This window comes from Rhinoraja longicauda, chromosome 20 (genome assembly GCF_053455715.1).
Source record: "Rhinoraja longicauda isolate Sanriku21f chromosome 20, sRhiLon1.1, whole genome shotgun sequence".
In the NCBI taxonomy this organism is placed as follows: domain Eukaryota; kingdom Metazoa; phylum Chordata; class Chondrichthyes; order Rajiformes; family Arhynchobatidae; genus Rhinoraja; species Rhinoraja longicauda.
The window spans coordinates 16,990,360-17,134,538 of NC_135972.1; the positions used below are offsets into that span (position 1 = coordinate 16,990,360).

Here is a 144,179-nt window from a genome sequence, read left to right on the forward strand (position 1 = left end):
AGGGGAAAAGGAGAAAAATAGGGGTCAGATAAGGAGAGAAGAGGAAAGTAAAGCCAATGGCAGGGGCATGTCCGTTTCCCTCCTCTGTATGCTAATCTTCCATCCCTGAGTCCCATATTTCCCTTTCATCCCCTCGTTCCTATCCCCTGTCCCGTTCCACCCATATCTCTCTCCAACTTTACTTTTCATATCTCCTCTTCTTTCTTACTTTGACATCCTTTTGTTTCTTTTCCATCTCCATTTACTCATTTGCTCCATCCATCTGCTGATCACCCCGTCACCATTATCCATTGTGACAGCGCCCCTCCTCCCTGGTGTGTCTCTCTGATCCCATTCACCAACAGATAAGCTCGGAGAAGCCAATCCTTAGCATTAGAAAACAGCGCCTGGCTGCCAGAGATATTGACCAGCTCCCGATTGAGCTGAGCACAGGCAAAGAAGCAGCAGTTGTGCCCAACTCGTGGTTATTGGATCAACTCACCTGTACCTCATCAGTGCCCTCCTTAACAACCAAGGCAATTCCAGATGGAAGATGAGGGGAATCAGGAGTGATGGGGGAAGCAGGAGTCGGGGAGGAAGCAGGAGAGAAAGAAAGAAAGCGGAGAGCGAGGAAGGTAGAAAAGGGGGGGGGGGGGGGGGGACCAGCTGCGGTCCCCTTTTGGAGTTCTGGAGGAAGACTGAGCTACTGGGAGAAACCCAAGCTATGACGTCCTAAACAGCCAATGCATCTTTTGAGGCCAGGGTTGAGCAACTGAGCTGAGCAGCTGGGGCAAGCATGAGACCACTGGTGCCTCCTCACCTGCCCACAGACAAAGAGGGACTGTACCCAGACACGGAGTGCAAAGGCTCCGAGGAAAAGACTGAGCTGCCAGGACAAACCGGACACCATCAGGCTTCCTTTTCGAGACCAGGATTGAGTCACCGGGATAAGCCCAAGATAGCCAGTGCCTCCTTCAAGGCCAAGGCTAAGCTGTCAGGGACAAGCTCGAGACTACCAGGTCCTCCTCATCGAGATTAAGACTAAGCTGCCATGATATGCCCAGGATCTCCAGTCCCCATCACGTCCACACTGACGACAAAGGAGGGCGCCCCAATGCGGACCCGGACCTTCTCATCACTCGTGCTCTTCAGTTCTGAGTTGTGCTCCTCTGTGTGCCTTCTTTGGTTATCCCCACCTAGACTTGCTTAGACTGAATGCAGAGGATGGTGTGTAGGAGAAACCATCCACAAAATTACAGAGCTCTCAGTGGTCTTTGTAGCATGCTGGGATTTGGAAATATGGATCATATCTGGGTATGCTAACAAAGCACCTTCACTATACGACATGACTGTCATCTTAATGAGATATGGTTTATCATACATCTCGTTAGTGTGACCTCCCAGCCTAAGGTAGCATATATGGGACAGAGGGAGTGCAATGGCAATTCACCAGATTGTTCCTGGGATGGAAGGTTTAAAGTGTGAAGTGAGATGAAGCAGATTTTGTCTGTGCCATCTTAAGCTTAGAGAAATGTGAGATCTCATTGAAACATGCCAAATTCCTCCAGGGCTTAACGGGTTAGCTGTGAGGATGTCAATCTGCCTATTACCTGATTGGTATAATGTCACTCTTCTCATACCAGTGCTTCTGTATCTACAATATGTTATAACATGGAGATTGTACCCAGTGCTCTTTATATGGCAAAACTAAGGTGCTGCATCAACTGGAAAAGCGTTTCGATAAAAACCCTCAAAATTTATTGCTTCTGTTCTAGAGAAGTGTTTGACTTGTTACTTGAACTAAGGTTAATATTTGCAGTGTACCCATTGTGAATGTCAAATATTTCATTTTCATCTCATTCAACCATTTAAGAGTTTTTTGTCCAGACCTTGGTGCAGGTTGAAGCACATTGATCTGATCTGATATTATTGTGCTGACACTCTCTGGTGGTTAAGCATTAAGGCCATTGAAGGTTCTTTATTTGCAGAGGGTTAATGTTTTATTTCCAGTCTGACTTTTCAAGGTTGTTAGATTGTTCTACTGTAATACATGTAGATTTCCAGTTCCTGCTGAAATGAAGAAGTAACTTGCTGGGGAAAACAAAATTGAAGCACTCCTAACTTTGTCAAGCCTTGATCCCTGCAGAATTCCTCACTTTGCAAAATCTCTGCACCTTTCTAATGCTGCTGTCTTTGTTATCGCACAATTACAATGTTCAAAAGACAAATGAATAGGTTAATTCTTAGGAAAGGTTTTGAGGCAAATGAAGCTAGCTCAGGAAGCTTGGTCAGCATGAACAAGTTGGGTCAAAGGCCCTCTTTCTGCTCTGTATCACTCTATGACAAATTGCTTTCCCCTTCACGGCAATCCTCCTCGATATTATTCCTATCTCCATACTGTCCAATCCCTCCTTAATCCTCTATTTGTTCTGTCAATCACTCTGTGTTATTTGGCTATCTATGTACTGTATATATTCCTATTGTCATCTGCACTATCTGTTTGACTGCATCTCTTCCACTGTTCTATCCTCTTAGGCCTGAAATGTGTTTTGTACTCAATCTTTATGGCTAAGACTTATTTTCTAATTGCATATTTTTGCACTAATGTCTTATACATTTTCCACAATTTTTTCTTTATACCATCTCAGAAAATTTAGGTGTAATATCTGTGTTTTGTGTCTAGTCTATGATGCTGCTGCACGTGGGATTTTCATTGCAGCTGTACCTTACAGTACTTGTGCAACTGACGATAAACTCAACTTGACTTGATTTGGGGTGACTTGATGCTGTCATACATTCAAACTTACATTAACAGAAGCAGGAGGAGGGATTGTTTTTTACCTGCACTTTTTCTGTAGCTGTAACATTATATTCTAAACTCTGTTTATTTTCTCTTTCTATTATACTCTTGTATGGTATGATCTGCCCAGATAGAACATAAGACAAAAGGTTTTTCATTGTGTCTCAGTACAAATGACAATAGTAAATTAATACAAAACCCTCTTCCTCAAGTCTATCCCACCACTCAATAAGTTCAAGACTGACTGTGTACCTCTTCTATTTTGGCATGAATTCCCATATTCTCCGATTTTCCCTATTGAATCTTCACAGAAGTAGAATTTTTCATATCAGACAGCTGGTTTATAGATTCCTTCAAGTGGAATACCCTTCAAAAAATTATTATTATATATAGCACAAACATTACATCAGTCAAAAACTAAAGGAAAAGCAAAACAACACAAAAACGCCTCAAACTACTGTCCCGTCTCCATGCTTTGCTCAAGGGGTCATCAGACAACCCTTTCAGATTTGGCACCAATGGTTTTGTGCATCTAGACATTTGCAGACATTCTGGTCAGTGTATTGAGTACAAGAGTTGGGAGGTTGTGTTATAGCTGTACAAGTCATTGGTGAGGTCACAACTGGCATTGAGTAGAAGAGTTGGTACATCATGTTACAACCGTATAAGTGACTGGTGAGATCATGTTTGGAGTATTTATGCAATTCTGGTTATTTTGTATGGGAAGAATGTGATTGAGCTGACAGGATGCAAAAAAGATTCACAAGGAAGTGGCCAGGACTGGGAGGTTTGAGTTATAAGGGCAAATTGGATAGGCTGGGACTATTTTCCCTGGAGTGCAGGAGGCTGATGAGTGACCTTGGAAACTACATAGAAAGCATTTTATCATGATGCATCACAGCATAGTTTGGGAACAGCTCCAAGACTGCAAGAAATTGCGCAAAATTGTGGACACAGCCAAGACCATCACGTAAACCAACCTCCCTTCCATTGACTCCATTGACTCCATTTACACTTCACACTGCCTCGGCAAGGCCACCAGCATAATCAATGATGAGTCTCACCCCACACACTCCCTCTTCTCCCCTTTGCTTCAGGCAAGAAGTACAGAAGTACAGTGTGAAAGTACATACATCCAGATTCAGGGAGTTTCTTCTCAGCTGTCATCCGGCAATATGAACTATCCTATCACCAACTAGGGAGCGGTCCTGACCTACCGTCTAACTCAATCTAGACCCTCAGACTAGCTTTAGACGGACTTTACTGGACATTACCTTGCACTAAACGTTATTCCCTGCAGCGTGCAGCGTAGGTTTACTAGGTTAATTCCCGGAATGGCGGGACTGTCATATGTTGAAAGACTGGAGCGACTAGGTTTGTATACACTGGAATTAAGAAGGATGAGAGGGGATCTTATCGAAACGTATAAGATTATTAAGGGGTTGGACATGTTAGAGGCAGGAAACATGTTCCCAATGTTGGGGGAGTCCAGAACCAGGGGCCACAGTTTAAGAATAAGGGGTAGGCCATTTAGAACAGAGATGAGGAAAAACTTTTTTAGTCAGTTGTGAATCTGTGGAATTCTCTGCCTCAGAGGGCAGTGGAGGCCAATTCTCTGAATACATTCAAGAGAGAGCTAGATAGAGCTCTTAAGGATAGCGGAGTCAGGGGGTATGGGGAGAAAGCAGGAACGGGGTACTGATTGAGAATGATCAGCCATGATCACATTGAATGGCGGTGCTGGCTCGAAGGGCCGAATGGCCTACTCCTGCACCTATTGTCTATTGTCCCTTCATCCTGTATCTGTACATTGTGGATGGCTTGATTGTAATCATGTATAATCCTTCTGCTGACTGGATAGCATGCAACATAAAAGCTTTTCACTGTACCTCAGTATATGAGGCAATAAACTAACTAAACTACTTGCCAATGAAAATTAAAAAAACTATTTATATAACTTCTCCTGTATAAAGATCCTTTACTATTGTGTCGTTTAAAGTTGCATAATACTGTGGGTGCATTGCAAGTTTGAACAGCTAAATTGAAGTTTGTACCATTTTTCAGCATCTTTATCTTCCCTTGTTTGTCTCAGCCGTAAGGCTGTTCACCTTACATGATAACCTTTTATTTCTTTTGATGAGAGATCTACAATCGATGACTGGGATTACATCACACCATGGACCCATGCCTTTGGGGCCAAGCACAGCTCCAATTTCATCTATAAATTTGGCGATGACACCACTGTTGTTAATTGGTGGTGATGAGTCAGCATGCAGGAGTGATATGGTTGAGTGATATGGTTGCAACAACAACCTCTCCCAAAAGTCAACAAAACCAATGAGCTAATAATTGTTGACACGAATGAGGCCACATGCCAGTTTTTATGGTGGAGAGAGTCAACAGCTTCCAATTCCTGGGCATTAACATCACAAATGACTTCTCCTGGGACCAGCAATCAGATGCAATCATGAAGGTATATTGTAAACCTGACTGGCTGCATGAATTACTAGAATTTCATCCAGGTCTGGTATGGCAGTTCAAACGCAAAGGAATGCAAGAGGCTCTAGAGAGTGATAGGACTCAGCCCACCTCTCCATCAAAATCATCAAACTGAGGCGCTATCTCAAGATGGGACATCTATCATTAAGCATTCTCACCATGTAGGCATGCCCTCTTCTTACTGTGAACATCAGGTGGGAGACTCAGAAGCCTGAACTCACGGACCACCAGGTTCAGGAACCGCTACTTTCCTACAGTTATCAAGTTTTAGATAAGTTGTGGACACAGCCCAGTCCATCACACACAACCCAGCCTGCCCTTCCCCATCAACTCCAACTACACTTCACGCCAAAGATACTAGAGGGACAAGATGGACCACTCCGTTGAAACCTTATACTGAAGTGTAGTACGCAGAGGAGCCATTTTAGTAGGCAAAATCGCTATATAATAATAATAATAATAATAATATGCCTTTATTGTCATTGTACGAACAGTACAACAAAATTAGAAGTGCTACATCTGAAACAGTGCGACAGGGCAAATCTTTCAAAGACAATCGCACAAACATAGGAACCAACACAACAAATACCAGTATCAATAAAAACCTAATAAATAATAAATGAGTTTTACACCTAAAATGCTGAAAATATTTTAAAAAGTGCCTCTCGCAGTGTAATCAGTGTTTTGGGGGAACAGTATGTGTGATGATACCATTAAAATGCAGAATATATCTCATCTATCAATTCACAGATTTTTGTTATTTTTCTTTTAAAATGTTTCTGGAAGTTTCTGCCTATTAAAATGGTGTCTTGAAACCTTATACTGAAGTGTAGTACCCTACGGTTGTTAGGGTCGAGTGGTATCTTTGCTTCACGCTGCCTTAGCAAGGCAGGCAACATAATCAGGGACCGCTTACCACTTCTCATTACCCCTCATTAAGGTCATTACCCCCCTTCTCCCGACGGGGCAGAAGGTACAAAAGCATGACCACCAGATTCAGTGACAGCCTCTTTCTTACCCACTGTTATTACTCTTGAACAGACCTCTCATTTGCTGGGGATGAATTCCTGATGAATGTGTTACAATGCAGCCTCTGCACGTTTAAAAAAAAATAATCTGCACAATCTTTGTCACGCTATATTCTGCTCTCTGTTTAACTTCTCTTTTTCACTCCCTGATGTACTCACTTGTGGTACAATTTGCCTAGATAGCAGGCAAAGCATATTTTTTCCACTGTAAACACGATAATGATATGCCAATAAAGCAATAGATATCGCAGCATTATTTTGAAAGAATTGTAAAGCTGTCCTCTGAACCCTGGAAAATATTTATTCCGCAATGGTTAGGAATAAAAAAAACGCAAGGCCGCAGGCATTTTCGCATTGCCAGAACTGGTAGCCTTTTATTGTTGCAAACATTGTGCAGAAAATACCTGATTAGTTTCAAAGCAGAGATTTGCTGTGGTTGCGAAAAGCACCAAATAAAAATCCGAGGCTTTCCTGTCTTTGGCGCGGATTGGGTAACAAACAGAGTGGCAGTCGCGTTGAGGAACGGGCTTCTGGATTGTTCGACGGCAGGGAGCGACCCCTCCCCACACCCGGCCCCTCCCCACACCGTCGGCAACCATACTCCTGCTGAACCTCTACCCCCGGTATTTAAGGCAAGCCCCGAGCAACCGTTTCCTGCAGCCGGCGGCACCATGAGCTCGATTCGAAATCAGCACAGTGTACTGCTCAGCGATGGCAACTGTATCCCGATCCTAGGCCTGGGAACATGCGCCCTGGACAAGGTCAGGTTAGGCCCAGCCTGCGAGGGGGGAGAGGGGGATATTGAGGGTGGAGAATGGGGAAATAGAGGAGAAGAGGGAATAGATGAGGGAGGTGAGAATAAAGGGACGGATGAGGGAATAGGAGAGAGGAGGTCTAAGTAAGAGTTAAAAAGGTCAACAATGGGACTATGTCGGGAAGTTGTTAAGGAGTAGAGTTTTCCTGAAGATGTGTGAGGGAAAGTATCTTCCCTTGCTCCATCGCTGTTTCTTGGTTGCTCTTAACTGAACTGACTTCTGCATCTTTGTAAAGTAGTTGAAAAATCAAATGCCTTTATCTCTCTGTAGATGATGTTAGTTTGAACCAAACACTTCATTCTATTTCCCCACTCTGCCATAAAGGAGCTGATAGTCCCTTTGTTCTTTCCATACCTCCACCAGCACTGTTACTTAAAACATCTTTCATTTATAATGTTTTCAGTTTTGAAGAATGATTATGACCAATCACTCTCTTGCCCTCAGCCTGACCTGTTAAGTATTTTTGGCATTGTATGTATTTTTTTTCTCATGTTCAACATGAACCAGTTTTGATTTTGGGGTCATGTCCCTGACAATATGTGTCATAAATAATCGATTATTTGTTCATGTTGCTGTTTGAGAGTGTTGTATGTAGATTGGCAGGCCTCAATTCCCACATCATAGCAGTAACAATACAATTAATTACTCTATTAATTGTCAAATACATTGAAATTGCGACAGGTACATATTCCCTCTTTTGTCTGTGAGTGGTCCCACACTCTCGCTAAGTATTCTGTTGTTTTTAATGTATGTATAAAAGACCTTTGGATTTCCCTTAATCGTGCTTGCCAAGGACACTTCATTGCCCCATTTGGCCAAGCTAATTTCCACCTTTATCAGCATAGACGAGTTGGGCTGAAGGCCTTGTATCTGTACTGTTGAACTCCATGACTCTTATGACTGTGACTCGATAACTCCTGATGACCTTTCAACCACAACCCCACCCCCTTGTTTATTAAAGGTCTATCTCTGCCTTAAAAAAAAGCAGTATCAATATTTACAGCTTTTAAATGGGTGTTCTTACCCATATGTCTGCCTTTGGATAAAACATTGTAAAAACCGGTCGTCATAAGTTTCAGTGACATGAAAGGACTGGTCCAAAGCCTAACCAAGTCACAGTGTCACACAGCATGAAAACAGGCCCTTCGGCCCAACTTCCCCTTGCTGACCAACATGCCCCATCTACAGTAGTCCCACCTCTTCGCGTCCAGCCTGTATTTCTCCAAACCCATCGTGTCCATGTACCTGTGCCTCTTAAATGTTGCGATAGTACCTGCCTCAACTACCTCGTCTGGCAACTCGTTCCAACCCGTTGAGGCGAGCCAGGCCAACGTGTCATCGTCCAGGTCAATCAGACCTCGTTCACCATTTGGTGGCTGGTATTTGGGGCAACTGGTGACTGTGTGCTCCACTGTCTGTGTTAGGTCCCCACACTCCCCACCACCCTTTGTGTAAGGAAAGTTGTCCCTCAGGTTCCTATTACATCTTTCCCCCTGAATGGGTAAGATTTAATAGGAACCTGAGCACTCAGAAGGTGCTAGGTACATGGAATGAGCTGCCAGAGAAGATAGTTGATGCAAGTGCTTTATTGTCATATGTCCCGAAACAGAACAATGAAATTCTTATTTGCAGCGGCACAACAGATATGTAAACATGTAAAACCTGCAATAAACAACAACAAAATTTGTTTTGAATATATATTAAAAAAACAGACAAATAAATAGACGACAGCAGTGCAAAGTGAAACATGATGTCTCCTTGTCTATATAGTTCAGAGCCTATTTGGTTTTAGTATTTAATAGCCTGTTGGTTGTAGGAAAGAAGCTGCTCTTGAACCTGGACGTTTCAGCTTTCAGGCTCCTATACCTTCCTGATGGCAGGAGTGAAATGAGAGCATGGCCAGGGTGGTGTGGGTCTCTACTGCTGGCTGTCTTTTTGAGGCCGTGACTCTTATAGATCCCTTTGATAGTGGTGAGGTCAGTATCTGTGATGGACTGGGCAGTATTCACCACTTTTTGCAATTTTCTTTGTTCCTGGGCGTTCGAGTTGCCGCACCAGGTCATGGTGCAACCAGTCAATATGCTCTCTGCTGTACACCTGTAGAAGTTCGAGAGTATTTGTTGATATACTGAATAGTGTAATATATTACAATATTTGTTGATTCACAAAATAGTGGTAGGGCTTGAAGGGTGGACATTATGGTAAGAGAGGAGATGAGAGCAGATATGTTGACACTTTTTGAGTAAAATGCTGTTTTGTGGCTTATTTTGACAGCCAGTCAAAGGTGAGACTACAGAGGCTGTGAAGACTGCAATTGAAGTTGGGTACCGCCATTTTGATGGAGCTCTAATGTATGGCAATGAAGATGAAGTTGGTGAAGCTATTTGTGCAAAGATAGCTGATGGAACAGTAAAACGGGAAGATATATTTTACACCAGCAAGGTATGTACATTTCTTTATAAGCATAATTATACTCTGATTACTAATATCTCCATTTCCTTCTGCAAGTATAGAATAATTGCAATCGACCTTCAAGACCGTTTTATCAGAGTGATGCAAGAGATTGTAAATGCTGGAACCTTGAGCAAAAAATAAAGTACTGGAGGTATTTGGATGAGAATGCACAAGGCATAATTAGTAAGATTGCAGATGACACTAAAGTGGGTGGTATTGTAGATAGCGAAGATGGTTGTCAAAAATTGCAGCAGGATCTATGTCGGGTGGGCTGAGGATTGGTTGATTGAGTTTAGTACAGAGAAGTGCGAGGTGTTGCATTTTGGGAGGTCAAACCAGGGCAAGACCTACACATGATGGCAGGGCTCTAGAGAGTGTTGTGGAGCAGAGAGATCTAGGAGTGCAGGTACATAGTTCCTTAAGTGGCATCACGGGTGGATAGGGTTGTCAAGAAGGCTTTCGGCACATTAGGCTTCATCAGTCAGATCATTGAGTATAGAAGTGGGGAGGTCATGTTGCAGTTATACAAGATATTGGTAAGGCCAATCTTACAGTGGTGACGTGAGAAATAGATAGGGCATATGCATCAGTTTATGATTGATGAAGGAAAATGTGCCAAAAGCCTTGCCACATTATCTACCTGTGATTCCACTTTCAGGGATCTATGTACTTGTATTCATTTCCCAGGACCATACCATTCACGATAAAGGTCGTGTCCTGGTTTGACTTCCCAACATGCAATACCTTACACTTATCTCGATTGAACCTCATTCGTCCTTCCTCACCTCATTTGCCTAGCTGATCAATATTCCACTGTAATTCTTGATAACTATATGCACTGTCTACAATACCACCTATTTTAGTGGGCATCTTTCGTGCACAAATAGTCATCGAGGAACTAAGCATTAGTATGAAGCTGTAAAATACTGGACCCCATTTTATGTAATATTGACTATCCACCCATACCAAGCAAGGCCTGTTTCTTGATCCCTGCATTTTTACCTTTCTGTTGAAAATGCATTTCATTTCTATGCAAATTGTTCAATTAAATCTTTTATAATTGCATGCTTTTTGTAACTACGTAAAGTGTAATGTTTAAATCACTGTGAGCAATGGCAGAGAAGATCTGGAACAAAAAAAAACAGCATCCACTGTCTTGCTTCTCTTTTGTCTCCAATAAGGCATATCTCTAAATAATGTTGGTTTCCAACATTAACGGATATTAATTGTGTGTAGGACATGTGAAAGCATGCCTTCTCATGTTGGACTCGTGTATCCAGCAAGATCTATGACTGTCTTCTTTATAGGTGTATCTAGAGAATATTTTATTTGAATGGGAAGTTGAGCAATCTTCCAAATCGCTCTGAGTAGTTGTCCAGATTCCAAGGAGCTGCGAAGAAAAGACACTGTGAGCTGCAAGTATTTTATAATTTGAATTAACAAAAAAAATCACCAGAACCTCAATCTGTGAACATGCCAAGAATGAATGAATGAATAAGTTTATTGGCCAAGTATGTACACAAACAAGGAATATGCCTAGGTGCTCCGCTTGCAAGTAACAACACGAACATACAGTAAACAATTAGGAATAAAGCATAAAACAATAATACAACATTACAGTTCAAACATGTGAGTGAAATAAACCAGAGCAAAAAGAGACTACAGACTTTTGGTTATTGAGTAGAGCTACTACTTGTGGAAAAAAAGCTGGTTTTATTTCTGGCTGTGGCGGCTTTGACAGTCCGGAGTTGCCTTCCAGAGGGAAGTGCTTCAAAGAGTTTGTGGCCAGGGTGAGAGGGGTCAGAGATGATCTTGCCAATGGGGTGAAGGTTGCAGCCAACAACCTTCTCAGCTGATCGAACGATTCGTTGCAGCCTCCGGATGTCGTGCTTAGTGGCTGAGCTAAACCAGACCATGATGGAGAAGGTGAGGACAGACTCTACGATGGCAGTATAGAATTGGACCATCATTGCCTGTGGCAGATTGCGTTTCCTCAGCTGCCGCAGGAAGTACATCCACTGTTGGGCCTTTTTGACTGGAGTCGATGATGGCCCCCCATTTAAGGTCCTTGGAGATGATGGTTCCAAGGAACTTGAATGACTCCACAGATGTGACTGTGGTGTCATTGATGTTGAGTGGGGGAGGGGGGGAGGGGAGCTCTCCTAAAGTCTACAATCAGTTCCACTGTCATAAGAGCATTGAGCTCCAGGTTGTTACGAAGGCACCAGGACGCCAGCTGTGACACTTCCTGTCTGTAAACAGATTCCTCCCCATCCTGGATCAGTCCAATCAAGATTGTGTCATCCGCAAACTTGAGAAGCTTGACAGAGGAGTCTGGAGGTGCAGTCGTTGGTGTAGAGCGAATAAAGGAGAGGGGAGAGTACGCAGCCTTGTGGTGCTCCTATGCTGAGGGTCTGCGGGTCCGAGATGTGTTTTCCTAGCCTCACATGCTGCTTCCTGTCTGTCAGGAAGTTGATGATCCTCTGACAGAGGGGTTCAGGCACAGTCAACTGGGAGAGTTTGGAGTGTAGTAGCTCTGGCACAATGGTGTTAAATGCAGAGCTAAAGTCCACAAACAAAATCCTTGCATAGGTGTCCTGGCGGTCTAGGTGCTAGAGGATGAAGTGCAGGCCTAGGTAGACTGCATCATCCACCGATCTATTGGCCCAGTATGCAAACTGCAGAGGGTCCAGCAGGGGATTTATGATGTTTTTCAGCTGTGCCAGCACAAGTCTTTCAAAGGTCTTCATGACTACAGAGGATAGTGCGACAGGCCTGTAGTCATTAAGACCAGTGATCCTTGTCATGAGACTCCTCTTGTACCAAGTATATAAAGTCAAATGGACTTGACTTTGGATTGGGACTGAATTTTCTCCAGAAGTGGTACTTGTGACATGCTCAATGAAAATGGAAGTCTAGCTCTTTGAATGAGGTAATGACTTTTGTGTTTTACCTCTAGGTCTGGATGACTTATCTTTCTCCGCCCTTGGTGCAGAAAGCCCTGGCGAAGACTCTGAAGAGCCTACAGCTGGACTATGTTGATTTATACCTTGTGCACTGGCCAATGGCTTTGAAGGTAAGCTAAAGTATGAGATGAACCTGTATGGTGAGCTCCAGCGATCCCTGCACACTTGCACTATCCTACACGCACGAGGGATAATTTACAATTATACCAAGCCAAATAACCTACAAAGCTGTACGTCTTTTGGAGTGTGGGAGGAAACTAGAGATCCCAGTTAAAACCCAAGCAGGTCACTGGGTGAACGTACAAACTCTGTACAGACCACAGCCATAGTCAGGATTGATCCCGAATCTCTGGCGCTGAAAGGCAGCAACTCTACAGCTGCGCCACTGTGCCGCCCTGTGATTTACAATATCTGCAGTTTCTTAATTGATTTCCAGTTTTCCAGATACTTCTATTTGTTATTACAGCAGAAGGCACAATAAACACTGAAGAAATGCAGAAGAAGGAAAAGAATAGATGAGAATAGAAATTATGGAGAAAAAATTAAGATTGAGTAAATTCCCTGGACCAAACAGCCTGCATCCAGGATCATAAACAGACACATGTAGTGTTTAATTTGCAATGGTCCTTTTAAAAACTCCCTGAACATCTGAACAGTGCCGGTAAATTGAGAGGGAGAAAATGTAATATGATTACATTATGATTACACTCCCGGGCACTTTCCCTTGCAACCGCACGAGATGCAACACCTGTCCCTTTACCTCCCCCCTCAACTCCATCAAAGGACCCAAACATTCTTTCCAGGTGAGACAGAGGTTCACCTGCACCTCCTCCAACCTCATCTATTGCATCCGCTGCTCTAGATGTCTATATCGGCGAAACCAAGCGCAGGCTCGGCGATCGCTTCGCTGAACACCTGCGCTCGGTCCGCATTAACGCAACTGATCTCCCGGTGGCCCAGCACTTTAACTCCCCCTCCCATTCCCAGTCTGACCTCTCTGTCATGGGCCTCCTCCAGTGCCATAGTGAGGCCCGCCGGAAATTGGAGGAGCAGCACCTCATATTTTGCCTGGGCAGTTTGCGGCCCGGTGGTATGAACGTCGACTTCTCCAACTTCAGATAGCTCCTCTGTCCCTCCCTTCCCCTCCTCCTTCCCAGATCTCCCTCTATCTTCCTGTCTCCACCTATATCCTTCCTTTGTCCCACCCCCGACATCAGTCTGAAGAAGGGTCTCGACCCGAAACGTCACCCATTCCTTCTCTCCCGAGATGCTGCCTGACCTGCTGAGTTACTCCAGCATTTTGTGAATAAATCGATTTGTACCAGCATCTGCAGTTATTTTCTTATATGTAATATGATTATTTTAGTTGAGGAGTGAGAGACCTGTTGTCAGCAAAATGGTGGAATCTATCTTTAGATTCCAGGGAACCTAAAACGCATTCATATTATTAGGCAGAGTTTGGCATAGTTTAATGAAAAGAAAATAGTCTTTGAAAAATCTAATATTACTTTTTTAAGAATATGAATAACAGAATGTATAAGGAGAAACCAGTGGATGTTGTATAAGTGGATTATAAAAGCTTCATAGGGTACCTCATAACACTAAGGGCTTATGGAATTGGGCTAACATTAAATGTTTGCTTGATTAAAGTAGAAGATTCTTGGGAATAGGATTCACTTGCATTTAGAAACACATAGACATTAGAGATGGGCAGCATGGTTTAGTGTGGGGCAGGTCAAGTCTTGTGAACAATTGAATTTTTTTGTGCAGGTGATTAATGAGGGCAGGACAGTGGATGTTCTCTGCACAGACAAGGTCCTTCATGGTAGGCTAATCCAGAAAACGAACGTACATGGGATCTATAGCGACTTGGTAGAGTGGTTTCAAAAATTGGCTTGGCTGCAGAAGACAGGGTTATAGTGGTGGGAAGCTATTCTAACTGGAGGTCTGTGACCAGTGGAGTTGCAGATAGAGATAGTGCTGGGAACTCTATTTATGATTTTGTATAAACAATTTGGACAAAAAATGTTCTAGCCTGCCCAACTTCTCGCTATAACTTAGTCCCTCGAGTCATGATTAGTAACTAACTACCTGAAAGTAATCAGCACAGTTACCAGAAAGTAATCAGCAAGGGTCCCAACACAAAATGTCATCTGAACATTCCTTGCACAGACGCTGCCTGACTAGCCGACACTTTGTCTTTTGCTACATTTGAGTATAAAAGTAGCTTGCACCATGAAATAGTCCTTAACTGGTGACAATTCTCAGGCTGCCTGGACTGATCTTATAAACTTTGTTTTCTCAGGTACTATCTCATTTCCATAGCTGTGTAAATTGAAGTCCTTTTGGTTGTACTAATGGTGTCTTGATTTTAGTGCAATTGTGTTCCTTCAGTTCTGTATGATTAGTCACTATGTGATTCACCTCCACACCTCAGAACTAGTCAAATGCATGTCTTGCCTTATCTGAGCATTTCCTGCTTTCTCAGTAGCAGTCACGCCAGTGGTACCATGTGTCACTACATTTGCCAGATAATGAAAATGAAGATTTGCTGGTCCTTGGGTCTAAATGGCAGAGTGTTGCATCATCCACGAGGGACAAAGGATCATTGGAAAATTCCTTACAGAATCTCTTTATTGCAGCCCAGTGAGGAGCTGTTCCCCAAGGACGCAGATGGAAAGGTTCTTAAAGACGACGTGGATTTCCGTGAAACTTGGTTGGTGGGTACTTGGTATGGTTATTTTTAATTAAAAATTAATTGAGTGAAATTGCAACTGGAATTCCGATAACTGTTGATTTTTTTTTGCTAGTTTAGAGATACAGTGTGGAAACAGGCCCTTCGGCCCACCAAATCCGTGCAGATCAGCAATCACCCCATACGCAAACATTATCCTACCCACATTAGGGATGTTTACAATTTTAACAAGCCCATTAACCTACAAACTTGTACATCTTTAGAGTGCGGGAGGAAACCAGAGCTCTCGGAGAAAACCCACGCAGGTCATGGGAAGAATGTATAAACTCCATACAGACAGCACCCATAGTCAGGATCAAACCCAGGTATCTGATGCTGTGAGGCAGCAACTCTGCCGCTGCGCCACCATGCTGCCCATAGTTGAAGAAATTGCTTCCAAAACCTATACTTTCACTCCTTGAAGGAGCAAAATGGAGAGGGAGAAATAGAACTAAAGTTAAAATGTACTGTAGAAGAGCTTGCATGGGACTTTGGGATTATTGTGGTTAAACTACTAGACATGCAACCTAGTAGCATGGAACAATAATTCAGGGACGAGAGTTCACTGCACACCATGCTGACCATTAAATATTGGGAGTTGGATGCACACTGTAGCAGCTGGATGATGAGTTTGTGTCATGCAGAAGCGGTGTTGACTTACTGGATATGTTTGGCAGTCTAAAGGTTAAATTTAGACGTGTTTGCCTTTTCAGAAAAATGTGAACTATTCCATGAAACGTGGATTGTTCCTGTTCAAGGCTAGGCTCCCTCGATCAACTTGTGCAAACAAAATACTAAACTACCAAGCACTTTGATCGCTACTGAATCAAGTTAATAAAAGGGAATGGAAATGGGCTTCTGTTTGTTAAATCCAACTTTCTGCCTGATCCTAGACATTGAACTGGTGGTAACATTAAAGTGGTGTACATTTGTTGGAGAAATCTCATAAAGGCATGCCAACTTTGTGAGATGGGAAGTAATGAACCACATCACTTTCGCCAAGAGCCTCCGATGAAGTCAGCACCACTGACCATGCACACTTGGTTTTTCACCCAGTGGAACATATTTAGTTTCAATTTCCCTGGTTTAAGGAAATATAATAGGAGTGTCTGGCCTGCTCCTTTTGCTGGGCTGTTGCTGAGAAATGTATCTACATTGGTCTTCTGTATGGATACAATCTGTTGCCCAGTTCAGACGAAGAACATGCCAGTATGCACTATCATTCCAGCATGTTTTAATAAAGCTGAGAAAGATATTGGAAAAGTTACTGGGAGTTCGAAAGGGAGATGGATGTAAATGATGTGAAATTAAGTTGCTTTTTTTATCGAGTGTAGGCCATGGAATGCTGCAAGGATGCAGGCCTAGTGCGGTCTATTGGAGTATCTAACTTCAACCGCAGACAGCTGGAGATGATTCTAAAGATGCCCAATCTGAAATACAAGCCAGTGTGTAATCAGGTAAGATTTGACAAACAATCCAATATAGAATTGATGAACCAGACCCAGTTTTCCATTTTCTCCTCCAAGGAGTGATCAATGGTCAGCATGAACTCAGTGGGCTGAAGGGCCTGTTTCCATGCTGTATCTCAAAACCCTAAATTAAACAAAGTTGTTTTCCCTAGTGATGAGGGAATTTGCTTCAACTGTGGAACAGATCCTTTGTGTTACTCGAGTTGCTGGAAATTCCTACAGAATTTCAAACTTTCAGCCCTCTGCTGCCTTGTGCAAGTGCTCCTGTGACACGGAGATGGCGGGGAGTGTGTGGTACAAACTGATCAACCTTGGAGGCTCCCAGCCAGACCTGTTCTAATGCAAGCGCAACAAGGGTCACCAGTAGGACCCCTTGTATACAAGTGCTACTGAGATCTCCAAGTCTGCACCAATAATACTGTTCTAGGAGGTAGATTTATTCACCTTTTCAAAGGAGCTATTTTCCCAGGTAACTGATGTTATCAGAGGTGGTGACCCTGATATTTACTGAAGTGCTATCTTCCCAGACTTTTATCTCCAGTGTCCCTGCCTCATTGATGTAGTCCAGGGGCAGGTTGACCTGGCTATGGTGGTGGAAGAGGGATTGCAAACACATTTACAAGGTTGTGCAGATACAAGGAACTGCTGTTGGGCCTGGGGAAATTGACTTGGTTCCTTTGCTCATGGACATATAGAACATAAAACAGTAAAGTAAACAGGCCCTTTGGCCCACAACAACTGCCAAACATGATGCCAAGTCCAACTCTCGTATGCCTGCATGTTATCCATATTCCTCCATTGCCTGCATATCTATATGTCTCACCAGAAGCCTTTTAAATGCCACTAACATATCTCCCTCTATCACAACCCCCAGCAATGCGTTCATGGCACTCATCACCCTCTCTGTTTTTAACAAAAATCTTGCATTGCACATCTATCTATCTATCTATATACTACTAAAACTCAGATCTTGTAGCGTTGTTTGTATATATATTCCACTGATGTCGGCTGAAGGCAATTCCGGCAAAACGGTGAACCGTAGCGCCACGATTTTTGAACCGCATTAATCAGAATGCGGTTCGCTGCTGGAAAATGATGTTTTTATTTAATTCGGACGCATATTTTTTAAGTTACAGAGGTCTAAAGGTGCTGCCCCCCCTCATTTATCGAAGTTTTGACAGAAGGGGGGCGCTGCGGTCCGGCAGTGCTCAGTACGCATGCGCGGAATCTCCTCACTCAGTACTCAACACGCATGCGCGGCATCTCCTCACTCGCACCAAAACAATGGACGCCGTTAGCGGCGCGAGCCCGCGATCACCGGATCAACTCTCCTCTCTCCCCTTGCTTCTCTCCTCTCTCCCACACCCGGGAGAACATCTCCCCGCTATCCCCCCCCCCTCCCCCCTCACTCTCTCCCCCATCCACAAATACCGCAACATCTGTCATCAACAAATGGGTAAGAGAGGGGCTGGGGGAGGAGAGAATGGGGGGAGTGGGGACGGGCCCAACGGGCCCGCTTTGAACGGGCACACTTGTTCTAGTCTATCTATCTATCTATCTATATACTACTAAAACTCAGATCTTGTAACGTTTTTGTATATATATTCCACTGATGTCGGCTGAAGGCAATTCCGGCAAAATGGTAAACCGCAGCGCCACGATTTTTGTACCGCATTAATCAGCATGCGGTTCGCTGCTGCAAAATGATATTTTTATTTAATTCGGACGCATATTTTGTAAGTTACAGAGGTCTAAAGGCGCTGCCCCCCCTCATTTATCGAAGTTTTGACAGAAGGGGGGCGCTGCGGTCCGGCAGTGCTCAGTACGCATGCGCGGAATCTCCACACTCAGTACTCAACACGCATGCGCGGAATATCCTCGCACGCACAAAAACAATGGACGCCGTTAGCGGAGCAAGCCCGCCATCACCGGCACACCTCTCCTCTCTCCCCTTGCTTCTCTCCTCTCTCCAAAAACCGGGAGAACATCTCCCCGCAAACCACCCCCCCCTCCCAACTCACTCTCTCCCCCGTCAACAAATACCGCAACATCTGTCATCACAAAACGGGTAAGAGTAGGGCTGGGGGAGGAGAGAATGGGGGGAGTGGGGACGGGCCCAAAGGGCCCGCTTCCAACGGGCACACTTGTTCTAGTATACTACTAAAACTCTGATCTTGTAGCTTTGTATATATATTCCACTGATGTCGGCTGAATACGGCAATTCCGGCAAAACGGTGAACCGTAGCGCCATGGTTTTTGTACCGCCTTAAGCTGCTGGAAAATGATATTTTTATTTAATTCGGACGCATATTTTTTAAGTTACAGAGGTTTAAAAGAGCTGCCCCCCCTGATTTATCGAAGTTTTGACAGAAGGGGGGCGCTGCGCTGCGGATTTATTCTTCATTGTGATGTCACAATGCCCCTGTGAGATGAACTCGAGCAGACCCCCCTTCCCCCCCCCGCGGTATTCAGCGTGTGACGTCACAATGCCCCTGTGCCCCTCCCTCCCCCTTCCCCCCTCCCCCTCCCCTAACTCCCCCCTCCCTCCCCCTCCCCCCTTCCCCTCCCCCTCCCCCCTTCCCCTCTCCCTCCCCCCTTTCCCCCCTCCCCCCCTTTCCGCCCTCCCCTTCCCCCCCTCCCTCCCCTCCTCCCTCCCTCCCCCTTCCCTCCCTCCCCTCCTCCCGGTTACAATGGAATCCCTACGAGGACGGGCCCAACGGGGAAAGGGGGGTACTGGGAAAAGGGGAGAGCCCCCTCCCTCCCCCCTTCCCCCTCCCATCCCCCCTCCCTCCCCCCTCCCCCCCTCCCTCCCCCCTCCCTCCCCCTCCCCCCTACCCCCTCACTCCCCCTTCCCTCCCTCCCCTCCTCCCGGTTACAATGGAAACCCTACGAGGACGTGCCCAACGGGGAAAGAGGGGTACTGGGAAAAGGGGAGGTCCCCCTCCCCCTTCCCCCCTCCCTGCCCCTCCCCTCTCCCTCCCCTTCCCCCCACCTCTGCCGCCTTCCTCCCCCCCTCCTCTCCCCCCTCCTCTCCCCTCTCCTCTCCCCCCCTCTCCTCTCCCCCCCTCTCCTCTCCCCCCCCTCTCCTCTCCCCCCCCTCTCCTCTCCCCCCCCCTCTCCTCTCCCCTTCCCTTCCACCCTCCCTTCCCCCCCCTTCCCCCCTCCCTTACACCCTCTCCCCCCTCCCTCCCTCCCCACTCTCCTCTCCTCCCTACCTCATCCCTCCCTCCCTTCCCCGCAGCGCTGACCGCCGGGAAGTGTAGTCGCCGTCGCCTCTCCCGCTGCTGCTCTATAGATAAGTTTAATTTCTTTTTCAACAAAGAATGCTGTTTATTTTAAAGTAAAATAGACCCCTCTCCTCTCTCCCCCCCTCTCCTCTCCTCTCTCCCCCCTCTCCTTTCCTCTATCCCCTCTCCTCTCCCCCCTCTCCTCTCCCCCCTCTCCTCTCCCCCTCTCCTCTCCCCCCTCTCCTCTCCTCTCCCCCCTCTCCTCTCCTCTCCCCCCTCTCCTCTCCTCTCCCCCCTCTCCTCTCCCCCTCCCCTATCTCCTCTCCCCCTCTCCTCTCCCCCTCTCCTCTCCCCCTCTCCTCTCCCCCCTCTCCCCTCTCCTCTCCCCCCTCTCCTCTCCCCCTCCCCTCTCTCCTCTCCCCTCTCCTCTCCCCCCTCTCCCCTCCCCCCCTCTCCTCTCCCCCTCCCTCCTCCCCCCTCCCCCCCCTTCCCCCCCTCCCCCCCTCCTCTCCCCCCCCTCCCCCCCTCCTCTCCCCCCCCTCCCCCCCTCCTCTCCCCCCCCTCCCCCCCTCCTCTCCCCGAAGCGGAAGTGTAGTCGCCGTCGCCTCTCCCGCTGTTTGATTTCATTTATAACAAAGACATTTATTTAAAATGAGGAATGTGATTTTCATTAAGTTTGATTTTATTTATTTTAAAAAAGCTGCTGCTCTATAGATAAGTTTATTTCCTTTTCAACAAAGAACGCTGTTTATTTTAAAGTAAAAACGCGGTTTTTTTCATTGGGTTTCACCCTCCCTGTTAGCGCCCGATTGGTTGGGTCTTTACGTGGGGTACAGTGATTGGCTCCACCATCCCTGTTAGCACCCGATTGGCTGGGTCTGTACGTGGGGTGCAGTGATTGGCTCCACCCTCCCTGTTAGCACCCGATTGGCTGGGTCTGTACGTGGGGTGCAGTGATTGGCTCCAACCTTACACTCGATGTGGGTGGAGCAGTTGATTTGAACTGACACCAACTGCCGTAACCAACAGTCCACCGACGCTGCTGGTTGAGGACAGGCTCCAGCATCGCTCAGGAGGGCAGTTTAATTGAAATACAGAAAGAATATTTATAGATAAGTTTCTTATCATTTCCAACAGAAAAATTACATTTATTTTAAACGGTACGAGATTTCCATTGCATTTAATTTTATTTAAAAAAAAAGATAAAAGACAGAGATTTCATAGATAAGTTTACTTTCTTTTTTAACAAAAGAACATTTATTTCACATAAGTTTAATTTCATTTATAACAAAGACATAAGCTGCTGCTCTATAGATAAGTTTAATTTCCTTTTCAACAAAGAGCGCTGTTTATTTTAAAGTAAAATAGACCCCTCTCCTCTCTCCCCCCCTCTCCTCCCCTCCCCTCTCCTCTCCCCCTCTCCTCTCCCCCTCTCCTCTCCTCCCCTCCCCTCCCCTCCCCTCTCCTCTCCCCCTCTCCTCTCCCCCTCTCCTCTCCCCCTCTCCTCTCCCCCTCTCCTCTCCCCCTCTCCTCTCCCCCTCTCCTCTCCCCCTCTCCTCTCCCCCTCTCCTCTCCCCCTCTCCTCTCCCCCTCTCCTCTCCCCCTCTCCTCTCCCCCTCTCCTCTCCCCCTCTCCTCTCCCCCTCTCCTCTCCCCCTCTCCTCTCCCCCTCTCCTCTCCCCCTCTCCTCTCCCCCCTCTCCTCTCCCCCCTCTCCTCTCCCCCCTCTCCCCTCCTCTCCTCTCCCCTCCTCTCCTCTCCCCTCCTCTCCTCTCCCCTCCTCTCCTCTCCCCTCCTCTCCTCTCCCCTCCTCTCCTCTCCCCCCTCTCCTCTCCCCCCTCTCCTCTCCCCCTCTCCTCTCCCCCCCTCCCCTCTCCCCCTCTCCTCTCCCCCCCTCATCTCTCCCCCCCTCATCTCTCCCCCCCTCATCTCTCCCCCCCTCATCTCTCCCCCCCTCATCTCTCCCCCCCTCATCTCTCCCCCCTCATCTCTCCCCCCTCATCTCTCCCCCCTCATCTCTCCCCCCTCATCTCTCCCCCCTCATCTCTCCCCCCTCATCTCTCCCCCCTCATCTCTCCCCCCTCATCTCTCCTCCCCTCATCTCTCCCCCCCTCATCTCTCCCCCCCTCATCTCTCCCCCCCTCATCTCTCCCCCCTCATCTCTCCCCCCTCATCTCTCCCCCCCTCATCTCTCCCCCCCTCTCCTCTCCCCCCTCTCCTCTCCCCCCCTCTCCTCTCCCCCCCTCTCCTCTCCCCCCCTCTCCTCTCCCCCCCTCTCCTCTCCCCCCCTCTCCTCTCCCCCCCTCTCCTCTCCCCCCCTCTCCTCTCCCCCCCTCTCCTCTCCCCCCCTCTCCTCTCCCCCCCTCTCCTCTCCCCCCCTCTCCTCTCCCCCCCTCTCCTCTCCCCCCCTCTCCTCTCCCCCCCTCTCCTCTCCCCCCCTCTCCTCTCCCCCCCTCTCCTCTCCCCCCCTCTCCTCTCCCCCCCTCTCCTCTCCCCCCCTCTCCTCTCCCCCCTCTCCTCTCCCCCCTCTCCTCTCCCCCCCTCTCCTCTCCCCCCCTCTCCTCTCCCCCCCTCTCCTCTCCCCCCCTCTCCTCTCCCCCCCCTCTCCTCTCCCCCCCCTCCTCTCCCCCCCTCTCCTCTCCCCCTCCTCTCCCCCCCTCTCCTCTCCCCCCTCTCCTCTCCCCCCTCTCCTCTCCCCCCCTCTCCTCTCCCCCCTCTCCTCTCCCCCCTCTCCTCTCCCCCCTCTCCTCTCCCCCCTCTCCTCTCCCCCCTCTCCTCTCCCCCCTCTCCTCTCCCCCCTCTCCTCTCCCCCCTCTCCTCTCCCCCCTCTCCTCTCCCCCCTCTCCTCTCCCCCCTCTCCTCTCCCCCCTCTCCTCTCCCCCCTCTCCTCTCCCCCCTCTCCTCTCCCCCCTCTCCTCTCCCCCCTCTCCTCTCCCCCCCTCTCCTCTCCCCCCCTCTCCTCCCCCCCTCCCTCTCCTCTCCCCCTCCCTCTCCCCCTCTCCTAACTACCCAACAAAGAACGCTCTTTATTTTAAAGTAAAATAGACCCCTCTCCTCTCTCCCCCCCTACCCCTCTCCCTCCCCCCTTCCCCCCTCCCCTACCCCCTCCCTCCCCCTCCCCTCCTCCCTCCACACCTCCCTCCTCCCTCCCTCCCCCTTCCCTCCCTCCCCTCCTCCCGGTTACAATGGAAACCCGAGGACGGGCCCAACGGGGAAAGAGGGGTACTGGGAAAAGGGGAGGTCCCCCTCCCTCCCCCCTTCCCCACTCCCCTCCTCCCTCCCTCCCCTCTCCCTCCCCCCCCTTCCCCCCTCCCCTCCCCCCTCCCTCCCCCTCCCCTCCTCCCTCCACACCTCCCTCCCCCTTCCCTCCCTCCCCTCCTCCTGGTTACAATGGAAACCCTACGAGGACGGGCCCAACGGGGGAAAGAGGGGTACTGGGAAAAGGGGAGGTCCCCCTCCCTCCCCCCTCCCCCCCTACCCCCCTCCCTCCCCTCTCCCTCCCCCCTTCCCTCCTCCCTTCCCCCCTCCCCCCTCCCCCCTCCCCTCCACACCTCCCTTCTCCCTCCCCCTTCCCTCCCCCCACTCCCCTCCCGGTTACAATGGAAACCCTACGAGGACGGGCCCAACGGGCACGCTCGTGCTAATCTTCTTTAAACATTGCCCCTTACACTTTAAAGTTGTGCCCTGTATGTGATGTTTCGGGTCGAGACCCTTCTTCAGACAATGGAAGATGCTGCTTTTAGGATACTGCTGTGCTTTGCAAAGGAACCAATTTATTTTTGTGTGAGACATTTCCATTGAATGTGTGGATAGCCTAGAATATTTGTTCTTTTGCAGGTGGAATGTCATCCTTATTTAAACCAGAATAAACTATTGAAATACTGTCAGTGCAACAATATTGTTCTAGTGGGCTACAGTCCCTTGGGAACATCACGCAACTCTGAGTTGTAAGTATTTCAGAACCACCAAACCGAATTCAGAGCATACTGTATTTTGATAGTCCTCTAAGTATTACCTATACTGTTCAATGCCTTCTGTAAACATTAAAGTTTGATTGTAAAATTCTCAGGTTCAACCATTTAATGTATCTAGCTGTTGCATATAGCGTAGGCAGCAGAGTTTGGTTGCATCTGATTCACCATGAGTAAGGTGCATGGGAATGAAATTGGTTGGATGCTCAGGGAATTAATGGCATAGGGAAGGCTGCCCAGTACCAAAAAAAAGTCATAAAGTGCCAGAGTAACAGCCGGTCAGGCAGCATACTTGGAGAACATGAATAGGTGACATTTCAGACTGATGATTCTGAAGAAGGGTCCCGACCCAAAACATCATCTCATCATGTTCTCCAGGGATGCTGCCTAAAGCACTGAATTACTTCAGTACTTTTGTCTTTTTTTGAAAACTAGCATCTGCAGTTCCTTGTTTCTGCCCAGTACAATCTTTGATCAACTGTGGAAAGGGCTCTTTTAAGATTAAGACTTCAGACCTGGCACAAAGTCGTATCAACCAGGCAGCAGTGAATCCTGCTCTCTCACATATTTCTGAGACCGGGTTTATCTGCAGAGACACTTTGATGATTGAAGGGATACCATAATCTTTAACTCCACCGAATCCTATGAATCCAGGAGAAGGGGAAGGGAACAAGTGCCAGCACTGTCCACTGATAAGTGACTGGCATGCCCACCACCACACTCCGAAACACACTGTCCATTTATCGTGCTTGTCATGGGAAATTAGTTTTGGATAGACTGAGCAACAATATTCATGGATGTGCTCAAAGTTTTTTTTTTGAAGAAATGCAACCACTATTGATCCCTCTGGATCTTTGGCCCATGACAGCCAAAAAGGCAGAAGGAGCATTGGGGGGTTAATGAGAAGGTTGAGATCCTATGTGGAAAATACACTGAAGTCCAGTGTAAACTGTGCAAGCATTACATAAATTGAAATCGCTTTGGCTTGATTTTACCAGTGTCTTGTGGTTGTGGCAGGATTTACCCACTTTGTATTCTATCCCCTGGTCTGTAGAGTCCAACATTCTGCTTGCTTTCCTAATTATGGTGAATCTCAGATAATCCACTGTACAACCATTTGGAAATCTGGAAGATTCCTCTGATCTGTCGAATCCTTGCATTCTCCCGGTGTCTTGCAACAAATTTATTTTCTGTGTTCACAAATGCCTCTGGACCAGTGCCATTTATGCTGCAATCCCTGTTTTGTCGAATGAAAGGAGGAATCTGTAGTTCTTGGCTTAATTTCCCTTTAATGCTTACCTGCAGCATGCCAACCTGTAGCACTCTTGCTTAAATTGGTCAGTTCCATTTTCTACAGGGCCTTTTATTAATCAAACTTATTTCCACATTCAAGTATGTAACGTAAATCATTTCCACACTGTCATTTACAGCATGCTGGAGGGAGAATCGGAGAAATTTTGAGAAACTCAGTGATCTTTCTAATCTCAATTTCTAATACAGGATCGGTACAAAAAACCCCATCCTTCGAAATGACCCAGTGCTGATAAAGATTGGTGAGAAACATTGTAAAACAGCAGCTCAAGTAATCCTACGTTACCAGGTGCAACGTGGCGTGGTAGTTATTCCAAAGAGTTTCAATCCTGGGCGCATGAAGCAGAACAAAGAGGTAATCTTTTTTTCATAGCTGTCGGCCATTAACCTTTAGCAGGCCTGACCATTCACCAAGGAAGACTTGCAATCCAAATGCGAAATACTGCAAATGCTCGAGATCTGAAATAAAATGGATTGCTAGAAACACTTGATTGATCAGGCAGTACCTTTGGTGAAAGAAACCGAGTTAACATTTCACATCTGATGAAGGGCCTTTCTCTTGCTAGGTTAACTTTGGTTCTCTTTCCATTAATACAGCTTGCCTGTTTCCAACATGTTATTTTTATTTCAGATTTCTAGCATTTAGAATCATTTTTGAGAACATTTCCGATCAATGGTCTTCCGTCAGAACTTGTATTGATATATTTGAGGGGTTTTTTTTCCTGCCCAGCTGCTGGTAAAATCTTGCTACACTACAGCATGATCATTTTTTGATGGTCACTCAATGTACTTTCTTTTTGCACTATGTACTTGACTTTGTGTACTTTGGTTTTCAGTCTATCACTGTCTCGTTTACGTTGAATTGCTGATTTACTGTATTTAGTATTGTTGCATCTAATATGACTAACACTGCAACAGGTAAGAATTTAATTGAGCAAGACACAACATGCAGGAGGAACTCGGCAGGTCAGACAGCATCTTTGGAAGGAATGGATAGATGCCATTTTGCGTCAGGACTCTTCATGTTCCACTTCATTTCCAATGCATATGACAAATAAACATTCTTGACTATGTAGCCCCTTCAGCAAAGATGTGTAATGAATGATGAGCAAAATGACCGTCTCTGCTGCACAAGTTACCAATAGAATCCTGAGAGAGGTGATGCATTATGAGTGAAGATAATTCTATCATCAGATTCCTTGTGTGTAAATTTATAAAGTATCTGAGTTTTGGTGTGTTTAGTAAAGGAAGTGCAGCATTTCACAAATCTGGCTGTGACAGGATATTCCTATATTGTTATAGATTTTTGACTTCCAGCTGACTGATGAAGAGATGGAAAGTATTAATGGATTAAACAAAGACATCCGATTCATAATTCTTGAAGAGTAAGTAAATGTATAATTGACATGGTTTATTCTGTCAGTTAAAAGAAATGTAAACATGATTTGTTTCATCACCAGTGGTAATCATAATATTGAAAGGACATCACTGTTTGCATATTTTTTTATACATATAGATTTCCTCATTACTCAATCTGAATATCTGTCATTCGCTCCATTTCTCAGCATCTAATGCTGTCATGTGCCACTGCTGAAGTCTCAGTAGTTTCTTCCAATTCTTTGGATGCTAAATTCTAGATTCACGTTGTTGGTGACCCACTGCAATAGATAGTTGGCTGTCTTTCAAGATTTGGAGCTTTGCATGGCATGTAAAATTCTGGGGTTAACCCTGTTCCGTACGCAAAAGACATACCAATTTCGCCCTGAGCCTCGTTGCTCTAGAAAAACTATGACGAGGCACTCAGTCCTGTATCCAAATGTACAGATTCCTCAAACTATGTGGCGCTACTTTAGTATTCATTTGAAAACACTCAAATGCTAATATTCTCAACCTGAGCACACATTGTTCTTTGTTCTGATATTTGACATAATAATGACTTAAAAGAGTGTGAATTGAGCTGAGGGTAAGCCTTATTGGATAACATCCAGTGGTTGCTGTTTGTATTATCTGGTGCTTAGATAATTCTTAATTCAGCTTGATGAAAATCTCAAGATTTGTGGGAGATCACTATCCATTGCTCTGCTAGTGTAGCAGGTTGTCCCTGGTGCTCCCTTAGCTTCTGAACCCTGCTGGGACAAAACTGAAATAGTGATGCCCTAATTTGATGACTCCTATTTGGGAAGTTCTGCACACTAAAGAAATGATGAGAGCCTTTGTTTAGTTTTGGAGTCTGGGTGACATATTTACAAGCATTTCAGGAAACAACACAACTTGTGATTTGAAGACTTTATTGTCCACAGCTCTTGTCCCATCTATACTCTGCCAAACATGCATTTAAGATGCTTCGCTCTACTACATTCTTTCCTTTCTGATTGGGCAGAGTTGAATGGCTATGGGATTGCTTTTAGCGCTGGAGAAAGAATGGCTTTTCCTTGCAGCCTCTGAGTGCCGAATGAACATTTAGTATTATATCCCACCTCTTGTGAACAAAGCTAAAATCCTAATCCTTCAGTACTATGTAATGAATGTTTAATAATTTCATCAAGCAACAATCTGTAGCTTTCCTTGCCGGGGGACATGATACCAAATCCCCAGTCAACATTAACTATTCCTCAACTATATTTAATATCAATTCCACTATCATTTGCTGTTTCCTTCTGCTTTATATTTGTAATTTAACTAAAATGCCAGCTCTGGCCATGTTTGAATTGCAGCAAAGCTAAAATATGAGAGTTACACGCTCTGAAATAAAGGTTGCCACACTGTATTTACCAGTTCCTTTTAGAATTAAAATGTTGTAGATTTCCCACCCTTCCGCCTGGCCACATCTCTTTACCCCCCTTCCCATGTAAAAAAAAAACCCTTGAAGTTTGCTTTACCTGCCCCTTCCAGGCTGATTTGTGCAATAAGTTGACCTCGTGTGTGATGGTAATTAGGGCTCTACTCTTATTAGTCACATAGGAGAATGTCCACACAGGTGCGTTGGTGGTTAAGGTGCTGTAGATGTTGTCTATTTTGCTTTGGAAGAATGAAATGAAAAACTTACCTATTGCTAACTTATAACTTCCTGCAATAAAAGCCAAGATCCCATCTTAACTACTTTCTGTACCAACCTGCCAACTATTTGTGTCTTGTGCACAAGAACACACTAGATCCCTCATTCATAATTCCAAATTGTTCACTGAATGACTCTTGCTATAAATAAGTGTGACTATCAAGTGTGATTCTAATTTTTTTTTAACTTTTCTATTGCATTTAAGGTTAATTGACCATCCCATGTATCCGTTTCATGATGAATATTAATAAGATCTGCATGTGATGGAGTGTCTCAGAAATGATGCAACTGTACTAAACTTTACAAGAACAACATCACAGGCCAGCAAGGAATCCAAGATCCTGTAGAGAAAATGGTTTTCTTAGACAAAGAAGAATAAAATAAGAGCAGCATTTGGCATTTCATGTGCACTGTCATTTGTTTTACTGAACAGACTAGTGTCACATACAGTGCCCTCCATAATGTTTGGGACAAAGACCCTTCATTTATTTATTTGCCTCTGTACTCCACAATTTGAGATTTGTAATAGAAAAAATCACGTGGTTAAAGTGCACATTGTCGGATTTTATTAAAGAGTATTTTTATACATTTTGGTTTCACCAGGTAGAAATTACCACTGTGTTTATACATAGTCCCCCCATTTCAGGGCACTAGAATGTTTGGGACACATGGTTTCATAGGCGTTTGTAATTGTTCACATGTGTTTAATTGCCTCCTTAATGCAGGTATAAGAGAGCTCTCAGCAACTAGTCTTTCCTCCAGTCATCACCAGCAACTGGTGATGTCCATGAATCGCAGACTTCAAGCAGTCATTGCATGCAAAGGATATACAACAAAATACTAAACATGACTATCATTTATATAACATTGCTATGTCCCAAACATTATGGTGCCCTGAAATGTGGGCACTGTTTCTAAACACTGCTGTAATTTCTACATAGTGAAACCAAAATGTATAAAAATGGCCTTTATTAAAATCTGACTTTAACCACATGTGATTTTTTTTCTATTACAAATCTCAAATTGTGGTGCACAGAGGCAAATAAATAAATGATGGGTCTTTGTCTCAAACATTATGGAGGTCACTGTATGAATCTGGAGCAGGCTGTCATTCCACCCGTCAGACTTGTTCCACCATTCCCTTTGGCACGTACACATTTTTCCTCCAGCACTTTGATTTTTTTTTGTTGCAGCTAAACAGACATTCCCTCGTTTTTGAACAGTGATCCCATCCCAACCAAATTTGAGATAGAAAATGCAGAGGAGATTCACCAGGTTGTTGCTAGGACTGGAGGACTTCAGTTATGAGAAAATATTGGATAGAGTGGGCTTATTACTCCTGGAGCAAAGAAAACTGAGGAGTGACTTGATAGAATTAAATAAAACTATTGGAAGCATAAGCAGGCCATATCGTCAAAATATGTTTCCCATTGTATGGTATTAAAACGGAGGGCGTATAGATTTTAAGGCGAGAGGAAAGAGTTTTAAAGGGGATGTGAGGCTTAAGCACACAGAGTGGTTGATATCTGGAATGAACGGGAGAAGTGAAATAGCAGGGCGGGGTAGGATCTGGACCTAATACAGGAAAATGTGATTAATGTAGATTTTGGGGGGGGGGGGGGGGGGGGGAAGAAGGAGAAGGAGAAGGTCAGCAAAGAAGTGGTGGGCTGAAGGGCCTATTTCTTTGCTAGGATTCTGACATTTTCCCCACGAGGAAGCATCCTCCACATTGTGTTTTGCGATTTAAAAAAAAAAAAATTGTACGTATCTCCGTCCCCACTGCGGCCTAACATTGTGGAGTGGTGCGGCCTTTCCTGGAGACCGACCCGGCACAGCGCGCACTTACCATTGTGGAGCTTGCAATCCCTTTGCCGGGGATCAACTGTGGAGAGCTCCAACCGCGGGCCTGTGGACTTTAACATCATGGAGTCCCTGGTTGGAGACCGATTCGGGAGCTCTAAGCCGCGGAGAGTTTCAACCGTCCCGATGAGGGAGTTTCGATCACCCCGACTTGAGGGCTGCGGGAGCTTTGATGGCCACGACTGCGGATGGTTCAACAGCCCCGACTGCGGGAGAAGATTGGACTTTATTACCTTCGATCACAGTGAGAAATGTGGGGAGCCACTGCGGTGGATGTTTATGTTAACTTTTATTGTCTGTGGCTGTGTGTCTTGTTGCTTTTCACTTAGTATGGCTGTATGGTAACTCAAATTGTACCTTAATTAGTACATGTGACAATAAACTGACCTTGAAATTGGAACACCTGGGGGAAACACGTTCACAGGGAAAACGTACAAACTCCACACAGACAGCACTCGAGGTCAGGATCAAACCAGGGTCACTAGCCGTGCCACTAATACTGTAGCAATGAGGTTATTTGATGATCTGGCCAAGTTTCTGCCTCCGTTAGAAATGCATTTACAATTTCTATGCCTAGAATTACAGTCAAACAGTTGTCACAAAAAACGTCAAAAACGTCAAGACGTCAACAACAAATCCATAGGACAGCTGATTGTATTAGGACAGATCTTGCACTGCTATGCTCTTTTGATGTAATCATGCTGTCAGTACAAGGTTCTACTGGAAGTCTGACACTCGGCACTTCACCCTGGCCAGTGCAGCATGGGTACTGTCTCCGTGACAATGGCCAGTTCCCTCCATAGCTGGGTCAGGCCTGGAGTCCAAGGTCACAGACTGTCAAAGCCGGCAAAGTTCTCTGGCTGTGATGGAAGGCAAAAAAAAGTTCAATCTTCTTCTCTTCTTTGTTCTCCCGCGGTCGGGGCACTTGAACCCTCTGTTGTCGGGGCGGTCTTCCTCCCGCAGCCGGCAGTCGACTCCACCGCATCAGGGCGATCAAGCTCCCACATCGGGGGGATCTCAGCTCCCCCACGCCAGGCGATCGGGTCGGGGCTAGTCGAACCTCGTGTGGCTTGGAGCTTCCCGACATCAGTCTCTACCCGAGACTGCGAGCTCCTCGATGTTGAAATCCGCATGCCGCGGTTGGAGCGTCGATCTCAGGCAAGGGATCACAGGCTCTGATGGTAACTTCACGGCCCCACGGTGGGGGCTCAAAGTCAGTCTCGAGCAAGACCGCCAGCTCCATGATGTTAGACCGCAGAGCGATTGGAGATACAAAGACGTACAGGTATGTAGGTTAATTGACTGGGTAAATGTAAAAAATTGTCCCTAGTGGGTGTAGGATAGTGTTAATGTGCAGGGATCGCTGGGCGGCGCGGACTTGGTGGGCCGAAAAGGCCTGTTTCCGCGCTGTATATATATGATATATATGATATGATATATGATATGATACGATCTGGAAAACAATCGCATCTCCAGCAAGGTAATGAGTTAATTGTCTGTGTTGACTATTTTCTCAGGAGTTATGCTTTAATATGGCATGGGGCATGGGGCCAGAATCAGATTTTCCAGTGGGGTGTGGTGCTGCTTGAAGAATCCACAGGAGCTAGCAACAGGGCAGACCTTGACTGCCTGCAAATGTCCTACCCAGTCAAATACACTATGTTCCTATTTCCAATGTTTTTATAATTAATAAACTAATGTTTATGACTAATAAACTTGTGTATTTAATGTAGCTTTCATGTGATTCTTTTCATTACCTGCTCCTGCAGTGATTGAGAGATTTAGAATTAACTCCTAAAGTCTCCACAGAAAAGTGAAAAGCATTTATGTCAAACTTAGCAGAAACCAACCAATTGCATTTAACTGGCTTTTGGATAGGCACATGGATGTACAGAGAATGGAGGGATATGGATTATGTGCAGACAAATAAGAGTGTGCCTTGGCATCGTGTTTGGCACTGACATTCTTGGCTGAAGGGCCTGTTCCTGTCTATGTTCAAAGATATGACAAGTTCTGTGAGTTTCTAATGGCAGAAACAGAAGTCAGCCTTGACAACATGAGCATTAAATTATCCACTGCATGATCATATAGTTCCACCCTCTTTCATAGGCACCGTGTCAGGTAGGCCTTGATGTGACTTGAACACCTTGTATGGATGAGGAAGCAATTGAAGTACAGTGTAGCTCTCCATCTCCTGTTGAATGCAACTTGATGTAATCGTCAAAACAGTGTCATTAACTTTGGGCAGAGTAGCCTAGAAATTGGATCCTGTTATGCCCATCGTTTGGTGCTTATCACGCACAATTTAACTAATGATTATTACCAAGGAAGTTTGCGTTAATGGTGAAACTGGAATTTCAGTATTCCTGATCTTTTCCTGGCATAAGACTCTCACCCAATGACATTATGGTTCACATCATGCACTTTTACACATAGCATTGCAGTTTGGAGCTTTGAGTTTTAGTTTATGACTGGAATAATTAAGAATGCATCAAGCTGCATTGTTGCTTTTCTTATGTTGGGTCGTTCCAAGCAGTTGCAGCAAATCTCTGCCACATTTCAAAGGTGCTACTCACCACTGTATCAGAGACGTAATCTCAGGCTCTGAAATCATAGAGATTTCAATGAAGGCCAGGGACATTCTCAGCGTGAGTATTTGCGAGCAATAATGTCTGTCTATAGGTGCAGTGAGCCATTGCCTACACTTGTCCCGTGTAAAACAGACATTTTCAACAATTTCCACATTCCATGTCCAGGCATCTCTGGAACAATAAAATGTGAAGCTTCTTATTGGTGAAGAATTTCCTCGTGGTGAAAGGCATGTTTCTATGAAGCACACATGATACCTTTGTCCTGAAGGAGACAAACTTTCCAGGCATGGTCAGTCGTCAGCATGATGAGACCCAGAGAAGTAACAGTCACGCTGTTTATCTCTTGCTACTCTACAAGTGCGTTCTGCAAAGCCAGAAGCTGTGTAGATGCAACTGGAGTCAGACAGATGGCAGGATGGTGGTGGGAAAAGCCGTCGGTCTCCTTGAGATGAGACATTCTTGTCTGCACTAGTCTGAGAAAGTCTGGAAGTACATGTCAAGCAAATGCCAAGACTTCACTGTCATAGAGTCGTACACACGGAAACAGGCCCTTTGGCCCAATTTGCCCACACCGACCAACATGTCCCATTTACACAAGTCCCACCTGCCAGCATTTGGCCCATATCCCTCTAAACCTATCCTATCCGTGTACCTGTCTAAATGATCCTTAAATGTTGCAATAGTACCTGCCTCAACTACACCCTTTGTGTGAAAAAGTTACCATTCAAGTTCCTGTTAAATCTTTCCCCCCTCACCTTGGATCTAAGTCCTCTGGTTCTTGATTCTCCTCCTCTAGGCAACAGATTCTGTGCATCTACCCAATCTAGTCCTCCCATGATTTTGTACACCTCTATAAGATGAGAATAGGAATAGAATCCTTGGCTGCTCAAACTCTCCCCCTAGCTCGGGCTTTTGTATCCTGTCAGCATTCTCGTAAATGTTCTATGCATCCTTCCAGTTTGACAACATTCTTTCTGTAACAAGGTGCCCAGAACTGAACACAATGCTCTAAATGAGGCATCACCAATGTCTTGTATGACTGCAGCATAACCTCCCAACGTCTATACTCAATATTCTGACTGAGGAAGGCCAATGTACCAAAAGCCTTTTTGACCACCCTATCCACCTGTGATACCACTTTCAACAAACTCTGTACCTGTACTTCTAGATCCCTCTGCTGTACAATGCTCCCCTGATCCTTACCATTCACTGTGTAGGCCCCGCCCATGTTAGACTTTCCAAAATGCAACACCTCACATTTCTCTGTATTCATTTCCATCAACCCACCTGTTCCTCAGCCCACCTGCCCAACTGATCAAGATCCTGCTGTAATTTTTGTCCTATGCTGCATAATCTATCAAGCTAAAGGCAGCAGGCAGAGGAACAGCAGAAAGATACCCAGAATCTAAGAGGCATGAGGTTGAGTCTGAAGAGCAGCAGGAACAAGAATGCCAGGAGAATGAACATTGTTGCCAGGTGGATATCTTTGCTCAACATCAACAGATTAACCTCACATTGAGCCAAGGAAGTACACATTGTCAACACAACCAAAGGGAACTCCTTGAAAAGGTTTCTCTGAAGGAGACGACGACATCGTGGTAGCAAGACATGCCAACTGGCCGTTTTATTGCGGCCAATTTAGCATCTCAACAACGAGACAGGAGCATAAAACTCACGTTCTACTTTGCAATCTTCACAAGCTCTGAGGAAAATGAATAAATACTCGATCTAATAGCTTAGGTCGTTTCTGCAACCTAACAGTGTTTCCTGAGTGCACCATCACCTAAGAACAATGGACATGGGGAGCAGTTTATTGCTCCACAGAGTCATTTGGACTCTGAGAGTATGGTCCATGTCTCCATTGTATCTCCATTGAGATACATATACATGGAGGACCACTCTCCCCCAGCACATGGACATGAAGTGCATACTTTGTCCAATGATTCACATGGATGCTCATTGTTGACCTTCTCCACTGGAACACATGAAGATGGATTATGTTCTCTCTCTTTTGCAAAACACAGATATGAGTTGCATTCTCATTACATTAGCAGGCATCAAAATGGGGATTACTCTTTACTGTGATAAATTCTCTCTCCATTTAGATAAATGGTTTGTGTTGTATTTGATTTCCATTGGCACACATGGACACAGCATGCATATTCTCAGCATGAACACAAATGGTCATGAACTGGACACCTGGAACTGGGTTAAGTTCTCCCTGCTTTGATATATATGCTGGGTTGTTTTATGTTTTCCCTCTCATCTGGAATGCATGCATGAGGTTTTTCTGGCAACATATATACACATCAATTGCATTCTTTCTTGATGCTCTTTATGGACAGCCGTACGTGGGAAACACTATCCAATTTGGAGAACATATGGCCCACTCATTCTCTGCCTTTCCGTAAATTTGGTATAATGTCCATGTCATGACAGTTTCGGTACACAGATAATAATAATAATAATAATGCATTACATTTATATAGCGCTTTTCAAACACTCAAAGACGCTTTACAGGGATTACTAGAACATAGAGAAGAAAATAAATAGATAAATAAGTAAACAAACAGAAAAAGGAGACAGAAGGTGAGGTGACGGTCAGTGGTTGAAGGCAGTGCTGAACAGGTGAGACTTCAGTGATGTTTTGAATGTGGTGAGTGAGGAGGAGTCTCTGACGGTTTGGGGTAGTGAGTTCCAGAGGGTGGGAGCGGTGATGGAGAAAGCCCTGTCCCCCCAGGATCTGAGTTTGGTCCGGATGGGGGGGGACAGGAGGTTGGCAGCAGCAGAGCGGAGGGTGCAGGTGGGAGTGTGCCTGTGGAGGAGGTCAGTCAGGTAGGATGGGGCCAGGTTATGGAGGGCTTTGTAGGTCATGAGGAGGATTTTGTACTGGATTCTCTGGGGGATGGGGAGCCAGTGGAGCTTGTAAAGGATGGGGGTGATATGGTCACGGATCGGGGAGTGGGTGAGTAGACGGGCAGCGGAGTTTTGAATGTATTGAAGTTTACTGATGATTTTTTAGGGTGAGCCATAGAGGGGGCTGTTGCAGTAGTCCAGACGGGAGGTGATGAAGGCGTGGATGAGGGTTTCTGCAGCTGTGGAGGAGAGGGATGGACGGAGACGGGCAATGTTTTTGAGGTGGAAGAAGGCTGTCTTTGTGATGTGTTTGATGTGTTTGTCAAAGGAGATGACATGGTATATCTTCTCCCTCTCCACATGGACATATCTAGCAAGGACTGAATTGTTTTTTGCATGAAGATGCATAAAGTGAAAGCAGTATCGTGGATGGCAAGCAGGGGTGTACTGCAGAGGTCCCCATTGGAGTTCAGAACTCAGGAGCATGGCTAAAGCATACTTCCCATCTGAAATGATTTATACATACATGCCCTTCAGCCACAAACATAGCCTATCTTATGCTGCACTCTCTGCCAAGTGTTCCTAGCATGTCCTTCTTCAGTCCTCAGTGATTAAAAAGTCAGCCTCCTGAAAATAATGGTCATTATTGTAGAGAGTTCGATTTGCAGGTGCCATCAAAGTTAAAAGATGATAAGCTGTGACTGGAAGGCTAAGGGTTAACAGTTACATGTTTGAATAGTTTTCGTCATTTGGTAACTCCCAGTTTTGCGTTGACAATTATTGTGAATCTTGAACAACCCTCAGTTTCAGAAATGTCATTTGAGCGGCTCACAGAACGGAGCCCAACAGCAGTAAACCATCGGATCCCTTTAAATGATGGAAACAACATTCCTCTTCTGGGACTGGGAACATTCTCCACACCCAAAATAGTAAGTATACCTTTACTATTCAACTTTTCTCCCACTTTTAACCAACTTTAGCTCCGCAGTGCCAGATCCCCACCTTATGGCTTGTGGCTTCAGTACTGCACCTCTTCCAATGGAAAAAGTTGCATGTTGCAGAAATATCGGACATAGGAACTAGTCCTTTTGGCCCTTTAAATTTGCTCTATATGGTTAATATCAGTCTCAGAATTTCCAGTCACCCCGTTATTCCTTGATAGCTTCTGCATCCAGAGATCTCTCGACCCCTGTTAATATATTTAGTCAAGTCAAGTCAAGTCAATTTTATTTGTATAGCACATTTAAAAACAACCCACGTTGACCAAAGTGCTGTACATCTGATTAGGTTCCAATGGGAAAAAAAAAGAAACATACAGTAGCACGCAAACAGTTCACAGCGCCTCCTCAATGAGCCTCAAACGCTAGGGAGTGACTTGACTTGACTAGTGACTTGATCGCTGTGGCCCTCTGTGGTAACAAATTCCATGGGTTCATCCCTTCCCAAGAGAAACACCTCATCTGAATCCTAAACCTCTTGTCCCTCTAACCTGGACTGACCACCCGTTCTAGGCGCTCAGTCATGGGAAATATCCTTCCCATCTCCAGTCTGTCTAACCATCAGAATTTAGCGAGTTTCAATTACTTCTCCCCACATTCTTCTGAAATCTAGTGAACTCACAGCTGGTTGACTTCATCTTTCCTCATTCAGTAGTCTTGTCATTCCCCAGAATCACTTTGATGAAACTTTGCCTTGCACTCTCTGTGCAAGTATATCCTTTCTTACCTCACCATCCCATCTAGTTTTGTGTCACCAGCAAGCCTGCACCTTCTGCACTAAATCACTCATTGGGACTGTAAATAGCCATGGTCTCTTTTCTTTGAGGTTCCCACTAGCAATAGCAGTGAAAGCTGAGACCTCAGTCATTGTAGATGCATTAGTCAATGTTGAAACAGAGCTAGTCATCAAGCTAGAATGGAAAGGAATCTAGGAACCTCACTCTTGCTTTTGGACGGGGCTGTATTGTTCCAGGCAGCTTATTGGTAAATCCATCAGTCTTCTTCTGCGGCATCTGTTGAATGTCCCAATAGGAGTGGAGCAGTGTTTGTGTGTAGCCATAATGTCTCCCCTTTCCCCTTTACCGGTGGTTGCAGGCCACTCATGTTTGGAGCCTCATATCCTGCAGAAACTGCGCCTGTTATTCTCCCAATTGTGCAGAGCGCTAGCATCTGACCATGTGGACGTTCTTAACTGGGGTCATGGAGAGGGTTGGTAGGGTCAAGTTTGAAGTACACACTACCACAGTTTGCAGCTTATAAACGAGTAGAGTTTGTGGGATGATGGATAATTGTGATCTAAGAAAGACGTATAAGACTACTGTAGACACAAGGAAATGACTGGTTTACAAAAAATGACACAAAGTGCTGGGGTAACTCAGTGGGTTAGGCGGCATCTCTGAAAAACATTAACTAATTACATTTCCGGTCGGGACCCTTCTTCAAACTGATTGAAGAAGGGTCCCATCTGAAAAGCTACATAACCATGTTCTCGGGAGATGCTGCCTGACCAGCTGAGTTAGTGAGACAGTAGTCTCATACGGAGAAGCAAGCACAAAGTATGAGACTACTGTTATTGTCAATGATCTGTGCTTCACCACTGACTATGGACTTGTGGGTGGCCACTCCAATAATGGCCAGCCTTCTCTCCCATTAAATGATGGAAACAGCATTCCTCTCCTGGGACTGGAAAAATTCTCCACACCCAGAATAGTAAGTACACCTTTACTATATCATTTTTAACCACTTTTACCTAAGCAGGGTCATATCTCCCCCTTGTGGCTGCAAGCTGCTGTTCAGTGCCACACCTCTAACAATGGAGAAAGAGGATACACCAAGACATGTTGCAGAAACATTGGACAGTGGAGCAAGAGTAGGCCATTCAGCCCCTTAAATCTGCTCCACCATTTCATACAATCATTGTTGGTGTGTATCTCATTGCAAATTGTAAAGGTTGAGCCAATTGCCAAGAGCTTGTATCAAGGGCTGTCTGCTACTACTGATGCCAATTATAGAACCAGCTTAGAGTATACAACAGTACAGCACAAGAACAAGCCCTTTGGCCCACAATGTCTGTGCTGATAGTCATCTGAAAGAGGAGGAAAATTTGTTAGTGTTTGTGGAAAAACTTGGATTGTTTTCTTTGGAGCATTTGAGATTGAGAGGAGACCTGGTAGAAGTTTATTAAACTATGGGAGGCCTAGATAGGGTAGACAGTCAGAACCATTTTCTCATTAGAGGGCAAAGCTGTAAGGTGAGTGGAGAAAGTTTAAAGGAGATGTACATGGAAAGTTTTATACACAGAGAGTGATGGGTGGAATGTGGTAGCTGAGGTGGTGCTGGAAGCAGATAAGATAGTGATGTCCTCCTACTCACTGTAACAGGCCATTTCTGAACTTAAATGAACTGTTGTTTAAACATTCCCACGTCAGATGCTGACATACCCGATAACAATTGCTCCCTGTGGACCTCCTGAGCTCCTGACTAATAAAGTTGTAGTTTACCTTACTCTAGTTTAGTACTTTCCCGCAAGGTCCGGCCTTCTCCCTGTTCAAAACAAACATAAAACTTATGGAGTTATGATCACTATTTGCAAAATGCTCTTCCACTAAAACACCAGTAACCTGGCCAGGCTCATTCCCCAACACAATGTCCCTTGTTCCCTTCTTGTGTTGAACTATCCACATGCAGCTTCAAGGAATCCTTTTGGTTACACTTCGCAAATTCTGCCCCGTCTAAGCCTTTGGCATGAAGCCAGTCCCAGTAAATATTGGGGATGTTAGTCATCCACTAAAACAACCCTGTTGCTTTGGTATCTATCGGAAATCTGTCTACATATCTGTTCCTCTATCTCCCATTTGCTATTGGGAGGCCTATGATATAATCGGATTAGTGCTTGCACATGTCTTATTTCTAAGCACGAACCAAATCGCCTGAGCGGACAAACCCTCCAGTATGTCCTCTCTGATTGCTGCCATGACAGATTCCATGATTAATAATGCAACTCCTCCACCTCTTTAGCCTCACTCTCTATCCTTTCTGAAACATCGAAACCATGCATCGTTCACGAGCCAGTCATGTCCAGCTCACAAACATGTTCTTGCATGCTAGTACTTGCTTATTTCTTTGCTTTGAAATAAAGACACCTCAGTCCATCAGCACTATAATCAAAGATAGGCACAAAATGCTGGTGTAACTCAGGGGACAGGCAGCATCTCTGGATGTCCAGCTCACAAACATGTTCTTGCATGCTAGTACTTGCTTATTTCTTTGCATTGAAATAAATACACCTCAGTCCACTGTCCCCTGAGTTACACCAGCATTTTGTGTCTATCTTTGATTATAGTGCTGATGGACTGAGGTGTATTTATTTCAATGCAAAGAAATAAGCAAGTACTAGCATGCAAGAACATGTTTGTGAGCTGGACATGCAGGCTCGAAGGGCCGAATGACCTACTCCTGCACCTATTTTCTATGTTTCTATGAGAGAAGGAATGGGTGATGTTTTGGGTCGAGACCCTTCTTCAGACTGAGTCAGGGGAAGGTTTACTATAATTCTTCACCTCTCCTTGCCTTTGAGTCTACCGTCCTTCTTTCCTACTGCTATCCCTTCCTCTGGCCTCACAATTCATGCTTCTTTTCTCCTTATCACACAGCCTTTTGTTTCCTGTTCTTTGCTAGCCTTTGTTCATCCATCTGCTAAACAACCCCCCACCCGTATCCGCTTATCACTTGCCCAACATGTTGGCATCTCTCTGCCAGCTTTCTTTCAAACCACCCCCACTACAATTGTCAGCAAAAGGGTCCCAATCCGAACCATTGCCTATCCATATATTCCAGAAATGCTGTCTGACATACCGAGTTACTTCAACACTTTGTGTCTCTTTATGAGATTACATCCGCCACCAAATGTTGCATGGAAGAGTGAGAGACAACAGAAGCAATTCTGGTCCAAAAATCCGACAAGTGCCAACGATCAGATTCCAACGATCAGAAAGGGAGATGGACCAAACTAGTGACTAAACTCCTTGATAAAATTAGGTCACAAAACATCATGAAGGCAAGTATAGTGAACACACAGGGAGTTTATGAAAAGTAGGTCATGTTGAAGCTGCCTTCAGAACTTTGAGGAAGAAAAGAAAACAGAGAAGGGTTTTAAATCAGATGAAATTTATATGGATAGATTATCAAACCCTTTGATAAGGTACCAGAAAAGAGTCAGGTCAAAAGTCAGCTTATATAAAGTCAGAAACAAAAATAGAAAAGTGTTGACATTAAATTGTTAAAAAGACAATTGTTGACATACTTAACAGGTCTGGTAGCATCTGTGTGAGAGAAAAGAGAGTTTATGTTTTAGTCAATGTCTATGTACAGTATTTCCGTCTGTACATACGGAATCTTTGGGAAGGGGGAGAGGGGCATGGGTACAAGAGCAAGTACCAGCATGGATTGGAAGTTTGTTACAAAACCTGAAAATGAGATAGGAGTTAAAGCAACAGGGTTCGATCCTGGTATAACTTCACCCATCATACGTGTGCATGTTGCGTACCCGGGAATCGGAGGTATCATCAACATTTTCATATGATTCTAAGGTGGGAGGCTGTGATTATCTAGGCGCAGAACTGGACCAAAATACAGGAAGATTAATAAACAGAGGGTTTTATAAAATTAATAAGCAGAAGATGATTTGTGGAGAGGGAGTGGGAATTACATGTCTTGAAAGATAAAACTGAACTAAATGTTTAATGTGGAGAGAGGGGTCAGAGGGAAGTCCAACATTACCTGGGCTGGGACAATTGAAGGCCAGGCTTCTAAGGAGCAAAGAGATCTTGGAACATAGATAGCTAAATCATTAATAAATAGCTGTTAAGGTCACAAATGCTGCAAAGTGCTGTGGTTGAACGTGTTATTGCTCACTCCACTCTGAGAAGAAAGGATGCAATGTTTAATCACTGAGCTCTAAGTTTGAAGCAGTTTCTTAATTCTGTTCTCTTTGCTAATATATTGCCTATTTAACAGACTGCCAAAGATGCCTGTTACAATGCAGTTAAAATAGCCATCGATGTGGGTTACCGGCACTTTGATGGTGCTTGGGTCTATGGTAATGAAGACGAGGTGGGAAGAGCCTTTCAGGAAAAGATCGCTGATGGGACTGTGAGTCGTGACGACATCTATTACTGTGGCAAGGTACCTGCATTTCAGAAATATCTCCCTAGCCCAAAACAGCTGACTCCCAATTAGCTTGTTTTATGCGTGTATACAAAACTGGATCCCTCTCCAATTCCATATACAACCATATGATGAATACAATCAGGTGTTCAACTGTGCAGTCACCCTGACCCCAACCAATGGCTGCATACACATGAAAACACAGACATGCACACCTGCATGCGCACAGACATGCATAGGCATTTACAAACCCACATGCTCTTGCAAAACTTGCATGCTCACATAGGCACATATAACTGACATAGATCTATAAAAAATAATATTGCCAACCCACAAATATGCCACAGGTTTAGAGAAAGATACTAATTTGCAGCCTGGCCTTCGGTTGTCCCAGCCCAGGTAATTTTGGACTTCCCTCTGACCCTTGCCTCCACACGAAATCCCACCTCTTTGACCAAGGTATTTGGTCACCTGTCCTAAGTTGCTGATGTGACTCAGTGCCAGTTTTGCCTGATCTTCCCCCTCACTTCCCCCTCACTTCCCCAGGAGTACGAAGGCAGTTGACAGCTGAGTTTCAACCCTGGCTCCATGGTTCCAGGCCAGGGCTATCAACACCAATCGGCCCTTTACACCTCCCCGGCCGCCTGCAGGATGGGGCCACTGACTTTGCCGGGTCCTATTGTTGACCCCCCACCCCCCCTGGCCACATCCATGCTGGGGTTGTCAATGCTGCTGGTCCCAGCTGTCTGCAGGCTGGGACCATTAACTCTCTTGGGTCCTACTGCTCCTCCAGCTGACTCCAAGCCAGGGCACTTAACACTGACACTGTTGGGTTCTTCTGCCCCTCCTCCTCTGCTACCTACGCCACCTCTCATACCCCCAGTCCTACAGCACTTCACATCTCCTCTGAGACCCTCTCCTCATTCCATATTATTTCCTCATCCCCCTTTCACCCCCTGTGTTCTCCTCAGACTCTGTACCAGACCCCAGCCCCAACCCGTGTCAGGTTTTTATCATTCTCCCCGACCTCCTCGTCTCCATTGTTAAAACTTCTGTCCTGCGCAGAGGCTTTACCTTACTTCCACACTTACACCCCAATGGGTTCCAAGTCCACAATGAAGTTGAACTCTTCTGTCACCTCCGCCTCCGGACTTATTTCTCTGGTGAGGAGTCCCCTCCCCCCACTGATGACCACTTCTCCCATTTCCAACATTCCTCCTCCTTGGTCAACCTTCTACCGTCTCTGAACCTTTTTTTTTATTTCCAACTACCGCCATTCTTGTCCTTACCGTCATCTCTTTTGATTCCTCTTATTTTCTTCAGGTTAAAGATCTATCCATTGCCACTCACAAGGGCTCAGGCTATGCCAGTCCTTCTGTTGGTTACGTCAAACAGTCCTTGTTCCATACACTGGCATCGCCTCCCAATTCTTTCTCTGCTACATCGAAGACTGCATTGGGGCTGCCTCCTGCATCTGTGCAGAACTCGTTGATTGCACCAAATTTACTACCAGCATCCACCCTGTCTGTGACACCTCTCTCCCATATCGATCTCTTTTTCTCCATTACAGGGAATGACTATCAACTGACGTCTACTACAAACTCACTAACTCTCACAGCAATCTTGACTAAACTACCTCCTTCCCTGCCGCTTACAAGGACACCTTATCTTATTCTCAATTTCTCCGTCTCTGCCGCATCTGCTCTCAAGATACGTTTTCCACTCTGGAACTTCTGAGATGTCCTCTTTCTTGAGTAGACGTGGTTTCCTCCTTTTGCTGAGGATGGAACCATTACCCATTTCTCCTCTGTGTCCCCCAGTTCTGCTCTCACTCCCTCTCCTCCTAGAAGGAACAAGAAGAGAGTTCCCCTGGTCCTCACCTTTCACCCATCAGCCCAGGCACCCGACAAATCATTCTCTGACATTTCTGCCACTTTTAACGTGATCCCACCACCAGGCACATAGAACATACAGTACATGAGCAGGCCCTTCGGCCCACAATGTCCGTGCCGATCATCATCACGTCCTCACCCCTTTCTGCTTTCTGTAGAGACCACCCTCTCCGCAACTCTTTGATTTGGTCATTCCATCCCACATAACCTGCCTCTACTTGCAGGCATTGTCCCTTGCATCCACAGAGATGTATCACTTATTCCTACACCTCCTCTCTCACTTCCGCCCGAGGGACCGCAGTAGCCCTTCCAGATGAGACAGAGGTTCACGTGCACCTGTTTCAACCTTGCCCATTACATTCAGAGCTCCTAATGTGGCCTCCTTGGAGCTCCCATTTGGTGACCATTTTAACTCCCCTTCCTTTTCCAATACTGACCTTTCTGTCCTTGGCCTCCTCCACTAAAAACAGTGAGTCCACACACAAACTGGAAGAACAGCACCACACATTCTGCCAGGGTAGCGCTCAACCCAATAGTAAGAATTTGAATTCTCCAATTTCAGGTAATACTTACCCACCTCTCTTCCCCTTGCCTTTCCCACTATCTCATGTGCACACATTTCTCACACCATCTCCCACACCCTAGTCACCCTGCTCTTTTTCCCTCCCCCTCCTGCTCATCTCCCACCTCTCCACTTCACTTTTATCCCCATTCCTTCCCCCCACTGTCCCTTCCCACCCATATCCCTCCCACCCATATCCCTTCCCACCCATATCCCTCCCACCCATATCCCTTCCCACCCATATCCCTTCCCCCCCATATCCCTTCCCCCCCATATCCCTTCCCACCCATATCCCTCCCACCCATATCCCTTCCCACCCATATCCCTTCCCCCCCATATCCCTTCCCACCCATATCCCTTCCCACCCATATCCCTCCCACCCATATCCCTTCCCACCCATATCCCTTCCCCCCCATATCCCTTCCCCCCCATATCCCTTCCCACCCATATCCCTCCCACCCATATCCCTTCCCACCCATATCCCTTCCCCCCCATATCCCTTCCCACCCATATCCCTTCCCCCCCATATCCCTTCCCACCCATATCCCTTCCTACGGATTTACATTTCACTCGCTCTTCTTTCCTTATCTGACACCCTATTCTCTTTTCCACCTATAGCCTTTGACGCCTACTCCATCCAATTCCCAATCACCACCCTCCCCCCACATCTCTATCCACCTTGAAAGGCTTTGCCCTATTGCCACCTCTCTGTCCCAGTTTTCTTCCCTATTCCATCAAAATCCGTCTAAAGAAGGGTTCTGACCCAAAATGTCCCATTCCCTCCACTGATGCCTTCTGATCTCTCCAGCACTTTATGTTTTGTCCATGATTTAGACATTGTGCAATATCACCTGGCATGGTTTCCCTTGCACTTCAGCCCATCATGAAGTCAGCAAGTTCATTTTGAGATTAAACCCTGAGCAGAACTGCAGTTCACATACATAGCACTGATTAGTAAAGACTGAGCTTTGTGATATTATGTCAGCTTGCTATTTTCATGTTAAATCTGCCTGACCTTCAGCTTTGGAACACATACCACCCCCCGGAGATGGTGCGCCCCGCCCTGGAGAAGTCTCTGAAACTCCTGAAGATTGATTACATTGATCTGTACATCATTGAACTGCCGCTGGCTTTTAAGGTGAAGTACAATGTAAAAGAGACTGCCCTTTCATTTCTCTCTTCATCTACTCTTCTGTCTCTTCTCATGTCGCCGCTGTTTTTTTTAATCAACTTCACGCAACTCTCCATCCTTCAAGTGAAAGTGCAGGTCATGCACATCACAGCTGAACCAAAGAATGTCCTCACCTGAAATCTCCATCTGACTTTGCAGTGCTGCGCTCTGGTGCTTGAACCTGGTCATTCCTGGTCTGCAGGTCTGGACATGCTGTCCACGGGGGCAGGGAAAGTCCTGCAAGGTGGGCTTTTAAAAATAATGAACGGCATATTCAAAATTCCATATCTGATTTTGTCACTAATCCTACAAGTTTCATGTCAATGGGTGCTTGATGGTTAGCGCTCACAACTAAGTTTTGAAATGAGGAATAACCTTAAGAAATAACCTTCTCGTATTTATGTGGGGCAAGCAGCTCTGGCCCCCATTCCACATTAATACCACATATATGATATATATATATATATATATATATATATATATATATGTTCCCAAATGTCAATAGGTTGTAAATCTTCACATTAATCTCTTTCAGCCAGGTGATGTGATTTATCCACAAGATGAAAATGGGAAGCATTTGTACCACCTGACTGATCTGTGTGCCACCTGGGAGGTAAGGTCAGAGAGCGATGGAGAATACCCGGGACAGGCAATCGGAAGTGCCAGTGTGAGCTGGATGGAAGTGCTCAACAAAGTACTCATCCAATCTGCTTCTGATGTCTCGGGTGTGGACGGGACCACATAGTGGGCGATACATGCAGTGCATAAAATTGGAAGAAGTGCAGGCGAATCACTGATTTAGCCTGGAAGGAGAGTTTGGGTCCTTGGATGGAGGGAAGGGAAGGGTTAATAAGGAAGTGTTGCAGTCCCCGTGGTCCATGGCAAGGTGGCATGAGCATGAGGAGAGGGTGCTGGTGGATTAGGAAGAGTAAACCAGAGGTTTGTGCAACGGGTGATCCCTTCACAGTGCTGAAAAGGGAGGGGAGGATGGAGTCCCATGTGGTATGGTTTATTATCACAAGATACAAAGGATAGGAAACTTGAATGTCTAGCACCTAATGTAGTAATTTACTTAAAAAGCAGCGTCAATTTGAGGCCCTTTGAAATAGCTTCACACAGAGGATTTAATCTTGCAAGTGATATTAATGCTAAAATGGACATGAACAAGTTTCTTATTGACCATAATAGCAGAAGAAGCCAGGAATTTTCAGAAGGTTAGACACCAAACAGAGTCAACATTTACAGTAAGTTCTGATTTCAGATATGGAACATCCACAGTGTTTTTGCTTTTGTGTAAGGATTTTTATTTGGAGACACAAAAGACTGCAGATGCTGGAATGTTAATTGTTTATTCACTAGGCTCTGGAAGCGTGTAAAGATGCCGGTCTGGCCAAGTCAATAGGTGTGTCAAACTTCAATCGCAGACAGCTGGAGCAAATACTGAACAAATCAGGCTTGAAATATAAACCAGCAGTTAATCAGGTACTTACAGCAGAGCTGTCACAGCATAGTCTTGCAATCACACCTTGTCCACTCAATATGATAAAACCTTCACCCTATATAACAGTCGTAGCATTGAACCGTTCACAGTCTGTATTGGTCAAACCACTGCTGTGATGATGTTGCTCTGGTCATCCAGTCACAGGTTGTTCTCTCACCTTTTCCACTGGCATTTTTCCTTTCAATGAGCAGCACATTGTTCCACTTTTCTCAGATCTCATACAATGCCCTCAAGTTTTATCACTTATTCAAGCATTACAGAAATTTTCCATGGACATTAACTGCGCTCCACTTCTCTCACTCAACAACTTCACTACGTTGGTGATACCAATCTCCACTTCAATACCTTATGCTCTTGTTCCTCTGAATTTACTGCTTCTTCAATGATTCTTTAATGGTACTTTAGTGTCATTATAGTGTCATTCGTACCTAAGTACAGGGAAATTCTATTTTTGCAAGCAGTTCAGTGACAAACCTACTATACATTTGGCACAATCAAACTAAGTCTAAGAGTGTAAGACAGTAGACCACACCAAGTCAGTACACAAGAGTTGCAACATTTTAGGCAACATCTTGTACCCTTCAAATTCAAAATTTTAAAAAAATATTAGAGTCTTAACTTGACCATAAAGGCCCGTTGTCCTGATGGTGGCATTGGGTCAGAGTTGCAGGTGCCATCCTGACCAGGCGGTGTATTGATGTCCTCCACCGCTGCTCCGCCACTGCAGGCCGCGTCCGTTCCGTGCACTCAGCTATGGAGCAGCACTCGATCAAATCAAGCCCCCGGCTGCTTCAGGGCCTCCAGCATCCACTCCTTTGACTAGACCATTCCAATATTAAATCTCAGACCAATAATCAAGGAATCCTCTGCTCTCAATTTCTACGTCTCTGCTGCATCAGCTCCTAAGATGAGGCTTTCCACCCCAGGACATCCAAGATGTCCTCTTTCTTTAATAAATGTGGCTTCTTCCCGCTGTCGGAGATGGATCCCTCATCCGAGTTTCCTCTGTCCTGTAGTTCTGCTCTCGCTCCCCCTCCCCACAGACAGAACGATAGTTTCTTTGGTCCTTGCCTTTCATTCCACCAGTCTCCGTATCCAACACATCATTCTCCAACATTTCCATCGCTTCCAACATGATCCCACCACCAGTCACATCTTCCCATTCCTACTTCTTTCCGCTTTCGGTGGAGACCACTCCCTCCACTACTCTGAGGTTCACTCATCCCTTCCCACCCAAATCACTTCCTCCTGATGTATTTTTTCCTGCAACTGCAGGAGATGTCCCAACACCCCCTCCCTCACTTCCATTTAGAGCCCCCAGCAGGTGAGACAGAACTTCAAGTGCACTTCATCTAATCTAATTTGGTGATCCTGCTGTGGTCTCCTTTTCATTGGCATGAACAAGCGTAGATTAGACGATGTTTTGCTGAACGCTTGTGATCGGTCCGCCTAGGGTTACTGGATCTCCTGGTAACTAACCATTCCCATACTAACCTCTATGTCCTGGGTCTCCTCCATTGCCAGACTAAGGCCAGATGTAAACTGGAGGAACAGCATTTCATATTCCACTTGGGTAGCTTACAACCTATTGATATGAACATTGAATTCTCCAATTTTAGGTAATTAACAACCCCTTTACTATTTTTACTTCACCCTCTTCCTTTTTACACCTGGATGTACACCCATTCCTCCCATTATTCTGCCCCTCTACTCCATCCCCTTCCACCTACATCCTTCCCTCTGCCCTGACAATTCACACATCTTCTCTCGTTATCTTGCACCATTTTCTCTCCTTTTCAACCCTGGCCTTTGTCCACCCATCTGTTAATCAATCCCCTCTCACTTGTATCCACCTATCACTTGCCTGGATGTATTCCACCCTCACCTCTCTTCCAGCTTTCTTCCTCTCCCTCATTATAATCAGCTTGAAGAAGGATTCTGTCCCAAATTATCGCCCATGAACGTTCTTCAGAGATGCTGACTGATCTGCTGAGTTACTCAGCACTTTGTGTTTTTAAATCAAGACTATAGAAACATAGAAAATAGGTGCAGGAGTAGGCCATTCGGCCCTTCGAGCCTGCACCGCCATTCAATATGATCATGGCTGATCATCCAGCTCAGTAGCCTGTACCTGCCTTCTCTCCATACCACCTGATCCCTTTAGCAAAAAGGGTCACATCTAACTCCCTCTTAAATATAGCCAATGAACTGGCCTCAACTACCTTCTGTGGCAGAGAATTCCACAGACTCACCACTCTCTGTGTGAAGAAATGTTTTCTCATCTCGGTCCTAAAAGAATTCCCCCTTATCCTTAAGCTGTGACCCCTGGTTCTGGACTCCCCCAACATCGGGAACAATCTTCCCGCATCTAGCCTCTCCAACCCCTTAAGAATTTTATATGTTTCTATAAGATCCCCCCTCAGTCTTCTAAATTCCAGCGAGTCCAAGCCCAGTCTATCCAGTCTTTCCTCATATGAAAGTCCCGCCATCCCAGGGATCAATCTGGTGAACCTTCTCTGTACTCCCTCTAAGGCAAAAACGTCTTTCCTCAGGTTAGGAGACCAAAACTGCACACAATACTCCAGGTGCAGTCTCACCAAGGCCCTGTACAACTGCAGCAGAACCTCCCTGCTCCTAAACTCAAATCCTCTTGCTATGAATGCCAACATACCATTCGCTTTCTTCACTGCCTGCTGCACCTGCATGCTTGCTTTCAATGACTGGTGCACCATGACACCCAGGTCACGTTGCATCTCCCCTTCTCCCAATCGATCACCATTCAGGTAATACTCTGCTTTCCTGTTCTTGCCGCCAAAGTGGATAACCTCACATTTATCCACATTATATTACATCTGCCATGCATTTGCCCACTCGCCTAATCTATCCAAGTCACTCTGCAGCCTCCTAGCATCCTCCTCGCAGCTAACACTGCCACCCAGCTTCGTGTCATCCGCAAACTTAGAGATGTTGCATTCAATTCCCTCGTCCAAATCATTAATATACACTGTAAATAACTGGGGTCCCAGCACTGAGCCTTGCGGTACCCCACTAGTCACTGCCTGCCATTCCGAAAAGGACCCGTTTATTCCTACTCTTTGCTTCCTGTCCGCCAACCAATTTTCTATCCACCTCAACACTGAACCCTCAATACTGTGTGCTTTAAGTTTGTACACCAATCTCCTATGTGGGACCTTGTCGAAGGCCTTCTGAAAGTCCAGATATAACACATCGACTGGTTCTCCCTTATCCACTCTACTAGTTACATCCTCGAAAAATTCTATAAGATTCGTCAGACATGATTTGCCTTTGGTAAATCCATGCTGACTTTGTCCGATGATTTCACCACTTTCCAAATGTGATGCTATCACATCTTTAATAACTGACTCTAGCATTTTCCCCACTGCCGATGTTAGGCTAACTGGTCTATAATTCCCCGTTTTCTCTCCCTTTTTAAAAAGTGGGGTTACATTAGCTACCCTCCAGTCCTCAGGAACTACTCCAGAATCTAAAGAGTTTTGAAAAATTATCACTAATGCATCCACTATTTCTGAGGCTACTTCCTTAAGCACTCTGGGATGCAGCCTATCTGGCCCTGGGGATTTATCTGCCTTTAATCCATTTAATTTACCTAACACCACTTCCCGACTAACCTGGATTTCCCTCAGTTCCTCCATCTCATTAGACCCCCGGTCCCCCGCTATTTCCGGCAGACGGTTTATGTCTTCCTTAGTGAAGACAGAACCAAAGTATTTGTTCAATTGGTCTGCCACCTCCTTGTTCCCTATGATCAATTCACCTGTTTCCGACTGCAAGGGACCTACATTTGTCTTAACTAATCTTTTTCTCTTGACATATCTATAAAAGCTTTTGCAGTCAGTTTTTATGTTCCTTGCCAGTTTTCCCTCATAATCTATTTTCCCTTTCCTAATTAAGCCCTTTGTCCTCCTCTGCTGGACTCTGAATTTCTCCCAGTCCTCTGGTATGCTACCTTTTCTGGCTAATCTGTATGCTTCATCTTTTGTTTTAATACTATCCTTGATTTCCCTTGTTAGCCACGGATGCACTACCTTTCCTGGTTTGTTCTTTTGCCAAACTGGGATGAACACTTGTTGTAGTTCATCCATGCGACCTTTAAATGCCTTCCATTGCATGTCCACCGTCAACCCTTTCAGCATCAATCACCAGTCTATCTTGGACAATTCACGCCTCATACCCTCAAAGTTACCTTTCTTTAAGTTCAGAACACTTGTTTCTGTATTGACTTTGTCACTCTCCTATCCTTGTCATTCACACCTAGTCTTGCAATCCACTGTCCCACCAACTTAATTATAAATAATGTTGTCTATGATCTCAGCAGTCTCTCAGGATCAAGGATGACCTGTTTCCACTCTGGCCTTGTGGGTTCAGAAATGGCTAATGCGGCCAGTGTGGGATCTGTTCACTAATGGACTCATCGGCTCTCAGTATCACCTGGAGTATTGTGTGCAATTTTGGTCTCCGAATTTGAGGAGGGACATTATTGCTATTGAGGGAGTACAGCGGAGGTTCACCAGGTTAATTCCTGGGATGGCGGGACTAACATATGATGAAAGAATGGGTCGGCTGGGCTTGTATTTGCTGGAATCTAGATGGATGAGAGGGGATCTTATAGAAACATAAAATTCTTAAGGGATTGAACAGGTTAGATACAGGAAAAATGTTCCCGTGTTGGGGGGAGTCCAGAACCAGGGGACACAGTTTAAGAATAAGGAGTAGGCCATTTAGGACTGCGATGAGGAAAAACATTTTCACCCAGAGAGTTGTGAATCTGTGGAATTCTCTGTCATAGAAGGCAGTGGAGGCCAATTCACTGGATGTTTTCAAGAGAGAGTTAGATTTAGCTCCTAGGGCTAAGGGACTCAAGGGATATGGGGGGAAAAAAACCAGAACGGGGTACTGATTTTGGATGATCAGCCATGATCATATTGAATGGTGGTGCTGGCTCGAAGGGCTGAATGGCCTACTCCAGCACCTATTTTCTATGAATGTTCTTCTTCTGAACTACCAGATTCAGGAACAGCTTCTTCCCCGCTAAGTGGTAAGCGCGAAAGGTGTAGGGGTTTTCATGTTCACAGTGATGATGCTATCAAACTACTGAACGCTCCTCCCATAAACCAAGGTGTACTCACAATCTTCAAACCACCTCATTGTGGACTTGCACTGTTTAAAATACTTGTCATGTGTCCTGAGGTTCAATAGAAAGCTTTGTTTTGCATGCTATCCAATCAAATCTGATAACACTACACATAAATACAATTAAGCCTAACGCAAACCCTGACAAATCCAGAATGAACTCAAACTGGTGATTCTGGAAGAAGTGTTATGTAGTAAACCAGATTATGGGTCCTTTCTTTACCTCCAGCTGCTTCAGATTAAGTAGCTTCAGATTAAGTAAACCAGCCACCAGTCAATGTTATACCTTTTTCCTTTTTGTCTCTTTCTGCTCAGGTCGAATGCCACCCTTACTTTACTCAGACCAAGTTAAAGGAATTTTGTGACCTCCACGGTATAGTCTTAGTGGGATACAGCCCCCTGGGAACCTGCCGTGACCCCCTCTGGTAAGCAGAAGCATTGACTCTCATCTCAACTTCTGTTGGAGCTACCGACAACCTATCGAGGTAGTTCCATTGTACTTGACCCAGATTGTGTATAAAGCAGGACACAGCGTGTGCAGTCTGCCATTAGCTGCAATCTTGGTTATGTTTGGATATCTTTACACAGTTCTGCATCCTACGATAGTTTGCTGTGATTCTGTGATGTGATAGTTAGAAGGTTATTGGTCCTTCCTGATATGGTTGAACAGCAGCCAGTGCTGCTCAACCACAAGCCCCTCTCCAACCCAGCCCACTTTACTGATCTCAATGGATAGGTGACTTTTCAGATCAGGACTCTTCTTCAGACTGAAAACTGTGGGGGCCGGGGGGGGGGGGGGGGGGGGGGGTGGAGGAGGCTGGACTAATCTGTCAATCTGTCTGCAGTCAGTCTGAAGAAGGGTCACAAATCATAACATCACTAATCCATTTTCTCCAGAGATGCTGCCTGTCCCACTAAGTTACTCGAGCATTTTATGTCTGTCTTCAGTATAAACCAGCATCTGCAGTTTATTTTTCTTACAGAGCCAGAAATACCCAGGTTCAGTTCCTGACCTGTGCTAAGTAGACCACAATCAGACCTGTGCTAAGTAGACCACAATCAAAGGTCTGTGACAAACATCCACAGGAGTTGAGGAAAGCAAGAGGAATAGACAAAAATGGGTGATCACAGTCCTTTTTCCATGGTAGGGGAGTTTAAAACTGGAAGGACTAGATTTCAGGTGCGAGGGGAAAGATTTAAAAGGAACCTCAGGTAAAAAAAATCACACTGAAGTTGGTGGATGGGTAGAATGAGCTGACAGAGGAAACCTGGAGACGGGTACAATTACGATGTGAGAAGACATTCCCGGCTCCCAATATACATTCACAATTTCTCTGTGGCTGTAACACTATATTCTGTGCTCTGTTTCCTTTCTCCTTTTGCACAACCTGTTGTACTAATGCATGTTTAGATTCCACTCATGTATAGTATGATTTGCCTGGATAGTAGGCAAAACAAAGTTTGCCATTTATCTCCAAACATATGACAATAATAAGCCAATGGCAATAGATATTTAATTAGCTACGTATATAGTGAAGGTTTAGACAAATATGGGCCAAACACAGGCAAGTGAGACTAACTCAGGTAGACGTTGAGTCAAGAGTTCTTAATTGTCACACAATGGGACCAGAACAATGACATTTTTACTCACTACAGCTTAACAGGCACAAGAACACAACAAATAAATATTTGATGAAAAATAATTCAATAAACTATCAGTTACACTGGACCAAAATAGTTCAAGCTGAAGAATTTATGAAAAGTCCATAGTAGTGTTTACTGAGGTGGGGATGTGGTCAGGGTTATGCATTATGGTTCATGAGCCTAAAGGTTGATGGGAAAAAGATGTTCTTGAACCTGGGGATAACAGTTCTTCAGACTGTACCTTCTTCCTGATGGTAGCATCCCCAATGACAACTTGGTTGTCATGGACGAGTTGGGCCAAGAGATCTATTTCCATGCTGAATAACGCTTTGACTCACAGCGCCCTATCATTCCTCCCAGCACTAAGTGCCTGCTGTGTTTTGCTGTATCTATCTTTGTTCCCCTACTGCCACTCACTGTTCAATGATCCCTCTTGGCAATTGCAAAAGTGGGTGCTCTCAGAATGGGGACTAGTCGGCTTGGTCAGCTGTTCAGTAGGCGGCCAGTCATTATTCACTGAAAGGCAGTAAACTGAGATTGCAGGCACTGTCAAGTGCCGAGGAAAAGGGGTATCTTTTGGGAAGGACAATGGTAATTCTTCATAACATGCTTTTCTGTGTCGGCAGGGTGAACGTTAAGATTCCCTCTTTGTTGGATGATCCTATCCTAAAATCCACGGCAGCAAAGTACAAGAAAACAAGTGCTCAGGTGGCCCTGCGTTACCTGATTCAACGCAAAATTGTTGTTATTCCAAAAAGTTTTAATCCTGAGCGCATCAAACAGAATTTTGAGGTGAAGCTTTAATATTGAGATACAAATTACTTTCAACAAGTTTTTCTTGTCCACCCAATCTTCTATTCCTCTCCCCCTCCCTGTCCCTTCTTAAAGTCTTTATTCTGGCAGAACTATCTCTATGTTCACACTATAATTTGAGAATCAGGAGCGTTTATTTGTCAAATCCACTGGATATGAACAGGAACAATGAAATCCTTACTTGCTGCAGCTTCATAGGGACATTTGCATAGTTTACATATTCTGTGGTGCTGCAGCAAGTAAGAATTTCATTGTTCTATCTGGGACATATGACAATAAAACACTCTTGACAAGATGCAACAGCAACAATAAATATATGATAAATTACCAGTCATTCAAAGTAAACTAGACCATGATAGTCCAAAAAACAAAGTGTGTAAAGCAACTATTGTAGTGCAAAATCTGTAATGGTTCGGTGCGGTGAGCTTGTTGAAGAGCCTGATAATTGATGGGAAAGAGGTATTCCTAAATATGGAAGTTTCTGTTCCTTCTTCCTGAAGGTAGCAACAAGAGAATGCAGCCAGGATCGTAGCCTGGGTCTTTGATGATATTTGCTGCCTTCTTAAGGCGACATTTCCTGTAGATCCCTTTTAAGGTGGGGAGGTCGGTACCTGTGAAGGGCCAGGCAACATCAACCACTTTCTTCAATCTCCTTCAACTCTGAGTCTTCATGTTACCACTCTACACCATGACTGAACCAGTGGGCATGCTCTCCACAGTACACCTATAGTTCAATTCATTAACTGAAACTGGGCTTCAAATGGACGAGAAGTGAGAGCCACAGAAAAGTCGGCATGAATACTATTCAGGCGAGGAATAATTTAACCTTCCTTAAATAAATAAGTACATTTATTTCTTTTTCATCTTATTACTTTAAATTCTCTTCTCATATTTTAGATTTTTGACTTTTGCTTGACGGATGAAGAAATGAAAAGAATTGATGCACTCAACAAAGATGAACGTTATGTGGAACTTTTAATGTAAGCTTCCTGTCTATTGAACCAGAGGTCACTGTTAAGATTTTCATCTCGAAACATCCACCTGTTTGAGACTGGATAAGCTTTGTTTGTTTCTACTGGACCCCAGTAGACTTGGGGGCTAACAAAAGAGGTAAAGGTTTAAGGTGAGTGGCCAGAGGTTTAAAGGAAGCTGGGAAGTATTCACATAGTGGTTGGAGTCTACAATGCACTGCCTGAGTGGTGGTGAAGACAGAGACTCTCACAACATTTAAGAAACATTGAGACAAGTACTTGATTGCCAAGGATAGAAGGCCTAATGCAGTAAACAGAATTAATGTACAATGGGCTGCATGGACATGGTGTGCTGTAGGGCCTGTTTCTCTGCAGTACTGAATAACTGAATAACTATTAATTATTTTACTGATGTGGCCCTTGTGCATACAGACCTCTTTGGTCTCATTTAATCCCAGTTCGTGACTCATTCCTAACAATGTTTTCTGCTGACACAAGAGACTGCGATGCTGGAATCTTGAGCAACACACAATGCTGGAGGAACTCAACGGATCAGGCAGCATCTGTGGAGGGAATGGGCAGGTAGTATTTTGTGTGGAGACCATTCTTCAAAAATCAGATAACGATCTATGAAACTCAGTTACACAACCTGCCAGCTATAATGGAAAAGTGCTTATTTCAAACAAATCCAGAAACAGGATGGTCCTCATAGACCCATTGTTATAGCCTGCTCCTACCCCACCCATGTTATTTCCATACCCTGACTCTATCCAGTCTCCCTTGTCCAGTCCCTCCCCATATCTCTCATGCCTTCCACCATTTCGAGAACTTCCAATTCCCTGGCCCTAATCGCCTCATCTTCATCATGTATGTCTAGTCTTTAGACATCCCCATCCCCCACTGGGAATGTCTTGAGGTCCTCTACTTCTTTAGGGAACAATTTCCCTCCAAAATATTCTCAAGTGTCTGGCAAAACCTCATCTGATCCTCAACAATTTCTCTTTCAATTCCTCTGAAAATTAAAGATACAGCCATAGGAACTTGCATGGGCCGCAACTATGCCTGTCTTTACATTGGCTACGTGGCACAATCCTTGTTTCAAACCTACTTGGCAAGCCTCCACAATTCTTTCTCTGCAACATCAATATCTGTACTCGCGTGGATCTCAATTTTATCACCTTTCTTATCAACTTCCAACCTGCCCTCAAATTTACAGACCATTTATTTCCCTTTTCTTCACCTTTCTGTCTCATTCTGAAGGGACAAACTATCTAATATGTACAATAAACCCTCTAACTCCCATAGGAACCTCCACTAGACTTCCTCCCACCCTGTCTCCTGCAAGGACCATTCCATTTCTCAGTGTCCATCTCCAGTGTTCCTGTAATTTAGATGAGGTCCTTTCATTCCAGGACATCTGAAATATCTTCCCCTTTCAGGAATTGTGGTGTCCCCTCTACTGTAGTTGATGACACCATCACTTACATTTTCTCCACATCTGCTCTCACCCTTCACCATCCCCCCCATTAGACAGAGTATAGAAAGAGTTCCCCGGTCCTCACCTTTGACCTGAATTGACCGATTCCAAAACACCATCCTTTGCCATTTCCACCAGAAGCCACAGGATCCCACCACCAGTCACATCTTCCCCTCTACCCTGGTTTCTGTTCTCTGCAGGGAACTCTCTTCCGCGGCTCCCTTATCTATTCATTTTTTCCAACCTAACCTTCTGTCAACTTACATTTCCCCCTGCAACCGTAGGACGTCCAACACTTGTCCCTGCACCTCCTCCCTCACTTCCATCCAGAAACCTAAACAACCCTTTTACATGCAGCAGATTCACCTGCATCACTGTCAAATTGGTCTATTGCATTTGGTGATTGCGATATGACCTCCTCTACAATGGCAAGGCTAAGTGTAGGCTGATTGACTGCAGAGAATCTGCACTTTGTTTACAATAACTATCTCGAGCACGAGGTTGCATGTCATTTTCAATTCTCTCCTTCCCATTCTCACACCAACTTGTCTGGCAATGGCCTTCCCCACTGTCACAGTAAAGTCAAAAACAAACTAAAGAATAGCACTTCATATTCCACATCAGTAGCCTGCAGCCCAATAGAATGAACATTAAAATTTCCAGTTTCAGATTAACCCACTGCCCCGATGTTCTTTTGGTCACTTCCACCAATTCATCCATAGTCTCTCCCTCTCTCTTTGATCACATCTGTCCCAACACCTCAGCCCCCCATCCCCCCAGATCCTTCCTCTCTCCCACCTGGCTCCAACTGCCCATCATCCAGACACCTGTCTATCTGGGCTCTTTCTCCCATGACATAGCTTCCCTACCCCTTTACCCCACTTGATTCCATCTACCCATTATCCCTACCTTATATGGTTCCACATGACCTTTTCCCTCTCTCCCCCAACTGGTTCCATCTGCCCACCATTCCTCTCCTCATCTGAATCCATCCATCGCCAGCCACTCTTACTCTCTTTGCACTGGCCATCATCCCTCTGCCCTCTTAGTCCTGAAGCAGAGTCTCGACCCAAAAAGTCAACCACGCTTTTGCTTCCAATTTTGACAACTAGCTGAATTGATACAGCAGCTTATTTCTCGATCCAGATTCCAGTGTTTGTGGTCTCTTGTGCCATCAACTAAAACAGAAAATGTGGAAATAATCTCCAGCATTTGTAGAGGGAAACCAGTTGGTCAGCATTTTGTTGCCTTGCCTTATGCTTCCACCCTTTGCTCTCTTGTAGGTGGAGAGATCACCCAGAATATCCTTTCAGTGATGAATACTAAACCAGAGAGTCTAGTGAGGGAGGAGCATGGATGCACAATTAAAGCAGTGGTCCTGAACGGAGAAATGTGGAATTAATTTGTCTATGCAAACCGAAACACATCTTCAAGTCCAATGAATGCAAATAAAAAGGAAATGTTACACGTTTGCCGTGCTTGATCTCATCTCCCAGAGTGCATGACACACAGACTCAGAAATAATTTTAGGCCACAATCATTTAGTCCTTTCGCATCAGAATTAACATAACTGGATTAATTTGATGCTCCGTCAGAAGTTTCTTCCAATTTGCAATGCATCAAAACACTGTACTCTTTCTGCAGTTTAGTGACCACAAGATGGGCTGCTCACCACCTTACCATTTGTAAACTCACTAATACTAGAGGAAGGGAACAGTTTTTACGTTACCACTGCTCAACATCCTTGTCAAAGCAACTTGAGACAAAGCCTCAACATTTCCACCTCACACAGGACTGTAGCTAAGCTTTTTAAATCTTCCCTTCAAGCTCTTTTTAAATACTCACAAATCCCAAAGTCAAGAGTAAGCAGGAGGCAATGATGGAAATCCGAAATTGCTGTAAGATGAGAGAGAAAATTAAGTGCTAGAAATGGGAGATATTAAATATGAGCAGGAATGATTCTGATATCCAACTCAGTTCACAAGATTATCAGAACTCCAGATTGTTCCAATGCATTAGCTAATGGAAAGGCAGAAGGGAAAATCGGAAGTGTCGGTATTACAGTAAAGCAAAGGGGATTACAGAGGCATGAGGCAGGAGCTGGCCAAAATTGACTGGAAGGAGGCCCTAGCAGGGAAGACGGTAGAACAGCAATGGCAGGTATTCCTGGGAATAATGCAGAGGTTGCAGGATCAATTTATCCCAAAGAGGCGGAAAGACTCTAAGGGGAGTAAGAGACACCTGTGGCTGACGAGGGAAGTCAAGGACAGCATAAAAATTAAGGAGAGGAAGTATAACATAGCAAAGAAGAGTGGGAAGACAGAGGATTGGGACTCTTTTAAAGAGCAACAAAAGTTAACTAAAAAGGCAATACGGGGAGAAAAGATGAGGTACGAGGGTAAACTAGCCAATAATATAAAGGAGGATAGCAAAAGTTTTTTTAGGTACGTGAAGAGGAAAAAAATAGTCAAGGCAAATGTGGGTCCCTTGAAGACAGAAGCAGGGGAATTTATTATGGGGAACAAAGAAATGGCAGACGAGTTAAACCGTTACTTTGGATCTGTGTTTACTGAGGAGGATACACACAATCTCCCAAATGTTCTAGGGGCCGGAGAACCTAGGGTGATGGAGGAACTGAAGGAAATCCACATTAGGCAGGAAATGGTTTTGGGTAGACTGATGGGACGGAAGGCTGATAAATCCCCAGGGCCTGATGGTCTGCATCCCAGGGTACTTAAGGAGGTGGCTCTAGAAATAGTGGAAGCATTAGAGATCATTTTTCAATGTTCTATAGATTCAGGATCAGTTCCTGTGGATTGGAGGATAGCAAATGTTATCCCACTTTTTAAGAAAGGAGGGAGAGAGAAAACGGGTAATTATAGACCAGTTAGTCTGACATCAGTGGTGGGAAAGATGCTGGAGTCAATTATAAAAGACGAAATTGCTGAGCATTTGGATAGCAGTAACAGGATCATTCCGAGTCAGCATGGATTTACGAAGGGGAAATCATGCTTGACAAATCTACTGGAATTTTTTGAGGATGTAACTAGGAAAATTGACAGGGGAGAGTCAGTGGATGTGGTGTACCTCGACTTTCAGAAAGCCTTCGACAAGGTCCCACATAGGAGATTAGTGGGCAAAATTAGAGCACATGGTATTGGGGGTAGGGTACTGACATGGATAGAAAATTGGTTGACAGACAGAAAGCAAAGAGTGGGGATAAATGTGTCCCTTTCGGAATGGCAGGCAGTGACCAGTGGGGTACCGCAAGGTTCGGTGCTGGGACCCCAGCTATTTACGATATACATTAATGACTTAGATGAAGGGATTAAAAGTACCATTAGCAAATTTGCAGATGATACTAAGCTGGGGGGTAGTGTGAATTGTGAGGAAGATGCAATAAGGCTGCAGGGTGACTTGGACAGGTTGTGTGAGTGGGCGGATACATGGCAGATGCAGTTTAATGTAGATAAGTGTGAGGTTATTCACTTTGGAAATAAGAATAGAAAGGCAGATTATTATCTGAATGGTGTCAAGTTAGGAAGAGGGGATGTTCAACGAGATCTGGGTGTCCTAGTGCATCAGTCACTGAAAGGAAGCATGCAGGTACAGCAGGCAGTGAAGAAAGCCAATGGAATGTTGGCCTTCGTAACAAGAGGAGTTGAGTATAGGAGCAAAGAGGTCCTTCTACAGTTGTACCGGGCCCTGGTGAGACCGCACCTGGAGTAGTATGCAGTTTTGGTCTCCAAATTTGAGGAAGGATATTCTTGCTATTGAGGGCGTGCAGCGTAGGTTCACTAGGTTGATTCCCGGAATGGCGGGACTGTCGTATGTTGAAAGGCTGGAGCAATTAGGCTTGTATACACTGGAATTTAGAAGGATGAGGGGGGATCTTATTGAAACATATAAGATAATTAGGGGATTGGACACATTAGAGGCAGGAAACATGTTCCCAATGTTGGGGGAGTCCAGAACAAGGGGCCACAGTTTAAGAATAAGGGGTAGGCCATTTAGAATGGAGATGAGGAAGAACTTTTTCAGTCAGAGAGTGGTGAAGGTGTGGAATTCTCTGCCTCAGAAGGCAGCGGAGGCCAGTTCGTTGGATGCTTTCAAGAGAGAGCTGGATAGAGCTCTTAAGGATAGCGGAGTGAGGGGGTATGGGGAGAAGGCAGGAATGGGGTACTGATTGAGAGTGATCAGCCATGATCGCATTGAATGGCGGTGCTGGCTCGAAGGGCTGAATGGCCTACTCCTGCACCTATTGTCTATTGTCTATGCAATACAGCAACATATTTAAATACAACACCTTTACAAAAGTATTGCCATTGCACTTGAGAGTACACCCCAGGCAGATTCAAAATTCATTTTATTCATAAACAGCAGACCTTGAACCAAGTCTTCAGTGTTCCAAGTGTTTACTGAAGCATAAGAATACAAAACAATTGTTTAGAAAGGTCTGATCTGAGGCTTAGTAAAATTGAAGGAGTTGCGCTACCGTATCAAAATGCTACATTCTTCTCAAACATTCAGTTCTCCAACTTGAGTCAACCGCAATAGAGCAATTTTTTGCTAAAGGGCACCCCAGTTTAAATCTCCACAATCAAGCGCAATTAAATAAAAGACAGTGGAGAAGCAGAGAGCCAGAGCTGTTAACCATTCGATCAACAGCTCTGGCTCTCTGCCTCTCCACTGCCGAGCATGCCTGCGCAATATGGGAGCGCTCAGCTCATGCAAGGAAGATTGATCCTGTGCTAAACACAAGCTGTTGCTGCATCAGTGGATGCATGAAACCTACCAAGACTGACATCTACCTACTCTCTGGCATTGCACCTCCTGGAATCAGAAGAGCTGTAGCCAGTCAAAAAGAATGCCTCAGACAATCAGAGGATGAAAGACACCCCCTACATGACCACCCTTTGCTACCTCAGCGTTTGAAATCACGCAGACGTTTCCTCTCTTCTGTCCATTTCCTGGACTGCAGTGCATCGTCCAGAAGGCTCAAACTCTGGGAAGAGAGACTAGAGAAATCTCCGGAAGACATTCACATGGCAATCGATCCCTCTGAGAAACTCCCACCAGGTTCCGACCAACCGTGGATAACATGGCGCAGTCTCAACAGACTGTGGACAGGCATAGGGAGGAGCAAATCGAACATGCTGAAGTGGGGATATACTATAGATGTGGCAGACTGCGAGTGTGGACGGGGCCTCCAGACTATGGAACATCTCCTGAGCTCTGACATGCTGCATGACACATGCACTGTAAAGGATCTTGCAGAGGCCAACGACGTGGCACTAAAATTTGCTCGCTGTTGGTAAACAGTTGTGTGTGACACGAATAAATAAATAACACAAAGGCTTGTTTGAACATTCTTGGACTAGACAATCTATAATGTGCTAAATCCTTGCATTTCCAGAACATTTCAAACCCATCTATCCATGTGAAGCTAAGGAGTAAGTGCTGGCAACAGATGTGGCCACAGCTACCACTGCCTCTCCAGGCCACTCTCAACCAACATTCACAAAAGCTTGAGCTATCAATCTGTCAATCCTTTTCGTGTCCGGGCCGGGTGAAGATTCCCGTGTTAACTCAAATTAAGCCAACAATTGGCAGTGGACAGCAAAGGAGTGAGCTATGTTTAACTTTTACCCTTCGAGGGGCAAGGCAAATAACCGCAACACCTAACACTTACAATGGGCGTTCAATGACCATAATTTGGGATTCTGGATGGCTTATTGATCACACCCTCCACCCCCACTTCAGTGCATGAAGAAATAGAACTGCTGCATAATTTTCAGGCAGAAGTTTTGTTTTAAGTTCCAAATGTGAGGGAAGTCTCAAATGTAGAATACTGTTTAGGCATTTGGCATTTTACGTTGCTCAAACAAGGCAAAATGCTCTTTATTGTTCGGATACCAGTTTCTACTATTATTTTTAAAGTGAGTTTAAACACAATATTTTGATTGTGAGACATGAAGCAACAGCAGGAACAACTTTTCATAAAAACAAGTTGTTAAAGCACAGCACAATCAATTTAATTAGAGAGAGTTCAACAACACACTTAGAACTATTTGGTTCGTGGATCCTTCATATATCAATACAGATGGAAGGTCAGAATTGTAACATACACAGGTTTTGGATCAAACACTCTTGGTGATCCATGCCAGAGTTTCAGTTCTGATGGGCCATAGTTTTATGGTTTATGTGCCAGTAGAGTAGTCAACTTTATTCTTCCGTCCATTGATGCTGTCAGGCATGTTCCACAATCCATTGCAGTACACCAGTCAACAGTGACTACAGGAGCTCGATGACCTCCCAGCGATAGGCAGGGCTCCATGGCTCGTTCTGTGTTGGTCAGCTGGAAGGTAGAAAGTTCATCGGAATCAATAAGTACAAACAAGAATAGCACCTGCTCTTCACTTCTTCTGCCCCTTTTATGCCTTTTAAAAAATATATCCCCAGATCTAGTATGCTTTCACAAACCCACTTAGTCAAACTGCCCTGCTGCTTTCAGTGAACCTTGTGCACAAGGAGAAAGGTGAAGTAGATTGGGCTGAATTCCCACAGGATGTGCTGGAACAACACCATTTTGGCTTTGGGCCTAAATATTCGTTGTTTTTCGTCAGTGATTTAATTGTAAATTAAAATCCGACTCCCTGCCTCTCAAGCTATTTGTAGATACAAAAAGCTGGAGTAACTCAGCAGAACGGGTAGCATCTCTGGAGAAAAGGAATAGATGACGTTTCGGGTCTAGACCCTTCTTCAGACTGAAGGCGAGAGGTAAACTAGAGGTATGGAGAGGTACAGAACTTTTGTCCCTCTATTCTGTACATTTTCATACCCCTAGTTGAACTGTCATTAATAAGTTGAACTGATTTCTGACAGTGCCATTTTTTTTTGAAGAGTTCCAACTTCCACTCTTTATCTGAGGAACCACCTCGCCCTGAAGAGCCCAAGCTCTGATTTTAAGGCATAACCTGCTTGTTCTGACTCCCATACTGGGGGAAATACTTCCTTTTTACCTACTCGATCAAATTATCCTGGCACTTTAGCTATCCAAATTGGTCTGCCGCTGATGAGAATATAGTTTCCACGTTCATAATTCCATACTTTAACCCCTTCAGATTTGCAGTCCTTCAGGTGAATCTGTACCTCCCAAATCTTCCTGAGGCCAGCTGCTCAGAAATAAACGCACAGCTCTGAAGAGTTCTTCAAATATGTTAATTTAAACATTTAATTAAGGATAATAATGAAATAAATTAGAATTAAAATCCAGAGTAGACAAGTAACAGCCATGGCAGAGGGATGCCAGAATTTGAATTTGTGTGCCCAAGAATTCCTTGCTGAAATGATGCACGTAAGTTGAAAGTAGTGGTTAATGCTCAGACTGTAACACTCCACTGGTGAATAGTCCATGACTCTCATCACCTGATTTACACGAGGTGAAGTACCAGTGGTGTTTTATTTTAGGATAAATAAATTTTATTACGAGAAAGGAAATAGACGGCGAGAGAAAGCAAAGCTCTCTCATCATTAATAAGCGAGGTACACGTCTTACCTTGTGAATGATTCCACCAGTAGATGAGCAAGTAAGCACACAGTGTCCCTCCGAGTCAAAGGCAAACAGTCTTCCGTGTGGCACCTGTACTTGCTTGTAACCACTGTATCCAGACAGCACAAATGGACCGATTGCATCCGACTGCACCACACACTCAGAAACCTTCACTCCGCTCTTATGAATATTCCACTGAATAAACTGCGTTGGCCAGAGAATCAACATAAAATAAATCAGACAGAACTATCAAATAATTGCAAACATACTTTACTTGTTCTAGTGGAGATGAGGAGTCACACAAACATGTTGGCACACAGACTCACCAAGACAGACAAGCCTAAAAATTGTTCTGTTCTGATGGAAGAACATTAACATAGAATGGCACACTATTACTGTTTTAGAAGTCACCAGGGTGGTTGAAATGCCCCAATACAACCATCATTAAAAAGTACATTGAAAAGCACCGATGAGCTGTGTATGGTTAATAAACTTAAGCATACGCTACTTAAATATCTTATAACAATAGTGCATCGCTGCAAACTCAGAAGCAGTTCAGCAGGGCACCAGGGTTGTATTATTGTTTAAAGAATCAATCACAAATGTTGAAGAGATGATATAATGGATGGGCATCAATTGAGGCCGTCTGGACCAAAGTAAAGAATCAAAAAGGGGGCAATAAAGACCAATGGAGGAGGGAAAGTTAGGGCAGTAACAGGTGATTTATATCATCCAAATATATATTTAATACAAAGGCACACATCCAAAATTCCTTTCAGGAAAAATATTTTAAGTGCGTGTGTAGCAAGCCCAAGAAGTGGGGTCGCAAGACTCGATTGTTTTTGGCAATGAAACTGGGCAAGCGGAATGATTATCAGTGGAACAGCACTTTTGTAGTAGTTATAGTAATTTAGTTACATTTAGGAATGTTATGGAAAAGGACAAGATTAAAAAATTAAAGGTTTTAAATTGAGATACAGTCCACCTTACCAGTATCAGGACTAATTTTAACAGGCATGTGACTGAGGTAAAAAAAAAGAGGAAAAGAGCCGAGCGCTTGCGCGAGGTGTACAACGGGGTCAAAAACTTGGAAATCCTTTGAAAATTTACACACAAAATTACCAGTTTCAAGCCTCTTTTAGTGCATTTCAAAGTAAAAATAGACATTACCAAATAATGTGAATATGTCACTGAATACTAACAACATTTTGAAGTAAATTCACACATTAACTGATAATCAGCCCAAAAAAAGTGGTAATTGGCTTTTCTGCTGTGTTTTATATTTTAACCCCGTCTTAATTAATTTAGTTATATAATCTTGCACGTAAATTTAATATTTACTCATTACAGTTCCACCACTGATTTTCTGGCACTCTTGGTTCCAGAGCTTTGCTGGTTTACCCAGCCAGCCAAGGAAGTCGGCTATGGGGATAGATGTGCTGGGTCCAGCTGGGCTGGAGTTCCAGAGCCCCGGCCGCAGGTTGCAAATTCAACCCATCGATTGGCCATGGAAGTCCCGATGAGGTCGAGATTGGCTGCCTTTCCCAGCCTAGATGCCACATTTCCGGGGAGACTTCCAAGGCACGGGGGATTTCTCGCGGAACCCCTAGCGAAACCCTAGTGTTCATTACAAGTTTATACATCGTTTATTTTCTTTTTTTTCTTTCTTTTTTTCGATCCAATTTCTCCGTTGGTGAACGCGATTTTGGCACAGTGAAAAACACGGAAATCATGCAAAAAGCGCAAAATGTGGATATCCGCGGAAATGTGGAAAATTCACATGCCTGAATAAATCAGCCTCAAAGCAATTGAAGCATTTAACACTTAAGGGGAAATATATGGTATTCCCATATAGAGCCAAACTGTGAAAATGTTGAGCTACAGCTCCTTGCTAACAGTGTACAGCGAGATAAGATAAGGCAAATTGAAGCCCTCCCCCATCATTTATTTATTTGCCTCTTTACTCCACAATTTAAGATTTGTAATAGAAAAAATCACATGTGGTTAAAGTGCACACTGTCAGATTTCCAGACCATCTCTAAAAGTAGGCCTAGGAAGCTATCCTCATGACCTGGTGGGCAGAGTTACTGGTGCTACCATCTCTCCAACAGAACTGTTTGTTCAAACGGTCCAAGTTCTGTGTTTAACAATAGTTCCATTACCTTTCCATCTTCACCAATGCTGTAAACAGAGTTTTCATCATAGCTGAATTCCACGGAATAAACCTCACCAGAATGTGCATGCCAGCTCATAGCACAGTCGTACCGCTGCATGTCTGAAGCATACAAACAGACACATTCACAATTCGCATGAGCAGCCATTTACTGGAAATTTCTCTCTCCATAAATGCAGCTTAACCCGATTTTCTGTTTAGATCAGATGGAGGCAACGCAAAATTTAAAACATAAGTCACTGAGTTTTTCAAAAGCCTGACTCCCTCCCCTAAATTTCAGGAATGAGAAGCTTTTGAATTACGAAGCCCTGTTTGATTCTGGTCTGTACTTAATGAATTCCAGCAAGTTGTGATGCTGCAACTGGTTTTAGGAGAAATGCATCTGGTGCAAGCAGGCTCGGTACTGATCATCACCTTTTAGTGCTGACTGAAACACAGATCGGTAACCAGTTCACAAGAGATCAAATAACGTTCACAAAACTGGACCCTGGCAGCCCATCATATTGTTGAAGGGCAGAGGGCTGGGTATACAGACATTTTACCTTCCGTATTATTATCAAATCTAACCAACAGTTAGAAGGATGAGGGGGGATCTTATTGAAACATATAAGATAATTAGGGGATTGGACACATTAGAGGCAGATAACATGTTCCCAATGTTGGGGGAGTCCAGAACAAGGGGCCACAGTTTAAGAATAAGGGGTAGGCCATTTAGAACGGAGATGAGGAAGAACTTTTTCAGTCAGAGGGTGGTGAAGTTGTGGAATTCTCTGCCTCAGAAGGCAGTGGAGGCCAGTTCGTTGGATGCTTTCAAGAGAGAGCTGGATAGAGCTCTTAAGGATAGCGGAGTGAGGGGATATGGGGAGAAGGCAGGAACGGGGTACTGATTGAGAGTGATCAGCCATGATCGCATTGAATGGCGGTGCTGGCTCGAAGGGCTGAATGGCCTACTCCTGCACCTATTGTCTATTGTCTATCAAGTAACTGAAGCAAAACATATGCTGGGACCTCTGTTGTTTGTGATAAAAAAGACTTGGAAATGTAGATGGGCTGATTAGTAAGTTTGCAGACAACAGCAAAATTGGTGAAGTTGCAGACAGCAAGGAAGGCTGTCAAATGATACAGCACGATTTGATAATTATAGATATGGGCAGAGAAATGGCAGATGGTAAGAGTGAAATGTTGTACATTGCAAGGTCAAATGTAAGTGGTAAGTATGCAGTTAATGGCAAAACCCTTAACAGTATTGATGTACAAAGCGATCTTGGAATCCAAGTCTATTGCTCCTTGAAAGTGGCAACATAAGTAGATAGAGTGGGAAAGAAAGTGTATGGAATGCTTGCCCTCATCAATTAGGATATTGAGTGCAAGAGTCAGGAGGTCATGTTGCAGCTTTATAAAACTTTGATGAGGCCACATTTGGAGTATTGAGTGGAGTTCTGATCGTCCCATTGCAGGAAGGATTTTAGGCTTTAGAGAGTGCGCAGAAGAGATTTACCAGAATGCTGCAACTGGTTTTAGGAGAAATGCATCTGGTGCAAGCAGGCTCGGTACTGATCATCACCTTTTAGTGCTGACTGAAACACAGATCGGTAACCAGCAGAGATGTTGGGCAAACTTGGATTGTTTGGATTGGAAAACCTGGAAGCATCAGATGTTGAGGGGAGAACTGAGAAGTATATTAAATTATGAGAGGCATAGATAGGTTAGACAGTCAGAACAATTACTGACTGGGTTGGGATGACAAAGATTAGAGAATAGCTTTAAGGTCAGAGGGGAAAGTTTAAAGGAAATGTGCAGGACAAGTTTATTTTTACTCAAAAAGCGGTGGGGGCTTGGAACGTATGCAGGATGATAGGAGAAACAGATACATTCATGGCATTTAAAAAGCTTTTAGATAAGCACATGGAAATGCAGATAATGGAGGGGTATGCAGGCAGCAGAGGTAGGTTTAACTTGGCATCATATCTGGCATGACATTGTGGGCAGAAGGGCATGTCCCTATGCTGTACTGTTCTATGTTTTATGAAAGAAGCATTCAAAGTCTCATCCTGCAGAAAGGTCAACCTTACCAAAGAGTCGGATGATGCCATCAGCAGCTCCAGACACCAGCAGATTTCCGTTATGACTGAAAGCTGTACAGTTAATGGCAATTGGCTCAGGATCTAAGGAAAATTGGTGCTGCAGGAAACAAGATAATCTGTTTGAAACCTTAAGTCCTCAGTAGTCTGAAGATACAAACTGACATCTTTCATTATAAGACAGCAATACTACTGATCATAATTTAATTCCCAATACTGCTCATACTTAAGCTGGAGTCAACAGTTATTCCCCTGATCAAGTGGAGCAACTGACAACATAACCTCCCAATTAGGATAAGAGCTTCATGGAGGTGGTGGTTGCAAAGGGAAAGATGCAAAAGTGTTGAAGTAAACCAAAATATTCTGGGTGAGAAGGCTAATCTGAACAAGCATTATTCAGAACTAGCACCCAATTCAATATCAGTCATATATTTGTACAAATGCATTTCTTTTCCAAACGGAGGCCAAGTTTAGCCCGGCTATAAACAAAGAACAGGATTAGGTTCTAAGTGTTCCGGAATACAAGGTATACAGGAAAAATGGGAAGGTGGGGAAATGGCAGCATTCACGGTAGTGCTGGAGAGAAGAGATATCCTGGAATGCTCAAGGTCAAAATCTGTTTCCAATTAAAAAACAATGCTTTCACACTCTGGGATGATTCTGTTGGTTGCTGACTAGCGGAATGGATAGTAAAGCGCAGATTTAAAGGGAAATTGCAGAGTTGTGTAAGAATTGCAGATACATGCATTAAGTTATCCACGTAAGTTATCCAAGTTGAAAGCAATGACATAAGGGGCAAAGAAGAGGAGAGTTTCTGAAGTCTGCTCTTGAACCGTACATTTTAATTCTGGGGAATAATCCAGGCCAGGCGGAGCTAGCATCAGAGAAGGAGTGCTTAGGAAATATCAATCATAATAGCACAAGGTTTAGAATAGCTAGAAAAAGGCGGTAGATCACTGCAAGATGTAATGATGCAAAGTGATGAGTGGGTTGATGACAGAAATAAAGTTGATATTGTATATTTGGACTTCCAAAAGGCATTTAAAGCCATGGTTGTTATGGAGATCGAAGGATATGCAATGAAATGGGCAAACATAAAGAAAGTGAAAATAGAGGTAAAAGGATATTTTACAGATTGGAAGAAATTATACACTCAAGTTAACCTGATGCAAGTACAGGTACCATTACTTCTGTTGGTATACATGTATATATTAATGATTTGGATTTGAATGTATGGGGCACAAATTTTCAGCGATTATCTTACTGAATGTTTACATGCAATCCGCCTTGGCCTACACAATCTCCCGGTTTCCAAACATTTTAACTCCCCTTCCCATTCCCATACTGACTTTTCTGTCCTGGGCATCCTCCACTGCCAGAGTGAGGCCACACACAAACTGGAGGAACAGCACCTCACATTTCACTTGGGCAGCTTACTACCCAGCAGTGTGAATACTGATTTCTCTAATTTTAAGTAACCCCTGCCCTCCGTATCTCCCCCATCCTAGTCGTCCTACTAATTCCACTGTTCGCATCCTTGTACCCCTCTGTTATCACCTCTTCCCCAGCCAACAATGGGCCATTATGCGCTCATCTGTTCCTTAGTCGTCTGTTACCAGTACTGATTTGTTCTGCCCTTTTTTTTACCTCCAGTTCCCTCCCCCTATTTTCAGCCTGAAGTAGGGTCCTGACCCAAAACATCACCCATCGTTTATCTTCAGAGACCAGCTGAGTTACTCCAGCACTTTGCGTTTATCATCGCACTTAGTTCCGCCATCTCTGCTGGCAGATTACCTGTTGCTTCATGGTCTTCGTGTCCCACAGCAGAAGATTGCCTGGAACTAGGTTCATGCCCTTCTCTCCAGTATCAGGTATAGTTGCTAGTTTGATGCTTGGAGCGGCAGAGGAGCAAACAAATGAGGTACCATTCGGACTGCAAGCTAGCGACAAGATTCTGTTGACAAAAACAACATTCTCAAGTTAAAAGTAGAACATCCCATACCAACTTTACAAAGGTTGGAATGCCATCTCTTTGCAGTAGTATAGATTAACAACTAAACCATCAATTCCCTCTGCTCTTCCTCGTGTCCTCAACTCTAGTTGGATACAGAACAACAAAGTTTAGTTACGATCCTGTTCCTAATCTTGTGGTCAGACTATTGAACCTTGTGTTAGCGTTGCCTCAGTAGTAGCACCCTTGGGCTCAGAAGGCCATTGATTCAAGAAATTGAACGGAAATCCAGGCCCAGCACGGCAATGCTAAGCAAATGGTATTCTCGGGTGATGCTCCAGTACAGTGCTGAGATAGTACATTGTTGAAGGTGGAGTTCTTTGGATAATGCATTGATACCAGCCCAAGTGTCTGTTCAGGCAGATGTAAATGATACCATGAGTTCTTGGAAATATTTTCTGTGTAAGGAGTGAGAAACTTCCCATTGGCAGAAGGGCCAGGAAATAGAGGGTACAAAATGACGGTGATTCTCAAAAGGGATCATTTAAAAAAAGGTTTTATTAAACATCAGAAGTGATCTGGTTGACAGAAAATGAGCATTAATAGTAATTGAGGGTTTTGGTCAAGGGGAAAAAACACATAATTAAACAAGTTTAGAACAAATGAACTTGAGATACAACAAGGGGTGTGGAGGGGCTGGTTGTTGTGGTGAAAACAGAATCTGATTTATATGAACAGGTAAAAGATGGGTTTTTGCAGAGGACAAGAAATACAAACAAATTGAGCACTTTTTCTGTTACATTTCTATACACAAGGACATCTCATGCACATTACCTCTCAAACTTACCGGGGGTAGGATTCATCAATTGTTAGCTCATACAGACTCTTCTTGGCATCAGTATCATAAAGTCGGACTGTCCCAACTCCGCTGCCAAGCAATAGCTGCAGGAAAAAAAATGCTGCTATTTACAACACATACTGTGTTACATCTTGAGGAAGATAATTTGTTCCTTTACGGTGACCATTGTACACTTCATTCTTGAAATTGTGCAATGCATGGAAAAAATGCAACAAATGATCATTAAAGCCCCTGAAGTCCTTTATAACAAACTGCAACTGCTCTTGTAGAAGTGGAGAGGATGCTTCCTCCTGTCGAAGGATCTAGAACTATGGGCCTCTGTTTAAAAATAAGGGGCCAAACATTTAAGACAAGAGATGACGTTTTTTAAGTCTTTTAGAGAATCACAAGTCCTTGGAATAAATATCTTCCTTAAAGTGTGGTGAAAACAGTGGGTTTTTTTAAGCTGAGCTACATAGATATTTGATAAGCAAGGCAGAACTGGGTGGGAATGCAGAGTTGAGGTTACAATTAGATGGCTCGTGATCTTATTGAATGGCAAAGCGGCAGAGTGGCAGAGTGGCCTACTCATGCAATGTAGATTCAGTCAGACACTACCCAACAGTAAAGATGATCTAAAGTCAGACAACTAAACAAATTCTTCTGAAAGAGATTTTGGATTGCAAAGAACTGATGACTTATCTTCGGAGACAAGCCTCGCCTTCAGGTACAACTGGAAAAAATATTTCACGATAAATCATTAAACATTAATTTACCAAATTTTGACTAAAGGTCCTCATGGTCCTTTTTTTTGAAGAATGAAGAGATGGAAGGGGCCTGGGAACATCTACACATGTATATGTGCAAATTGTTCATCGCCACAGAGCACAATATAGCTCTGTCAACTCGAGCTACTGATCACAAAAGCAGCTGACAAAATGTGGTAATATAAAATATTCCACATGAAACAACCCAGAAGGATTCACCTTGACCCTTAAAGCTGGTGTTCCTCAGTATTGCATGCTCAGATCTCTGCTTTACTGCCTGTACACAAATGACTGATCAATTACAGCACCAACCCAATCTTTAAGTTCACCGATGATACCACTGTTGTTAGCTAGATCAACAAGAAAGAGATGAGTATAGGAAAAAAAATTGGCTCAAAGGGCCGAATGGCCTCCTCCTGCACCTATTTTCTACGTTTTTTAACATCCGAGTTTTTAAATGTCAGCAAGATGAATAAGTGGGTTGGTGACCCAAGGAAATTGTACATGCGGATGATCAGAATCCTGACTTCATCCATTACTGTCCTGCTGGATGTCCAAAATTAGCACATCAATTGGTTTGCCCTCATCTATTCTAGCAAAAATCTCAGACAATTCCACCAATTTGTCAAACTTGATCCCCCTTTCATAAATCCATATTAACTCTGCCTAGTCCTATCAATATTTTCCAAGTGCTCTGACACCACTTGCTTCATTAATTCTATTCTAGCATTTTCTGTTCTACTAATGTCAGGTAAAGAGAGGAGAACCAAAAACAGAGCTCCCTGAAGACAAACAAGGCAGGTAATGGTGACATTTTAAAATGTAGGTGAATAAATGTGGGTGTCAAAGTGGTAGAGCTGTTGCTTGATAGTGCCAGACACCTGGGTTTGATCCTGACTACCAGTGCTGTCTGAGTGGAGTAGGTACGTTCTCTTTGTGGCCGCGTGGGCTTTTTCCGGGCACTCCATTTCCTCTCACACTCCAAAAATGTAGGCTTGTAGGTTAATTGGCTTTGATAAAATTGAAAATTGACGCTCGTATGTGTGTAGGATTATGTTAGTGTGCGGGGATCATTGGTCGGTGCGGACTCAGTTGGCCAAAGGGTCTGTTTCCGCACTATATCTCTAAACTAAACTAAAGGTTCAAGTGAGAATCAGACTAAGTATTGTAAGCCGAGAGAGGAGATATAAATAAGCAATTACATAGGTACAGAAAAAATGAGAAAAGAGTAAAAATTGACATGAAAGAGAATCCAAAGGTCTTTATGGGCATGTAAATGGTAAGTGGATTGGGACCCATTAAGCTTCAAGGTGGTGATCTGTGCAAAGTGAAGGAGGACAAGGCCAAGACCAATCTATACCAGGGACAAAGATGCTGCCACAATGCTGGTGGAAGCAAAGGTGTTGGAGCTAATGGATGGGTTAAAAATTGATGTTGATTGTCTCCGAAAGTAGGGTTATGCTTAAAATAAATGTCACATCATCTGGATGTGATGTAGCCTAGGTAACAGAGAGAAATGCAGATGGAGATTGCAACAAGGCTGGATGCAAGTATTCAAACCTCTCTGACTATGTCTATTTCTACCTCCTTGCTCTGGAGGAGAAGCAAGAACACTAGAGTGGCGAAAGAGGGGTGCAAGAACATCCCTGGGGAATGAATGAGGGAACACTTATTTTATGCTGTGTGTTGTTATGATCAGGAACAGACTGTGGGCAAGGGAGATGTAAACGGACAGTCAGACTTACACAAGGTAGGCCAGGCCCAACCCTATTAAGAGCAAATTATAGCATTTACAGGTACTTGCTCCTCCAGAACCCATCCCAATGACCCAGGACGCTAAAGTCACCATCCTGCATTATCTTTCCAACTTTATTTTCTCGCTTCCATTTCTACTCATTGGTTACCTGGACTTTGGTTTAAGCCAGGTTTCTTTCCAGGAATAATAAACTCACTTTGTTTTAATACAATCCCCAATGCAAGAAGCAAGTCCTCCATCATACCAGAATGCAGAGCTCCTCAGAGAAGCCAAGTGACTTGTCATAGCACAAATAACAGTTCAAATACAAAATAGCTAAATCATTCATCTACTACAAATAGAGGCATAAATTTAGATCACTATCAATTATGCCTGATGGAAGAAGCAACTCGGCAGATACATCTGGCACCCCGACATCCCAAAGATATCATCACCCAAAGATCTGATCACCTGTTCCTTTAACTGCACATCCTAACTAACTAGATGACTATTTCTGACATTCTCTGTTCTTATCAGATTAGTTAATTTAAAAGGTGAAATAAATCACCAGGTTAGGTTAAACCTCACCGTTCATAAGTTCTAGGAGCAGAATTAGGCCATTCAGCCCATCAAGTCTATTCTGCCATTCAATCATAGCTGATCTACTGAAACAGACGAAACAGACAAAGCCTTTCAATTAGGCTTTATCCACAAATTATGTTTCTGTGAGCTTCCTTTAATGTTTTAATTATACTTCAAAAGATGCTTTATGTGCAATACTCCCATTTAAACAGTGACGACCCATCAATGGGAGGTTATGGTCAAAAAGGACCTGTGCAGTTTTACAGCCAAGGCACAAGTTCAGAACTAGGAGTAAATCTAATCCTGACCAGACATGTCCAAGTTGCACCCTACAGAAGTCAACAAATTTACAGTCAAATTTACCGTCTACCATGTCAACATGGGAGAAGGATGAAGTGTTAAACATGGTTATTGTAGACACAGGGACAACCTAACCTTGTAAGGACAAATCATCAAGGGTCAAAAGCAAGGTTCTCCTTGCATGATTTCCATCTAAATCCCAAAGATGTGGTTGATAGATTAATTACACATTGCAATTGTTCCCAGTGTGAGGATGTGTGGTAGAAAAGGTGTTGGGGGGGGGGGGGGGTAGTTTAAAAAATGGGATTAATGTAGGGTGGTTGATGTCAGCATGGACTCAGTGGACTAAAGGGCCTGGTTCTATACTGTATCTCTCTATGACTTTGCCTTACCATCTTGGCTCATTACTCCACCACTCGACAGTACCGTTTGCTACAACTCAGCAGTATATCACAAAAGGCTTTTCCCAATTTATTCCAGTGAATCTTCTGAAATAAACTGTACTTGTAAGAAACATCCCAGATTACACAGATTAGTCCTCACCAATCGGTCTGGTTTTGTGGCCCACTCCAGGGAAATTAGCTGTGACTTTGACATTATGGTGGCTTTCGTCTGCATGGTAGGATTGAATGTCCACACTTTAACCACGCCATCCACATCCAGACTGGCTACTCTCCTCCCAGAGCAATCCACCCTAAATCACAAAAGAAGTATTTTCAAAACTAGCATATCTACAGACAGAAGCAGACCAATAATACACGCCACCCAATAAACCTAACTTCCATTTAAAGCCCTCTTTACCCGGAACTGGTCCTCCAAGAGCACCAACATCATTGACCCCTAGTACACAATTGCAAACATTTAATTTTGAAGTAGAAGAATGCTACATCAGTATCTGAAAAGTATACAATTTTTGTGACAAAGTTTAGATAACTGTTGAAACCAATTCAATGGTCTTCAATCTGAAACGTTTACAATTTCCACAGATGCTGATTGATCTGTAAATGTTCTCAGCATTTTTTTGTTTTTATTTCAGATTTCCAATTGCATCTGATGTTTTTGAATTTTAAAATCAAAATTAGTTGATGTAATGGATGTCTTTAAAGGTGTGATCAGCAAGTTTTACTTGCAAACAAACAAGGTTTGACAATGGGCGGCACGGTAGCGCAGCGGTAGAGTTGCTGCTTTACAGCGAATGCAGCGCCGGAGACTCAGGTTCGATCCTGACTACGGGTGCTGCACTGTAAGGAGTTTTGTACGTTCTCCCCGTGACCTGCGTGGGTTTTCTCCGAGATCTTCGGTTTCCTCCCACACTCCAAAGACGTACAGGTATGTAGGTTAATTGGCTGGGTAAATGTAAAAATTGTCCCCAGTGGGTGTAGGATAGTGTTAATGTACGGGGATCGCTGGGCGGCGCGGACTTGGTGGTCCGAAAAGGCCTGTTTCCGCGCTGTATATATATGATATGATATGATAATGCCAAGGACTATCAAAAACAGCCTGCAGATAACTAGTAAATGGTGATCCCGGCACAGGCAACAAAAGCACTGGCCTGGGAGAGGCTGTGAGTCCGAGGGGGAGAGGAGAGCACAAGGCGGGGTGAAGGAGGGTGGAAGAATATTTGCAACTCTAGAACACAGTTAATGAAGTCTCTTCAAATAAATTAATGCTAACATCTTACTGCAAATCATTTTCACGTTTACCACACATTTGTGCGGGAATTAACTGCTAAGCTATTAAAAAGCATGATGCAGTGATAAGTTTACACAGTATACCCTAAGCTGCTCACCTGCAGTGCATGATTGAAGAATGATGCTCTGCATATTCCTCCTGGCTCAATACAATGAAAGGCTGCTCGCTCCCTCCATCCAGCCTGCACTTCTCCAGTTTTGATGGGGAATCCAGTTGATCTATGGGCAATTCAGGGCTGCTGGGAATGTCAATCTCGGCACTACTGCCCTCAGGTTTTTTCTCCACACCCTACACATAGCACAAGTATATTATGCAACAATTTATACTTGGTATTTTATTAAGTTAACCTCAATCTATCCAAAAACACCTGATGTAACCTTTCACATTAGGAACCACAATAACAGGCAAGCGCAGCAGATCCTCAACCTGATTTCTACTTTGAGTGATGAAGCCCATTTCAGCTGGAGCAGCAGAGTAAAGCAATGGGACTGCTCAGGCAAACAGTGCTTAGAGGGTCGAATCAGGCTTTACTTTAATGCATTCTGCAATGAATAGCATTCAATTTCTTGTCTTACAAAAGGTAATAGAGGACTTCAGCTTCCACAGACGTGAACCTCACAGTAGTCAGCACGTTTAGGATTTACTATAGAACGTCAGAAGGAAACACACAAAAGCATTATTTAAAAGAATAATAGGTTGATAGATTAATCGGCTTAAATTATAATGAAAATAACATATAAATCAGAAGAAAGCTAACTCTTTGGATTGTAGGAATCCCAGTAGAGGCTGAAGATTGAGTGGACCCATCTTTCTATTCAGGATGTATACAAAGCCAGTCAGAGAATGGTAATCTGACAATGATGTAACCCAAACTACCAGAATTGCAACTGCAAAAATTTTACTTGGACCACTTTTGTAGCTGGATACAATGTACAATGCTGTCTCCAAAGTTCTAATTAATGAGATAACTTACAACGACGATTATAGATCACAATCATTCATCCCCAACAGTATTTTCTGATCAATCTGGTCATTACCTGGGCAATCTGTTTGGACAAGAGTTCCTTTCGTTCTTTCCCGTAGTCCAGTACCTTTCTCTGTCGTTGCTGCACCATACCCACGTCTCTCTCAAGATCCTGCACCTTCTTCTGACGCTGCTGGACAGTGCTGAGGTCTGCTGTTGTGGTTGATGGTATTTTCCCATCTCTGGCAGCCGTGCCATCTTTACTCTTGGCAGCCTGAACAAAAAAAAAATTGTAGACACAATAAGCTGGAATAACTCAGTGGGTAAGAGAGCATCTCTGGAGAAAAGAAATAGACAACGTTTCGGGACGAGACCCTTCTTCAGACTGAGAGTCAGGGGAGAGGGAACCAAGAGAAATGAAAAGGTACATAGGACAAATTATTAAAAGATATGCAAAAAGACAGATCAAAGCCAGCAATGATAATCAAGGAAAGGTGGAGACTACAATGGTCCATTGTTTGCTGTGGTACTAGTACGATGACTAGGGTGGGGGAAGAGACGGAGGGAGAGGGGATGCAAGAGCTACATGAAGCAAGAGAAATCAATATTCATACCACTGGGTTGTAAGCTGCCCAAGCTAAATATGAGATGCTGTTCCTCCAATTTGCGTTTGGCCTCAATCTGACAGTGGAGGAGGGCCAGGACAGAAAGGTCAGTATGGGAATGAGAAGGGGAGTTAAAGTTGGCAACTAGGAGATCGCGTAGGCTAAGGCAGATAACCAGTTTCCTAAAGCAATGCCAATAATTGGAAAGCAATACAAATAATTGGAACAATAACAAATTAATTCACTATAAACCACAAATACCTGGTTATTAATACTATCTTTTTTTCCAGAGGATACAGGAGTCTGAGACTGTTGAAGAGGTGTTGAGTGCATTGAACCTTTCACAGGGAGTTTCTTGCTTTGTGGGAGTAACATTGACAAAAATGAGCCAGCTTTAGTCTGAGAGGGCATTGGAGAGGAGGTCCTGTGACTCGACATCAAATCTCTACAAATAAACAGCAAAATCAGAACCTATAGACCAGTTAATCTGAGTCAGCACACAGCAAGACACGAACATGACACCTATAGACCATATTCTGTCAAATCTCAAAGTGTCACGAAATGTATTCTCAATGAAAAGACAATACCAAACAGCTGCAGATTATTAGCAGAAAATATTGACACTGCAGGACCTAGGCAATTTCCAGCTAAAGATGTAAAAGAGTGGGAATAAAAACAGTCGCAGGTCCATGGTTCAAGTGAACCCATGTTTGATTTCCAACCTATATCTGTGATGCTGCATTAAAGAGGAAAGTGTCTAAGGGCTCCACTCGCCGATATCATCGTTAAAAAGCTACCTGGAAAACTGGGGCAGCCAGTCTTGTATCTACTGCAATCAAAAAGCCTGTCAAAGCTTCCAACGTAAATTTCCATATTTCCTTACGACATAGAATGAGTCATTTGGACACCAAGTTTACGCCAAATCAAAAGCAATCCCACTCATCTAATTTTCCCTGTAACCCCTTTCTCCCACATTGTCATTCCATCTATACTACTTTCCTGAAAACAAAGTACCTTTGAAGCATTGCCATTCTTGTAATGTAGCAAATACAGCTGTCAAATTCCCAACAACAAACTTTTTATTGGGACAATTTACAGCAGCTAATTAACTTATTAGCCTGCACCTCTTTGGGGAGAGAAAACAGAACACCCATACAAATCACAGGCAGAACAAGCACACTCCACACAAATGGCAGCGGAGGCAAGGATTCCAATCCGAGTGTCTGGAGTAGTGAGCAGCATCACTACCAGCTATGCCCCAATGCCGCCCATTATGTGTAAATACACATAGGATGAAGCAAAATGTATGGCCAATATCACTGGAACTTACACACTCATTGAAGGAATTAAGACATTTAATTCCATTTAACCTAAAGTATTTTGCTTGATAAATTATATCAAGCTTGTCTAACAATACACACACCAAGCTGTCCACCCCCTCCCTCCCCTGGACTAGAACAAATTCAATCCTTTATAATGATTGCTGTGTTACAACATGTGGAGAAAAGTATTAAATCACACACGATTGCCGTTCAGGTATAAGACTCACAGTTCAGAATCTCCCAACTGGTCCATGTTCTGTACGTAGTAGGGTAACTTATGGTGAATCATCTCCTCCTCTTTTCTCGCCCTTGGTTCTGCTTGCATAGCAAACAACTGGGGCACAACATGAAACATACAGTAAACTAATGAATTAAAAAAAATAATCTATACATTTCTCAGCGGGGTGAGCTTCACTGGCATTTACTGCCCATCTCATTGCCCTTGAAGTCATGCACTGGCATTTCTGAAATTGACAGATCAAAATCCCCATTAAGACCCATGTGCTGAGAATGTAACACATCCAATGTAGTCAGTCTGGTACGGCTTGAAAAGCAAGCTTAACATGTTCTAATGCTGCTACTCACAACAGATGTAAAGTCGTAAGAGTTTACCATTCTGTTCACGAGTACCATTCTGCTTTCAAAGTACCATTTGAGTTATGCACCAACTGCGAAAGCCAAAAACAATGCAAAGGACACATGCGATTTTTGCAACTGGACTTGCTTTTCCAGTCCTCGGCCCAGTTCCCAATTTATTCATTCTTACTCTCCATGCTCTCACATCCCCATCCCAACCCACCCAACTCACCTTTCACCAGCCCTAGGATTGGCAACTACTTTCTACACACAATTGACTTAGCATTGGTGGGACTGCCCATCAGCAGCCCCACAGGCTGCAGCTCTGACCCCAGAATCTAGCCATGCTGGTTACAGCTTCAGCTGTCCTTAGCCTCTCCACCCCCAGAAAAAAAAGGCTTATCTATCCCCACCTCACTAGATCCAGATCTCTGCAGAATAAAACACTACCTTCTGCCACAAAGTTTCATTTTCTTCCTGCAACTGGCAGCGTCTCTGGACCTCTTCATCAAAGCTCAGCAACACAGGAACAGGTGATAGAGTTAAAGTGAAAAATAACCAAACATGTCAATTCTCAGTTTAAGATTTAAGGTGAAATCGCACTCATAGCTTTGGTAGGCATGTTTACATTTTTAAGAATGACCTCAGTCTCTGGCAGTGTCTCCAGGGAATACCACTGCACTAAGGTGATGCGCTACTGCTCTGACCTCAGTTTCCCCATTCTATTCAAGCTTAGTATAAACTTGGGGAACAGCATATCGATGACGAGGCAATCATAGACTTCCAGAGGCAACACTGAGTTTCAGATGATGATTGCTATCTGCACCTTTACCTTCTCTATGCACACTTTTGCCTTTACTTGTCCAATTACTGTTCAATGTTGCTATTTTGTTTCCATGCACTCCTCTGTAAACCTTTTATTTTTGACCTTGCCAGTTAGAACCTCTCTCCACAGATGCTGCTCATCATGTTTGGTAATTGCAGTGTTGATTTTATTTCTATCCTGTTGTACTCCCGTTCTCTGGATGCATATTTCAATAATGAATTAAGTTTTTACATTATTTTTTGTAATTTTCCATTACATTCTAATTATAAATATATATCGTTGAGGCTTGGGCGACTATAAATATTTGCTGGAACATGTATTGGGACTACAACTATTTATCATATATTATTGAGTTGAATGGAATGGAAAAGGTTAGTGCTAATATCTTAACTATATTCTATAGTATAACTATAGATATAACTATATCCTATATCCATCCCATTGGTAGCAATATTGGCATCTAAATTATCTAAAATTCTGGAATGGAAACAATTTATTAATTGTAATTTGTTGGTCTTAATGCCTTTATTTCATTCATTACATTTAATTTACTTATTTTAGTTTCACCAAGTTCAGGTCCCTGATTCAATAGTAACCTTCTTTGGATTTTCTTAATGTCATGCTCATTCGCTACTGAAAATGAGCCAAATTATTCAAGGATTCACTATTTAAATTTATAGTATCATTCTTTACCATGTATCAAGAATCCAGATTTACCTCTCACAACTTTCTTCGTTTTACAATTGTAAAAATTATATTTATCTTGATACACTTTGTAAACTATTCACTCTCTTATCAGTTTTTTCACCAGTTACTTTGCATCTCTCCCCATCATGGGGATTTGTTTAAGCTAACTCCTTTAGTTATATGGTGTCCCTTTCTCAAGAAGAATGAGACTGATGGCAGCTAAGAAACTGTTACAGCTAACTCCCATTCTTCGAGGGATTGTTCTCCTAGAAAACTGGCTATATTGTGATTTTCCAAGTCAACTGCACATGTGTCAAGAAACGCATGTTTTGAAAAATAAAATGTCTTTACATTTTTCACGTAAATTCTGAGAGAGCAAATTTTATTGAGTATCTCAAATTTTTGGGTAATGATTCGTGAATTCTGTTATGTTGCATTTCCATTAACTGACCAGCCCTAATGCAGGGGTCACCTACATTTTTAAGTTACCTGGACTTCAGTTTGCTGCTAGCTATTGTGGCATCCTGCCTATGTGATTGACGTGGAAAAAAATGGTTTCCCAGTTACAATGTAAAAAGGATATGCATGCACTGAAAAAGCACACTCAGAAAGTTGTGCAGTGATACCAGGAATGTCTCTGCCCACTGCTTAGAGAAATAGGTGGCAAACACCTGGTTCTGGTCTGGATTTGGAATGTAGGGAAGAACAAACCATTCCTTCCATTCTGGCTGGTTCTGCAATTCCAAGGCAAGTTTCTGGAAGAATTCCTGAGTTTTTTCAATCCTATTAGACTGCAATAAAAAGAGAAAAACAATTACTTTGCTTCAGTCCCCTGCTCTCAAATGTATATTCCCACCATCGAAACACATCATTTAGAGAGCCGCCTTTAAAATAGAAATGCCGATCTCGGAAATACCCTATACAATGCAAAGGCAGGAAATTGTTCTTGTTTAAGTTTTGGGCAAAGTAACCAATATTGATTGTCTAGCAAACTTATGGGGGACCTGTGCTCCCAGGCACAAGGCCATGGGGTGGTTCAGAGAATCAATTTCAGGTTATAGAGAAGCGGAATATTCCCCCCCCCACCTCTCTCTCTCCAACCCTATTCTAACTAGCACCAGGGCTGGTAAGCCCTAGTTCTGAGACTGGTCTGCAATTGTGATTCCTGGAGCAAGCTCCGGAGTGAGTGTGGGATGATCCTTACTGCCAGCAGATGGGGAAATCACTTGGCTAACTTCAGGACAATTAGGCAAGGTGGGACTTCATGTATGGTGATCATCAAAGCCATCTTTGGGGTGGGGTGCAGGGGGTAACCCCATGGTTGCCATGTTACCGGCCAGCTATCAAACACCCAAAGCTCATGGATCAGAAATGCAAACCCACTATTCTGCATATGCCAGTGACAATAAAATCATGTAGCACAGACCAGATGGATTCATCAGACGTGTGAATTAACTAATCTCTACCAGGGCCATACTCAAACCCTCTGCACTGAGTACAAAGATACAATAATGTTCCTGATCATAATTTGATGAGAGTTTGTGCAGGTGCCAGAGGGGTGAGGTATCTAGGAAAATGTCCAGTGCAGGAAGTGACCAGTAAAATGAGATTCAGTGGAGGACAATGGGGTTGTCTATATATTTTTCAGAAGAGGAAGTGCACGTTCCTCAACTCTGTAGGCAGAACAGTGAAAGTAGTGGCTCACTAGCAGCATTCTCCTTTCTTTTTCTTTCCAGAATGATTAAACTGTATATTAACTTCACTTTCTTTCTTCTCAGGAAAAGGCACGTGCAAATCAAGAATACAGTAAGTGAATTTCCTTTTCACCTGCATTATCAAACATTCCCAGGAGATATAAAGCAAGGGCCAAATAGCTGGACACTGGATTACACTTTAATGGTTGGAATTACATACCTTGACATTATGGATCAGAACTCTGGTAAAGACTAGAGTGCAGTTACCTGAACAGTATGTACCAGATAGTAACGGTACAGGCTGGTTTTCAACTTGTTAACAGTGTGTCGATACGTATCCTCCAGCCTTCGAAATAGGCGACGATCAAGGTAGCTCCAATATTCACGCAATCCATTGAGATCGAATGTCTGAACCAAATGCTGCAAATGCTCAACAATTTTATCTACCTGAAAAGAGGAATAAAGATCATATCACCTGTTTACGTTTTATTTTATTTACACTGATGTATTGACTTCTTAACACTTTAAATACCATCAGTCAGTCAAAGCTTTTCACTGTATCTCAATACACATAACAATAAACTAAACTAAACCGTCATTCACCTTGAGATAGACACAAAAAGCTGGAGTAACTCAGCAGGTCAGACAACATCTCTCATGAAAAGGAATAGGTGATGTTTCAGGTCGAGTTCACTTCTTCAGACTGAAAGTCAGGGGAAAGGGAAACGAGAGATATAAATGGCACATAGAACAAAAGCATAAAGCAATGATGATCAAGGTAAAGTGGAGGCCACAATGGTCCATTGTTGGCTGTGAGGTAAGCAATAACGAGTTAAACAGACATTGAAACTCAACAGGACGACATTGAAACTAGTACGAAGATTAGGGTTGGGGAGGGACAGAGTGATAGGGGTTACTTGAAGTTAGAGAAATCAATATTCATGCCGCTGGGTTGTAAGCTGCCCAAGCAAAATATGAGGTGCTGTTCCTCCAATTTGCGTTTGGCCTCACTCTGACAATGGAGGCAGCCCAGGACAGAGGGGTAGGTATGGGAAAGGGAAAGAGGAGTTAAAGTGTTTGGCAAACGGGATACCATGTAGGCCTAGGCGGACTAGGCGAAGGTTTTCAGTGATCGCCTTCACTTTGTAGGACTATACAGGCAGAATGCAAGGCGTAGACCTTTTCAAACGTCTTTTAAAAATTGTAATTGATCCGCTTCTACCACCTCACTGGCACTGGAGGGGCACCAACAATTCTAGATAACCCCAACTGCCTGTGTTGAAAACTCACCCTTTGAAGATTGTCTGAACCTTCTTCATAGCTGCTGTCCAACGGAAAAGTTTGTATTGGCACCCAATGATGCATTATCCTTTCCTTGCAACATTAGTTAATGTCAGCTGTATCCTGGGTAACAATACCCAAGACCTTCAATTTCCAGGCTGGTTTTCTAGTGCGGCAGTGAGAGTGTTACTGAGTGAACACCTCTCAGAGATACATGAAGGATACGATGACACTATCTGTAAACAAACTGACAACTATCCAATTGTACCGGCCAACATTTATCACTTAATTAGACCCAAAGAGATTTGGTTGATATCATATTATTGTCGACTGGCAGCTGCATTTCTGATACTACAAGAGTGATAATGCTTCTAAGGTACTTTGCTGACAGGAAAACAGTTTGAGATTTCCTGAGCAATAAAATGGCTTAAAAAAGGCAGTTAAAGATATGGCATTACATTATCCTTCAACAAAAAGATAAAAATTGCAAGACTGGTTACCTGAATCATCGTGACATTAATGCTCAGATTCAGCAACGACTAGGAACTGAGCTACTTTGCTAAGACTACAAAACATCATGCCTGGGACTGATCCTGTCTACCCAGATCAGACAACACACTTGGGACAAAGCAGACATCCCAAACTACATGCCATGACTGGACTGAGTCCATCTCCTCAAACTCACTGGGACTGAACCCATGTCCACACATTGCACAGCAGTCCTGGGACTAACCCCATTTCTAGATAACACAATATGTTGGGAACTGAGCACTTGACCTTAAATAAGGCAAAATCTCATGGTCAGAGACCTGGACTGCAGAAAGCTCCTCAAAGCACTGGAGGGGCACCACCAATGCTGTCCATGCAAAACCCTCCAAACCCACTAATAGGAAATGCAAACCTATATCAGCACATTCCCACAGGTTGGCAGGCTAAACATAGCCTTGAGGTTCCAACTACACATCCAGCTCCAACTGATGGGCCACATCATTTACATGCCTGACACCAGACTCTGAAAACAGGCACTCTATTCCACACTCTGTCACATCAAAAAGATTCCAGGAAGGCAGAAAAGGCAATTCAACAACATTCCCCACATTTATTTGAAAATAAAATCAAAGTTCACAGTGCCTTGTGGGAATCCTGAGTGCACAATCACTCAAATGTGGAAGGAAATCCGAGATGCCACTGAGAACCTGGTGCTTCTGTGTCTAGGCAAACAGAAGTCCAGCGGTAACAGTGGAAGGCATGCGCTAATTACTATATCAGCATCTGCCCTGATCAAGCATCTCCTACCTCCCCAGTAGCAGAGTTTACAGATGTAACATTTGTCGTGTCGGTTACTCAAGAACTCGCAAAACTGAGTCATCCTTGAACAGACCATTACAAACATCTCAAAGTAATGTATTTCATGGAAACAAATGAAGAAAAATGAATAGGTGTTGCGATCACCAAAAGACATTACAACTGGATAAATCTTTTCAAAATAATATTTAATATACGATGATTGATGGTCTTTGTCTTTCCTGGGCTGCAAACTTCAATGTTTCAGGAAATGTTAGAGGGCTCTGACCAGTTCGAAGAGTTAGTTGGCTACATTTTGGATTATTCACACAAAACACCTAAGTAGGCAATAGTTTTCTGCAGTGCAAATGTATATTGATTACTGGTGTTTGATTAAAGCAAGGTACAGACTGAGAAATATCACAAGAACAAAAGGGTAAATTAAAGAAAAGTTTTCCACGTGAAGATCTGTTAAAACATGGAACATTCATTATCATAGATGGAACGTTATCATGTTTAAAAAGGCTTGGAGTAACACTTGAAAATATGTACAGGGTTAGGGTTGGTGTGTACCTCAACTCATCAGCCTGCCGCATTCCCTCACATCCTTGTACAACAAAAGTGTGTTGATCTTTTTAATTGGGAGAGTTCTCAATTTCCACTATCAATTGCATAACCACTGTTTCCAAATTTCATTCCCGAACAGAAATAACAGCAGAAAATGCCAGAAAGCCTTAGCATTAACAAACAAATTGTCCTCATTTTTAAGACTATGCCTCTTATTTCAGATTCTCCCAACAGAACTATCTCCTCTCTTTCTGCCGTATGAAATCTATGAAAACATTTTACTTTAATTCTGTAATGGTAGTGGAGGAAAATTTATGCAGCTTTATGCCACTATTTTTCTAACTCTTATAGTACTCTGGCAGATCTGTGCCATGCTAGTGCTCTGTCCGCTTCAGGGTACCTGGGCTGGCTCCAAGCTTTGTAGGTTTTCAAAACAGGCAGTTTTCATTAAGAGATAAACAGAGCCAAAATTTCAAGTTGGTAACTTTTCACCAAACCCAGTAACAGGCAGGTAAAAAAAGCAAGCCCAGGCATTGAGAGAAAGGGGGAAGGAGAGAACAAATGAATAGGATAGAAGTCATTATAAAGGATCAGAAGCTTAATGGAGGAGAAATGTAGAAATCTGAAATGACCACGGAAATGTGAGAGGAATCCTAAAAATCTGGAAAAAAATGCTGAAGTGCTGTTTATCTAAAAATATTGAACTTAATGTTGATTTCATAGGATTGTAATAGCTTAATTGAAGACGAGTTGCTGTTTCTGGATCTTGGGTTGAGTTTCACTGTATGAGGCTTCCAGTTTCAGTTTTAGTTTTAGTTTATTGTCATGTGTACTGAGGTACAATAAGCTTTTGTTGTGTGCTAACCTTTTCAGCGGAAAGACAATACATGATTACTATCGAGCCATTCATGGACAACACCCTACCATTTCATGATCTCACCGTGTCCATCAGAGGAAATAGACTATCGACTGATAAAGTAATAAAATTTGGTGAAGGTAAAGCCAGTAAAGTCCGATCAAAGATAGTCCAAGGGACTCCGATAGGGTAGATTGTACTGCTCTCTAGTTGCACTAGGATGGTTCAGGACTGCTCTCTAGTTGCGGTAGGAATGGTTCAGTTGTCTGATAGCAGATGGGAAGAAACGGTCCCTGAATCTGGAGATATGCATTTTCACATTTCTATTCCTTTTGCCCGATGGGAGAGGGGGGAAGAAGGAGTGCGACTCATCCTTGATTATGTTGCAGGCCTTGCCGAGGCAGCTTGAGGTATAAATGGAGTAAATGGAAGGGAGGTTGGTTTGTGTGATGGTCTGGGTTACGTCCATAATTTGCTGCAATTTCTTGTGGTCTTAGATGGAGCTGTTCCCAAACCAAGTTGAGATTTATCCCAATAAAATGCTTTCTACGGCACACCTGTAGAGGTTGGTGAGGGTTGTTGGGGCATGCAAAACTTCCTAGGCCTTCTGAGGAAGTAAGAGACATTGGTGTGCTTTCTTGGTTGTTGCTTCAATATGGGTGGTCCAGACGTTGTTGGTGATATTTAGTCCTAGGAATTTGAAGCTTTCAACCATCACTACTTTGGTGCCGTCAATGAAAACTGGGTATGTGTAATGCTTGAATTCCTGAGGTCGATCACTATCTCCTTTGTCTTGCTGACATTGAGAGAAAGGTTATTGTCTCGACACCAGGACACGAGGTTCTCAATCTCCTTCCTGTAACTTTGACTCATCATTATTTGATATCTGGCCCACAATGGTGGTGTCGTCTGCAAATTTGTAAATTGAATTAGGTTTGTACATGGCGGCACAGTCATGGGTACAGAAGGGGGCTGAGAACGCATCCTTGCAGAGCACCAGTGTTGAGGATTATCGTAGAGGATGAGTTGTCCCCTCTCATCACTGATTGGGGTCTGTTGGTCAGGAAGCCGAAGATCCAGTTGCAAAGAGAGGTGCTGACTCTAAGTCCCACGAGTAAACTGTGACCTTGTTCTTTGTTGCACTGTTCCAATGAACTAAAATGGAGAAAATGAAGAGAGAGGCAACTGGAAACTTGCGGTTGTGCTTGCAGACTGAATGGATGGGCTTCACAAGGTGATCATCCAATTTATGTTTGATTTTTACAATGCAGATCAAACTATTATGCACAACAAACAGGAATCACAAAACTGAGAGCAGCATGTTCTTCGAGTGTGAAAACATGATTTTGGAAAATGCATAGAAAATGAAAATCAAAAACACTTGCAGATGTGGGAAACTGAAATAAAATTAGAAAATGATGGGTATCTGAACTGAAACCCCAACTCTGTTTCTCTTTTCAAAGGTACTGCATACACCTCCTGTAACTGCACAGCAAGGTGTCAATGTAGGTATTCAAAAGTCAAGAGTGTTTCATTGCCACAGCACTGACAACAGAAGATTCTTGCAGCAACTTAACAAGCTGGTAAACATAATACGCACAAATAAAATAAAAATTCAGTAAATTAATAACCATAATACTAATGCTAAAAAACATGAGATTTGTAGTGCAACCAAAGCCACAGTTCATAGTAATTCATTGTTGAAGTTAATGATGTATAGTGTTCTTGAGACTGCATGGTTATTGGGAAGATGCTATTCTTGAACCTGGTGGAATCAGTTTTCAGGCTCCCAGGAGTAAAATGAGAGCGTGGCCAGGGTGGTGTGGGGTCTTTGATAGTACCGGCTGCCTATTCGATGCAGTGCCTCTTATGGATCCCTTAGATTGTGGGAACGTCAATTTCTGTGATCTACCATTCTCCGTAATATTCTTTGATCCTGGGCGTTTGAGTTTCCAAACTAGACTGTGATCCAACCAGTCAACGTGCTCTCTACCATTCACTTGTAGAAGTTCAACAGGTATTCGTTGACATGCCAAATTTCTCAGTCTCCCATGGAAGTAAAGACTTTGATGGGCTTTCTTTGTGATTGCATCAATATGTTGAACCAAGCACACGGCCTTCGGAGATATACCCTCCCAGAATTTGAAGCGCTCTCCACCGCCATGGACATGGAGCCTCAGCTTTCTCCTTCTCGAAGTCAACAATCAGCTCCTTGGACTTGCTGGCATTGAGAGCAAGGTTGTTGTTCTGGCACTATTCAATCAAACTCTCTCCTGTATGCTGCCTCATCATTACCCATTATTCATCCAATAATAAATTCACCAATTATTCCATTGGTGTATCATTAGTGAATTTAAAGATAGCATTGGAACTGTGTCCAGCTACACAGTCATAAGCATAGAGACAGTAGAGCAGGGGATTAAGCCTTGGGATACTCCTGTGTCAATGGTCATAGAGAAATAAGTGTTCATCAAAAAATGATGGTGTTGAATGCTGAACTGCAGTCAATTAACAGTCTGGCGTACATGTTCTTATTGTCCAAATGGTTCAGTACAGAGTGGAATCAGTGAGATCCCACCATCTGTGGATCTATTGTGAATTGTTCAAAGCCGTTCAAAGCACTTCATCACCACAGACGTCAGTGCCACCAGTCGGTAGTCAAGAGGCATGCCATCTGACTCTTCTTGGGCATTGGTATTATTGATGTCGTTTTAAAGCAGGTGGGAACCGTGGACCTTTGTAATGAGAGGTTGAAGAGGTCTGCAAACACTTCAAGCAGTTGGTTCAGGCAGGTTTTAAGGACACAGCCAAGTAGACCATCAGGTCCAGACGTTTTCCTAATGATTCACCCTCATGAGGGATATTCTGACATTGTCCTTAATAACTGAGATTACAATATCACCAGGCCTATGGGGACCCAAGAAGGCATATCTGTATCCTCCATTTCGAAACAAGCGTCAAAAGCATTGAGCTTGTCCAGGATGATGCCTCGCTGTCATTTGAGCTGTCACTGGTTTCGCCTTGTAGGAAGTGATGGCATGTAACTCCTACCACAGCTGACAAACATCTATCTCATCCTCCAGCTTATTTCCACTGCACTTGCTCTGTAGATGTAACATAGTACTACTCTACACTTCCTTTCCCTTTTCGAACTACCTGTTGTACTTGCGAATGATTTGATTGTACTCATGTATGGTATGATTTACCTGGAGAGCATACAAAAAAGTTGCACTTTATACCTCAGTATATGTGATAATAATAAACCAATACAAAGAGAATGGAGGAGATACCTAGTGATTACATCACATTAGACAGGAAAGACACATCGAGGTAGTGGTAACACATCAAATGGAAAAAAAATGAGAGAACAGAATGGAGTACTTGCAAGAAGCAGTTTTGAGGTGATTTAATCATGGTAATTAGGGAGTCAATTGGCCTGTACCGCTGACCTAATTCGTGTGATAGATAAGTCAAGGAAGGGGAACGCAGACCACATGAAGGGAAAAAGAATGGAAACTGGCAGCAATACTGATGATTTTTTCTATATGCAGAGAGATAATATGAGGTAAGGGAATTGAGTATACCCATAATGGAAACAAAAACAAAATAGTTATAACTTGGAAACAGGTTCCAAAAGCAATTAATTTTATTCAGAGTGAAGACCCAGTGACTATAATCAAAAGGAGTTAAATTTTAGTTTTACGTGGCAATGAATAGTGCCTGGTTAAACCTCTGTTCAAGGGAGGGCCCTCAAACCTTTATGCATGCGCAGGAAGATTGGACATCCATGATGAAAATTAGATGGTTTGGTCCACAAAGCTGCGAGTTGTAAGACATCAAAAGCAATGAGGATATGTGTAGGAAGAGGCCAAACAAAGGCTAGGGAAAAAAAATCAAAGTATAAAGAAATAAGTTCCACAAGATAAAAGTGAGCTACTGGGATAAACTGTAGACACAAAAAGCTGAAATAACTCAGCAGGACAGGTAGCAACTCTGGAGAGGAGGAATGGGTGAGGTTTCCGGTCGAGGTCCTTCTTCAGACTAGTCAGGAGAGAGAGAAACAGTGATATAGACGATGATGTGGAGAGATAAAGAACAATGAATGAAAGACATACAAATATCTTTCCATTACATCATTGTCTGTATCTCTCGTTTCCTTTTTCCCTGACTAGTCTGAAGGAAGGGTCTCGACCCGAAATGATACCCATTCCTTCTCTCCCGAGATGATGCCTGTCTCGCTGAGTTACTCCAGCTTTTTGTGTCCATCTTCGGTTTAAACCAGCATCCGCAGTTCCTTCCTACACATTTCGCCTACTGGAATAATACAACTTGAGTGGCTTAGAAGGACAACATTGTGATGATGGACAGGGGAGGCTGAACACGGTTAGGACAGTTTTGCGGGCTGTGGAAGGAAGATCTCTAAACATCTGCACCTCTCCGTGACGGGATGGTCCAGAGTTTATCAGTGGCCCGGAGAGAGGTGGTGTCAGAGAACCGGCGATCGGCCTTGACAAGGGGGAAGCCAGCTGAACTGACAACTATTCTCCCATTCAACGTGTGTGGGTTCCCCGGTGAACAGAGAGCTGCCAGTTCAGAGGAGATGGAGGGGGTGGGGAGACAGAGCTGTCGGTGTCGTCCACTCACTCGGCATCCCTTCTCCTTGTCCGCCTTCATCTCCGCGTCCAGAGCCTTCAGCGTGCTGGTGAACTCCCGGTACAGGAGGTACTCGCGGACCAGTTCGTCGGTGCGCTCCACCGCCGAGGCCATGGCTGATGACGGCGGAGCGGAGCGGGGCTGCCCCCTCCCTTTACAGTCGGCGCAAGGACAGGGTATGCGAGGCCCGCGCTCCGGCCGCGGTCACTCACTCAGCCCGCCTCCCCCCACGGCACGTGACATGGATCCACCAATCGCTCTCCGCGAGACTCAGCTGACCCAACGTGATCACCCGGATCACGTGACATGGAAAGACCGAGAACAAAGACTCAGTCGGTCAGGCAGCATCTGCAGAGGCAAACGGAATGTTTATGTTTCGGCATGAGGACAGGAGTGATCAGCAATTCGATGCCGCCTTCCCAAAAGGCGCACTGAACAATCTGGAACGTTTCTCTACACCCCCAACGAAGATCGGCCTCTTCACCCCGTCAACACTCCAAATATCCCCACACACCATCACCAAGACAGAGATGCCTGCTCAGCCCACAAGGGAATCCACACTCTCCCCATCTCCAGAGACTCCCATCACCAGAGATCCCCATTCACTGCATCACCAGAACATGACTAAATGCTACCTATTCAACCTATAGTCACATTCTGTCTGAAGGTGGATAAGTCACCTGCTGCATCCCAGGGTTCTGAAAGAGATGGCTTCAGGGATTGTGGAGGCATTAGTAGTGATCTTTCAACAATCACTAGAGTCAGGAGGGGGTTCCAGACGATTGGAAAATTGCAAATATTACTCCGCTGTTCAAGATGGGAACGAAGCAGAAGAGTGGAAACTATAGCCGGTTAGCCTGACTTAAGTGGTCGGAAAGATTTTGGAGTCCATTATAAAAGACATGGTTTCTGAGTAATTAGATGCTCATGATAAAGTAGGCCGAAATCAACATGGTTTTGTGAAAGGGAGACAAAACTGTTGGAATTCTTCAAGGAAGTAAACAGCAGAAAGAGTCAGTGGATGTCATTTACCTGGATTTTCGGAAAGCCTTTGATAAGGTGCCGCACATAAGGCTGCTAAGGAAGATGAGAACCCATGATATCAGAGGGAAGATACTAGCGTGGATAGCAGGTTTGCTGGATGCCAGAAGGCAGGGTGGCAGTAAAGAGAGCTATTTCTGGTTGGCTGCCACTGACTAGTGTTCTGCACGGGTCGGTGCTGTGGTCACTACTCTTCACATTGTATATCAGTGATTTGTATGAGGGGATTGAAGGCTTGGTGGCGAAGTTTGCTGATGTTACAAAGATAGGAGGGTCAGGTAATGTCGAGAAAACAGGGATAGCAAAGTGTGCAGTTGTGCATTTTGGTAGAAGGAATAAAGCCATAGACATTTCTACATGGGGAGAGAATCCAGAAATCAAAGGTGCAAAAGGATTTGGGAGTGCAGGTGCAGGATTCCCAAAAGGTTGATTTGCAAGTCGAATCGGTAGTAAGGAAGCAAATGCAATTTATTTTGAGAGGACTAGAATATTAAAAATGTAATGTTTTATAAGCCTTTATAAGGCACTGGTCAGACTACATTTAAGGTATTGTGAGCAGATTTGGGCTGCAAATCTGAGGAAGGATGTGCTGGTGTTGGAAATTATCCAGATGAGGTTTACGAGAATGATCCCAGGAATGATTGGGTTAACATATGATGAGCGTTTGACAGCACTGGGTCTGTATTCTCTGGAGTTTAGAAGGATGAGGGGGGACCTCATTGAAACTTACTGAATAGTGAAAGGCTTGGTTATAGTGGATGTGGAGAGGATGTTTCCACCAGAGGCCATGGCCTAAGAATAAAAGTACATAACTTTAGAAAGGAGATGAAGAGGAATTTGTTTGGTCAGAGGGTGGTGAATCTGTGGAATTCATTGCCACAGAAGGCTGTGGAGGCCAGGTCAATTGATATTTTTAAAGTGGAGATTAATATATCCTTAGTACAGGGGTCAGGGGTTACGGGGAGAAGGCAGGAGAATGGGCCTGAGAGGGTAAGATAGATGTCATGATTGAATAGCGGAGTGGACTTGATGGGCCAAATGGCCTTATTTTTCTCCTATAGTTTATGAACTTATTGTTAAAAAATAATGGTTGGTGTCTCATTAGGGGTAATTCAAATCTACAACTAGATTATTTTGTGAAATAATTGAAAACTGACAGTATCAAGACAACATTTTTCTTACTGTGCCATTTTTCACTGAGACATGTAGACTACCAATTCTGGATTAAACATCACAAAAAAATCACATTCTCTACTAGATTTTTCTTGGATCTTATTCTCCCCACATTCCCATCAATTCTACCGCTCACCTCCAATCAGGATAATTTCCAGTGGCCAATTAACCTACCCTTCACAAAGTGTTTAGGCTGTGGGAGGAAACCGGAGCACCCTGGGGAGACCCACGCAGTCACAGAGAGAACATGCATACTCCACACAGACAGCATCAGAAGTTAGGATTGTCATTGGACCTGTGAGACCACAGCTCTCTTTGTGCCCTCTTCAATTACAAATGTGCCTTCTATTTTTTAACCAGTTTTAGATGTCTTCCAACACATTTACATCTTTATTGTACCATGGCAACCATCAGCATTTCCAGCAGCAGCTGAAGAATGCTTGTGTTGCACCAATGATCTTGTCAAGATACTTCTGCCACTCCATCCAGCTGCACCGTACTGCTTTCAGGTATGACATCCTACTGCTCAAATACAATGGATTCTTCAACTTATCTTGATTCTTTGTGTTCAGAGAGCAATTTCCCCTGCCCTTCAGTTCACCTGCATTTCTGCCAATTTAGTATCATGTATTCAGTGATCAAAATTAAGTCTCACCTTCACTGGAAAAACCAAATGCAGATTGGATGACTCCCTTGATTGGATACTAAGCTTCTTGTTGCCTTTCCCTTTAATTCTCTCTTAATCCCACACTGGCTGGTTTGTCTGTGGCCTCTTTCATTATTATAACAACTTGAGGAATAGCACCTGTATGTATTAATGATTTTGTTTTCTCTGTAACCATGGGCATTGTATTAGATTTGTAATTGGTCCTTAATTTTATCTGTTACGCCCCTTTTTCCTTTCTGTATAAAAATGTAAACAATCGTAGAAAAGTTGTTCTTCCCCTCTCCTGAGTTGAGATCTTTTCAGACACTAGTATTGTGTCTGGAGATCCTCACGAGAAGAACCCCACTGTGGAATAAATCTGATGTGCTCATCCAGTATTACGTGTGATTATTCAGACTGAAGGTAAAGAACTCGGATTATCAGTTCTATCTGGGCACATTGCGGCCTTCTGGACTCCATATGACTGATGACTCGCATTCTCTCTCTCTATCAGAAATTACTATTTTAGCTGTAAATCTTCAATCTTGCTTTGGCTTTGTTTTATTTTCCTCTTTGAGCTGCTGTTTGCACCATCACACTTCTTTATCTTCCCTTAACTGCTCCATGCATAAGCCAACCCCCCACACTATTCCGAACCTCACCCTCAATGGTTCAATGCTACTTTATTGTTACATGTACCTAGGTATAGGTATTTTTTGCATGCAATTCAATTAAATTTTATTATACATAAACACAATCATACCTAAGTATGACAGTGTAAGAATAGCAGATTATATTGAGGCAGTAGACGAGTTGCCAGTTTCCATCACCATCCCTTTTAGGGATATTCCCTATATTGCATCCATCCTTCCCTTTTCACCTTCTCTGCTACTTAAAGCTAACTTTTTTTCTCATTCACAATGTATCCATCTGAAACATTAACTTTGTTTCTCTTTCCATAGATGCTACTTGACCTTCTGAGTATTTCCACCATTTTATGGTTTTAATTTTAACTACTGTTTTGAGTCTGATGACTCCTTTCAAAAGAACGTTACACACTTATTCCAGGGTGAAGTTGAAATACTACTGATTGTCTCAACATATTTGTGTATATAAATTTAGTGCATGTTACTTTCATAGAATTGACTTCAATTGGCTGCAGGTATTGTGAACGAAGGAATTTTGAAGCATTGACAGCATCAAATAATTTAAGTTTTGCAGTTAGCATTTAACTTAACTTTGACCTTACCAAATCTCTCCACAGTGTAAGTCAATTGTTAAACAAGTTCTTTATTTTGGGCTGTTGCATTATTAGTTAGGTGGCTCACCAATTGGTCAGGAGCGATTCTGGTGCTTGGAATTTTAGTTTCTGGAAATCAACAAGGATATTGTAGCGACCATAGAGAATGGTCCAGGTCGTCGAACCCTCGGATTGGCCAGCGAGGTCACGTGTGAACGCGACCATGGGGATTGGTCCAGGTAGCGACATCGCTGATTGGCCAGCGATGTCATGTGCGCTTTTGGCGCCCGAAATAGACAGTTCGGCGAAGTCTTCGAAGAAGACAGTAAGTTTTTGATGGTTGTCCTTTACCTTGTTGTTTAACTCTGTATTCGAATATTGCGGCTGCAATAAACTTCTTCTACAACCAACAAGTTTTCGGACTCGCCATATTGGTGACCCCGACGTGATCTGGACGATCACCGACTAAGCAGGAACCCGACGCCTCGTTGACGATGACAGCGCCGGGCACACCGGAGTTAAGCGCGGCAAGCGTTCACCTTCCGTTGTTTTGGACGCACGCACCGCAAGCTTGCTTTATCCACACCGAAGCTCAATTTCATATAAAGAAGATATCGGACGAATCCACGATGTACTACTACCTCGTCAGCGCTCTATCGCCGGACACGACCAAGCGCGTGATGCGGTTCATCGTGAATCCACCTGCGGAAAGTAAGTACGAGGCCATGAAGAAAGTATTACTGCGAATCTTCGGGTTTAATAAGCATGGTGGTGCGGCAAGACTTCTGCACCTACCGGATCTTGGAGACCAACTGCCTTCCGTCCTCATGTCCGAAATGATGATGCTAGCCGGTGAGCATACGGATTGCCCTATGTTCGAACAGGCATTCTGCGAGAGACTTCCTGAGGATGTCCGACTGCTGCTCACGGATTGTTCTTTTAAGGACCCCGAAGCATATGCAGCGAAAGCGGACGCGCTCATAGCGGAAAAAAACAAGGCAAGCGGTTCGATCAACAAGGTCTCGACATCAGTGACCACGCCACAGCGACGGCAAGATGGCGCCACGTCTCCCGCCAATTCTCCGAAAGCCCGCCAAAAAGATCCGCACAAGCGCGGCTGGTGCTATTATCACCTACGATGGGGTAGCGAATCCCGCAACTGCCGCTTGCCTTGTACCTTCGCGGGAAATGCCTCGGCCGATCGTACATAGGGGCAGTTACGATTGGCCAGAACCGGCGCCTCTATGTCCATGATCGATTCACGGACACAGAATTTTTGGTGGACACGGGAGCCATCGTCAGCATAGTGCCGCCGACCGACCTCGAAACCAGATCGGGTAAGACAGGTCCCACCCTCATCGCGGTTAATGGCAGCCCAATTCGCACTTTCGGTATACGGAAGATGTCCCTTGTGTTAGGCCTCCGCACGTACGAATGGCCATTCATCATAGCCGACGTCAAACAAGCGATCCTGGGCGCAGATTTTCTCTGGGCTTTTTCACTGGTCCCTGATGTCCGCGGTAACGACCTCCGACCCTCCGCCGAAGATGAGCACGTCGCTCCGACAATCGCCTCCTCGCCCAGCCCTACTGTCCAGGCCGTCGTCGCGGCCCCCGACTCGTATGCTGAGATTCTGGCAGAGTTTCCAGAGCTGCTCATTCAACGTTTTGACACGCCTTCGGCCAAGCACGGCGTGGTCCATCACATCCGCACCGAAGGCCCTCCCGTTTTCGCTTGGGCCAGGAGACTACCGCCAGACAAACTGGTGGTGGCACGGGCGGAGTTCAGGAAGATGGAGGAAATGGGAATTGTCCGTCAGTCTGACAGCCCGTGGGCCTCGCCGTTACATATGGTCTCCAAGGCATCTGGGGGGTGGAGACAATGTGGCGATTATCGGCGTCTCAATGCTGTCACCACGGCTGATCGCTACCCCATACCGCACCTACAGGACTTTTCATCTGGGCTGGAAGGAGCGGTGGTGTTTTCCAAAATCGATTTGGTGCGAGGATACCACCAGATCCTGGTGCGACCGGAGGACATACAGAAAACCGCATCGATTACTCCGTTCGGGTTGTTTGAATGGTTGCGTATGCCTTTCGGTTTAAAGAACGCGGCACAGGCTTTCCAACGACTGATGGACCGCGTGGGCCGGGGTTTACCCTTTTTGTTTATTTATTTAGACGACATCCTGGTCGCCAGCCCCTCAGTGCAGGAACACCAGGCCCACTTGCGGACCGTGTTCCAGCGGCTCCAAGACCACGGGCTCATTATCCAACCCTCCAAATGTCAATTCGGCCTTCCTGCTCTTGATTTTCTAGGGCACAGAATTACCCCTGCTGGCGCCTCCCCTTTGCCCGAGAAGGTGGAGGCTATCCGGGCATTTCCCAGGCCCACCACAGTAAAAGGGCTACAGGAGTTCGTAGGCATGGTTAATTTCTACCATAGGTTCGTTCCGGCAGCTGCGCGAGTCATGCGCCCGCTTTTCCAATGCCTTGCAGGGAATCCGGTAGAGTTGATATGGTCCCCGACCGCAGAGTCGGCTTTTACAGCAGCTAAGGCAGCCTTGGCAGACGCCACCATGTTGGTCCATCCGAGCCCCTCCGCCCCCACGGCCCTGACGGTTGACGCCTCTGACGTGGCGGTGGGCGGGGTTCTGGAGCAGCAGGTCGGTGGCCGTTGGCAGCCTTTAGCGTTTTTCAGCCGGCAACTAAATTCGGCCGAGCTGAAGTATAGCGCATTTGACCGAGAGCTTCTGGCTCTCTATTTAGCTGTTCGTCATTTCAGGTACTTCCTCGAGGGCCGCCCATTTGTGGCCTTTACGGACCACAAACCATTAACATTTGCTTTTTTGAAATTGTCTGACCCATGGTCGGCCCGCCAGCAGCGGCACCTGACTGCTATCTCCGAATTTACCACCGATGTCCGTCATGTCGCGGGTAAGCTTAATGCCGTTGCTGACGCCCTGTCTAGACCCGCTTTTCCCCCTATTTCGGCGGTGGACTGCGAAGTGGATCCCCAGGAGCTTGCGGAGGCACAGCTTCTAGCGGATACCGTTTCGGCATACCGGTCCACCACTTCGGGATTGAAGTTGGCCCAGGTAGCTTGTGGGTCGGAAGGCACAAAGGTCTGGTGCGATGTTTCTCTTCCCCGTCCCAGGCCGGTAGTACCGCCCTCCCTTCAGCGCCGGGTTTTCGATGCCATTCATGGGCTGGCGCACCCGTCCATCCGCTCCACCTCTGCCTTGGTAGCAGCGAGGTTTGTCTGGCATGGCCTACGGAAACAGGTAGCGGGTTGGGCACATTCCTGCGTTCCCTGTCAGACCGCTAAAGTCCAGCGCCACGTCCAGCCCCCCGTACAGGATTTCGAGGTCCCAGCAGTTCGTTTTTTCCACATCCACGTGGATTTGGTCGGGCCTTTGCCTTCCTCCCGGGGCTACACCCACCTCCTCACGGTGGTGGATCGGTTCACCCGGTGGCCAGAGGCTTTCCCATTGTCTGATATTTCGTCAGCGTCTTGTGCTAGGACTTTGGCCCTTCATTGGGTAGCTCATTTCGGGGTCCCGGCAGTTATTACCACTGACAGAGGGCCACAGTTCACTTCGTCCCTCTGGGCCGCGCTCGCAGAACTGTACGGTTCCAAGTTACAACCCACTACTGCATATCACCCCCAGGCAAATGGACTCGTAGAAAGGTTCCACCGTCAACTTAAGGCATCCCTCAGTGCAAGGCTTGAAGGCCCGGACTGGGTAGACCAGCTCCCTTGGGTTCTTTTGGGCATCCGGACTGCTCCTAAGCTAGATCTCGGTGCGTCGTCCGCGGAGCTAGTATATGGCTCGACACTTCGAGTACCCGGAGATTTGTTTCCGGACCTTTCAGACCAGCTGCCTACAGTCCCATCGGTGTTAGCATCTCTCCGGGAACGGGTGGGCTCCCTGGCCCCAGTTCCAACTTCACGTCATGGGTGTCCCATGGTACATGAACCGCCTTCCCTGAAGGACTGTGAGTTTGTTTTTCTGCGAAAAGATGCCCATCGCGCCCCGTTGCAGAGGGTCTATCAAGGGCCGTTCCGGGTTTTGCGTAAGGGAACGGCTACCTTCACCTTAGACATGTGCGGCAAGAGTGAGCTTGTCTCGGTGTCCCGGCTCAAACCTGCACATTTGGATCCGGATCAACCAGTCCTGGTCGGTCAAACCCCTAGGAGAGGCCGACCTCCGTTAGTTCCGCTCAGTCCAGGACCCCCCGTTCCGACAGTTCCTCCAGGACCCCCCGTTCCGACAGTTCCTCCAGGACCCCCCGTTCCGGTAGTTCCTCCAGGACCTCCCGTTCCGGCTGTTCCGCCAAGTCCGGAACCCCCGGCTCCTGTGGTTCAGGCTGTCCCTCTCCGTACTCGTTATGGTCGCGAAATCCGGCTCCCTGCTAGGTTCCGCACCTCGGGTTCTGGGGGGGGTCATGTAGCGACCATAGAGAATGGTCCAGGTCGTCGAACCCTCGGATTGGCCAGCGAGGTCACGTGTGAACGCGACCATGGGGATTGGTCCAGGTAGCGACATCGCTGATTGGCCAGCGATGTCATGTGCGCTTTTGGCGCCCGAAATAGACAGTTCGGCGAAGTCTTCGAAGAAGACAGTAAGTTTTTGATGGTTGTCCTTTACCTTGTTGTTTAACTCTGTATTCGAATATTGTGGCTGCAATAAACTTCTTCTACAACCAACAAGTTTTCGGACTCGCCATAATATAGTCTATACAGGAAGACAAACCATCTTCCAGGGATTCACTTGCACTTCTTCCAATCTAGTGTACTGCATTCAGTGTTCGCAATGTGGCCTTCTCTACACTGGCAAAACCAAATGAAGAGCATCTGCAGGCAGGCCACCTGAGCTTCACGTTGCCTGTAATTTTAATTCCCCATCCCACTCCCATTCGGACCTCTGTCTCTGTCATCCTACACTGTTACAACAAGACTCAATGGCAATTTGAGGAACAGCTCCTCATTTTTCATCTGGACACATTACAGCCTTCCAGACTCTATCAAATTCTTCAACTCTAGATATCATGTACCCTCCACCACATTCACCTCTACCTAAACTTTTTTAAAAAAAAACATTTTATTTAAGTTTTAACAGAACCCATACGTTATACATTTTACATTCCTTAGTAAACAATAGTCACTGACCTATAACTTCGATTATACACGTATTGTTCTGTATTTTCTCCCCTCCCCCCCACCCCCCCCCCACCCCCCCCAGTTCAAAAGAAGGAAAAAGAAAAAGCAGAAGAAAGAAAGAAAAAGAAAAACCTGGAGTCCCGAGGGAGTCACTTCCGAGTAATTTCTTTTAAAATTCTTGTTAGGTATCAAAGCAATCCTGAATTTAACTACTTCCTATACTTAATCCTAGCTTTGCCATGAATGGGTTCCACACCTTCAAAAAGAAGTCATATCCATTTCTCAGATTATACGTTGCTTTTTCTAATGGGATACAACTCCGCATTTCTGCATGCCATCTTTCAAATATTATTTCATTTTGTTCTTTCCATGTGACCGCAACACATTTTTTTGCTACTGCTAATGATATTTTGAGAAATCTTTCCTGATGTTTATCCAAACTTAGCTTTGGTATTATTCCTTTTGTATCTGCTAGCAAAAACAACCTTGAATCCATTGGTATGATCTTATTCATCAATTGATCTAAAAACTTTTTTATGTCTTGCCAAAAAGGAATTACCTTCTGACATGCCCATGTAGAGTGTATAAAAGTGCCCACGTCTTGGTTGCATCTAAAACATCTTTCAGATGAATTTGGTTTAAATTTATTTAATTTTTCCGGGGTTAAATATAGTTGCTGCAAAAAATTATACTGTACTAAGCTGTATCTCACATTAATAGTATTTTTCATACTATCTAAACACAGTCTTTCCCAACTTGGTTCATCAATAATAATATTAAGATCTGTTTCCCATCTTTGTCTTGCTTTATGAATTCCTATCTTTGGACTAGATATCTGTAGTAGTTTATACATTGATGATATAAATTTTTTCATTCCCTTGCCCTGAATCAAGGATTCGATTCCTTTAATCTGAAATAGAGACATTGAATTACCTAACTTTTCCCTTAAAAAAGATTGTAATTGATAATAGAAAAAAATACTATTCCCTGGAATTTGATATTTATTTCTCAATTGCGAAAATGTCAAAAAGATATTCCCTTCATAGCAGTCTCCTATATTTTTAATACCCTTCTGTTCCCAGAGTTGTAGTATTTGATTATTCCAAGCAAACGGCAATAATCCATTTTTTACTAATGGAGTTTTAGCTGTTAAGAAAAATCTTTTATCCTTAACTTTAACTGTTTTCAACAATGTATTAATTAAATGTTTTAGCAAAGATGACTATTTATCCTTAACTAATAGCTTCGCTTCCCATTTATATATAAATTCTTCTGGACAAGATTCTTTTATTTTATCCATTTCAATTTTAACCCATGCTGTTTTTCCACCCTCTTGATAAAAGGATGAAATAAAACTCATTTGTGCTGCCAGATAGTAATTTTTAAAATTTGGTAATTGCAATCCACCTAATTCAAATTTCCATGTTAATTTTTCCAGAGACACTCTTGGCATTTTACCTTTCCAAAGAAAATTCCTCACAGTTTTGTTCAATTCTTGAAAAAATTTATTTGGCAAAGGTATAGGCAGTGTTGAAAATAAATACTGTATCCTCGGAAAAATATTCATCTTAATACAATTCACTCTCCCTATCAATGTAATTGGAAGATTCATCCATTTCTTCAGGTCCTCATCTATTTTTTTTATTAGTGGTTTATAATTTAATTTATACAAATTATTTAACTTATTATCTACATTAACTCCTAAAAACTTAATGCCTTCTTTTTGCCATTTAAACTGACTTTCTCTTTTACATTGATCATAATTGCCTTCAACAAGAGGCATTATTTCAGTTTTATCTTTATTAATTTTATATCCTGATACTTTCCCATATTCTTCCAGTCTGAAATATAATTTTCTTAAGGATTCCAATGGTCTAGTAAGACAAATTAAGACATCATCAGCAAATAAAGTAATTTTGTGATCTTCCTGATTAACTTTAAATCCTTTAATATCTAAATCTGCTCTTATTAGCTCTGCCAGAGGTTCAATGGCCAATACAAATAAAGCCGGTGACAAGGGACATCCCTGTCTACTAGATCTTTCCAAATTAAATGATTGAGAAGATTGGCCATTTGTCACCACTTTGGCTTTAGGTTGTTTATAAAGAGCTTTTACCCAGTTAATAAAACCATTTCCTAATCGGTACTTCTCTAATACTTTAAATAAAAAATCCCATTCTAACCTGTCAAACGCCTTTTCAGCATCTAAAGCAACTGCTACGCTCAATTCCTTTCTTTTCTGTGCTAAATGTAAAATACTTATAAATCTTGCTACATTATCAGATATTTTCCTTTTTTTGACAAATCCAGTTTGGTCCTCTTTAACCAGCTTCGGTAAATATTCTGCCAATCTCCTTGCTAAGAAGATGCATTTAAAGGGTCTGGTAATGTAGAAGTTTTTTCCGCTTGATGTATCACTTCCATAAATAGTGGTAACAACAAATCTTTAAATTTTTTATAGAACTCAGGCGGAAAACCATCTTCCCCTGGAGATTTATTACTTGGTAAAGAATATAATACTTCCTCCACCTCTCTCAAAGTAAAGGAGGCATTTAGTCCCATCTGCTCCTCATTAGAGATTGTTGGTAATTGTATTTTGGATAAAAAGTTATTTATCTTAATTTCATCCTTTTCAGATTCAGAATGGTACAGATTAGTGTAGAATTGCTTAAATACCTCATTGATTTCTCTAGGTTTATAAGTAATAATGTTCTGATCTGTTCTAATTGAATTTATTGTTCTTGATATTTGTTCTTCTTTCAGTTGCCATGCCAATACCTTGTGCGCTCTTTCTCCTAATTCATAATATCTTTGGTTAGTTCGTAATATTAGTTTTTCTGTTCTGTGAGTATGTAAAGTATTGTATTGAAATTTTTTATTTGCAAGTTGTGTTTTTTTTGTATCTGAAGAAGTTTTCTGTAAGTCTTTTTCTAATACGGTGATTTCTTTTTCTAATCTTTCAGATTCCTTCCTATAGTCTTTCTTTATCTTAGATGAGTAGCTTATAATTTGGCCTCTCAAATAAGCCTTCATTGCATCCCATACAATAAATTTATCATCCACTGAATTTAAATTTGTCTCCAAATATAATTCAATTTGTCCTCGAATAAAATCACAGAAGTCTTGTCTTTTCAATAGTAAAGAGTTGAGTCTCCATCTATACACTGACTGTTCTTTATCTGGCATCGTAATTTTCATTAATAATGGTGAGTGATCCGATAACAATCTAGCCTTGTAATCTATTTGTATTATTCTACCGCTTAGTTGAGCTGAAATCAAAAATAGATCTATTCTAGAATATGTATCATGTCTATTGGAATAAAAAGAGTAATCTCTTTCCTTGGGATGGCTTTTCCTCCAAACATCTATTAAATTTAAACTTTCCATTAAATTCAAGGTTGTCTTTGCTGCTCTTGTCCTTGTCGTTGTCCTTGATGATCTATCCATTACTGGATTTAAACAAAAATTGAAATCTCCCCCTATCAATATATTTTCATGTGCTTCCGCTAGATTTAGAAAAGTATCCTGCACAAACTTCTCATCATCTGTATTTGGTGCATATATATTCATTAAAGTCCACAATTCTGAGAAAATTTGACAATGTACAATTATAAATCTACCTACTGGGTCACTTACAATATTTTGTATCTTAATTGGTAGCGTTTTCTTAAATAGGATAGCAACCCCTCTTGCTTTTGAGTTAAAAGAAGATGCGACCATACTTCCTACCCAATCTCTCTTTAACTTTTGATGCTCTTTTTCCGTTAGATGTGTTTCTTGCAAGAAAGCTATATCTACTTCCAATTTTTTCATCTGTGTTAAAATTCTCTTCCTTTTTATCGGTCCATTTAACCCATTCACATTATAGCTTAAAAAATTTAATGTGTTATCCATTCATTCCTTTTTTTTTTTGTTTCCTTACCTTGATACCTCTTCCGGTATTTACATTGTGCCGTATTTCAGTGTGCTCCCCTCCATAGTCCAGGTATAAAAACAGAAAAGAAATAAGAAAGATAGAGAAATAGACCCTCCCTCTAATGTTGTTAATAAATAGATTAGCAACATTACCCCCCTCTATTATACGAGGTGTGGTCCGCACCACACTTGTGCCCATGATTATGGTGGAGCATCCACATTCTCCAACCCCCCCCGATATATCAAGTACTTCTAAAAATTAACAATCCTTAATACAGTTAATCCCCTCTATAGTATACAGATATTATTAATAATTAATCATTCATGAATCTTCTTAAGCATTTCTCGATGGCAATTCTTCCGCATACTCTTCTGCTTTGACAAAGTCTTTAAAAAATTTATTTTCTCCAGTGTTGATCATAATCTTCAAAGTAGCCGGATGCAGTAAAATAAACCTATAGCCTTTCTTCCATAGAATATTTTTTGCCTTGTTAAATTCTTTTTTTCTGCTCAACAAGGCATTACTGATGTCTGGGTAAAAGATTATTTTAGTACCTTCATGTTCTATTGGTTTTCCCTCTCTTATATTATTCCCGACTGTTTTGAAAACCAATTCTCGATCTTGGTATCTTAAAAATTTAATCAACACAGATCTTGGCTTTTGATTAGCCGAGGGTTTCGGTCTTAGAGCCCTATGTGCTCTTTCTATTTCCATCGGACCTTGTTTATCTATTCCCAGAGTGGTCCCTATCCAATCTTGAAAAAAGTTAATTGGGTCTTCCCCCTCCACTCCCTCTGGCAAACCGACAATTTTAACATTATTTCTCCTGCTATAGTTTTCCAAGGCATCCAACTTCTCCGCCGTCTTTTTGCTTTCAATTGCTGCTGCAGTAATACTGTCTTCATTTTTTTCCACTCTAGATTTTAACATTTCATTTTCCATTTGCATATTATCCACTTTATTTGTCACTGTTTGAAATTTCTCCTCCATTTTTTTCAAAGCCTTACGAAATTTCTTGTTATCTCTCCTCATTAATTTGTTATCTCCTTCAATTTTCTTGAGCCTGTTAATAATTTCTTGAAGCATCGTTTTCATATTAGTCTCTGTATCTTCTTGCTTTTCTTCCTCTTCTTCATTTCCACTTCCACTGCTAGTGGAGTCTCCCGTTACCTCATCGTCACTCGAGTCCGAAACTCCAGACAAAACAGACAAAACATCAGCAGCCTCTCGGCAAACAGTGGGCTTTTTTGATAACTCACGGCGACTCCCTCGTATTTTGACCCGAGTCAAAGAGCGCTTGCTGGGAGTAGTAGATTCCAGCTTCATACCGGAACCCTCCCCAGACTCACCGCCTGCCGAGGGGTCACCAAATCTAGTCCCCTGCTCCATCAGAGCTGTGGGCCTTCCTTCGATTTTTTTCCTTGATTCCTTTGCTTGCTTCTGTGGCAGTTGTACTCCTCCTTTTACTTTCTTGGAAGGCATCTGTACGTTCTGTATTCTTTCTGATTTAATTTAAAGTACTTGATTCCTTTAGTTCGTCTTTTTTTTAGCAGTTTAGGGCTTTGTTTTCGGGAGTGCTGAAAAGTTATGTCTACTCAGCCAAGCATTGGACACGCCCCCCAGCCCCTCTACCTAAACTAACCTGTTTCTCTCTTTCTCAGATCTGATGAAGGTTCCATTATCATACATAATAGCTGTTTCTCTTTGCACAGCTGCTGTCTGACCAGCTGAGTGACCCAAACAGTCTTTTTCAGGTGAAGCAGTGATTCACTTGCACTTCTTCCAATCTAGTGTACTGCACTCAGTGTTAATAGTGTGATCTCCTCTACACTGGGCAAACCAAACACACTGGATGACTGCCTTGTGGAACACCTATGTTCAGTCATTCCAGAGGGGCAGCCCTGAGCTTGCCATTTTTAGACACTTTAATTCTCCATCCCACTCCCACTCCGATCTCTCAGTCTGTGGTCTCCTGCACTGTTACAGTGAGGCCCAACGAAAGCTTGAGGATCACCACATCAACTTCCATCTGGGCACATTGGAGCCTTCTGTGCTCAATATTAAATTTGGTAACAACAAATAACTTGATTTGTAAGCCTTTATTAGTCATCCATTTGCAATATTAGCTCAGCTAGCTTTTTTTTCTTTCCTTTCTCCCTCTGGGAGTGGAGGACATACTCACACTGAAGTCCCAGGCAAGTCAATTCCCACCTTGCATTTTCTAGCTCCTACATTTTTTCAACTATGTTCTCACTCTCTAACTGCCCACATTCATTCATTCACCAGATAACCTTGTCTACAGCTTATCCCCACTGTGACCCTGGTTTTATCCTGTCAGAGGCATCTGCTCCTGCACCCTCCCTGCAACTTAACAAGCTCAAAGGGTTTCTGACCTGAAACATTGACGGGTTCTCCACTAATTTGCTGAGTATTTCCAGCATTTCTTTTTAGTTCAAGAAATTGAAGACCAATTTGCTTAATGTTTGTCATTATTTGAATATTTGAAGCTATCATTAAAGTTATTCCAACAAGCCATTTAAAAAAATTAAGGTTATAAGGCAAAGTTAACATGGTTTTCTGAAAGGGAAATCGTTAGTTAGACCGATTTATTGAAGTTTTTTGGAGCAGATCTGAGGGGTAAATTTTTTACACAGAGTCGTTGGGATCTGAAATGAGCTGCAAGAGGAGTAGTAGAGGCAGGAACTCCAACAATCCCAACAATATTTAAGAGGCATCCGGACAAGTACTTGAATGAGCAGGGCAGTGAGGAATATGCAATTAATGCAGCAAATTGGATTAGTATAGCAAGGCATCATGATTGCCAATGATGTGGTGGGCTGAACCGTCTGTTTGTATGCTGTACAACTCCAAGTTGTGGATATAGAGGAACTGTTGGAATACTGCACTTAGATTTCCAAAAGCGTTTGTTAAGGTACCATCTCAAAGGTTATGGTCAAAATGAAAGCTCCTGGTGTGGGAGGTGACAAATTGGCGTAGGTAGCTGATTGGCCAGTTAATAGCAAATATACAGACAACATAAATGAACCTTTATCTGGTAAGGGCAAATGCTGTGCTGCAGATACTGACTTAACAGTGAGGTGCTATGCCTTCTATCTCCCAAGGGAATTCACCTCCATCATCATGACTACAGTCTACATCCTGCCCCAGGTAGACATTCAGCTAGCACGGGAGGAGCTGCATGCCATGGTCAACAATCACCAGATGGCCAACCCTGACATCTTCCCCATCAGAGCTGGGGACTTCAACGAGGCTAGGTTTATGAAGTCACTTTCAAGCTACGGCCAGTGTGCCTTCTGCAGCACCAGAGGATATTGACCATGGTTACTCCAACATCAAAGAAGCCTATTACTCCATCCTCGCCCACACTTCAGACAATCAGACCACCTAGCCCTACTCCTTCTTCCGGCATGAAGCCAATGACTGCAGAGTGCAGCTCCAGCAGTGAGGATTGTGCAGATCTTGTCAGAGGAGAAAGAGGAGATAGCCACAATCTACTGAGGATCAGATGTCAGGCATTCATGCAAGATGATCCAGGATCATATAAAAAGTCCAGGTAGGTTTCGAGAGGCTATCAAGAAAGCTAATAGACATTTTCTGTCTAAACTGGATGACAACTGTGGCAGGACTTGACAAACATGATTCAATCTATGCTTGCTTTGAAAGGTATAACATTGAAGCACATCCCTGGGCTTCACAGTGGTGGATATTGCCTAGCCCATCAAGTGTATTGACCTCCCTACATCAAAGAGATCCTCGGGAAGCGAGGCCTCAAAAAGGCAGCTAATATCATTGAAAACTACACAGCCAAGCTAAGGTACCATTGGAAGAAGCCTGAGAATAGTGACCTCCAGGTTGAACCACAGCTTTTAGGTTAATCAGGCTCTTGAACCACACCGCACGATCCCAATCACAACCTACCTCAGCAACGATCTACTATCGACTATGTTTTGGTTAACCATGAATTTTGGTTTGCACTAGTATGGTTTGCTTACCTAGTACTACTCCCTGGTCCACTCGTCCCTTCCTACCCAAACCACCCCGTCCCCGGGCACTTTCCCCTGCAACTGCATGAGATGCAACACCTGCCCCTTTACCTCCCCCCTCAACTCCATCCAAGGACCCAAACAGTCTTTCCAGGTGAGACAAAGGTTCACCTGCACATCCTCCAACCTCATCTATTGCATCCGCTGCTCCAGATGTCAACTTATTTACATCGGCGAAACCAAGCGCAGGCTCGGCGATCGCTTCGCTCAACACCTGCGCTCGGTCCGCATTGACCAACCTGATCTCCCGGTGGCCGAGTACTTCAACTCCCCCTCCCATTCCCAGTCTGACCTTTCTGTCATGGGCCTCCTCCAGTGCCATAGTGAGGCCCACCGGAAATTGGAGGAACAGCACCTCATATTTCGCCTGGGCAGCTTGCAGCCCAGTGGTATGAACATCAAATTTTTTCTATTCTGTTTTGTAGTTTAGCACAATCCGCAGACGTTACCACTTTCATTTCACTGCACATCTTGTACATGTATGTGACAAATAAACTTGACTTGACTTTGAAAACTAAGACCATAAGAACAAATTAGTCAGGCTGGAACGTGCCTCATGTTGTGCTTGCTGAAATTGTATATCATAAATCTCCAACGATACAACTAAAAGAGTCACCCAGAGAGAAGACCAGTAACATGATCTTATAACCATATAACAACCACAGCACGGAAACAGGCCCGTTTGGCCCTACCAGTCCACGCCGACCACTCTCCCTGACCTAGTCTCATCTACCTGCACTCAGACCATAACCCTCTAATCCCCTCTTATCCATATACCTATTCAATTTACTCTTAAATAATAAAATCGAGCCTGCCTCCACCACTTCCACCGGAAGCCCATTCCATACAGCCACCACCCTCTGAGTAAAGAAGTTACCCCTCATGTTACCCCTAAACTTTTGTCCCTCAATTCTGAAGCTATGTCCCCTTGTTGGAATCTTCCCCACTCTCAAAGGGAAAAGCCTACCCATGTCAACTCTGTCCGTCCCTCCCAAAAATTTTAAAACCTCTATCAAGTCCCCCCTCAACCTTCTACGCTCCAAAGAATAAAGACCCAACCTGCTCAACCTCTCTCTGTAGCTTAAGTGCTGAAACCCAGGCAACATTCTAGTAAATCTCCTCTGTACCCTCTCCATTTTGTCGACATCCTTCCTATAATTTGGCGACCAGAACTGCACACCATACTCCAGATTCGGCCTCACCAATGCCCTGTACAATTTTAACATTACATCCCAACTTCTATACTCGATGCTCTGATTTATAAAGGCAAGCATACCAAACGCCTTCTTCACCACCCTATCCACATGAGATTCCACCTTCAGGGAACAATGCACAGTTATTCCCAGATCCCTCTGTTCCACTGCATTCCTCAATTCCCTACCATTTACCCTGTACGTCCTATTTTGATTTGTCCTACCAAAATGTAGCACCTCACACTTATCAGCATTAAACTCCATCTGCCATCTTTCAGCCCACCCTTCCAAAAGGCCCAAGTCTCTCTGTAGACTTTGAAACTCTACTTCATTATTAACTACACCACCTATCTTAGTATCATCTGCATATTTACTAATCCAATTTGCCACACCATCATCCAGATCATTAATGTAAATGACAAACAACAGTGGACCCAACACAGATCCTTGGGGTACTCCACTAGACACTGGCCTCCAACCTGACATACAATTGTCAACCATTACCCTCTGGTATCTCCCATTCAGCCATTGTTGAATCCATCTTGCAACCTCACTATTAATACCCAACGATTTAACCTTCTTAATCAACCTTCCATGTGGAACCTTGTCAAATGCCTTACTGAAGTCCATATAGACAACATCCACAGCCTTGCCCTTATCAATTTCCCTGGTAACCTCTTCAAAAAATTCAAGAAGATTAGTCAAACATGACCTTCCAGGCACAAATCCATGTTGACTGTTTCTAATCAAGACTTGTTTATCCAAATAATTATATATATTGTCCCTAAGTATCTTTTCCATTAATTTTCCCACCACAGACGTCAAACTAACAGGTCTATAATTGCTAGGTTTACTTTTAGAACCTTCTTTAAACAAAGGCACAACATGCGCAATGCGCCAATCTTCCGGCACCATCCCCGTTTCTAATGACGTTTGAAATATTTCCGTCATAGCCCCTGCTATTTCTGCACTAACTTCCCTCAATGTTCTAGGGAATATCCTATCAGGACCTGGAGACTTATCTTCAAAAGTGTCTGTACTTCCTCTTCTTTAATCCTCATAATTTCCATCACTACTCTACTTGTTTCGCTTACCTCACATAATTCAATATCCTTCTCCTCGGTGAATACCGAAGAAAATTAATTGTTTAATATCTCCCCCATTTCTTCCGGCTCACTTGTGCTGTTTATTTATTATGTGGCAGTTTATTTATTCAATCAACCACAGTAATATTTGGTTATTTCAATGACTCAAACACATAATTGAGTAAAACCGAAACAAAAAATCTAGGAAAATGAAACCATTGAAGGTTAGACGCCATTTAATATACTGACAGGAAGGACACTTCCTGATTGCATGTGCTGCAGATCTTTAACTGTGAGCCTTTTAAATCGATCAGTTGGAGACTATCGTACGTGTAGATTTCATTAAAACTATTCGAATAAAATGAACCTCAGCTCCTCCTTAACATAGTGGAGCAGATGAAACAGGGCCAGAACATTGCTTTAATATGGTTATTCTCTTCTTCTTCAGACTGTCTCATTTCATGGGCTTGCGTTGTAAACAGCAAAGCTAATCCTGTCCAGCATTGAACTTACTCAGTGGACCCACAACACCAAGACTCAGCTGGAAATGGAGACAACGGAGGACAGTGTAGCTGGTAAGTCCTCTTTAAAACTAAGACCATAAGAACAAATTAGTCAGGCTGAAAAGTGCCTCATGTTGTACTTGCTGAAATTGTATATCATAAATCTCCAATGATACAACTAAATGAGTCACCCGGAGAGAAGACTAGTAACATGATCTTCACTTGTGCTATTTAAGGGGCATCCAACCTCATAGATTTACTGGGAGTCAGATGTTTTGCTCTTCCCAGGTACCAGAGGGGGTCAGGTTGTGAGCAGTTTCAGTGGCTAGCTGAGCACTCCTTCATCACACTTCCTTCATCACAGCTGTTAGCCCGGCTTTGCCTGTACATTCAGGCAGATAGGAAATGTGTGACCATGAGACTGTAGGGTGAGTAGGTGGTACAGGAGTTCCCCGCCCCCTCCCCCTCCCCCTCTTAAGTTCATGGACTGCAGGCATAAATAGCCACCTAAAGTTCTGATACTGTGGTGCAAAGACCTGACCTAACACAAAATAAGATTTAGAATTAGACATATCCTTGGTGTTTGGGAAACAGAAAGTAAGAAGTCAGAGAGATTGTAGAAAATCACGTAGGAAGATATTGCAATGCTGAAAGGAGAGAATGAGGGAGAAGGGGGTAGTACGTGGTGCATTATTTGGCTAGTGGTGCTGCACCATTGCAGGAGAGGCAACCCTAGGCGGGAAGGGGGGGCGAGGCGGAGGGGGAGAGAGGGGGAAGGAGGAGGGAGGGGGCAGGGGGTGGGGTAGGGCAAGAGGGTGGGGGAGGGGTGGAGGGAGGGTGTGGGGGAGGGGAGGGTACTGCACCAATGCAAGAGAGGCAACCCTAGGGGGGAGGGAGAGAGGGGGGAGTGGGAGGGGGGAAGGGGGAGGGGGAGGTGGGAGGGAAGGAGAGGGAGGGAGGGAGTGGGGAGGAGACAGTGCTGCACTAATGCAGGAGAGGCAACCCTACAGGGGAGGGGGAAGCGAGGGAGGAGGAGAGGGAGAGGGAGGGAGTGGGGAGGGGGTGGAGGAGGGTAGGAGGGGAGGGAGGGAGGGGGAGTGGGGGGAGGGAGGAGGGGGTAGTGGGGGGGGAGAGGGGAGGGTGGAGTGGGGGAGGAGAGGGTGCTGCACCAATGCAGGAGAGGCAACCCTAGGAGGAAGGGGAGAGGGAGAGGGAGGGAGAGGGGGAGGAGGGAGGGAGGGAGGAAGCAGTGGAGGGGGGTGAGGGGAGGGTGGGAGAGGGGGAAAGGGGGGAGGGGAGGGGGGAGAGGTGGGATGGAGGGAGTGGGGGAGGAGAGGGTGCTACACCAATGCAGGAGAAGCAACCCTAGAGGGGTGGGGGGGAGGGAGGGGGGAAGGGGGGAGGGAGGGAGGGGGAGGGAGGGGGAGGGAGGGGAGGGAGGGGGTGGAGCAGACTGGGGAGGAGGAGAAGGGAAGGAGGGGTAGGGAGGGGTGGGGGAGGGAGGGGGGAGGTGGTGGTGGGAGGGGGGGAGATGGTGGTGGGGGTGGGGGAGGGGGGGAGGTGGTGGTGGGGGTGGGGGAGGGAGGGGGAGGGGGTGGAGGGTGGTTGAGAGGGGAGGAGGATATGGGGAGGGAGAGGAGGGGAGGGGGGGGCAGAGGAAGGGAGGGAGGGCGAGGGGGGGAGAAGGGGAAGGAGGAGGAGGGGGCGGGGAGCATTGGGAGGGAGGGAGGTGGGGAGAGGGGGGGAGAGGGGAGGTGGGGGAGGGAGGGTGGGAGGGAGGGAGGAGAGGGGGAGAGGGTGAGGGGGAAACGAGGGAGATGGGAGGGGGGTATGGAGGGGGAAGGAGGGGAGTGGGGGAGGCGAGGGGAGGGGGAGTGGGGGAGGAGAGGGTGCTGCACCAATACAGGAATGGTTTGGGCCTAACAGGTCCACTTGGTCTTGTACCCTCCTAAATTACACAGCTTGCTCCCTGGAAACTGTAACTTCCTCTCAATATTACCTCAGTGTCTGCATCAGTGCAAGGTTCAGGAAGATAAAGTCCACATGAGTGCTGCAATAGGTGTGGACGGGGGCTTATTAGCAACCTCATAAAAAGTTGGTCAGATTCATCTCAGGAAGGCCTCTGTCAATGAACAAAGGTTTGTGTGATTCCTCAACCTCCTGCCGCATCTGCCAAGACGGGAGGAACAGAGAATAAAGCTGCAACAACATCTTTGTGCAGGAAATGAAAATATGCTCATATAATGTGTGCAATACTACTAGCCGCAAAGCTTCCTTCCGCAAAGCTTGTCCCCCCAGCAGCTTTATCTGCCCTACATCTTTGACTAATTGCTTCCCTGTGATGCCAGATGGGTGATGGTGATATGCTGGGCAGGTGGACAGGATGGGTGAAGACAATATTCTGCATGAGATTTTGGGGGCTTTAGATAATAGACAATAGAGAATAGGTGCAGTAGTAGGCCATTTGGCCGTTTGAGCCAGCACCGCCATTCACTGTGATCATGGCTGATCATCCACAATCAATACCCCGTTCCTGCCTTCTTCCCATATCCCTTGACTCCGCTACCTTTAAGAGCTCTATCTAACTCTCGCTTGAAAGCATCCAGAGAATTGGCCTTCACTCTCAGAATTCCACAGATTCACAACTCTCTGAATCAAAAAGCTTTTCCTCATCTCTGTTCTAAATGGCCTACCCCTTATTCTTAAACTGTGGCCCCTGGTTCTGGACTCCCCCAACTTCGGGAACATGTTTCCTGCCTCTAGCGTGTCCAATCCCTTAATAATCTTATATGTTTCAATAAGATCCCCTCTCATCCATCTAAATTCCACTGTATACAAGCCCAGTTGCTCCAGTCTTTCAACATATGACAGTCCCGCCATCTCGGGAATTAACCTAGTGAACCTACGTTGCACTCCCTCAAGCAAGAATGTCCTTCCTCAAATTTGGAGACCAAAACTGCACACAATACTCCAGGTGTGGCCTCACTAGGGCCCTGAACAACTGCAGAAGGACCTCTTTGCTCCTATACTCAACTCCTCTTGTTATTGAAGGCCAACATGCCATTAGCTTTCTTCACTGCCTGCTGTACCTGCATGCTTACTTTCAGTGACTGATGAACAAGCACACCTCGATCTCGGTGCACTTCCCCTTTTCCTAACTTGACACCATTCAGATAATAATCTGCCTTCCTGTTCTTGCCACCCAATTGGATAATGTGGCGGCTTCCAAGGGTCAGGCCAGTCCCACATCGATCCTTCCAGCACGGTGACGGACAGGTCCGGGGGCGGCTTTCAGCTACGGAGATAAGTAGGAGGGATTTTGGCGCAAGACCAGTCTTCAGTCTCTCAATGAAACGGAGAGTAGTGTGCTGTGTGTAATAAACGCCTCTACAGAATTTGCCTGGCTCCTTGTCTTCATTCCGGGCCCTTTTCGCGCACCTGCTACAATAACCTCATTAAACTGCATCTGCGATGCATCTGCCCACTTACACAACCTGTCCAAGTCATCCTGCATCCTCATAGCATTCTACTCACAGTTCACACTGCCACACAGTTTTGTGTCATCTGCAAATTTGCTAATGTTATTTTTAATCCCTTCAACTAAGTCATTAATGTATATTGTAAATAGCTGCGGTCCCAGCACCAAGCTTGCGGTACCTCACTCATCACTGCCTGCCATTCGGAAAGGGATCCGTTAATCCCTACTCTTTGTTTCCTGTCTGCCAACCAATTTTCTATCCATGTCAGTACCCTACCCCCAATACCATGTGCTCTAATTTTGCCCACTAATCTCCTATGTGGGACCTTATCAAAGGCTTTCTGAAAGTCCAGGTATACTACATCCATTGGTTCTCCCTTGTCCATCTTCCTAGTTACATCCTCAAAAAATTCCAGAAGATTAGTCAAGCATGATTTCCCATCGTAAATCCATGCTGACTCGGAACGATCCTGTTACTGCTATCCAAATGTTCCACAATTTCTTCTTTTATAATTGACTCCAGCATCTTCCCCACCACCGATGTCAGGCTAACTGGTCTATAATTTCCTGTTTTCTCTCTCCCTCCTTTCTTAAAAAGTGGGATAACATTAGCTACCCTCCAATCCACAGGAACTGATCCTGAATCTATAGAACATTGGAAAATGATCACCAATGCTTCCACAATTTGTAGAGCCACTTCCTTAAGTACCCTGGGGTGCAGACCATCAGGCCCTGGGGATTTATCGGCCTTCCGTCCCATCAGTCTACCCAACACCATTTCCTGCCTAATGTGAATTTCCTTCAGTTCCTCCGTCACCCTAGGACCTCTAGCCACTAGTTCATCTGGGAGATTGTGTCTTCTTAGTGAAGACAGATCCAAAGTACCTGTTCAACTCGTCTGCCATTTAGTTCCCCATAATATCCACATTTCTTTTGCATTAAATATTTTCCGAATTATTTCTTAAATTCCACCTGCCAAACATCATTGTGGAGTTAAGTTTGGTGACCAGATTGCGATAATTTATATGCAGTTGATTAAAAAGAAATGAGGTTGAGGATTAGGTTTCATCCACTTCCTTTCTCTCCTAGGTTCGAGCAAACCGGAGGATACAAAAAAGCACGATGGTAATACTAGTTTGCATTTTCCTGTTTTATTAGAGATTTAACTAATTTCTCCACAGCTTGCAAAATGAAAATTATTTCCTTTCCTGGAGTAAACGTTCACCTTTCACTAGTTCCCTGGATCATCAGCTGCTCTTCTGCTGACTCATGGGAATGGAGGGCAACACAGTGAGGCAACCAGTCGAGTTACTGCCTCACAGCTCCAGAGATCCAGGTTTAATCCTCACCTCAGGTGCTGCTTGGTGACTGTGTGGGGTTTGTGCCCATATGCTATGTTATACGTGGTGCATTATTTGGCTAGTGGGTAGCTGTGTAGTGGAACTTGGGGGTGAATTGATTGGAACTGTCATTGCCTATAACCACATAAACACTGCGCACACTCCCAACAATCATCGCATATTCATTGTTCCAATGACTGAGACAGAATCGATATCTCCTCCCTGGTTCTGCAACAGACTCCCTCCCTTGTTCTTCTCAAAGTTAGATCTTGGATCTTGAACTTCCTTGGTCTTACTTTTTTTGTATAGTACCTCAGTAGAACACAGCCGGCTGCCTGGAAATACTTCTCCAGCCAGATTAAACATTTGCTGATGAGAAAACCTAAGGAAAGTTTGGAGGATTTCCAGAAAACTATGAAATAACAAAACTAAAAGGCTGAGTATTGCTACGAGAGGAAAACAGTGAATGAAGGGCATTGATAGGACACGCAAAGGGGATTTAGTAGTAAGTCGGGATCAGGGTCTGGTAATGACTGAGTGAAACTGAAGTGTTAGCAATGACAAAACAGGATTACAGAAATAATGTTCACAGATGTAGAGGCTGATTAATAGTCATAGAGATTAAGAGATACAGCATAGAAACGGACCCTTCAGCCCACCGAGTCTGTGCCAACCATCAACACCCATTTACACTATTCTCACTTTTTATTCTCCTATTCTCATTAACATTCCCTGGGTCTATTACGAACCTACATACCTGGAACAATTTACAGTGCTCAATTAACCTACCAATCTGCACACCTTTGGGATGTGAGAGGGGACTTATGTGGTCACGAGGAAAAGTTGCAAACTACACAGGCAGCACATGAGGCAAAGATTGAAATTGGATCTCTGATGCTGTGGGACAGTAGCTCCAGTAGCAGGCCTATTGTGCATTTGTTTTTATGCAGAAGGAGATCCGAAGTCAAACTTCAGTGTAAGACTGGAGAAATGGTGATTTAAAGATCAGAGAATCCACTGATAGAGCTGAGACTCAAGGAGAATCCAGTGATCAGGAACTGGATGGCCAATTCTGAAGCGTCCGGGCCAGTGAATGGCTCCTTGAAGGATTAAGTAAAGATGATGTAAACCTGGTTAGATACAAAAACCTGGAGTAACTCAACGGGACAGGCAGCATCTCTGGAGAGAAGGAATGGGTGATGTTTTGGGTCGAGACCCTTCTGACTGGTTGGGAATAAGGGAAACGAGAGATGTAGACGGTGATGTGGATAGATAAAGAACAATGAAGGAAAGATACGCAAAAAAGTAATGATGATAAAGGAAACAGGCCATTGTTAGCTGTTTGTAGGGTGAAAACGAGAAGCTAGTGTGACTTGGGTGGTGGAGGGATAGAGAGGGAATGCTGAGGCTACCTGAAATGAGAAAAATCAATATTCATACCACTGGGCTGTAAGCTGCCCAAGCAAAATATGAGATGCTGTTCATCCAATTTGCGTTTAGCCTCACTCTGACAATGGAGGAGACCAAGGACAGAAAGGTCTGTGTAGGAATGGGAAGGAGAATTAAAGTGTCCAGCAACCGAGGTTGATGGATCACAGCCCAAAGAAACGCTCATTAACGGACTGAACATTTACAGGACATTTGGACAAGCACATGCATAAGAAATGGTTAGAGGAATATGGGTCAAAGGCAGGTAAATGGGACCAGCATAGATAGACATCGTGGTCAGCATCTTGAGTTGGGCCAAAGAGGCAGTTTAAATGCTGTATGACTCTTATGATTCTGTCGAAGCGGATCTACATTGGAGGATTGGAGACAGGGGAGAGGAAGAAAAATACTGTATCTTGATAATACAGTAAAGTTAACGCTTGTTAACAGTCTGTTCGAACTTCTACCATTGGGCAGACGATACAAGGCCTTCTACGCCCGCACCTCCAGACTCAGGAACAGCTTCATCCCCCGGGCCATAGCTGCTATTAACGGGTCCTGCTGAGCCGGATGGTCACATCGTACAGTGATCCGGCACAGATCTACTTGCACTTTATTCTGTTTTAAAACTGTTACAATTTGTTTCATTGGGTTGTTTAAATTAATACTGACTAGCTAATTAAATTATTGCATCGTATGGGAGGCGCATTCCCAATCTTGTTGTACCCCTGTACAATGACAATAAAGATATATTATATTGTATTGATCCGTTATCGGAGATTAAACACTCCCATCGTACTTGCTGACTATGAAAGTTCAGTTTAACCCTTTTATAGGAAGAGTTTAAACAGGCTGTTATGAATCTTATTGCAGATTATGATGAAGTCATCCATCGGCTGCACGACAAGGAGACTCTCTTTATGTTACTCGCTCTACACATGGAGGAGTCCCCACTCTGTGAGACTCCATCCAAAGATCCGAAGATCAAGGTATGAAAAATAACAGCAAATTTAGAATATCAAATGAAACACTAAAGAGTAGAAATTATTGACCAAAGATTTTCACTGCGTTTCATCTCTATGTAGAACCTAAAACTCTGGTGTTAAGTTGGATGGAAAATGGCAGTAACTGGTTCAGTATTTTGCCCAAAGAGATCACTGATCAGAACATATCACAAAATGCTGGAGTAACTCAGCAGGTCAGGTAGCATCTAAGGGAAAGGGAATGGGTGATGTTTCGGGTCGAGACCCTTCTTCAGCATCTGCAGTTATTTTCCTACACTACTGACCAGAACATGATTTTTGTGAAGGAGTGGGTCATTTAACAGCAACGTTTCACCAGATCTGTTTTAATTTAGATTAAATCTTCTTTTTAACCTACAGTATTTGGGTATTTGGGACAAATGAAACAAACATACGTGCTTCAGAGTTGCCAAGCCATACCGCTGAGAAATTAAAGATTGTCCAAAATAGTTAGCTTACCCCTGACAGCATAGGAAGGCACCTTACTGAGTTGCTTATGGAAAATTAAGTTTGAAGAGTTAGGTTGGCCAAGATGTGAAAGGTTCAATGAGCTGAAGCCGAGCTGTGTAGAGCATTTGTAAGTATGTTTTTGCTGGACCAGTTTGTTGTTGGAGTAAAGTTAGCTTGTTCTTCCAAAAAGTACTTGATGGTAATAAAAAGTAGGATCAGAAGTGGATAAAACTGAATGAGATTTAAAAATTATTAAAGCGTCTTCTTCCTTGGTATGGCGCCTGATGTCAGCATTGAGATCTGTGAGTCATTATACATTATCATTATAAAGGAAGACTACAGCTGTCGGGATGTTTGTGAAAGAATGTGTATGGAGTTTGCCCATTCTCCCTGTGACCCATCTGGGCTTCTGCTGGATGCTCCAGTTTCCACCTGCTTCCTGATAACTTGGTAGGTTAATTGGCTGCCATAAAGTGACCCCTAATGTAGGTAACTTACAGGAGAATTGGCTTCTGGGCATGTGACAGAGAATGAGTGGCCGGTTACAGAGAAATAAGCAGTTCAGTTTAGTTTATTGTCACATGTACTGATGGACAGTGAAAAGCTTTTGCAAGCAGAGGGGAAATAGCACTGATGGGATAGCTCTGCTGAGAGCCGGTATGGATCTGATGGGCTGAATGAGTAAGAAAAGTAAGCTGTTGCCAGATCATGGTCTGCTCAGCTTAACTTTATTTCTCTCACTTCCAGTAGGGATGAGTACTAGGGAGAAGAGGTAGTTTTTACGCTGTAATGAGATATTGCAGAAACAGGTTTGAGTCCACCCACTACTCTGTCCTTCTCAGTCTGTTTCAGAATCCAAGTGTCACTGAACTATATAGCACAGAAAGGCCCTTTGGCGTATCTTGTCCACAATAACCAAGTTGGCATACTGGGCTAGTCTCAATTGCCTGGATTTGGGCCATATACTTCTAAACCCTATCCATATATCTGTCCAAAGGCATTTTAAAAGTTGTAATTGTATCCACCAACTGAAGATTGACCTCTGTGGGGGAGGAGATGAAACTTTGCAGGCAAGATTTTCGTGTACTCACTGTACACTGTACTCGACTTGACTTCACTTAACGAGCATTGCAACTTCAATGGAGGGTTATGTATTAGTGCAGGAGAGGAGTTGTTGAAAGGAAAATGTTTAATGACTCTACCCAGATTCAGCATACTCTAAAAATTCAACAGATTGATTTCTAGGTCAGGGGTTGGCAGTGGGGATGGGAAGTGGATTGGAGGTATTATCTCCTGAGGTGAGATTAAGCAGAATGGCTTCAGTGGTGATCTCATTAAAACCATCAAAATTCTTACGGGTCTGGGCAGGAGAGACACAATAATGATGTTTCCCTTTGCTGGTGTGTTTAGAAGAAGTAGTCTCAATTACCACAGAGTGAATCTATAGAAATTTCCACTTGAAGGCAAAGGAGGCTTAGGTGCTGAGTGTATTCAAGGCAGGGATCAGTAGATTATGGGATATTGAGGCAATGAAGGGATGTGAGGTTGGGACAGCACTAATTTTAACCTCACTAAAGCCTTTGAATTCATTACTTAGATGGGACCCTGAATTGTCCTCAAATTTGGCTGCCCACCGAGATTTATCTTTATCCACTGTTTGCTTCAAAATGGTATACATACCGTGATCTAAACCAATTAGGACTGGCCTGTGTCAAACAAGGTTGCAACATTTTTTTAATTTTCTACACCTGACCTCCAACAAAACTCTCGTGGGAGTGGAGCTAATCTTTGGGAATACTGGGAAGCTTAACTCAACTTCACTTCAGAGTATGGTGAGGAAGCATGAGGGGCAAATGGTTTCTATATTCTTCTGATCTTTGAAGTGACTGAGGAGGCACTGTTGTAAAGGTCGCTGGAAGGCATTCAACAAATGCCCTTATTTGAAAGCCCATGGAATCAAAAGGGAGTGACATTTTGAATATGAAATTGGTGCTGGATATTTTCCAAAAGTTTACATCAATTTTGTGTAAGGATCAACTTTGGATCCATGATTTGCTTCCGTTTTTATCTGATGGAGACTCTGGTGCAGTGTTAACTGAGGAGGCAGAGGACACCGCTGAGAACAATGATTAGTTTAAATCCTTGTAGTACATGTCTGCTGTTGGCCATGTCTATACATTTTACAATACATTTTCAAGTGACTTATCTCATTATTCTGATTTAATTCACACCTTTTCTCACAGATTAATAAAACGGGGATTGTCGTATGCGAGTCCAATTCCCTCCAGCGAATCGTGGCAATGGACTGCTCCCGCAACCAGTTACATGCCGTGCAGCGCGTCATCATGTATCTGACGACAAAGGCAAATGGGTGCAACGTGTACCTCTCCAGGAAACCCTGCCCTGAATGCGCAAAATGTCTGGTTCAAGGCAAGATTTATACTTTATAAAATCATTGACCTCAGAGCAGTTCTTTTCCACTTTTCCCCTCCCCAAAGCTCCTGGTGCTGGCTGTCGAAATGAACATGTCCTTGATTCTCAACCAAGTGCTTTCATATGATTGGGAATGAGAATTGTGAGGCAATTCTTAAGATCATGAATAGAACACAAGGGGAAAACCTGGACAATGAAGAAGGGTCCCTAACATCTGCCTGCCTATGTCTTTTCAGAGATGTTGCCTAACCTGCTGATTAACTCCAGAATTTTGTGTCCTACACAAGATTCTAGCTACTGCAGTTCCTTGTGTCTCAAGATCATGAGATCGATGCAGATGATAGAGTGACTAAGTCATCGGCAATAAATTCTCACTTCCTCATCTTTATTAAGTTATTGTGAACAATTGTCATAGATCTCTCATTCTCACAACTTGCACAACAATCCATTCCAAACACTTGTACAGGCACCCATCCCTGCCAAGCTTTTCTTTAAACATGTTTCAAATCATCACTGTGTATTCTAGTACTCAGCCTTTACCTTACTGCCTGGTATTTATGTCCCCACTCTCTCGTACCCCGCCATAGCATTTACATAGAACATAGATCAGTACAGCACAGGAATAGGCTCTTCGGCCCACAATGTCAGTACCAAACATGATGCTAAATTAAATTAATCTCCTCTCCTTGCAGGTAATCCATTTCCCTCCATTTCTTGCATGTCCAAATGCCGATCTAAAAGCCTATTTAACATCCCTATCATATTTGTTTCCAACACCACCCCTGTCAGCAAATTCAAGGCATCCATCACTTTCCGTGTAATAAACCTGCCCTGCACGTCTCCTTTAAACTTTCCCCCTTTCCTCTGACATTATAGCTATGTTCTCCGAAGATAAATGTTCCATCCGAAGATAAAGGTCCTGACTGTCAAGTCTATGCCAGATTCTGTCTACCATATCACTGCCAGATTCTCTCTACCTTATCTATTCCAAGTTCAGACTGTCTAACCTCTCCATACCCTTTTGACTTGTTTCTTTATCAGGTTTTTTATTGACTTCTTGTAGCACAAAAGTAGACAGACCATTGCTAGCTCTCGTCAAGGGAATCTCAACTCTCTTCCCTTCTCCCTGCAGCATTATTCTCTCTTGCATCCTTCTCATCTTTTCCCCATTTGGTTTGTTTGTAGCAGCTGTTAATTCTAAAACAAATGGAAAATCATAGGATCTGGATTGTAGTTAGTAAATGAATTTGTTTTGATTCTAAATAGATATTCATTCATTTGCCTGTTAATTTATTTGAAAATTATTAATTAATTTATGCTTTAAATTCGTAAATAATTCAACCATAAGGCCTGACACTTTCTTGCCATTATAGGAGGGGTACGATCTGTACGTTTCTGGCCCAAGGAGCCAGAATTTAGCTCCAACAAAGAGGAGGAGAAAGATTTCAACGAAACCAAACAGATTTTCAGAAGGAGCAACACGTTACTGATGCCAGTCATCCCGATCATCAACGAGAGTACTGCACACAAAATGTGCGTGCGGACCCGCAGGAAGAAGTGCAAAGAGTGTCTGAAATCCACTTCCAGTACCATCTTAGAGGATGAGCTGAATAAAAATTGGGAGATTTGTGGCTTTTTTCCCCAGTCAAACAAAGAAGAAATGAAAGCCATGATCAAGAGCACACTGTGTAGCTACTATGCACTCTTAAATTGTAACCATGGCACCATGACTGAGCATGAGGATATCTCCAGTAACATTGCTGGTCATGGTCTGCAACTTTGCTTCCTGCTGGCTGCTCGATCAGGTTTGTAACTGAGTAGTAATCTGGTATAGTAACGTGTCAGCATCGAACATCTCACAGTGCTGATTTCACCAGAATACTCCATTTAAACCCTCTAACCCACTCGGTTATATTCTGGCTGATTTGGATCTCAATAATTAACTGCCTTTGGTCCATATCTCTTGGTATCTGGCAAAACAAATTTCTTTCAAAGTTGTTGAGTCAAACAGCATAGACACAGGCCTTTCAGCCCACCATGTTCATGAAACTTGTGGATTGTATCTGATTCCACTACCTCCTCTGTCAGTGAGTTCTGGATATCAACCACTCTCTGTGTAAAAACCTTTCCCCTCAGATCCCCTTTAAAACTCCTTCTCATCTTAAAACTTTTCCTCTTTGTTTGTAATATAAATTGATTGGCATTTATCAAATCACTCCTCAGGCTTTTGTACTCAGTCCCGAAGGGTCCCAACTGAAAACATTGTCTGTCTATTCGCCTACACAAATGATGCCTGGCCTGCTGAATTTATCCAGTGCTATGTTTTTTGTCATTACAACTGTGGTGTGTTTAAAATGGAAGTGAAAGGTCAGCATCTCTCTCTTTGTAGCTTTCTCAGGGCTCATCACAACTCCCCAAGATCACTAAGTGTCAAGGCAATCAATAGAAAATAGAGACTAAGTTACTGACCAGCGATTTAGATGCAGAATTCATTTAAATTTTATTTTTCATATCCATCTTGAATTTTTAATTTAGTCTGTTTTTTACAGCATTATAACATTTCTAACAATTTAACACTTCTTATTTAGATGATCCAGATCGTGGTGTTGGAGCAGTAATCTACAACAAGAATAAGTATATTGTGAGTATAAAGCTGCATAGTATTTTTATTCCGCCTTGGGCTCTGGATGATGTAGACAAAGTTGGCATTTATTGCCCATTCAAACCAATCTTGAGAGGGTGATAAGCAGGCCTCTCCTTGGATGACTGCTGTCCTTCTTGTGAAGGTGCTCCCATGGTGCTATGGGATTGGGAATTCCCAGATTCTGGCACAATGACCAGGAAGGAACGGTGCTAAATTTCCAAGTTCAGATTGTGGACAGGATTTTGGAGGTGATGTGTTCCATTGTACCTTGTCCTTCCAGGTGGCGTAACATCTGTGGAACATAGAACAGTACAGCTCAGGAACAAGCACTTTGGCATGATGCCAATTTAAACAACAATTCATTCTGCCTTGTAAACAGATGCCCAGCTCTGAGTGGTGGAGAATCAGGCTGTTCACATACAATTACCAGGTTGCCACCAATGTCTGATGTCTCGGATAGACTTCATTCTTCAGTATTCTTCCCAGCCAGTACCACAGTCTCAGGTCTGGCAGTGTCCCCATTCTATGTCCCACTACAGCCCTTGGCTCCTCATTGTTGGGCCTTCCGACGGTCAACCTTGGCAACCTCTTGAGTACTCCTACTCTGTCGTAACTCTTCCAGGGAAATGATTGTGTTTGTTAGCTTCTCATGCCTTATTGTGCAGATCACGGGCTTGCTCTCATCAGCTCCCTCTGGATGGGTCTCCTCCTCAAACACACTTCACTTATCTTCCCAGATGTCGTGCAGAAACCTCTAATGAGTCATCCTCCCTGATCACAGGATTAGAGCATTGGTGTCCAGCCCTTGTGTGACCTGATGCCTCATGAACCCACCTTGATAGGACGTCATCAGCAGCTCTCTGAAACACATATTTCCCCTACTCATGACTGAAAGAGGCCCACAACTGCAGCTCCAAAGGTCTTTGGTAGTTAGTGGATTCAACCACCTGCTCCCCCAGGAATCCAATGAGTTTACTGCCCCAGAACCTGGGGGAATCTCTCCTGCTTTGATGCCTTTCTCTGCCTCATAGTCAGATGTTTGAGGTATTTTCAGTACAAGTTTGACCTTATAACGCAGCAATACAAATCGTCATTCTGACCACGATTGTTTGAGCTCGCAGGTGACTGATGTTGGTAACTCCCTCAGCTGGTGTGTAGTAACAGACTAGATTCCACTTACTGCACATAAGACTGTTCCACACTTTGTATCCAAGGCAATCAGGCTCTGCTGTACCATCTTCTTGCGCTTCCTGTATCTTCTAACAACAACTGAAATATTCTTGTAAATCAATTGATTCATGATTGGTCCCTTCACAATGCTTGAATGTAACATTTGTGGCATTTGTAACCTTGGTTCTTTACATGACATGTCAATGTTATGTGCAGGATTGAAGTATAGGAGTTAAGATGTTTTACTCTCTCATTGGGCTTGGTGAGACCAGACCTGAGAATTCCCGATCTTCCAATCTGCCTTGTTGCAGCTCACTTTTTATTGTTTGCCTGCACTTTCTCAGTAACCATAACACTATATTCTGCATTCTTTGCATTAAGTGTTGCACATGCATGATATGATCTGCATGGATAGCATTCTGAACAACATTTTTTAACCTTATCTTGGTACATGTTACAATAATAAACCAATAATGATTCTAATATCAATAGTGTACATACCTTTGGTTTCTCTTACCAAAAAATGTTACACTTGACTTGGAGGGAAGGAAATGAAAAATCACCAACCTTGTTCCAGGAAGAGAAGGATTACATGTTTTATAGTCTAGAAGAATGAGAGGAGATCTCGCTGAAATGTACATAATTGTTAAGGGGCTGAAGGGTCTAGGGAGGATGTTTCTTCTGCCAAGAAGTCTAGGACCAAGGGACACCAGGGGCCTCAGCATGATGCCTAGGCTGTTTTAGGCTGAGATGAGGGGAAATGTCTTCGTCAGAGAAGAATCTTTGGAATGAATTCTCTGCCCCAGGGGACATGGTAACTGAGTTCATTCAAAACACAGTGATAGATTTTTGGATGGAGTGGGCATCAGAAGTCACGAGGAGCATGCAGGAAAATGGCACAAAGGTAGAAAATCATTCAGGCTCATGGTGAATAGCAGGGTTGGCTTGAAGGGCTTAATGGCCCTCTCCTGCTCCTATTTCTTCCAGATTCAGCCTCAAAAGAGTATTTTGTGACTGAATGAGCCTCAAGGAGCCTGGAGCTGTCACCTCAAGAGGTTTTTACGTGGGGCAACATGCAGGCATTGTGGAAAATCTCGCTCTTCGATAAGCTCAGATGAATCTCTTTGAACTCAAAGTTCATCAAGTTTTTATACTCTTAAGAACAAAGATAACAGGTGTTTGAACACAATTACAAGAGTTACAATGCTACAGTTTATATCAGTGTTTTGAATGCAGATAATTGGCTCCATTGAAATACATATTTACAACATGAACACATCTTGATTGACAAGACACCTCTGAATATTCAAACATCTTTATTTGGACTAAGTAATTCCGATGGATAGACTAAAATATTCTGCGGACAGAACACCAGACACTTAAAATCAGTGCTGTGAGGGCTGACTTTCTGGCAGCACATCCCAGTGAATGGTAATAGAGTTAATATACCCATAACTGTGCCTGGTGAGGTGAGTGTCAAGATAATTAGTCTGGTCTGGAGACCTCTTTGATCAGTCACCATGGGGCAAAATACCTTGAGGTCTGATGCCTGACTTGATGTAGGCCAATTAACACAGGCAACATCTGGCAGTTTGCAAACCGTATTCCTTGAGCTGCCAGCCTCTTGCTTTAAGACACAAGAGCTCACAGATGGGACATAAAATCTGCTGAAGAAACTCAGTGGGTCAGGTAGCCTCTGTGCAGGGAAATAGACAAGTCAGTGTTTATAATGAGTTGAGTGGAAGGGTTGGGCAAGAACTGTTAAGGACAGGTGGATCCAGGTGAAGTGTGGAGATAGCGACAAGCTGGGAGGTGATTAGTGGAGACAACTAGGGTGTCAGATATGGAATATGATAAGAAAGAAACGTGAAGAGGAACCAAATAAGGGAGGTATGTGGCCAGATGGGAACAGTGGGGGGTGCGGACACAATGAGAGGAGTGTATAAATGATTGGAAGATATAGTGGGGAAGGAAAAGGCAAATGGGAGGTTAGGGTTTAGGGGTGAGGAGTGGTTGAAAAAGAAGTGTGTGTGAGAAAGATCTCGGGTGGATCAGAGGAGAAAGAAAAGGGTGGGTCACCCTGAAAATGGCGAGTTCAATTTTCATGCCATGGGGTTTTAGACCAACCGAGCAGAATACAAGGTGCTGATCCTCTAGTTTGCATTTGGCCTCAGTCTGGCAATGGAGGAGGCTGAGGACGGATGGTGTGGGAATGGGAGGGGAACTCCAGGTAGCTAATGGACAGTGCAGGTGCTTGGCAAAGCGGTCGCCTAGTCTGCACTTTGTCTCATGGATGGAGAGCAAGCCACATCTTGTGCAATAAATGCAATAGATGAGGTTGGAGGAGGTGCAAGAGAACCTCTCACCTGGAAAGGCGTTTAGATTCTTGGATAGAGGGAGGAAGGACTTTGGGGACAGGAGACTGGTCCCTGTGGAAAGCAGCATGTGATGGGGAACGGAAGATATGATTGGTTGTAGGAAGTGTTTGGTGCTTACACTTGATGCTACTCATCTGCGCTAACAGCTGCTATCCACATAATTCCTGAAGATTGCCTCATGTCCAACAATACCTAGCAGAATAAGACATGGTAGAAATATTTTCCAGTTTCTTACAGTTTTTTATCTCATGAAAGTCCTTTGTTTGTTAGTTTAATCAAGAAGCAGTTACCTGCTATCTTAAAGAAGGATTGGAAAAGTCTTTGAGGATCATTTATCTCCCAAAACCTCTTCCTGACATAATGTTTGATCTTCTTCAGTAGAATATATGACACTGCCAGAGACTACCACTGACACCGCCAAACCAAAGTTACATATAGCATCCATATACAGTAAATCTGAGACCCAATGGTGTTGGCAATTTTGATGGTCCGGGATCTGGCTCCTTCACTGGTTTGGAATATAAGCCGGAGGTTCAAAGTGCAAGTTGAGTATGGCCAGAGCTCTGGGTCGGGAATGTGAGCTCGGTGTGGGCTAGTTGTGGGGGTTACCTTGCATACAGATAAATTTCCTGGTGAGCTTAAAGGGAGCACCCGAAACAGGATCCGGGTCAGTTTGAAGGGAGCACAGGAAACAGGGTCCCACGTGCTGAACAGAACCAGGATACTGGTGAGTGAGAAGAGAATACACTGGTGAGTCAGATACTGAACCAGCAGGATTTGGTCGAATGGTGTGTTATCTGAGTTCTAACCGTATTATTGACAAGGCTCCTTTTCTTGGTCTGTAGGTTGGAGCTGGCTATAATGGGTATATCAAGAAGGCAACATATGGAAACTTCCCTCGCAGTGGTCGAGGCTGTAAGTTGATAACGGCCAAAAGCAAATCCATGGTTCATGCAGAAGTGAACGCACTTCTCCTCAGGTATGGCATGCTATTGGGGTTTTGGGTATGATGCCTATGTACAGCTAGTGTGCCAAATGCTTTGTTAGATCCAACCTTTGGTCCATAGCTCCCCGAGTCAGTCCGGAAAGAGGTAACTGAAGACAGGCCGTGATACTGAGGAAACATAGCCATGTGACTCAATAATCCTGGCAGTGAGGAAGAAGAAGAATGTAGCTACTGTGAGGAAGAAGAAGAATGTAGCTACTGTGTAGTGGACCCCTGGTCTTAGAAAGGGCATGCAGGAGAGTGTGTTTGTCAGGAGAACGAGGGGCTGCAGATGTTAAAAAAAGGAGCCTGCCCAGACACATGTAAAGTCCACATATCATGTACTGTCTCTCACCGGAATCCGGTACTCCAGATGCACGCATCCTCTACTGTACCATGTAAGCCCAAACGCTGTACCACACATTCAACAATGTTGTATTCATCTACACGTCCCATATGTCCGTAACTGCCCCATACATACCCGATATTGGTCCATAGATACTAAATGACCCCAACACACTAGACAGTGGGATCCACCTTTTGCTTGCCACCTTGCCCCACCCCTCCCCACTACTTTTATACCGGCTAGACACAAAATGTGTAAGATTATTAGGGGATGGGGCGAAACAAAGATAGGATGTAGTCGGAGACAGGAAGACTGGTGGGAGAACTGGGAAGGGGAGGGGATAGAGAGGGAAAGCAGTGACATTTTTTTCAGGGGATGGGGCGGGACAAAGACAGGATGTAGTCGGACTCTATTAGTCCAAAGGAAGGTTCCCAATCTATATACTATGCAGACTCCTTATTCTGTCTCACTATTTATACTGCCCCACACTCCCTATACTGCCCACACTCCCTATACTGCCCCACACTACCTGTACTGCCCCACACTCCCTATACTGCCCCACACTCCCTATACTGTCCCACACTCCCTATACTGCCCCACACTCCCTATATTGTCCACACTCCCTATACTGCCCCACACTCCCTACACTGCCCCACACTACCTGTACTGCCCCACACTCCCTACAGTATAATCCTATACTGCCCCACGCTCCCTTTAGTATAACCCTATACTGCCCCACACTCCCTATAGTATAACCCCATACTGCCCCATACTCCCTATAGTATAACTCTATACTGCCCCACGCTCCCTATAGCATAGCCCTATACTGGCCCACACTCCCTAAAGTATAACTCTATACTTCCCCACACTCCCTATACTGTCCTGCACTTCCTGTACTGTCCACATTCCCTATACTATCCACACTCCCCATACTGCCCCACACTCCCTATACTGCCCTACACCCTATACTGTCCACACTCCATATACTGCCCTGCATTCCCTGCACTGTCCACACTCCCTTTACTGTCCACACGCCCTTTACTGTCCACACTCCCTATATTGTCCACACACTCTATACTGCCCCACACTCCCTATACTGCCCCACACTCCCTATACTGCCCCACACTCCCTATACTGCCCCACACTCCCTATACTGCCCCAGACTCCGTATACTGCCCCACACTCCCTATACTGCCCCACACTCCCTATACTGCCCCACACTCCCTATACTGCCCCACACTCCCTATACTGCCCCACACTCCCTATACTGCCCCAGACTCCATATACTGCCCCACACTACCTAACCTGCCCCACACTCCCTATATTGTCCACACTCCCTATACTGCCCCACACCCCCTATATTGCCCCACGCTCCGTATACTGCCCCACACTACCTAACCTGCCACACACTCCCTATACTGTCCACACTCCCTATACTGTTCACACTCCCTATACTGTCCACACTCCCTATACTGTCCACACTCCCTATACTGCCCCACACTTCATACTATCCACACTCCCTATACTGTCCACACTCCCTATACTGCCCCACACTCCATACTGTCCACACTACCTATACTGCTCCACAATTCCTATACTATATCCCTATACTGCCCCACACTCCATATAGTATAACCCTATACAGCTCCACACTCCCTATACTGCCCCACACTCCCTATACTGCTCCAAACTTTCTATAGTATAACCCTATACTGCCGTATACTGCCCCACACTCCCTATACTGTCCACACTCCCTATACTGCTGCACACTTCCTATAGTATAACCCTATACTGCCCCACACCCTATAATATAACCCTATACTGCCCCACACTCCCTATAGTACAGCCCTATACTGCCAAACCCTATACTGTCCCACACTCTCGATACTGCTTCACACTCCCTATACTACCCCACATTACCTATACTGCCCCACACTCCCTATACTGTCAACACTCCCTACACTGTCGACACTCCCTATACTGCCCCACGCTTCCTATAGTATAACCCTATACTGCCCCACACTCCCTATTGTATAACCCTATACTGCCCTACATTCTCTATAGTATAACCCTATACTGCCCCACACCCTATACTGTCCTGCACTTCCTATACTGTCCCACACCCTATACTGCCCCACACTCCATATACTGCCCCACACTCTATACTGTCCACACTCCCTATAATGTCCCACACTCCCTATAATGTCCATACTCCCTACACTGTCCACACTCCCTATACTGCCCCACACTCCATATACTGTCCCACACTCCCTATACTGCCCCACACTCCCAATACTGCCCCACACTCCCTAACCTGCCACACACTAACTATACTGTCCACACTCCCTATACTCCCCCACACTCACTGAACTGTACTGCACTCACTCTACTGTCCTGCATTCCCTATCATGTCCCATATTCTATATACTGTCCCACACCCTATACTGCCCACACTCCCCATACTGTCCAACATTCCCTATACTGCCCACACTCACTATACTGTACTGAACTCTCGATACTGTCCTACATTCCCTATCATGTCCCATATTCCATATACTGACCCACACTCCCTATACTGCACTCCCTTTATTGTCCACAGTTCCTAAACTCTCATCATTTCCTATACTATCCACGTGCTCCTAATAATGTCCAACCACACTATACTTAACACACTTCTTAAAATATCCCTAAACACTACACCTAAACATTAAACTATTGTTTAATGTATCTTTATTTGTTTTATCATTGTTTAATGTGCTTATAAAACTGCAGCAGGTAAGAATTACATTTTTCTTTGATGCTGATGCATTTGACAATTAAACACTCTTGAATCATGAGTTCTGCTTCTGAATTTTCTATCCACGTGACCAGAACATCAATATCTTCCTGGAGTCTAAAGGCCCCTTCCTCACTGTTCACCACATGGCCAACACTTGTATCATTTGCAGGCTTCCTTACCATTCTCTCTCCTTTTAAATGTTACTTCCCCCTAACTCCAATGGAATATCAACAGCCCTGTTAATGTCCAGGTAGACTTCATCAAGTAGTCATCCAGGAACTTTCTAAATTTAATGAGGGTCCCTGCCTCCACCAGCTTTAAGCGCTCCACAGCCATTGGGATAAACTGAGTAATTAAAGTCTCATTTTAGTATTGTCATCATTTTAAAAAAAAATCATGGTCTCATCATTGAAAGTCTGTATGATTGCTCCCCAGAGATCTGCACACTTCACTCAAGAACTTAAGACTATTGACTCTCTCCACCGCCGTCCCAATAAAGACAAGTGCATGGATCTTCAGCTTTCCCTTCCTGAAGTCAACAATCAGCTCCTTGGTTGTTTAATGTTAAGACCAAGATCCTTGTTGTTGCACCAATCAATCAGATGATGGATTTCCTGGCTCTGACTCGTCATTACCAGTTATTCATCCAACAACAGCAGCATTGTCGATGAATTTAAAGATAGCACTGGAGCTGTATCTGGCTACACAGTCATAGATATAGAGAGAGTAGAGCAGAGTACTGAGCACTCACTCTTGAGGTAATGGTTTTGGGGAGGAGCAATAGAGCAATGGAATATGCAATGAATAGGAGGATATTGAGGTGGAAAGGATGGAGGAAGACACAGAGAACTGTGAGAAGGATAATGGTAGTGATATAAGCAGGCTGATGGAATGGGCAAAGAAGTGACAGATGAACTTTAAGGTTAAGCAATGACCAGTGACACTGAGAAGATTGAACAACAATATAAACCAGAAGTAAAATTCTGAAGTGGGAGCAAACAGAGAGAAATCTGGCAGTAATTGTGTCCACAACATTTTTGTTAGTTCAGTTTTTGTTATCAGACTTCTGAATAATCCTTCCGTAAGCTAAGATACTGTCCGATTCACCTCCACCCCATTGCAGACATTGAACGTTAATAGTGGAACTGTTGTGCTCCAATGCTGATAACGATAATCTGAACTCTGCATCTTCTACGGTACTCTACCTATTACACTTGAGTTTGACTTAATTGTATTTATGTATAGTATTATCGGATCTGATTGGATACCATGCAAATAGAGGTTTTCACTTTACCTCAGTACATCTAAACCTAATAATAAACCTAAACATAAAACACCTAAACCAAAGTTGACTCCTCCATGTCAAAAAATACACAAAAATCATTCAATATGGTAACAATATTTCCACAGTGTTGTAATGAAGGAATCCAAATACACATGTCTGATAAGTGAGAGCAATTATTAAGAATGGTGTGAGAGATAGGAAACTAATTCTATGCTTTGTAACATTGAACGTAATACGTATGTCAGACTTTAGAATTAAATAATAAGATGGAAGCTCACTCATACGTAGTAGTGTCCATAAGACGGGCTTTTGTAACCCAGGCAGTATAAAATGTGAGTCAAACCACAGTACCATCTGTTCCAGCCCATTCCAGTTCCAGTCAAGTTACAGGAGAGAGATTACTACACCAGGAAAGTGTAAACGGGAAATTAAGAGGAAGTTCCAGGACTGAAAATCCTTGGCTATGGAAAAATATTGGATAGGCTGAGATTGTTTTCATTTGTAACAATAGGCTGTGGGGAGACTTAACATGGGTGAATGATAGGACGAGAGACTTAGACATAAAGGGCCTATTTCCCGCATCAGTGGGGTGAAAAGCTGAACAGATGTAAGAGATTTGGTGGAAGGATTAGAGAGAGGATTTAAAAAAGGTTTTCATCCACATGGGAGTAGGGGTCTGGGATGTACTACCCATATGATTGGTAACATCTAGAACCCTCCCCATATTTAAACAGTGTTGGGATGAGTATGTGAACAGCTGTGAGCTGCCAGGCTGCAGAGCCAGAGCGGGAAGGGGGCATCAGGTTGTCGACCTCTTCTTTGGAAGGGACAAGTACAATGGGCTGAATGTATTACACATTTTCTATGATTCTCCCATTGGAAGCTCTACTCTCCTGCTTTTCTTGGTGCTCCTACATTCAGGAGAATGTAGATGCTGTTGTGATATTGCAAGGACTACTTTGTTGTATCACAAGGACTACTTTGTTTGCCCGTGTAGCAACATGTATATATGAGAACAATGTGTTCTTGGCGGGCACTCTGGTTCCAGGTGGCCGTGAAATAAACAGCCTGGATTTAAGCTCCAGCTTTCAAACCTTTTAAACACGTGTACTTGTGGTCAGTCCAGAGTCCTAACAAAGGTATAACAGATACCGGACCACGAAGTACAACCTGGTGGCAGCGGTTTGGTGATTTAGCCCTAGAAAGGTAAAGAGAAAAAAACAAGAAACAAAAAAGGTAGAAAAATATAGAAAGCCCTAAAGAAAAAAAAGATGAATGCTTTCCAGCTCAGTAAGGGATGCTAGGAATTCATCTCGACGGGGCCACTATATTTATCTATAATTACCTGATAAAAAGTCAGGGCCGAGCTACAGGGTGGATGCTGCAAGCAGCTGAGGATGGTGTGTGAAGGCCCACATCGCGCCCCAGCCCTGTGCAGGCCCGAGTTCAGCGACCGGAGAGACCGACGCACACGGAGACGCGGCGACCGGAGAGACCAGCCACCCACGGAGACGCGGCGACCAGAGAGACCGGCCACCCACGGAGACGCGGCGACCAGAGAGACCGACGCACACGGAGGGGCGGTGACCGGAGAGACCGGCCACCCACGGAGACGCGGCAACCGGTAAGACCGAGAGATTGAGTACTCACCAAGGGCGACCGGAGCGTCGGGACAGCCCTAGGCCTGAGGGGGCGGCAGCGCCTGCCGACAATAAGCGGTAGCGGCCGGAAGCACCAGTGGGCGGGGCCAGCGCGCCCCCGCAGCCGAAACCCGATCGCACCACGGCTTTAGCAGCTTGGAGCAGCATAGTGGGAGCCCTGCAGTGCTAGGCCAAATCATCGCGGTGGAGCAACAGCCTTCACTCATCTAGAGTATACACTCATCTCAGTCTACACTACGCTAATCTACACAGCAAGACTGCTTCTTGAAGGGAAGATATGGACTAAAAATTAATAATCTGTGTGTATCTGTGCATAATTTTCTGTAAAATTTTGCAAGTATAGGCAACATTGTTTTAATGTTTTGAATTTGAAGCTCCGATATATATATATATATATATATATATATATATATAGAGAGAGAGATGTACATTGCATGTAATTGTATATAGTACAAGAGGTGTGTAATCCTGTGATTCGTTTGTTTTGATTCCAAGTTACCGTGTTTACGCCGTATAGAGCAAGTAACATGACTCGGTTACCTGAAATGAACTGGCAAGTGCCGGACATTGCCAATGAGTTCTCCTTATTTAAACTGAGGATGAAACTGTGCCTGCAAGACTTAGAGATCACATCGATGTCTAAGCAGGCAACAAAGATAAAACTCGCCTTAGGAGTAGAAGGACTCCGTCGTTTGAATGCGTCAGGTCTGAGTGAAAAGGATCAGGACAAGCCAGAGGAAATATGGACATTCTTTGAGGGCCAGCTGAGGACAAAGGTAAATTTCAGAGTCCACAGGTTGGAGTTGATGCGGTATCGCCAGAAACCGGAAGAATTGCTCGATCAATTTGTGACCCGGTGTCGAGAAAAGAGTCTCCAGTGTAACTTCACTGATCCCGAGCTCAATGAAAGAATCATTGAGTTGATAATCGCGTCAACACCCTATGAAGGTCTACAGCGAGAGTTTCTACAGAAGCCTGCGGGATACACCATTCCAGAGGCACTTGCATTAGGCAGGCAGTATGAGGCCATTGCGGCAGGTAGACAGTGCATTGCAAATTTAGAGCCCAGATCTCGCAATATAGATGCAGTCAAGGCAAGAGGGACAACGAAGCAAAAGCCGCAAGATAAGGAGAGACAATACCCTTGTGGTCAATGTGCTTTGTTTCACAAGCCCAGGCAATGCCCAGCGTATCGTGACTCATGCAGGAAGTACGGCAAGAAAGGGCATTGAGCAAAATGTTGTAGGTCTAAGATGGATAATATACGCCCATCTAAATTGTCAAGTGGCAAATACAAACAGGTTGACGAGGTACGGCAACAGTCCCAAGCAGGTTATGCATCGTACTGTGACAGTCAAGATGAAGGATCAAATATGTTCTTCAATACCATCACCATTTCAAATATGGACAGGATGCCTCCAATAGGCGATGAGGCATTTGCGGTGTTGAACATCATATGCCCGTCGATGAAGGGGCAACATCGACTGAGGGCGAAAATAGACACCGGAGCTGGAGGAAATACCCTTCCCTTTCAGGTCATACAAGACATGTATCCACATGACAAATATAAGCAGCACCTATGACCATGCAAAGTCCGACTGGCGGCATATAACGGGACAGAAATCCTTTGTTTTGGAACTATATCCATTTCATGCCGATACCAGGGATCGATGTGGTGTCCTCAAGAATTCTTCGTGGTAGACGTGGCAGGACCCGCTGTCATAGGCCTCCCAGGTGTTAAGCAACTTCAGGTCGTCATGATACATGCCATGGGAACAGAAGAGCACCCATCAGATGCTCGGAAAGAGCAAACGAGGGAAACACTCATACCACATGAGATACCACACACCTTGGACCAAAATAGCAATGGATATGTTTGAGCTTGACAATATAAAATATAAAATATATTGTCATGGTAGATTACCATTCCAAGTTTCCGGTGGTGCATAGGCTGACAAGCACCACGAGTGCCATGGTTGCTAATATGGTGACTGCAACATTTGGCCTCCTAGGAGCGCCGACGGAAATCATCTCCGACAATGGTCCACAATTTGTTGGAGAACCTTTCAAGTCGATGTGCAGGCAATGGGGAATCACCCTTACGACGTCCTCAGTCCTCAGTACGACGTCCTCAGTACCCTCAGTCGAATGGACTGGTTGAGAGAATGGTACGAACGGTGAAATCCGTCATCAAGAAGTCCTTGACAACGGAACAGAGTGTAGCAGCAGCTTTACTCAATTTGCGTACTACGCCAATTGATTCCAAGTTACCGTCACCAGCAGAGATGATGTTTGGAAGACAGATTCGGACACCACTCCCCACTAACCTGGGCACGAACAAGGCATACCAAGGGCAGAGGAACTCTGAGTATGAAGGCGCATTTTGACAATTCGGTCAAGAGACAAGACTTGAAACCATTGCACATTGGACAGAAGGTCCGGGTTCTGGATCAAGCGACTGATGTCTGGATACCAGCAGAAGTGAGATCGATCTGTGACGAACCCCAATCAAGATCTTACATCATTGAAACACCAAATGGAAACAGATTAAGACGGAATCGAGTGCAGTTGAGAGATGTTCCTCCACTGGAGAAACCAGGCTTTGGTCCCCACTGTGTCACTCCAGACAGCAACAGGACGGAGACCAAATATGTAGAGGAGGAATGACCGGCACATAATGCTGATGGTGATTATGTGACACGTTCAGGACGTGTTAGTAAGAAACCTGCACGTTACCGTTGATAATCGTTACTAGTTAAGAATTATGGTGTGTATAAAAAAAACCATTTGTGTTTAGAGTTTGTTTGTTAAATATATTTTAATTTTATATAAGACAAGGGGGATGTTGTGATATTGCAAGGACTACTTTGTTGTATCACAAGGACTACTTTGTTTGCCTGTGTAGCAACATGTATATATGAGAACAACGTGTTCTTGGCGGGCACTCTGGTTCCAGGTGGCCGTGAAATAAATAGCCTGGATTTAAGCTCCAGCTTTCAAACCTTTTAAACACGTGTACTTGTGGTCAGTCCAGAGTCCTAACAAAGGTATAACAGATACCGGACCACGAAGTACAACAGATGCTTCATGATATTCCCACTGCAAATAATAAATGTTATGTTTTGCATTCAGTGGCAGGCTGGCACCATTGCTGGCAAGGCACTGATCTATCTGCTACTTAGTGGCTGCTTAGGTTTCAACCCCATTGTCAGACTCGGTTCGTACTTAGGCTTGGATTCGGAAGGGTTTCTCTTAAGTGTTTTCCATCTCAACTAATGTTTTCATTAAGCAGTTCCCTAATCCCACTCTAGTTGCTCCAAATTTGGAAGTTTTGATTTTACCGGGAATGGTCGGTACCTAGAACGTGCTGCCAGGGGTGGTGGTGGAAGCAGATACGATAGCAACTTTTAAGAGGCATTTAGGTAGACACATGAACGGGCAGTGAATGGAAGGATGTAGACCAGTTGTGGGTGGAGAGGTTTAGTTTAAAATTATAACAGCACAGACTTCATGGGCCTAATGGCCTGTTCCTGTACTGTACAATTCTATGATTCTATGACATATGGTTCCAGCTTCACTTACTTTCTGGGATTTATTACCCTCCCAATCTCGGGCCCCATCTTCTCTTTGCCAAATTAAACTCAAAATTCTGCTTCAGCACTATTGGGCCTGACCACTTGCTGATCTCTGCTGTTACAGGTCAGACACGGACACCGATTCTGCTGTGCTGGTTACTTCAAAAAAAACCTGCGAACAATGTGACAAGATGATCATCGCTTCTGGCATAAAGACTACGGTTTATGTCAAAGATCTGCCAAAATCTAAGAGTGATGAAGAATGCAAACACATTGTGGTGAGCATGAAGTGCATTGCATCTTTGTGCCTGATGAAGTTCCTTCATCCTTTGTTTAATTTTGGCCAAAGAAGGCTCACTATTCATGTTCAGTGGAGAGCACCATTTGTAAAGTTGGAGCAACAACATAATTAGGGCTTAGATATTTCAGGATAAACCAATCAAAATGTTTCAGAAGGCCTCCCTGGAGAGTTAGCCTTTATTTCTCCCCTTTTTGTCAGCTACAATTAAAAACTTTGCAGAATTTACATTAACATTCTTTTTGCTTTTGAAGTGCTGCATGTAGCTGTTGAAATGCTCAGGGAGCTCACAGAGTGAGCTGGTCTAGGAAGAGCAGTTTGATGGGGTGTAACGGAGCTGAAAAAGCCTTGTTGGGCTTAAGTACAGGCTGCACTATCCTTCGAAATATGTCTAAAAATAAACTAAGGTATTGGGGGAAAACTTTCAGGTGAGAGTCCTAGAGTCACACAGCACAGAAACAGGACTTTGTCATTAATGCTGACAAAGATCCCCCATCCACCCCATCCAAATGAGAACCGTTTGCCAGCATCTGTCCAAATATATTTTAAATGTTGTTATTGTACCTCTCTCAACTACTTCATCTGGCACCTCATTCCATGCACCCTCTGAGCAAACAGCAAACTTTTTTAAAGCTATAGACAAACTCAGGCATGTGAATTTTCCACATTTCTGTGGATTTCCGCGTTATTAAAATCCATTTTCCGTGCTTTTCCGCTAGAGGTCGCTCGGGCTTCCGCAAAAAATCCCGCCCACGTGCCCTGGAAGTCTCCCCGAAAATGTGGCACCTAGGCTGGGCAAGGCGGCCAATCTCAACCTCATCGGGACTTCCATGGCCAATTTGTCAATTCGGCTGCTAGAGGTCGCTAGAGATTCCGCGAGAAATCCCCCGCGCCGTGGAAGCCTTCCCGTAAATGTGGCACCTAGGCTGTGCAAGGCAGCCAATCTCAACCTCATCGGGACTTCCACGGCCGATCAGTGGGTTGAATTTGCAACCTGCGGCCGGGGCTCTGGAACCCCAGCCCAGCTGGAGCCAGCACATCTATCCCCATAGCCGACGTCCTTGGCCTGCTAGATAAACCAGCAAAGCTCTGGAACCAAGAGTGTCAGAAAATCAGTGGTGGAACTGTAATGAGTAAATATTAAATTTAACTGCAAGATTATATAACTAAATTAATTAAGACAGGGTTAATTAAAACACAGCAGAAAAGCCAATTACCACCTTTTTGGGCTGATTATCAATTGGTGTGCGAATTTCAAAATGTTATTAGTGTACAGTGACATTCACATTTTTTGCAATGTCTGCTTTTACTTTGAAGTGCACTAAAAGGGGCTTGAAACTGGTAATTTTGTGTGTAAATTTTTACTCGCACAAGCACGGATCTTTTCCTCTTTTTTTTTTACCTCACTCACATACCTGCAAACTACTCAACGGACTAAGAATGGGTCAGGCACCATCTGTGGTGGGAAACGGACAGACGGCATTTCAAGTTGGGACCTTTCTTCAGACCTGAAATGCAATCCATGAGCCTGGGGACAGAGCCTGACCAAAATGTGGTCTGTCCATTTCCCTTCACAGATACTACCTGACCCGCTGAGTTCCTCCAGCAGTTTTCTTTTTGTACAAGATTCCAGCATCTGCAGTTTCATGTGTCTCAATATTTAAAAAATGGTAATGAAGGTAGAACAATTAATCTATAGATTTTAGATTTAGAGATATAGCGCGGAAACAGGCAACTTCGGCCCACCGAATCCGCGCCGTCCAGCGATCCCCGCACATTAACACTATCCTACACACACTAGGGACAATTTTTACATTTACCCAGTCAATTAACCTACATACCTGTACGTCTTTGGAGTGTGGGAGGAAACCGAAGATCTCGGAGAAAACCCACGCAGGTCACGGGGAGAACGTACAAACTCCGTACAGACGGCACCCGTAGTCAGGATCGAACCCGAGTCTCCGGCGCTGCATTCGCTGTACGGCAGCAACTCTACCGCTGCGCCACCGTGCCGCACGTTGGCACACCCTATACATTGATGTTTAAAAGGAAGTAGACCAATTGGACCTGTTCGGCCCAAGCCTCTCCTGCATTGGTGCAGCACCTTCCCCGTCCCCCCTCCCCCTCCCCCACTCCCCCAACCCCTCCACCCTCCCCCTCCCACTCCCCCTCCCACTCCCCCTCCCCCTCCCTTCCCCCTGTCCCCCTCCCTTCCCTCCATCCCCCCTCCCTCCCTCCCCCTCCCTCCTCCCCTCTCCCTCCCCCTCCACCCCCCTCCCCCTCCCCATCCCCTCCCCCTTTCCCTCCCCCCACTCCATCCCGCTCAACTCCCCCTTATCCTCCCATTACTCCATAAGTAGTTTGCATTGCAAACTGTGAGTGAGGAACTATTATTTATTGCTCATATTGAGGTAATTCTGATCGGTTAGACTGGGAAATATTGAAACTATTTCCATCCTCTCTCTGCAGTGGGAGTGGCCCAACGACATCCAAGGTAAGACTCATAACTCATAACATTCAAAACTCCGCTGCCCGTCTACTCACCCACACCCCGATCCATGACCATATCAACCCCGTCCTTTACAAACTCCACTGGCTCCCCATCCCCCAGAGAATCCAGTACAAAATCCTCCTCATGACCTACAAAGCCCTCCATAACCTGGCCCCATCCTACCTGACTGACCTCCTCCACAGGCACACTCCCACCTGCACCCTCCGCTCTGCTGCTGCCAATCTCCTATCCCCCCCATCCGGACCAAACTCAGATCCTGGGGGGACAGGGCTTTCTCCATCGCTGCTCCCACCCTATGGAACTCACTACCCCAAACCGTCAGAGACTCCTCCTCACTCACCACATTCAAAACATCACTGAAGTCTCACCTGTTCAGTACTGCCTTCAACCACTGACCGTCACCTCACCTTCTGTCTCCTTTCTCTATTCGTTTACTTATTTATCTATTTATTCACTTCCCTATGTTCTTTAAATCCCTGTAAAGCGTCTTTGAGTGTATGAAAAGCGCTATATAAATGTAATGCATTATTATTATTATAATAATTGCAAACATTGCAATTAGAAGTATAGAGTTAATACTAGTGGAGGAACTCAGTGGGTCGGGCAGCATCTGAGGAGGACCTTTCTTCAAATTGAGTCCGAAGAAGGGGCTCAAAGTGTCTTGACAGAACTATATAAAATTATGGGAGGCATAGATAAGGTAGATAATCAGAACCTTCCTCCCAGGGTGAAAATATCAAAGACTAGAGGACATGGCTATAAGGAATGAGGGGGAAGGTTTAAAGGAGATGTGGGGTGTGGGTGGGGGGGAGGGGGGCTTTTTTTTTACACAGAGTGGTGGGCGCCTGGAACATGCAGTGGTGGGTGCCTGGAACATTTCCATTATTGGGGGAAGTATTAAATCAGGGACTTAGCTGCAGAATTAGGTGTTGTGAAGAGAGTAGAAGTTTTCTTGCAGAGGCTGGTTAATCTCTGGAACTCTCCATCCCAGGGCATTGGAAAAGTTAGACTTTGGGGTAGGTACATTTTTGAAATATTGGGGGATTGAGGCACGTGGGGCGATGGTGCAGAAGAGGAGATGAAGTCAGCTCATCTGGGTGCTGGGTGGGACAAGCTTGAGGGGCCAACTGGCCTGCTCATACTCTTATGTTCCCAAGTTCTTGTGTTCATGGTATGACAAGCTCGTGTGTCCTTGCACTCTCTCCCCTTTATTGACTCCATGTTTAGTCCCGCAGTCATGGCTTGATTGTCTCATTTAGGCTCTCGGCTCCTGGGGCCGGACCTATAACTGCTGCAGTAAAATGCTGGGCATAAAATCACAATATTCCTCAAAACTGTTGCACTCTGTCCTGACTCTCTCCTTCCTCCTCACTCTCTGTCACTGTTCTAACTCTCCCCCTCTCTGTCTTTCACCCTTTGTCCTTGCTCCCCTCCCCCCCTCTTCCCCCTTTCCCCTTCCCCTCTCTCCCCTCCCCTCGCTCCCCTCCTCCCCTCCCCCTCTCCCCCTATCTCCTCTTGCTCCCTCTCTTCCCCCTCTCTTCCCCCTCTCTTCCCCCTCTCTTCCCCCTCTCTTCCCCCTCTCTTCTCCCCCTCTTCCCCCCCTCCTCCCCCTCTCTCCCCCTCTCTCCCCCTCTCTCCCACCCTCTTCCCCCCCCTCTTCTCTTCTCCCCTTCTCCCCCCCTCTTCTCTTCTCCCCTTCTCCCCCCCCTCTCTCTCTCTCTCTCTCTCTCTCTCTCTCTCTCTCTCTCTCTCTCTCTCTCTCTCTCTCTCTCTCTCTCTCTCTCTCTCTCTCTCTCTCTCTCTCTCTCTCTCTCTCTCTCTCTCTCCCCCTCCCCCTCCCTCTCCCTCTCCCTCTCTATCTCTCCCTCTCTCCCTCTCTCTCCTCACTCTCTCCCTCTCTCCTCACTCTCTCTCCTCCCTCTCTCCCTCTCCTCATACTCACCCTCTTGTTGTCCTGTATCAGTCCAATAAAGATCACATCCCAATTCTCCTGAAATGTAACCATTCCCTTGCAATTACCTCTCATCATCCCCTCTGCCACCCCCTCCGTCTTTTATTTGCCCTTTTTTGCTCTTCACTACCTCTCTCACATTAGCTCAGTCTATAAAAGCTGTAGACTCTATTTTCCCATGTATTTTCTGGGCCCACACCATATTCTTCCTCAATTCTTCCTCCTTTTATTTACACACTCTCACAAATTGCCACGACTCAAAGTTCACATATTAATCTTACTGTCAATATTCAGATGAAATCCACTGATATTGCTGGCAACATTGCATTATGTTCCCATTCTAGGAACAGAGTTGTTAATTAACCATTTCATTAACTTGGAAATGGCAAGTCTGGTGGACAGGATTTTGATGAAGATGTTTGAAACACTTGCCTTCATTGGGAAGAGTATTAAG

At 44.3% G+C, this 144,179-nt stretch overlaps 3 protein-coding genes across 5 annotated transcripts; 2 read left to right on the forward strand and 1 right to left on the reverse strand.

Moving 5' to 3' along the window:
• Positions 1-6,799: 6,799 nt before the first annotated feature.
• LOC144603590 (aldo-keto reductase family 1 member C23-like protein) lies at positions 6,800-28,705 on the forward strand. 3 transcript variants are annotated; one of them, XM_078417022.1, is made up of 9 exons: positions 6,800-6,938; positions 9,396-9,563; positions 12,535-12,651; positions 15,184-15,261; positions 16,610-16,732; positions 23,807-23,916; positions 25,441-25,606; positions 26,554-26,636; positions 28,512-28,705. In XM_078417022.1, exons 2-9 carry the CDS (start codon positions 9,471-9,473, stop codon positions 28,552-28,554), a joined length of 813 nt encoding a protein of 270 aa, XP_078273148.1. In that variant the 5' UTR covers positions 6,800-6,938; positions 9,396-9,470; the 3' UTR covers positions 28,555-28,705. The 3 variants fall into 3 exon arrangements, with proteins under 3 accessions (XP_078273148.1, XP_078273149.1, XP_078273147.1); XM_078417023.1 differs by having other exon boundaries at positions 6,912-7,067; XM_078417021.1 differs by lacking the exon at positions 16,610-16,732 and having other exon boundaries at positions 6,937-7,067.
• Positions 28,706-36,405: 7,700 nt separating this feature from the next.
• On the forward strand, positions 36,406-58,445 carry LOC144603589 (aldo-keto reductase family 1 member D1-like). The gene is made up of 9 exons (XM_078417020.1): positions 36,406-36,542; positions 41,628-41,795; positions 45,253-45,369; positions 45,938-46,015; positions 46,762-46,884; positions 52,391-52,500; positions 54,346-54,511; positions 55,430-55,512; positions 58,264-58,445. The coding sequence occupies exons 1-9, from the start codon at positions 36,426-36,428 to the stop codon at positions 58,304-58,306; spliced, it is 1,005 nt and encodes a 334-aa protein (XP_078273146.1). The 5' UTR covers positions 36,406-36,425; the 3' UTR covers positions 58,307-58,445.
• A 3,198-nt stretch (positions 58,446-61,643) lies between these two features.
• Positions 61,644-92,192, reverse strand: wdr91 (WD repeat domain 91). Its single transcript, XM_078417025.1, has 15 exons — positions 91,958-92,192; positions 83,593-83,772; positions 82,215-82,422; positions 80,569-80,651; positions 79,770-79,876; positions 78,482-78,665; positions 77,689-77,889; positions 76,749-76,939; positions 75,503-75,653; positions 71,585-71,679; positions 70,581-70,740; positions 68,778-68,886; positions 66,695-66,807; positions 64,539-64,736; positions 61,644-63,338 (listed from the first exon to the last, which is right to left on the reverse strand). The coding sequence occupies exons 1-15, from the start codon at positions 92,078-92,080 to the stop codon at positions 63,174-63,176; spliced, it is 2,268 nt and encodes a 755-aa protein (XP_078273151.1). The 5' UTR covers positions 92,081-92,192; the 3' UTR covers positions 61,644-63,173.
• Positions 92,193-144,179: the final 51,987 nt, after the last annotated feature.

Bases quoted from the DNA above. Each gene is read 5' to 3' on its own strand.
- LOC144603590 (XM_078417023.1), top strand. From the start codon at position 6,978: ATGAGCTCGATTCGAAATCAGCACAGTGTACTGCTCAGCGATGGCAAC. The intron at 16,733-23,806 runs GTAAGATTTGAC...GTTCTTTTGCAG, and splicing joins ACAAGCCAGTGTGTAATCAG to GTGGAATGTCATCCTTATTT. The intron at 23,917-25,440 runs GTAAGTATTTCA...TTTCTAATACAG, and splicing joins ACATCACGCAACTCTGAGTT to GATCGGTACAAAAAACCCCA.
- LOC144603589 (XM_078417020.1), top strand. From the start codon at position 36,426: ATGTCATTTGAGCGGCTCACAGAACGGAGCCCAACAGCAGTAAACCAT. The intron at 41,796-45,252 runs GTACCTGCATTT...CCTGACCTTCAG, and splicing joins ACATCTATTACTGTGGCAAG to CTTTGGAACACATACCACCC. The intron at 46,016-46,761 runs GTAAGGTCAGAG...TTTATTCACTAG, and splicing joins ATCTGTGTGCCACCTGGGAG to GCTCTGGAAGCGTGTAAAGA.
- wdr91 (XM_078417025.1), bottom strand. From the start codon at position 92,080: ATGGCCTCGGCGGTGGAGCGCACCGACGAACTGGTCCGCGAGTACCTC. The intron at 75,654-76,748 runs GTGAGCAGCTTA...TTTGTGATTTAG, and splicing joins TCTTCAATCATGCACTGCAG to GGTGGATTGCTCTGGGAGGA. The intron at 64,737-66,694 runs GTAATGGAACTA...TGGCCAACGCAG, and splicing joins GCATTGGTGAAGATGGAAAG to TTTATTCAGTGGAATATTCA.